The 140074-nt window shown below is 56.8% G+C and overlaps 1 protein-coding gene and 1 long non-coding RNA gene across 4 annotated transcripts; one reads left to right on the top strand and one right to left on the bottom strand.

Annotated features, from left to right (window-relative positions):
* Positions 1-9252: 9252 nt before the first annotated feature.
* On the bottom strand, positions 9253-17259 carry LOC104846538 (uncharacterized). Its single transcript, XR_010318262.1, has 2 exons — positions 17008-17259; positions 9253-14439 (listed from the first exon to the last, which is right to left on the bottom strand). It is a non-coding gene; the product is annotated as an uncharacterized LOC104846538 (long non-coding RNA).
* Positions 17260-63644: 46385 nt separating this feature from the next.
* Positions 63645-131343, top strand: BAHCC1 (BAH domain and coiled-coil containing 1). Of its 3 annotated transcripts, none has more exons than XM_064270566.1 (27): positions 63645-63822; positions 87501-87680; positions 97759-97881; positions 100740-102491; positions 102747-102855; positions 103135-103343; positions 103465-103623; positions 103881-104152; positions 104289-104637; positions 105574-106362; positions 116233-116435; positions 116595-116731; positions 117345-117473; positions 119949-120066; positions 121089-121381; positions 122136-122314; positions 122598-122899; positions 123053-123160; positions 123242-123395; positions 123556-123670; positions 123752-123827; positions 123940-124048; positions 124788-124907; positions 125107-125283; positions 125398-126557; positions 127752-127988; positions 128677-131343. In XM_064270566.1, exons 1-27 carry the CDS (start codon positions 63645-63647, stop codon positions 128881-128883), a joined length of 7944 nt encoding a protein of 2647 aa, XP_064126636.1. In that variant the 3' UTR covers positions 128884-131343. The 3 variants fall into 3 exon arrangements, with proteins under 3 accessions (XP_064126636.1, XP_064126634.1, XP_064126635.1); XM_064270564.1 differs by having other exon boundaries at positions 117285-117473; XM_064270565.1 differs by having other exon boundaries at positions 116595-116737.
* The last annotated feature ends 8731 nt before the right edge of the window (positions 131344-140074 follow it).

The following is a 140074-nucleotide window of genomic DNA, read 5'->3' as shown; positions in this document are numbered from 1 at the left end:
TGGGGCCAGGCCATCAGGACAGGTGGGGGCACCCAGGGGCTCTGTCTCCCTCTGTGCCCCAACCATGCCCTAGGGGCTTAGCGGGAAGGGCCAGCCTCCCATTTCCCAGCCCGCCAGGTTGGAGGGATTGGCAGGAAGCGGGGACCTGGGTCAAACCTGAGCCTGCTGAGGGCTGTCCAGGGTCCAACCACCCAGGGTCTCCAGCATCCTTCCTCCAACCCGACCATCCTAAGACTGGGACCTGGGGGCCTCAACCCTGCTGGAACCCCAGTAAAACACAGCAGCTTCAAGTGAGACATCCTGCGCCTAAATGAGGTTCCCATTTATCAGACAGGGAAACTGAGGCTCAATGGTGACCCGGACTTGCCAGGGCCCAAGGTTGGTGGGCTGAGGGTCCAACGGCCTGGTTCTCCCCACACTGCCCTGCCCCATACAGGCTGCCAGGCAGGCACAGGGCCTCTGGAAAGGGAGCCTCCAGCCCCCTGACCTCCAGGGGAAGGGGCGACACAGAGTGAAACAAGGGCTGGAATGGGGGCAGTAGGCACCACAGTGGCCTTGAGCTAGGCCCAGAGGGGTAGTAGGGGGTCCACAGGAGAAGAGATGACGCAACTCTGGGCTATATGTGCGTGGGTTTCAAAAAGGGCATGCCTCAGACCTCAGATGGGTTTTGGGAGATGGCCCAGCATCCTTCAGCATCCCAGGGTCCCCCAGAATGCGAGGATTCCATCTGTCAAAGTTGCAAGAATGCATCCCATGTTCAGCCACCTTGGGCGCCGTACTGTGGGCAGCAGCAGCTGCTGGGAACGGGGCGGCCGGCATCACAGGCCTCCAAGTGCAGTACATGAAAATTGTAATGGGCTGCATCGCACCTCCCAAAAGGACACGTTGAAGCTCTAAGCCCTGTACCTGGGGACAGAACCTTGTTTGGAAATGAGCTTCTTGCAGATATAATCGAGTCAGAGTGAGGTCACGCTGGGTTAGCGTGGCCCCTAATCCTATATAACTGGCGTCGTTTTAAACCAAAACCAAACCCTTTGCTGGGGTGTTGATTCCAACTCATAGTGATCCTATAAGACAGAGTAGAACTGCCCCATAAGGTTTCCAAGGAGCAGCTGGTAGATTCCAACTGCCGACCTCTTGGTTAGCAGCAAAGCTCTTAAACATTGTGCCACCAGGGCTCTGGTAAATTTGAGACTCGGAGACACAGGGGAGAAGGCTACATGACAATGGAGGCAGAGATGACAGTGTTGTGGCCACAAGCCAAGGAACATTGGGGCTGCTGGAAGAAGTAAGAAAGGGTCTTTTCCTAGAGCCTCCGGAGGGAGTGCAGTCCTGCTGACACCTCAGTTTTGGACTTCCGGCCTCCAGACTGTGAGAGAATCAGTCTCTGTTGCTTGAAGCCACCAGTTTGTGGTCTTTGATTACAGCAGCCCCAGAGACCTGTGCACCACTTCCCTATCCAGCCCCTGTAGTCCTTTCTCTGTGAGCCCTGGTGATGCCCCAGTACTTACCAACCCGCCCTGAGTGGCTGTGATGCGATCACCATACCGACAAACCCTCACCTGTGCCCACCTTTGATAACATGTTTTGTCTCTGGTGCCATTCGAAGTGAGCACTTTCCCAACATTTTCTTTGAGCATTTCTGGGATGTGGATCTTTTTATCTCCCTTCCTAGGTAAGAGAGGGCAATGGTGGTTCAGCGGTAGAATCCTCACCTTCCTTGCAGGAGACCTGGGTTCCATTCCTGGTCAGTGCATCTCGTTGCAGCCACCACCCATCTGTCAGTGGAGGCTGTGTGTTGCTGTGATGCTGAACAGGCTCAGTGGAGTTTCCAGACTAAGACACACTAGGAAGAAAGGCCTGGCCCTCTACTTCTGAAAATCAGTCAATGAAAATGCTATGGATCACAACAGAATATTGCTTCCAATAGAGTGCTGGAAGATGAGCCCCCTAGGTTGGAAGGCACTCCAAATACACAGTGGCCGCAACAGTAGACTTGGGCACACCAGTGATCAGGAAGATGGTGCAGGACCGGGTAATGTTCAGTTCTGTTGTGCATGAGGTCACCAGAGTTGGGGCTGACTCGAGGGCAGCTAACAACAACTGATAAGAAAGAACAGGCTCAGAGAAGTTAAACAGCCTGCCTAAGGGCACACAGCTAGGAAATGGTGGAGCTGGATTCTAGCTCAGTGTGTGGGACTTCAAAGCCTGCACTCTCCCTATGATATTCAATATTCCTTTACACTATAGTATAAAGTAATCATAACCATAACCTCTATAGAGTAACCCTAGGGGATCAGGTCACTGTAGAGGCTGAATAAACACTTTTTTTTTTTTTAACACACTCAGCCACGTCACCGAGTGCCACTGTGAGCTGAATGCCTCTCATTCATACTTGGAGATTAATTATTCGTCACAGAGCTTCTGTGGATGACACTGTACGAGACTCGGTGGCCCAGACACATTGCAGGGTCCACTCACCACTGTACATCCAATGGTGGCAGGACGAGGTTCTGACTCAGGCCTCGCGTCCAAGCCCCCCAAAGCCGGGACCAGAGCAAGCCTTCAGCCTCTGCCAGGGACAGGCCGCTCCTGTTGGCCCCAAGGCGGCCAAGGTCAGCCCCTGATAGGTTTTGTGCTCAGATAGGTGGGCTGGCAGCAGTGGGATAATAGGGAAGATACCAGCCAGATAGTGGAGATGATGATAGCTGTCTGGCTGGAGACAGCGACTGACAGCTGTCCCACCGCAGCTCCCTGAAGCCAGCAGAAGAGGAGAACGGCTACAGTGCCACCACTGCTCAGTTCCTCTGTAACGGGGCACAGGGAGGTGCAGGCAGGGGAAGCCGCAGACAGACCCCAAACCTTATTTGCACAAGGGTTTTGCCTTCTCCCCTATCTGATCTTTGAATAAGAAGCAAAGTGGGCAGACAGACGGAACTGCCTTTGGTCTCACATCTGCGCTAGGCTTGCCTGGCAGGGGTGGTCAAGGGGGAGGGCGGGGAGAGCACCTGGCAACCCCTCCATGCCTGTCCCTGGGCCCCCTTCCTTTCTGAACCCAGATTTTCATCTCAGAAAGGAAGGGTTTTTCTTCTCTTTCCCTCTCCTGGCCGAGGCAAATTGGGGAAGATGAGCCGTACTCAAGGGGAGACTGCTGCAGTTGGGGTGGGGTGCTGCCTGAAGAGTCGGGGCCTTGGGACTTTCAGCTCTGCCCCCAGCTGCTGGCCTGAGCAGGTGGTGCCATCACTCTGTCCCTTGGTTTCTTTATCTGTCAAATGGGGCTAGAACAGCGTCTCCTCGCTCGGGAGGATGGGACAAAGACAGGCCTGTTTATTTTACAGGTGGGCAAATGCTGCCTCACCCTCACCTGGCCAGAGCGAGTGCCAGTTCTTTCCTCCTCCCACTTAGCTCTCAGGTCCCAGGGCAGGAGCAGGGGAGCCAGGCTGAGCTCACAGCCCCCAGGGGAGGGATGGGAGGGGCCTGGGGAAAAGATGCCCAGCAGAGAGGGTTGGAGGGCGTCCTTCCTCCTGCAGATGACTGAGCGGTCTCTGCAGATGCAGGGGCAAAACCGGTGACTTTGAGGCCTCCTTCCAGCCTGCGGTCCTTGCGCCATCCCTGGACTGGGGTAGGGGCGTCCACTGGTCAGCAGCCTAGGGCTGTACTCGCCATTCAGGGTCCTCCCAGCAGGGGGCACCCTTAGCATTCCACCCTCACCCTGGCTCTCCCAGAGGGTGGCAGGAGCCCTTTCATGGGTGAGCTGGGCAGCTGGCTCTAGGCCTGGGGGGCAGCAAGGGGTGGCCTGGGGCAGTGTGTCTGCCTGGACCACAGAGCCTGGTGTGGGGCAGTGGGCATGGGGCAGTGAGCTCAGTTCTCCCAACTGTAGTGCTCTCAGGGATCAGTCGCTGGCAACCTGAAGAACCCTGGGTGTAGGTGCTCGTCACAGCAGGAAGGCAGCCAGGGACAAGGAAACTGAGGCACAGAGCAAAGAAGGGGATGGGGCCAGGACTGGGCTGCCCAGGGCCCACTGCCTTGCCCGACTGAGGGAGAAGGCGCCTGGAATGGGGGAAAGGTCTTGGAGATGAGGGGGTGCAGCCTCAGGGGAGGTGTGATGGCGGTGGGGCTGCACAGGAGCCTACCTGTGGTCCCCCCTACCTTACACACTGCCCCCACAGGGTGAGACTCCAGGCTGTGTGACCAGGCTGCTCGTGAGGGTCTGGGCCTGTCAAAGGGAGAGCCTTGGGAGAGCCTCTCCTCAGATTACCCAGCTGAGGGGTTCCCCTCTCTGTGCCCGTAATTCTCAAAGGAAGGGCTTGACGCCCACTGGGCAGGGGGCTCCTGCAGCGATTTCCAAAAGGCCCCCACAAATGTTTTTTTCAGCATGTATTCAAAAAACAAAACCAACACAGCAAGCCTTCAGTTTCACAGGTACTAACATCTGGACAAGCTCAGGTGGGAGAGGTCATCGAGGTAGAATGGCGGCGAGAGGGACCCCATGGGGGGATGTGGGCCTGCAGAGATTCGGGGAGCAGCACAACTCTCCCCCATGTAGGGGCTGGCTCCCCTGGGCCCTCGTCCCAGGTGGAAGAGGGAGGGAGGCAGTGGCCAGGTGGGACCGCTCTAGGGGGCTAAAGGGGCTCCCTGGGAAGCATCACCCAGCAGGGATGCTCCCAAAGGCTCCTCCCACTGGTTTTTCCCGTTTGTTGGGGCTGCGGCTGGGCAGTGACTCATGGCCCGCTCACCTGATCCCCGGGACAAGGGAGAAACCCTAGCCAGCTCCATAACTGCTGGGGCACCTCCCTGGGCCAAGGCAGGCAGGTGTGACTGGGCTGCCCCTCTCACACCCACACAGCCCTCTCTGTCCCCAGCACTGCACAGCTGCTGCCCCTCCCCCAGGCTGGGCCCCAGGCCTCCCCTCCCATGTCCTCCTCCCCCCTCACCTGGGGTCTCTGCCTTCTCCATGAGGGGCATCTGCATAGATGGCATAGCTGAGGGTCTGGGGTTCTGCCCCAGTACTGCCTCTAGCTACTTGTGGGGCCCCCACCCAGTGGCTCCCACGCTCTGAGCCCCAGTTTCATGTCTCTGGATGATCCATCCAACCAACAAGCTTTCACAGGCCACCTGGCAGGCTCCCGGGGCTGCCCCTATCCCCAACCCACACTACCCAGCCCAGGCCCACCCAGGACTCCCCTCACCTAGAGCAGAGTCGGGGCTCAGTAAGGACCTCCTGGAAGACTCCCAGGAGCAGGCAGACTCTCCCAGGTGGACCCATGCTGGGGGTGGGTGCCTGGGCATGGCGGGCATTGGCCACTCACTCACCCCCTTCTTCCCTAAGCCTCAAGGAGCACAGGAGGCCCAATGAGGGGCAGGTCCCAGCAGGAAGGGAGGCCTCGGTCCTATAGAGACATAGTGGGCACAAGGTGTCTTGAGTTGGTGGTGGCCTCGCAGTGGCACTGTTGATGGGAAGAAAGGACTTGGTGGCTGAGCTGACAACAAAGGCTTTGCCAGACCAAGCAGATGGAGGGGTCCCCAGGACATGCCTGGAGACCAGAAATAGGACACTGGGGCTGTGGGGACAAAGGGTGGGGGCAAGGCCAGTGCCAGCACTGTCGGGGTATATGGGGCTGTGTCCAGCATTCAGGCGCCTGCCTGCCTTCCCATAGCTGTTCTTTGGCTTGACCACTGTGACATAGAGTTAGCTATTCTGACAGCAGGGGGCAGGCCCCAGGTGATGGTGGGCTTTGAATTTCCCAACGGCACCCCAAGTGGGATGCCGCTGGGGGCCCGGACGTGGGGTTCCAATCAGCAGGTGTAGGTGAGAGTCTGAATTTACACCAAGTGTCTCCCAGGCTCTCCTGCTTACCCAGCCTGTTGTCTGTAGAGAAACACGGGCCTGAGTTCTGCGCCCGCTGATCACTGGAGGGACCCACACATAGATGGAGGGCTGGCCGCATGCACCACTGGGCGTGGCGCTGGGGTGAGTGTGCCCAGGAGTGGACGTTGGGGGAGGGAGAGGAGGAGTGGGCCTTGGCCCAGGCAGAGCTCCAGGTAGGGGAGGGCAGGCACCGTCAGCCACAGCCATGATCTGCTGGCAGAAGCAGAGGTCTGGGGCAGCCACCAGGCTAGAGCTGGTGGGGGCTGGGTTGGGAGCGGTGGGGAGCAGGCCCTCCCTCGCCTGCCTGTCCTAGACCTCTTGCCTGCCCGAGCCCCTGAACTCAAGGAAAGCTGGCTAAGAGAGGGCTGAAGAAGGCAGGCCTGGGGGCTGCACCCGAGCCTACACCGCTGGGACCCCTGTCTTTCCACCCCACTCCAGCCCCCCATACCTATAGGCCCTGTCTTTCTGCTGGTGCCAGGTCTTGTTCATGCACCTGAAAAGCAAATTACCAGAGGGAAAAAGGCAAACCCTGGTGAGCTGGGGCCTCCAGCATGCTGGAGCCCTGGGTGGTAGCTGAGGGGCTTCTGCACACCGATTGTCCCAGACCCCAAGGATTTCAAGAGGCCCCCAGCCCACCGCTGGGCAGCAATTATTCGGACGAGGAGGCCGAGGAGGGCACCGCTGCACGGAGGGCTGGGAAAGACCCCCCGCCCCCCGCCGTGGCTGATTGTACCCTGTTCAAGGATACCTGCCTTTGGAGTGGCAGGGCCATGGCTGGGGGCCGAGAGCGCAGATGGGTTGCAGTTCCAGGGGGTCTCCATCTCAGTCCTGCCTGCCCCCACTGTCTGTGCCCCGTCTCCTCTCTAAGCAAGTTGGTGCATCTGAGGTTTGGGTTTTGTTGATGTGGAACACGGTGATGTCAAAGCCCACGCGGCCCGGTGCTGGCCCAGAACGAGGCCTCCACAAGCAGGACATCCTCCACTCTCTACACACGTGTGACACTGAGGGTGGCACCAGGGCCTGAGGGCATGGATGCTGGGGAATGTCCCTGTGGCCACATGCACACAAGCATGCGTGTGTGTGCTTGTAAGTCTCGGACCCGGAGCCAGGGGGCCTGGAGAGACATGAGTGCAGACTGGGTCCATGGTGCTCCCTGAGGGGGTGCCGCACTGCCTACAGGGCCCAGCCCCAGCCCCCCACTCCCTGGCTGGGTGGCCTTGGGCATGACATTGGACTTCCCTGTCTGTCCACTTTCTCATCTGTAAGATGGGTACAACTATGGCAGCACCTTCTTGCTGCTGTGCCCTCTAGGACAAGTGACACGTGTGCCAGCCTCGGCACCATGTCCGTGCAGAGCAAGGGTTAGATCAACGTTGGCCACTTGTGCCTGGTCTCCCACCAAGCCTTCATCTTCCATAGCCTCAGTTTCCTCAAGTTAAAAAAAACAGGCAAAGAACAGCTGACTCGGGGCTGGCGTGAGGACTCTGTCACCGACTGCACAGCTTCCTCCTTGCAACTTCCTTTAACACAGTGACAGTGGCGATGCGGCAGCAGGGCCTTCTGGGGAGCACCAGGAGCTGTGTCTGATTCTGGGGGTGCAAGGGCAGGTGCCCAGGAGGCTGTGAGCACACGTGCTGGAGGATTTTAACAAGAGGGCCCCCCATGGACGTGCGGAACACTCTCCAACAGCTGTTTCGGTAGCAGCTGTAGCAGGAACTCAGCCTGGTTCAGACTCCTCTCTGGGTGCCCCCCCAGAGCCCCATGAGGGAGGCGGCAAGGGAAGGGGTTATGGGGAGCATGGTGGTCTGGACCGCCACTCCCCAGAGGGAAGCCCTTCGCCATGGAGACCCCGCCCCTGTGGGTCGCCTCATTGCCTGCCCTGCCCCCCCACCCGCGAGTACCCCAAACACCCATTCTTGGTGTGAGTCAGCATCCATTTCTACCACCTGTGACCCAAAATTCTCTTTTTATAAGTACATAAAAATAAAATTTATTTTCAGATATTGATTTTGTACCCAGCAGCTCTTTTTAAAGATTTTGTCGCATTTGCTCTTTCTCTCCTTCTGTGTAACGTAGCCAAACCATTAGCAGCAGGTCAGCCACAGACCCTGTGCCACTTTATCCCTAGACACTTCAGCACCTACCGTGTGTGAACACGGCCTCCTCGCACCCTGCACAGGTCAAGCAGATCACAGACTGCCCATGCAGTGCGCCCAGGTATCTCCACAGCCCTCGCAGCTGTCCCTCCACCCCATCCAGGTCCTGTCAGGGGCTCTCCTTTGCCTTATTTGACCTTGGCCTTTTGGGAGTATCCAGAGCAGCTGGTTTGCAGAATGTCCCTCCACAGGGATTTCTCTGAGTACCCCCTCATGGCTCCATTTGGGTTAAGCATCTTGGTTAAGCACCATGCTGGTGACATTGGGAGTCACCTGGGGGAAACCGAGGCTCAGAGACGTGGAGGAATGTGGTCACCACTGCTTGGGTGGGGCTGGCACCGTGGGGCTTCCTCTGGTTCCTGGAGGACTCAGACTGGAGGCTTCCAACTGGGGGTGACCTCGACTGAGTCAGGAGGGTAGTCCCCAGCCCCACAGCAGTGGGGTCTTATGTCACTGCCTCTGGAGCTGTCCACCACGTGTGTGCTGCCTGGCGCTTCCAAGCCAAGCCGGGTTTCAGGTGGGTGTGTGGCTGGGATCTGTCAGGGCCTGGCAGATCCACACAGAGGGCAGAACGGAAGGTCCATGGCAGAGGTGTGGCCAGGGCTAGGCCACCATGGCAGTGGGGCAACAGCACTGAGCACTGGGGAGCTGTTACCCTCCTAGGGCCAAAGAACAAGGAGTGTGGGGGCACAGGGCCCACTGAGGTCGTGTGAGGACTGTCTGTCCCCTCCTCCCTTCCCTCCTACACTTGGGTCTCCTGCTTCTGTCCCCCGCAGGCCCCACCCACCCAGAAGCCAGAGAGCAAGATAGCTAGGGGCAACCTCCCCAGGACAGAGCAGGGTGAAGAGCAGGGGCCAGGGAGTGGGAGGCTCACAGCATCCCAGCAAGCTGCTCCCATCTGGCCTCCTGCCATGGAGGACCCTAACTCACATCAATACACAAGCACAGAACTGGTTTAGGGAGATGGGTGCAGTTGGGGTGGGGGGAGGAACCCCCCTAGGTGCCCTGCTAGGCAGGATGACTTTAATTATTCCACAGAATGTTGTGTCTTGGACAAAGGTGGGCTCCAAGAAAGTCAGCTTTGTTCAAACCCTGCTGTGTGGCTTCAGACAAGTCGCTGAACCTCTCTGTGCCTCATGGCTCACCTTTAATATAATTTACCTGGCAGGACAGCCTCAGGGACCCTGAGAGATGACGCTTCGATGGATCAAGTGCAGGAGCTTAGCATAGGCCTGCTCCACTCTTTCCCACTCCACCCCACCTCACCTCACCTCCCTGTGGCCAGGGCAATACCCCCAAGGTGCCCAGGCTATTATCTAGGCCAGCACACCCTCCCCACTCAGGCAACAGAGGTCAACCACTAGGCACAGGTGAGCAGCCGGCAGCTAGGGAGGGCCTCCATACCTGCCTATTGCTGTGCAGCCCTAGGCAGTGTCCAAGAGAACAAGCAGAGGCCACGCCCTCCTCCCACAACACCCCACCTCTCCCCAAGGTGCTGCCCCATTTGCCTTTCCCAGGCTTGTTTTGGTCATAAGTTACCAGCATTGGATGGGGATGCTGGGTTGGGCTGGGGGCTGGTAGTGGGCTGTGTAATAGTCCCACCTACGTGCCCCAGGTTGGGAAGGGGTCTCTCCTGTGTCTCACTGGGAAGGCCTCTTGCCCCTCCCCTGCTCCCCGCTTATCTCATTTTGGGGTTTGCTCCCAAGGGGTGACCCAGGCTCAAGTGAGCTCTACTCGGCCACCAGTGGGCAGTGTGGCCTGCAAGAGGGCTGAAGAGACTGTGAGAATAGGAACCTCTCATTACCCATCCAACCAACGTGTACTTGCTCCATGGACACCCTCCCCCCCCAGGGCCGACACAGCCCAGGCCTCTGGGGCACCTGGGGTGCCATCTGGGGGCACAGGCTGCTCAAACCACACACCTCCCAGGCCAGGCTCTCCGGTGGGGCCTGGACATCATTTCCAACGGAGCCCTGAGCACCAAGCCACACTGGGCACGTGCTCCCTGCCCCAGGTTCACGGCCCTGAGTTGGGTCTGTTTCCCCTGAGTCTCCACTTTTTACCCACTTCCCCTGGCTGCCCTGAAAAAGGCCGAGCAGAGTCGCAGATTTGGGGCTGTGACTATTTGTAGGGCAGGGAGGTGGAATCAAGAACATCCTGGGCAAGGGCCCCAAGCCGTGTCCTCTCTACTTTGGATGGGCCAGAGACCTTAAGCCACTGGTGTTCAAGACAAGTGTTCTAAGGTGGGACACTCCTGAACCCAGGCAGGACTCTCAGGGGTCCCCCAACTCCCACTCTGGCATCAGTGAGACCCTGCCTGGAAGCACCACAGAGGGGTCCAAACACAGCCCCTCCTTTTTCAGAGGCCATTGGGCCCAGAGAGGACAGGGTCTCTCAAAGCCCCCTACCCTACAGCTGCACCTGAGCACTGGGGCTGCAAAGCTGCTAAATTACGCGCGGGAACCCTCACCCCCGGATCTTGTTTGTGCTAATGGCTTTTCAGGGGTCCTCTGACGCCTCGAGTCCCCTCCTCCCAGCTGGCCTGATTAACAATGAGTGCAATGCCAGGAAAACGATTAATTTCCACCTTCAAGTTTACTTCTGGGAAAGTTCACCAATTAACTCAGCAAGTGGAGGCTTCCAGAATCAAAGGCGAAGGAACCCAGGCTGGTCCTGTGGGGGAAGGGCAGCAGGTGCTGACGCCAGCCTCTGGTTCCTGGAGGACTCAGACTGGAGGCTTCCAACTGGGGGTGACCTCGACAGAGACAGGAGGGTAGTCCTCAGCCCCACAGCAGTGGGAACTGGTCCTCAGAGCCGGCTGGAGCTACATCCTGGTCGAACTCGGTGTTGCTGGGAGATGACATGGTGGGACAGGTAGTGGGGGCTCAGAGGGCATCCACGCCTGTACTGTAGCACAGGGCCTGATGGCCAGCTAGGGGAATTCAGGATGTCCCACCTGATTATCCTTTCCTTGTTTTGTGCAAAGCCAGGTTCCCCACCTCCCATGCAGGGTTCCAAACCCTCCTGCCCCAGAGCTCCCCACTACCATGTGCTGGCAGCAGGCCTTCAGCCCAGTTACCTAGGTTGCAATGTGGCTCCCCCAGTCCTGCTCCTTGGTTCTCATCTTTCCCCTTGGTCTGTGTGAGTTGGGGCAAGGGGCTGATGGCCCTCCTCACCACAGGACCCAGGGAGGTACCCTTCACACAGCAGGCGTGTAGCCTCAGGGAGCACACGCTCATGTGGAAGGAAACCACAGACACACCCGGGGGGCTGTATCGGGGCGGCTAGGCGGTGCCCTCACTAGGCGGATGGTGCCAGGAGGGGGCAGTTGGTCCCTCTGGGAGGCTAGAAAAAAAAAACAGGAAGGCAACCCACACACAAAAAAGGGGACTCAAAAGGCCAGAAGCAACGGGGGGCTTCCTCAGGGCCAGACCGGTGAGACGTCCTCAGGCCAGCTGCTCCTGGACTGGGGCCTTCCCTGGCTGCCCATGGGGTGGTTCAGGGGAGTCACTGTGCCCAGGTTTCCCAGGCAGCGGCCCTCCGGATGCCTGGCTTAGGAATGCCTTCCAGGCCCACTCCAGAGGGTGACAACTGGCAGGGCCCAGTGACTTTACCACTTTGTAAGGGCAGCTCAGAATCTTGTCTCCTGCCAGTCAAAGGCCACCTTGTCCCCTCTCTCGGCTTCCTCTGCATTTCCTGCCGATCCAGGTCCAATTCTCTCTGTCACTGCAAAGGGAGGGGGCTTTGGCCTGACCACAGCCAATTGTCCTTCACTGAACCCCAGTTCTTAGAATTGTAAATTAAAACAAACTGCATTTTTAAATCACAAACACAGGCCATTTTATCGTCTTTATTGCATAACAACCATTAATGAAGTGTAGCCCCTGCCACCTTAATTGCTTGAGGGCTAAAGTTCAATTCCTGTTGTCCAAGCTGGCTGGTCAGGAGATCCTTTGGGTCGTCCACGTCCTGGCACAAGAGAAATGTAAATCTAAGGCAGGAGCTGAGGATGGAATGACCAGCCTGACAAGGCTGCGCCGTGGAGCCGGCACTGCCCGACTCAGGGATCGATGAGTCCTGGGGACTTCTAGACACAAAAGAGGGCACTTCCACGGGGGCATAAAGGGTGGGAGATGAGGCCTGAGTCCCCGATCAAGCTGATCCTCAGCCCACCTCCTCCTCTTCCCTGCCAAGGAAGGCATAGGAAGGATGGAGATACAGGCCCTTCCACGTACCCCCACTTCCCCAGTAACAGAAAAACAGATGACCACATGGTGAGGCCAGTCCTCGGAGCCTCTCCCAGCCCTTCTAGGCACAGCCACCTTCCTGGGATTTCGGCACTGCTAGGGGTGGCAGCCCAGGAGGGCCCAGAGTGCCCTCTTCTCTCCGAAATATGTACCCAAGCATCTGCAGGACAGTGTAGTCAGCCACCAGAGGCTCACAGCTTCCGTTGTGGAGGGAGAAGCCCAGCAACTGCGATCCTAAGCCCACTGCACAGCCATACAGGTGTAGGGGTGGGGCGGGGCACCAGTGTCTGTGCTGCAGCCAGAGTGTGGCCCACAGGGGGACCACAGGCCCATCAGACACCACTAGTGCCCTGCCTCCCCCCAGTCCCCCTCCTCCAGTCCCCAGGACCCCAGACACATTAATCATTAACTTCCTCGGACTATCGCTGACCCCAAAAGGAAACAAGGGGAGGGTTCCTGGAGAGGGGACACCGCTGCCAGGGTGGGGAGGTCAGGAGGTGTCATCTTACAAGAGGCCCCCGTGAGGGGTCACCCAAAGTGGCCTTGGGGTGCAGACCCAGAATCAAGGCAGAGGTGCCTCTACCTCGGCTCTTGTTCTCCCCTCCCCCACCCATCCTTGGGTGGGGGGGGAGGCGATTCATCGCTCCCCAGTTCAGGAAGCTTCGCCTTCTCCCAGAAGTGACCTCAGGAGGCTGGGGGTTGGCAGATGTGGGGGCAAGACCCCAGGCCAGGGCAGACTTCCAGACAGAAGGTAGGTTCTGAAGGGAGAGGAGGCCCCCGCCCTGGAGGTCTGGCGCAGCCCAAGGGTAGAGGCTCCCTGGAGAAAACGAGGGGGGGGGCGGGGGGCGCTTTCCTCCAGAGCCCTGCTGAGCTATTGTTACCCCGGCCCAGGCCAGGGCATTTTTCCAGGAGGCTGTGACAACCCCCAAAAATAATAATGCCCCTCCCCCAGCAGCAAGAACTCTGGAAAAACAGCTGCTGCCACGAGCGAGAGGAAAAACAAGGTCAGGCGCTGCGAAGATTTGATGCAAGGCGCGCGCCACCGCGGCCCGGCTGTCCCTCCTGCTCCAGCGCCACTGAGGCAGTGCTGGCCGAGGCCCCCGGGGACTGGGCAGAATGCGTTTGAGCCTCCTTCCGCCCCAGCCCCCAGGGGACTAAACCCCTCTGCAAAGGATCACCAGATAAATGGGGGGCCCCATTGCCGTCAGGAGCATCCAGCCGACTTTAATCAGAAGTGACAGCAGAATAGGGCGCAGGCGGGCCAGGAGACGGCGGCCTACGGATCCGTTAGCGCGCCTGGAAAGTTCCACGTGCTATGCTCACTCCCTGCCGGCCGCACTCGCAGATCGGGCCGAGAGGGGTTCCAGGTGCAGGAACCAGCAGGCCGCGGTCAGTTCTCCTGCGCTCTCGGAGCCACGTCGTGGCGGGCGCCTAACGGGCCCTGAGGAGCGCATTGTTTTGCACAAAGCAGCGCCTCGGAGCGCTCGATCCAGGCCTAGCCGCCTGGGTTCACGGGCGGCTGACCCACGCGCCCGGCCGGGGAGCTGTCCGAGGGCCGCGGGGCGCCTGGGACGCAAGACCCCGGAGGCTGCGCTGGGAATTTGGACGTTTCCAAAAAACCTCAGCGGTCCCAGTGGGGAAGTGGAGCCAGGGACAAGGCCACCTCATGCGCGCCAGCGAGGCCTGCGGGCGGAGAAATGCGGCCCTGCCCAGCCCACCGCAGGAGAGGCCTGCAGCTCCTCCCCTGGGCCCGGCAGGCCTCCGAGCCAGGGTCACCTGCTTTTCCGGAAGAAATCACAAATAATTCTCAGTGTTTTCCAAACTGGGGAGCTGGGGCTGAGGAGGTGGGAGGACGCAAAGGGGCGATGGAACCCACAGGTTTTTTACTTTAAAAATTCTGTATATTCTTGTCACAATCGCTTTTCGTTAAGACCACAAACATCCAATTTGGCTTAGCCTAATAAAATCTGCCGGAGCTCCCTAAAACGGAAACATTCTGGTGAATTAAGTTGTGAAACCTAATCTATTATATCCATAAAGGAGAATCCTTTCATTGTAAATTCAGGTTATAAAGAAGCTGTACCTGAGCACCAGCATCCCTTTGGATTTGCTACTTCAGCGCTTATCAATGACTTCACAATTGTTGGGCTACCCTCTCCCCATCTCCCTGCAACAAAAATTACAGGGGGCAACATTTCTTTTAATAGCATGAAAAGGTCAGAAGCAACCAACACAGCAACAGGGGTGTAATTAAAAAAAAGACACCCCCCCCCACGCTTTTCAAGGTGCAGTTATTATTTCCCCCAGTAATTTCAAGTTTTAAAAAAATTCTAAAGGGCCCAGACTTCACGTTTTCTGGCCCTCTAGGCCAGACGCTGCGGGTGCAGCTTCTGGTGGACCCAGCCCCAGCCTGCGCCCTCGCTGTGAGGGGACGCCCCAGCCTGCACCCTCCAGGAGCTGCCATACTGGGCTGGGGCAGGGCCGCTCTGGGGCAGGGGGCTGCTCCTCCAGGACCTTCGTGCCCAGCCCCCAGCCCGAGAGTACCTGCTGGTCTCCGGAATGGCTGGCCAGACAAAGGAGTCACCACAGAGGGGTTAATCCACCCCCTGCATCCGCCATGCCACAACCCCCTCCTGCAGCTCCAGCAGCTTAGGAAACTTGGGGACCCTAACATTTATTTGGTTTACAAATGGGGGTATTTGCTACCCTTTCTCTGATGGGATCGTTGGGCTCCCCTAGAATACCCCCCACAACACCTTCATCCATATCGGAGAACTAATTCACTCTGGTCTGGGCCTGCGTAGAGTCGAGGTCACCAAGAATGACAAGGAAATCGGTAAGTTTAGAAATTCCCAGGGAACCAGAGCTCAGGGCTCCGCAGGAAAGATTTATGGGGTGCCTCTGAGTGTCCTGGCCAAGCTTAGGCCTCCAGTGTGCCTCAACTAATCTGTGAGTCCCATCTAATTCTTTTCCTGCCGCTTCCACCTCACTGTCCAGTGAGGGAACAAAGGGACTTGGTGGGGGATGGGGCCGCCAGCCCGCGGGAGGGGTCGGTTGGCAGCCCCCCCCCCACCCGGGAGGGTGAGGGATGAAGGGTGACTAGACCAGGCCCAGGCCCTGGAGACCCGCTCTCCCTCTTGGCTGGGCCCGGAGGTGTCCCCAGAATCGCCCTAGGGCAGCAGGCGAATGCAAAGCTCCTTTCTCCATAAATGCAAAAGAGGCTGTGGGGCAGCGGAGTACAGGCGACAGGCCCAGGGCGCCAGCACATGGCCAGCAGACACGGAAGGAGGCCTGGCTGCTGGGCTTCCTGCCCCAAAAAGATCCGCCCGAGCGGGTGAAGGAGAGAAGCTTGCATTTCTCCTGTTTAAAAAATACAAAATGGAAAACGATTTTCGTGATCACCACCGATAAGTCAGCTAAAACCAGGCATAATTAAGAGTATGGGGGATTTGGGGACCATAAATCTGGGAAACCTCCCGCTGGCCGGGGTTTATTCGGGGAGAAGAAAAGCCCTCATTTTGGTGGACGCGGGTCAGCGCCGGGAGCGCCACGCCAGCCGCACAAGCGAGGCCGCTCAGCCAGGACGCCGTGACCCTCAGGGGACCTCTCTCTCAGCCCGGAACCCGGGACTTGGGGCGAGCCAGAGGGCCCCCGGGCTCCCGCCGCTAGCCGAGGTCGGCGCCCTTTGTCCAGGCTGCGACCCTGCAGGGGAATCGCCTTCTTTCCCCCTCCAAACTCGGATGAAACTACCCGGAGGTGTGTGGGGACCGGGAGGCCAGCACTTTGGACAACGTGCTCCCTGCAACTCGGGACTCCCGCACCCCACCCTGTTTTCTCGGTCCTCTTCGGCCCTTTGTTCTAATTTACGGGGGGCGGGAGAAAAAGACAAAACCGCCCTTCACTATCAAGTCCCTTCATTTTCTAGTTTCGGCACAAGCGGAAGGAGTTCATTTCACTCCAAAAGGGTTGGTCCCCCCGGGTGAGGCCAAATTTCCAATTCCCCACATAACTAGGACGCTTTGCTTTTCTCAAAGTCCTCAAACAAAACCAGCCTAAATCCAGACTAACCAGGGAAGAAAGTGGGGAGCGCATCGGCTCAGACACTTCTATTTTGGGAGAGGGAGGAAGAGAAGATGAATTCTTTCTCTGAAAGCACCCCAAGATGAAAGCGCGCCCTTTCCAACTCCCTGCAGCCTTACTCTTTGTTGCAACTACCCGGCCCTTCCCGAGAACAAGAGGGGGACTCCAGGTTCGCCTCCAGAAGGCCCCCTCAACGACTCTCCGAGGGTTTCTTTTGTTTGCAGCGGGCATGGGGGAGGGGACAGGGCCTCTCCGCGCCGGCCGGCTTCTGGGCTGGAGAGGAGCTCTGCAGAACCAGGGGCGCCGCCCGCCCAGCGGGGCACCAAGGTCAGCTCTCCCATCCAGAGCTTCCGCCCCTCACAGCTGAGCGCCCCGCTCGAAAACAATCCGGGCTGCGGGGGCTGCGGAGGGGGCGGCTACAGGAACAAAGCCCATCGCCGCGCTCCGCGGCCGGGCAGGGCGCACGTCTCCCCGAGAACCAAACGGCACCAGGAGGACGGGTGCCAAGCCCGCGGCGGGGAGGGGGTCTCCAGGCTGCGCTGCGACCCGGGCGGGTGTCCCCGCCTGCAGGAGGCCTTTCGCGCGGCCAAAGGCGCGAACACACGGGCCGCTTCCCGGTCCAGCGCTCGGGCGCCGGCAGAGGTCACGCACGTACCTGGCGACGCTGGAGGAGGCCGCAGGCCCTCCGCCGGCGAGGGCGCCCCGAAGCAACCCGCCGGCCCGGAGCCACGGCCTGCCCCTCCGCCGGGCCGCCAGCCTCGGGACGGCCGAATCCGCTTCCAGGCCGGGCCCCAGGCCAGCGTCCCCAATCTGCGCAAGGGGCCCACGCCGGGGGTCTGGAGGCCGGGGAGCAGCGCCCGGGCCGCGAGGCTCCAGGCCGGGCCAAGCCGCGGGGACCCACGCGGAGCCCGCGGGGAAGACAAGGCGGCGGGCGGGCGGGAGCCCGGGCGGAGGGGGCGGGGTGCGGCTGGCTCCGGCCCCGCCCCCGTGGAGGCCCCGCCCCGACCCCGAGGGCAGCGGCTGCCCGGCGTCCCGCGTGGTCCGGCCTCCGCCGCCCAGCCCCAGGGGAGCCCGCGCCCGCCCCCTTAAACCCCGCGCCGCGCTCGCTCCGCCCAATCGCCGCTCGCCGCCGCCGCTCCCTTTGTCTGGGCCGCCAGAGTAGGCCAATGGGGCCGCGCGGAGGCGGGGAGTGGGGCGGGGCGGCCAATGGGCGGCCGGCTGGCCCGGGGGCGGGGCTCCGCGCGGGCGGTGCGGAGGGGGGACAGCGGAGAGCGCGGTGGGGAGCTGCGCGGGCTCCGAACCCGAAGGCTTCCCTCTGCGCTGTCGAGGGCGCGTAGGGACCGCGGCCTTGGTGTCCCGGGCAGGGCTTCTAATTGGTTCTTCAGGTTCGCACCCCTGCTGAGAATTTGCATTTCTGATAAGCTCCCGAACCTACTCCCATCGGTCGATTCGGACTCATAGCGACCCTATAGGACAGAGTAGAATTGCGCCATAGTTTCCAAGGAGCGCCTAGCAGATTCGAACTGTGGGCCTTTTGATTAGCAGCCGTAGCACTTAACCACTACGCTACCAGGGTTTTCTAACAAGTTTCCGAGCGATCCTAATGCTGCTGGTTAGGGGCCAATTCTGAGAACCACTAGTAAAGCCTTGGTTCTCGAAATTTATCATACATAGGAATCAACCTGAAGATCTTGTTAAAATGTAGATTTTTGGTTCAGTATATATATTTTTTTATATCTGCAGTGGAAAGTCTCAACAGGGGTTCTAAGCAGAAGGAGCCCCTTCGAATCCCTGGTCCTGGGTTTTTGAAACCCCTCCACTATCTGCACAGTTGTCCCTGAATCTGAAAGTGGGTGGAGGAGTCAGTGCTTCGCGATGGCTGCAGAGTGTACGGCCGGAGTCATCTCCACCAGCAGGCAGGCCAGGCCCTACCAGGCTCACCTTGCACAGTGCCGGTGGGTCCAGTTCCACCCTGCGCGGTGTGGCTTCTCCAAGGACATAGATAAAATGCCGGCGAGATGGTGCTCTGGGAAATGAAGGCGGGTTCAAGATCAAGTACCAGTGTATGATGTCTGCCTGGGAAGTGGGTCTGAAGTCCAGGGTCCTTTCTAGAAGCTCTCCAGAGCCCGGGTCCTGGGCTGGGTCAGTGGGGTGAGTGCCCAGGAGCCTGGGCCACTGACTCTGGTTCAGCACCCCTTCCAGCTGGGTCATATACCAAGGGAAATTTCAGGACACTGAGGGACAGGTCTGGGACTCCTGCTTGATTACTTCTTGGATTAGAAGTCACCACCAACCGGGGACTTCATGGCCTGCTCTGTGTGGGGGTGCTTCATGGGGGGTGTTCTCCCAGAGGTGGGGTTATTCCCTCCTCAAAAAAGGCCCGGGGCCTGGAGCTGGCACAGCTCACCTGCAGGAGGGCTTGGACCAGAGGAAGGGGGTGCCTGTACCCCAGCCAAGCCCTGTGGAGCAGCAGGGGGTGGGTGGACACAAGGAGGCTCTGGTCCTTTTATTACCTTCCCCAGGGCATCTGGGATGCTGACAAGCTGGTTAGTGTCTCTTTGTTCTCTAACAGAAACATACAAACAGCAGGTAACAGGCCTTTCTAGAGGGAGGACTTTACACAGGACATTTGCCTGCAGGGCCTACACCAGTCCTGCAGTCTACTAATTCTAGAGAAGGAAAAGCCACAACACAGGGATGTCTGGTCCCAGGTCCCAGGGAAGGTGTTTTTCAAACATTTCCTCGTTTCGAAACCCTGACTCAGAATGAAATCATGATTAACCCAAAATATGAGTCCACATCAAGCAGACCATGGATAGCTAGAGATTGTGAAGGGACGTCCAACAGGGTTGAGTTGGACCCTGGACATAGACACAGTGCCGCATGGCAGTGGAGCCAGCACCAGGGAACACAGTCTTGTCACAAACCGCAACATCCTGGACCAGCTGGCTTTGCCTGAGAATTCTCAGCTTTGCGTCATTGGCACTGAACTCCCTGAAGTCACCATCCAACTCCTGGATGCTAAGTCCACTGGTTAGAGACCTCTAAGGCTTCACTTTGGGGTCCTCACTGGGAGGGCCAAAGGGATCCTAGGTACAGCATGAAGCTGGGACCCCAGGAGAACACCAGACAACATGGCCTTGAAGAGCTGCTTCCAAGGACTGAGCATCCAGGGCCTGAGAGTAGATGGATTTAAAGGTCGTGAAGGGATTGAATCGGGGCAGAGGTCCAGACGCTTCCTACAGCCTCCCCTCTACCATTAATCCCTGAAAGTGACAGAATTAAAAAAAAAAAAAATTATAGCTAGGAGAACAAGAAAGGGTGCCCTTGGTGGGCCAGAAATCCTGAGGATTCCTTGGGAGATGGGAGGCTGGTGCTCTGGCTAGAGGAAGCCACCAAGGCTTCCCACTAAGATAGCTCAGTCAGATTAAAATGCTTTGGCCTGCAGCAAAGATCAGACTGGAGGCAGGTGTAGATAATGTGATAGCTAGTCCTTCACTTGGACCCCGAGGGGAGACTGTGTATACCCCAGAGATGCTGGGATTAGGCCTGGGCAGTCTTCCTTGGGAGGAGAGTGATCTTTTCTACGTGTGGGAGGAAGAGTGCTCAAGGACATTCGGAGGTCAGATGGTAGACAGTAGCAGATGTCTGCCAAACCAAAAATCAAACCCACTGTCGTCGATTTGATTCCGACTCATAGTGGCCCTGTAGGACAGAGTAGAACTGCCCTGTAGGACAGAGTAGAACTGCCCCACAGGGTTTCCAAGGCTGTAATCTTTATGGAAAGCAGGCTGTCACATCTTTCTCCTGTGGAGCTGCTGGTGGCTTTGAACCACCGACCTTTCGGTTAACAACTAAGCACTTAAGCACTGCACCACCAGGGCTCCTTGGCAGATGTCTAGGTGTCCCCAAAAGCTGTTTCACCTTCTCACCGGACCCCTAGCTACATTAAGTTTCCCAGGTTTCCTGATGATAAGTGGCCAAGTAACTGGTTCTGTCCAACAGAATGTGGCAGAAACAGTGTGTCCCCCCATACAGGCAAAATGAGCCTTCTTCTGTGGCCCCCTTTCCCATGTCTGAGTGTTAACAACTGGAGAGTCTGTGGAACCACGTGTTGAAGATGGCAGAGTAGCCACCAGCTCTGAGGCCCTGTGGAGTGCAGCCCCTGGGTAGGTTGGAGATCAATAAGCTTCTAATTTCTGTGAGTCATGTTTGGGATCTATCTGCTACAGAAGTTTAGCCGGCCCTAAAGATTACAGCCTAGAAAACCCCATGGGGCAGTTCTTGTCTTTGGCATGGGGTAGCTTTGAGTCAAAATCAACTCAACCGCACCTAACAACAACAATGACAACTAACACATGAGAAAACAAGAGTTTTTAGAACACACAGAATGTTTAAAAACAGCATCAGTAATATCTTTAGAAAGAAAAGCAAGGAGATTTTATCTTTTTTTTTAAGCATTTGGGAAGCAAACTCTCCAATGATTTTTGCTTTCTTCCTTATAATTTCATGTATTATTCAAAACTTAATATGACTATATTTTTTCTATATTCAGGGGGAAAAAAACAAAACTATGTTCATTGTGGAAAAAATACAAATAAGTTTTAAAAGATACTTTCCAAAAGTAAACTATTATTTTGGGGAATAAAAAATGTGGACATTGGAATGAAAAGTACTCAGTATGCTGGGCCAAGGAGAAGAGACACAGCCAAGCAATGAGTTAGTGAGCTGGAAGATAAGCCAGAAAGTTCTCTATAACACAGACTAAAATGACAAAGATTTACAAAGGAAAAGTTAGGAAACATGAAAAGTAGATACATATCTTCCCTGCACCCACTTAATAGGAATTACAAAGAGAGAAGAGAAGAAAGAAAATATTTAAAGAAATAATACAAGAAAACTGTTCTGGGCTGAAGAAGACACATTATGATGACATCTTAGAACACCGAGGAGGAACAGATAAAAGCTCCCGGGCTGGGGGGACATGTTGCAATACCTCCATACATAAAAAGGAGGAAGAATGCTGACATCAGACTGCCTGTAATGTTCTGGTTGTAGTAGTATCAGAGCTTGTCTAGCTTCCTTAGGGATAAGGACCAGGATCAGCCCAAAGCTGATTCCTATGAGGTAAAGGCCAGACATACCTCCATTCTCCAACTTCTTTACCATTTCTCTCACCAGTCGTTCCTCCCACAGCACACTCTACTTCTCTTCTGGGTTTGATAATTTGTTGCAATGTTCACACAGAACTCACAGACCATACTTACAGTTAACTGGTTAGGGTACAATTCCAGATCAAGATCAGGAAGCAGGTGGGCAAAGCCTGGACGGCTCCCCAAGGTAGAAAGCACATCCTGCCCCTCTTCGGTGCAGGACAGGTCCTCTCGACAGCACGGACAAGCAGGCCCTTCTCTCTGCTGTGCACACTCCCTCTCAGCAGTACAGACCCTCTCTCAGCCCCCTCAGGACAGGCCTCCTCTCAGCTGTGCATGGCCTCTCTGCTGCTAACTGACCCAACTCATAACCACTGTGGCAGCTTTGTTCAGCTCTCCTAGCTGCATTCCTAGCAGCAGGTTTCTGCTGTTACTGCCAGCTCTGTTGCAGGGCCCCTTCTGGGCCTCTTGCTGTCTTCAGTATTATAGCCCTTGACCCAAGATTTAGTTCTTTTAGGAGATTCCTCCTCTCCTCTCTCTCTCTCTCTCTGCTTCTTTTTTCTCTCTTCTTGCCTCTCTTGCCTTTTCTCCTTTCTTCTGCCTTCCTGAAACCTTTGTGAGGTCGGCTGCATATTTATGCTAACTCCTTGTCAATTTCAAGGCATGGTGTTCCCACGAGGGCCACAAACTCTGGGTGGACCATAGTCACTTCATCTGTATAGTCCACAGTTACTTCATTTGCATAGTCTATAGTATATTGACCAATCCCTACAAGTTACATAAAATAGACTAATCACAGTGTAGGCTGCAGCCCAGGGCCAGACAAAAAATATCAAACCATCAAGTTGTTGACAACCAGGAAATGTCGATTAACCTGGACAAAAGTAACAAACCCTCTGGGGTGGAAAACTAGGGCAAAAGTAACTCCCTGGGTTTGGGGGAACAATCTCTCAAGCTGTTTTTCCAAAGAAACAAAGCAAAAGGCCACATAAAGGAACTCATTTCACCATGCTTCTGCTTGGTAACTCTGAATTCAGAAAAGAGTAGAGGGACATATTCACAGCTCTGAGGGAAAATGATTTTGAGCCTATAATTCTATGTCAGGTCTAATGACTTTAAGAAACAACAAATACAGTTTTGGACATGCAAGTATTCAGAGAGTTTATTTCCACTAAACGCTAACTTAAAAAAAAAATTACTGGAGTCCCTGGGTGGTCCAGACAGTTAAGTGTTCAACTACTAGCTGAAGGATTGGTGGTTCAAACATACCAGGTCTGGCTGTGAAAGGTCATAGCCTTGAAAACCCTTTGGAGCAGTTCTGCTCTGTAACACACAGGATCACCATGAGTTGGAATCAACTCAACAACAACTAACGGCAACAAAATAATTGCTAGATTATATATTCTAGCAGTACAGAAAATAATCCAAGAGGAAGATAGGGATACAAAATGGAGTAAAAGTTATTTTTAAAGTGGATCAGTGTTCAAAAATATTCCTAAGAGTCTGGGAGAAAAAGCCAGATGACCCCAGTGTGGGCAGTGGTGGGGGTGGAGGAGGAGCAAAGTAAAACTGAAAAGTATGTTGCCTCATTCATGGGGATAAAAGTAGGCGCTAGTTAACTCTAGCCATGTGTAGGAAAAGCTAAGTTCAGATGTGCATGCTAAAAAGTTAAAGTAGCCACTACCCGTGGCCATGGATTCCGACTCATAGTGACCCTACAGGACAGAGTAGAGCTGCCTCCATAGGGTTTCCAAGGCTGTAAATCTTTACAGAAGCAGATTGCCACATCTTTCTCCCATGGAGTGGCTGGTGGATTCGAACGCCTCACCTTTCAGTTAGCAGCCGAGCTCTTAACCACTGCACCAACAAGGCTCCTAAAGTAACCACTAGAAGAAGAGAAATAAGATGTAACACTTCAAAATCGTTAGAAGAAAAAAATGGAACAAAGACAACTTGATCTAACAAAAGCAAGAAATGGGGCAGAGGGGGCGGTAGGAACAGCAGGAAAACGTGGCAAGTAAAAATCCCAAACTAGATTACAGGATGCTGGCAGGGTCTCTGCAGTGGACGTGCGGCTTTGGAACAGGTTTCTTATTTCTGGGAGTGTGCAAGAGGAGATACCCTCATTGTCTTCCCCTGGGTCCCACCAGGTTGATGGAAACCTGCAACCGCCACAGTCACCTGGCCAAGCTCAAGGGCAAAGCTGACCCCAACCACCCAGGAGGCCCACCGAAGAGATGGCAAGACCCTGGGTCTGGGAGACACAAAGAAAACAAAAGGAGGGAAAGAGTAACACCAGACAGATGTTCTGTTTCTTGATCTGGTTTTTGGTGGTACGGGGGTGTTCGTTATGAGAAAATCCACAGGGTTGTACATTTAAGATTGGTGCACTTTCATATGTGCATATTATGCTTCCGTGAAAGCTTTAAAATGCTATGTCAGGCAAATGCTAACAAACAAGAACAGGTGTCGTAATATTAATGAAAGACAAAAAGGATTCAAGGCAAAAAGCATTTAAAAGAACAAAAGGACTATATTTCCTTTACAACCACAGAACTATCCTGGTTATGGCTACTGTCTCTAACTATTGAACTGCAAATAGCAGAAACATAATGGACAGTGGGCTGCACAAGAAAGGATTTATCTTTCTCATGCAATAAGGAAGCAGTGTTTGGAAGCTCAAGATTAATGCAGCTAGCTGTGGAAATAATCACAAACAAAAATTCTACCTTTTGGTGGCATCTGGCTTTGGCCCTCTTGGCTACAAGATGGCTGCTGCACCTCCAGTTATTGCATCTTGTTTCCCAGCAAGAGGAAAAGGAAGGGCCAAGGGGGAAAGCTTTTTCCCTACAAAGCTTCTACTTTATGTTTAGGAAGAGAAGTCCTCAGGGACTTTGGCCTACATTTCCTTGTTCAGGACTAGATCACGTGAATACCCCTATCTGCAAGAAAGACCCAGATTCTGGGCATTTCCTTTAGAGAACAGAAAGGCAAAAAAAGAAGGCATTGGACTAGGTGACAAGTCTCTTCCTACAGAGTCTACTTCATCAATTGTGAACTGCTATGAAACAACAAATATGTCTTCCAAACCTATAAGGCAAGAACTCATAGAAGCGCAAATCCACATTTAGGGGGATATCTTAACACAGCAGTCACAGAAATCAAGGGATCATGTGGACAAAGAATAATTGACAATATAAATTTGAAAAGCACGGTTAACAAATTTGATCCAAGGCATCTATATAATAGTACTTTGTAATCAATGAACAGAGACTGTATTTTTCACACGTATGTTTTTTTTTATGGACTAGTCTCACACGTACACACAACGAGCATTTCCAATAAACCAAAGCCATTGCTGTCAAGTCGATTCTGACTCATAGTGACCCTACGGAACAGCGTAGAACTGCCCCGTGGGGTTGCCAAGGCTGTGATCTTCACAGAAGCAGACTGCCACATCTTTCTCCTGCAGAGTGCCTGGTGGGTTCGAACTGCTGACCTTTCATTTAGCAGCTGAGAGCTTAACCACTGCACCACAAGGGTTCCTCAATGAGCATTTATTGGGCCACAAAAGAAATCTCAATAGATTACAAAAAGCAAACATCATACAGTTCACATTCTTCGACTCCAACGAAATAATTTAGAAATTAAGAGTAAGAAGATAACATTTAAAAATAAGTCACTTTAAGGGCACCCTTCTAAATAGCTCTCGGATAAAGAAGAAAATCAAAACCAATTGCAAACTGTTTATGAATGATGAACAATGAGAATGGTATATCTTGAAACTTGTGGGAACTCCCAAAGGGAAAACTGAATATGTATAGCCTTAAGTACATTTGTTGGAAAAAAAGAAAGATTGAAAAGGAATAAACTGATCTTTCAACCGGACAAGTTGTATGAAGAGCAACAAAGAAATCCAACATTTTAGCTGGAGAGTTTGCATATGCGTTCAAAAAGGAGGTCAGAACATAGATTGCTTCTCTGATTTTTCCACTTTTGGTTTGTAGAGGAGCTGGGAAGGATCCTAATCTCAACCACTTTTCCAACTTCTATGATTGCTTCTACTTCTTCTTGAGTCAATTTTACTATTTGTTTTCTAGAAAATAATGTAATCTAGATTTTGCTGGCACAGAGTTTTATGTAGAGTCCTCATAATTAATAAAACAGTATCTGCGTTTGTATCACTGGTCCTCTTTCTTATTCTTAATGTGTGTGTGTGTGTGTGTGTGTGTATGCGTGTACGCACGCGCGCATGCGTGCATGCACACTCTTGACTTTTCATCTTCCCACCAGCTCGGTAAATGACTTCACTCCATCAGTTATCCCTTCTCTCTGCTGTGTCCTGTCTTCTTCTCTTTCAACTAGCTTTTTCTCCTCAGCTTATAAACATGCTCAAGTTTCCCTCATCCTAAAAGCAAACAATGTCATCATCAGCAACAACAAACCAACTAACCAAAAATGTCTCCCCTAACACTAAACGTCTCCCTTCTCAGCAGAACATCTGGAACGAGTCTTCTAAGCCCGGGCTTCTGTTTTTTCTCCCCCAGTCCACTGCAGACTAATACTTCTGCAAAACAGTGTAAAATGAATTACTAGAAAAAAAAAAACCCAAAGACGTCCAAAATGCAGGCCCTAATTTTTTACTATTAAATTTAACAGACATAAATTACTCTCCCAAATAGCTATAAAAGTTTCTAAACTCTTACTCTCAATTTGGGTGCTTATCTTGACATGGAGGGTGGAGGAGAAACAAGGTATTTGAGGCAAGCTGGTCTGCAGCCACACTTGGTGAGTGCTGCCCTGTACACGCCTCCCACTCTTGGACCACCCACACACTCCTGAATCCATGGCCACCTGGCTTCTGCCTCTCTACTTCTTGCACGGGCAAACATCTCCAAAGGCTTCCTCGGCCTTTGTCTCCCTGCTGACTCCTCTGTGAACTTTCTGCTCCTTTTCTTTGCTGATGAGCTCTCTTCTCCCTCTATTTCTTTTGATCTCCTTCATAATCTCACTTCCTCTGTCTACCCTTTAACATGTGGCATCTCGGCCCGTTTCTGTTTCTTCTTTCTCTGCACAATGCTCTGGATGACCTCATTGTGGGTTGGGTCTCCAGCCACATCCGAGAATTTCCACGTTGGTACTCCCAGCCACAGCCTATTTCACTACAGGTAGTCCACAGTTTACCACGGGGTTCTGTTCCAATGACTCCATCGTAAGTCGATTCTGACGTAAGTAGAATACCTCTTTTTTTTGTTTATTACTCTTGCCTCTTATGATCAATATCTTCATAAATCTGATCTTTATTTCTTTTTGGGAGTTGAGAACATTACATATAAACTTACAGATATATTTTAATACATGCATACATTAAAAAATACACGAATCATAAAAGTTTACTCTGATGACAAAGAAGAGTTGGACAATGTTAGTGTTTTGTCAGCTGTAGTAATAACTCCACTTGTGGAAGGTTCTGGATCATCAGGATTATCCCTGGGATTGGGGATAGCATTCTAGTCAGAACATTGGTGAGAGTTGTCTGTATGGTCCTTTTCTTTTTTTCTTCATGTATTTCGTGGTAACACCTCACTGCTTCCCGAATCTGCCTGTTGACTTTAGCAAAGCAATCAGCATTTGGGTCCATGTTTCTAAGCAACTGAAGCCCCTGATTTAATTTAGAAAAAACTCCAACTAACCTACGTTTTCACTGTAACATTTTTTGACAACTTTTCTCCTTCCTCTTCCTCACTATTGTTTTCTTCTTCAGCATTTCTTTCCTCTTCAAAATCCATTAAGTCCCCGTCTTTCAATTCCCCTTCTTTGTGATTACGAGCTATTCCACATCGGCAATATCACGTTCTAAATTCAGGGTTCTTCCAATATGGACGGTTTTTTCACTGATCTCTTCTGTCATATTATCCTGATCAAGTACTTGGAGTGTGTTCACATAACTCAACAATTTTTTTACACATCCCCTGAAGGCATTTTCTATAACTTCCTCCAGGAAGAGGCTATGTTCCGGATACACTGACAATTGTTAAGTGTGGCTGTAACTCGAGTGTGTTGTACGTTGAGGACTACCTGCACTTCCCCGTCCATTGGTCACCTCTGCTTGGATGTGCATGAGCACCTCATGGTCAACACAAAGGTATCAGTTAGGATGCTTGGGGGCTAACTCAGCAGAATCTAGGTTGGCTCACAGTTTGGAGGGGAAAGTTGCCAGCCAGGCGTCCAATAGGTCAGGAAGCAGGGACACTCCTAAAATCAAGATGGCGTCAGGATCCCATGGACCTTCCATTTGGGTTTCACCACTGTGATGCATCTGCAGTGTTCCTATTACTCTTGCTGCATAACAAACCACTCAACCCTAGTGGCCAAAACAACCATTTCATTCCACTCACAGAGTCTGTGGGTCACGAATTTGTATGAGGTGCAACGGGAATGGAGAAGTCACTGTGTCTGAAGTCTCAGGTGGGAAGATTTGACAGCTGGGATGACCTGATGGGCCTGGGGGCTGGAATCATCTGGAAACATCTTCGCACACATACATGGTAGTTGGTCTAGGACCTCACCTGGGCTGTGGACTGGAGAGGCACACATGGCCTCTTCATGTAGCCTGGGCTTCCCCACGATATGGCAGCCTGGGTTGGTAGTGGTGAATTTCTTACACAGTAGCTCTGGCCTCCAAAGGTTAGTGTACGAAGAGAGCCTGGAGAAGCTGTATAATCATTTCTAAACTAGTTGGCCAAGTTACTAAGGCCAGCGCTGACACAAGGGGAGGGAACATAGACTCCCCCCTGCTGCACGCTGAAGAAGAAAGAAATAGTGAGGGAGAGGAAGGAGAGAAGTTGTCAAAAAAATTTACAGTGAAAGGATTAGCTAGAGGTTTTTCTAAACTAAATCAGGGGCTTCTGTTGCTTGCAAACATGGACCTAAATGCTGATCGCTTTGCTAAAGTCGACAGGCAGATTTGAGAAGCAGTGAGATGTTACCGTGAAATATATGAAGAAAAAAAGAAAAGGACCATACAGACAACTCTCACAAATTTTCTAACTAGAATGTTATCCCCAGTCCCAGGGATAATCTAGACAACTTGTGAACATGTCTTAAAACTGCCACCTGAGGAAAATATTTGCCAAATTTCTGTTGCTCTGCTCCAGAGTCAAAATTTGAGGGAGAGAGAGTTCGACTGCTGAGATTTCCATCCAGGAGCAGACGGGAGAGCTCATTTTAAATTCAGATTCTGGGCCAGGAAATTGGGCTTTTTAATTCGGGGTGGGGCCAGGCAGCTCACAGAATCAGGGCCCTAAGTGATTCTGATGCAGGGAGCTGGGGGACCACAGTTTGAGAGACAGCAATGTGATTTCTTCCTGTTTGTACCAGCCTGGGGGCGGTCAAGGCAATCTGGGGCTGGAGGGCAGCCAGGGCTGCTGAGATGCCTCCTCTGGGGAGGGCCACTGCTCAGGACCCTGGGGTTCCATACCGCCGCTTTGGGATTCTCACACCAACCCTGGGAAAATGCCAGTGGGAGAACAATTGGATGGCGGACCGTGGGCCTGGTTGGGCAGGACTGAGGGGGAACAGGAGGCCAAAAGTGAGTAAGAACAGCCCCCCAGGGTCCTTCAGAAGCGTGAAATGTGGAGGGATGGGAGGCCGGGACAGATGGTGACAGCGAGGTAAGTTAGTCTGTGGGAGGATCCGCCTTGGTTCCTGGCTACTGTCTCTTGCTTCCTGCCCCGCGCGTGTACTTTAACCTCGTCTTCAAGCTAAGGTGCATGGCTGCTAACTGAAAGGTCAGAGGTTTGAATCCACCCAGAGGTACCTCAGAAGAAAGACCTAGCAATCAACTTCCAAAAATCAAGCCACTGAGAACAACCGTGGAGCACAGCTCTACGTCGGCACACACAAGGTCACCATGAGTTGAAGCTGACTCCACAACAGCTGGTTTAAGCCTTGCCTCTGTGTCTATGGTCTCAGCACCAGCCAGGGCCTGGCTCACTGAGCATCCTCAACTAACATGAGTGGAATTGGATGGGGGGTCGGAGACCTCGAGGAGGGGGAAGGTTTGAGGAGGTATTGCTCTTCTCCGCGGAGCCTGGAGATCCCATGACTCTTAGTCTCCAGTGGGCCTCAGAACCAGCTTGGCAATTTGCTAACATGCGGAGTCCTGGGCCCTACTGGGAATTTCCCCTCAGAAGCTCTGAGTGCCAGAGACCCAGGAACCTGCATTTTTTTCCTAAGCATTGAAAATTTTAACTTTATATTAATGTAACAAATACAGCAATATATATTCAACAATTGTATAAAATCACATATATATTATATATACATACATACACAAACATACAAAGTATTAGAATTTTTTAATTACACTTTTTAGGTTAAGATAATTGTAGAGTCAGGCGCAGTTGTAAGAAATAAGGTGGAGAGAGCCTGTGCCTGCCTTTCACCCGCTTTCCTGCAATGGTAACAGCTAGCCAAGCTGTAACACAGTGTTATAACCAGGATACTAACATTGATACAGTCAAGACAGGGAGCCCTCACAGTGTTCTTTTATAGCCACTGGCCTGACTGCCTCCCACCCAACCCCCTCAACCCCTGGCAGCCTGTCTCCACTTCTAGTTGTCATTTCAAGAAAGTTACATAGATGGAATCTTACAGAACGTAATTTTGGGGGGTAGACTCTTCTCTCAGCAGTTCTCTGGGGAATCCATCCAAGTTGTTGCATGTATCAAGAGTTCCTTCTTTTTAGTGCTGAGTAGTACTCCATGGTGTGGCGGTACCACAGTTTGCTTAACCACTCAGGGGTTGGAGGACATCTGGGTTGGTTTCAGTATTGTGCTTGTGTAAACAAAGCTACTAGGAACTATGAACATTGTGTTCAGGTTTTTGTAGGAACACACTTTTTAATTTCTGTGGGATAAATGCTCAGGAGTACAATTGCAGGGTCTTACGTGCTGCAAGCTATTTGCAGTCAACTACTAACCTAAATGTTGGCGGTTCAAACCCACCCCGTGGCACTTCAGATCTGCTTCCGTTATAATTACAGCCAAGAAAACCCTATGGAGCAGTCCTACTCTGTAACACATGGAGGTGCCCTGAGTTGGAATCGACTCAATGACAATGGGTTTGTTTTTTGTTGGTATGATAGTTGCATGTTTAGATTTTTAAGAAACTGCTGAGCTGTTTTCCAGAATAGCTGTGTATTTTATACCCCCGGCAGCCTGTGAGTGATCTGTCTCTCCACGTACTCGCCAGCACTGGGTGTCGTCACTATTCTTTACTGTAGCCATTCTCACAGGTATGTAGGGAGACCTCACCAAGGTTTTAATTTGTGTTTCCCTCATGGCTGATGATGTTGAACATCTTGTCCTGTGCTTATTGGCCATCTGTACCACCTCTTTAGTGAAATGTCTCTATGTCTTTTGCCCACTTCCTGATTGGATTGTCTGCCTCTTTTTTTTTTTTAACCATTGAGTTTTGAGAATTCTTTATATATTTGAGATACTAGTCCTTTGTCAGATACGTGCGGACCTTTTCTCTCATTCTGTAACTTACCTTTTCATCCTCTTAACAGTTGTTTTTTTTTTTAACTTTTTACTTGTGAATAATTTCCAACTTACAGAAAAGTTGATAGATACTCCTAGATTCTCTCCACCCAGGTTCTCCAATTATTAAGATCTTACTTCATGTTTTTATTGTGGTAAATATATATACACTATGAGTCAGAATTGGCTCAACAGCAATGGGTTTTTATATATAACAAAATATTTGCCAGTTCAGCAATTTTTACATGTACAGTTCAGTGCCTCTACTTTTTGGAACCACTTGGGACACAACACCCATCATTCCCTAACCCTTTGGTGTGTTTCCTAAACCCCAGGGCAAGCCCAACACCACCACAGCACCTCCACCAAACTCACGAGTTAACATTGATCCAATACCGCCGTCAGTCGGCCTGGGAAAATTCCTAGGTTGGCTCACACATGTCTTGGAAGCTAGCTCGCCCCTTTCCACATTTCAAACTCCCTTCTCCAAGGGTGAGAAGCCTGGCCCCATTATCCTGAGATAGTCACTACCTGCTCACCTGTCCTGTACCCAGCCATCCCCGAGCACACCCCTGCCCCCCTGGCCCCACTGCCCCAGCCCCTGCACTGGCCAGTGAGTGGCCGCACCTAAGGGACAGGAGAAGAAAGGGGAGAGGAGGAAGAACCTGCATTGTTAGTAAGTCCACGGGGCTTGGGGGTGCAGGGTCTTCCAGACACCTGTTCTTGGGGTCTGAGTTCAGGGGGCCCTGGGGCCGGAGGCCGAGGGGCTGGCCCACTGGCCCTGGGTGGGGCTGTGTGAAGGCAGAGGAGCAGCTGGCAGCAGGCCTGAGGTGGCTTTGGAGCCGAGTGCCCACCAGAGGCAAGGGCCAGGGCCTGGCTGTGGGCAGGGGCCTGGGAGCCACACAGAGGGGAAGGCCAGCGTGGGGTCCCTCCATGCTGCAGCTGGCCCTGAGGCGTAGCCCCGAGAGAGCCCTGTCTCCCTGAGAGGGTCCCCTCAGCACTGCAGGGGGCGAAGGGCTCAGGCCCAGCCCGGTGGGGGCAGGCCAGCGAGATTCTTCCCAGGTGCAGTGAGTGGGGTGTTGTGCTGGCTTTGCCCCAGGGTGGGAGCTGACCCTGGACTGGGCTCCTACTGCAGAATGAGGGGCTGGACCAGCAGGCTGGATCGGTGCTGCAGCAGCCGGCTGGGAGGTTGCAGTTCACTCTCTGTCCTGGAAACGGCCCTGGACCCAGGACGCGCACGGTGCTTCCCGCTGGTGCCCTGGGCTTGGCCATCTCCAATGCTTAGACTTGAAGGGGTGAGAAGGAGGACATGTCTGGGGGGCTGTTTCCCAGCTGCGTTGCAGAATGCTGCCGGCCCAGGGGAGCATGGCTGAGGGTTCCTGCTCTCACCTACAGGGGTCTGCCGGGGTCCTGCCAGGTGTCAGCAGCATCGAGTCTGCCATGTTCCTATTACCCAACAAGCAGTGGGAGTTCAAGAGGGACATAAGCCGATGCTCACCATTCACCAGAGATGGGAAAACTGAGGCCAGAAACTAGGAGCCACTGGTGAGGGATCCAACAGCCCCAGTGTCGGTCCCAACAAGTGGGGAGCATGGTTCTGTTCGGGGCTGGGGGGCTCTCAGAGAGGTCTGGAAAGGTCTGGAAAAGGCGGGAAAGCCTCAGCGCTGGAAGGCTGGAGTGGACGTTTATCTCTCCCTGAAGCACATGGTGGCTGGGAATCACGCTGCCCTCTGCGCTCACAGGTTCATTTGTTTGATGAATTTGTCATAACTTGAAAGGCCCTGGTTTATAACGCTAACTTCCTGTTCCAGTTCAGTTGCCAACATAACCACAGGCAGGTTAATTGCATGTCCGTCAACACGCCCAGGAGGCAGCACGGAGAGCCTCCCTCCCTGCCACCATGGCCAGGGTTCCTGCAGCCTAAGTGAGCCCACGGGGTGGCACTGTCATGGGCACCAGCCCTGGGGCAGGGCATGGAGGAGAGACACTGTGTTTGCTGGCGAGAATATAATCAGGACTCTCTGCTGAGAGTCATTTAGCGATATCCATCAGAAAATGTACGTGGTTTATTTTATTAAACTTCGTTGTGGTGAAAGATAAATAACAAAAATGTTTGCCACTGTAACCATTTTTAAGTTGAACTCATTGACATTAATTGCATTCACCATGCTGTGCGGCCATTACCACCACCCATCTGTAGAAGTTTTCCATTACCCCAAACAGAAACTCAGTCTTCCTTCAGCAGCAACTCCCCATCCCCCTGTGCCCCACCCCCCCAGCCCCTGGTAACCTCTAATAAACTTGGATTTCTATGTATTTGCCTATTCTAGATATTTCATGTAAGTGGGACCATACAGGATTTGTTCTTTTGTGTCTGGCTCCTTTCACTCAGCATCATGGTTTTAAGGTTCATCCGTGTCAGAGGAGGCGGCAGAACTTCATCCCTTTTTAAGGCTGCATAACATTCCACGGTGTGGATAGACCACATTTTGCTTATCTATTTTTTTATTCACCAGTCCATGGCGCTTGGGTTGGTTGTCGCCATCTTTTGGCTGTTGTGTGCAGAGCTGCAGTGAACACCAGTGTAATATCAGTGCTCTTACTCCAGCAATTCTGCTTCTAGGAATTTGTCCTAAACTAGAGGCCCAGCAGGAAGCCGAGATGTCGGACAGGGACGTTCCTTGTAACCTGTTTGTGGCCCCAGGAGCCTGGAAACAAGCTAACTGCCCCTCGTGGGGAGCTGGTTGAGCAAACAACAATACTGAGGTAATGGAATGCTATAGAATCATCAAGAAAAGCAAGGTACATCTTTGAGACCTGACGTCTAAAAGATCTTTAAGATATTGTGTTATGTGACAAAAGCAAAGTACAGAGCAGGGTTTATCCTAGACTATCATTTTGTTAAAACAAAGTAGGCCCTGCACACACACACACACACACACACACTGATACACGTGTGGGGAGAGGAACAGTGCGGGAGGGGCAGGGTCCTTTCACCTTATAATCTTTTTACCTTTTTGAATTTTTTTTTAAGCATTGTTTTCTTTCCCTGTAGCTGCCATAGCAAGTCACCACAAACCTGGTGGCTTAAATCAACAAAAGTTTATTCTGTCACAGATCTGGAGGCTAGAACTTTGAAATCAAGGCGTCAGCAGAGAGGAGGAGGCTGTGTGGAGATGGAGGCAGAGTGAGAGTAATGCGTTTAGGAGCCGAAGATTGCCCGCAATGTAGGAAGCTGAGCGGTGGGGAATGGATTCTCCCCGAGAACCTCTGGAAGGTGTCAGCAGGCCACCCAAGACTGTGAAAGAAAATGCTTCCGTGGTTCTGAGTCGCCCATTTGTGGGACTTGGTCCCTGTTGCCGGGACCCTCACGCACCACCATAGCTGCAAATGCTGGATGCCTGGGGGGGGCGGGGGCAGACAGGTGAGGAGATATTCAGGCTCCAGGACCGTGTGGCCTCAAGGGGATCACAAAGGAGTAAAACGAGGGACCCAGGACCCGCCTGTGGGGTGATGGCCTGTAAACAAGGAGGCCTTGAGCACTCTGGGAAGCACTGCAGAACTGGCAGGACAGGGGACTGAGGGGACGGTGGCCTCTGGAGGGGCCTCCCCACACAGTGGGGGTGGGGAGGGCAGTCCAGGTGGCTGGAGGGGGAGCAGAAGGCATGGATACAAGGCTCCCCATCACCAGATCCAAGGGCCTGTACTTGACCCTCCTCTTAGTTGGCTCAGGAGACCAGGCCTTTCTGCTGGAACCTTCCTTCATGGGGCTCCTGGCCTCCCTCCTTCCTCTCTGGTACCCCTCGGCCAGCTCCCTTCCCTCTGAAGGATGACACCGTTGAGCCGCCCCTGTCCTTGCCCACACCTTCCTGGCTGGTCCCAGCCACCATTTTCCATAACAAGTCCTGCCTGGACCCCTTAGATGGCCCCACCCCACCCAAACTGCCTGCCCTTGACACCGCCCCTTGTCTCACCTACAGCACATCCTTCAGGAAGTTCCTGCAAAGCTGACTGCAGCCCTTCCCTCCTGCTGGGCTCCTTCCTGAGGCCCATTGCCATGCTGTCTCACTGACCCTGATGCCTGTGGAACTCCCTCCTGGCTTGACCTGCTCCTGTTTTACCTCCTTCCCAATGGAGTGGACAGAGGTGCATCTCCTGCTCAAAGCCCTCCAGTGGCCTCCTGGGTCACAGTCTGAGAGCCCAAGTCCTCCCAGTGACCCACAGCACCCCTGGAATCCCACCACCCACCCCCTACCTTTCCCTCTGACCCTCTGACTCTGTCTGTCCTCCTCCCCCCTCCACCCCTTGAAGGCCCATTGGCCTTCTTCAACCCCTGGCGGCCTCAGGACCTTTGCACCTACCAGCCTCAGCCTGGAATGGCCTCCTGATACCTACATGCTTCGCCCCCTCACCTCCTTCAGTGCCTTGCTCAAACATCACTATGACAACCTTGTTTAAAATTGCACCACCCCTCCAGCCTCCCAGCCTCCTCCTGCTTTATTTACTCTTTGGCATGCAGCCCCCTAGAACATGCTATAAAATTTACTTATGTGTTTTATTGATGGTCTGCTCCCACCCCCACTACAATGTAAGCACCACACAGCATCCCAGCTGCCTGTGGACAGTGTGGGGTAGGACCCAAAGAGCTGCTGTATTAGCTAGGGGCTCTGACCCTTGGGGTGTCTGCCCCTGAGAGATGCCCTGCCACCCCTCAGAGCATATAATTTCCAGGGTCCTGGGGGGGAGGCCCATTCCGCCTCTAAGACTGGCCTGATGTTGAGCCCCTCCAAGGAGCAGGAGTGGAGCCTTGGAGCTTCAGGCCTGGGAGGGCTGTGGGGTCTGCTGAGGCTGCCATCGGGGAGGCTGTGCTCAGTGGGGCAGGTGGGGAGAGTCAATGGCCACCCTTTTGTATAGAGAGAAGCAAGTAGACACTGAGGGGGCTGGGAGGCCAAGATGAGCAGACTTATTCTGGGGGGCTCCTGTGTTTAAGCCAGTGAGTGGGCTTACTGAGTAGTAGGTGACTGATGCAACAAGGGTCAAATAGCGCAGGGGAAGGAGAGAGGGTCCAGAAAGAGACACCCCCCCCACCACAGTCAACTGGTTTATAATAGGCCATTTCCATGGCCTTTTCATTAAATGGTGCTACATCCACTGGGAAGCTGATGGAAAAATAAATGAACCTTGATCCCTACATCACACTGTATACAAAAATTGATTATACAGCAACCTGTGAAAAGTAAAACCAAAAGCTTCAGGAATAAGACATAGGAGAATATCCTCAGGACATAGCAGTAGGCAAAGATTTCTTCTCTGGGTACAAAAAGCACTAACCATCAAAGAAAAGCCCAGGCTTCATTAAAATTAGCAACTTCTGCTCATCGAGACACCAGTAGGAGAGTGGAAGGTAAGTCACAAAGTGGGAGAAGATATTCACTCCATACATCTATATTTCTTGATAGACAGGTAAAGATAGAGATATTCAACTAGGATCTCATATCCAAGATATGTAAAGAACCCCTACAAATCAATAAGAAAAAGACAAACCACTTTTTTTAATGGGCAAAACACTTGAACGGGCACTTCACACACAACAAAGATATTCAAATGGACAATGTGCATATAAAAAGTTGGTCAACCTCATTAATCATCAAGGAAATACACATTTAAACTGCAATGAGATACCACTTCACACCCACAGAAAGGCTAAAATTTAAAAGACTGACAATACTAAGTGTTGGTGAGGATGTGGAACAACTGGAACACTCGTACACTTCAGGGGGAATATAAAGTAGTACAACTGCTTCTGAAAACCATTTGGCAATTCAGGCTAATATATATATTTTTTATGACCCAGTAATTCCACTTCTAGATATATACCCAAGATAAGTAAGTGCTTATGTCACTGAAAGACATGAACAAGAATGTGCTCAACAGCTTTATCCATTACACTTCTGTCTTAGTTATCTACTAGTGCTGCTATAACAGAAATACCACAAGTGGATGACTTCAACAAAAAGAAATTTATTTCCTCACAGTAAAGTAGGCTAAAAGTCCAAATTCAAGGTGTCAGCTCCAGGGGAAGGCTTTCTCTCTTGTCTCCAGTCTCATCAGTCTTCCCCCAGACTAGGAGCTTCTCCATGCAGGAACCCCAGGTCCAAAGGACGAGCTCTGGTCCTGGCACTGCTTTCTTGGTGGTATGAGGTCCCCCATTCTCTGCTTGCTTCCGTTTTCTTTTATCTCTTGTAAGATAAAAGGTGGTGCAGCCACAACCCAGGGAAACTCCCTTTACATTGGATCACGGATATGACCTTAGCAAGGGTGTTACAATCTCACCCTAATCCTCTTTAACATAAAATTACAATCACAAAATGGAGGACAACCACACAATACTGGAAATCATGAATAGCCAAACTGATACACACATTTTTGGGGGGACATAATTTAATCCATGACACCCTCTACACTGGAAACAATTCAAATATCCACCAAGAGAAGAGTGGATAAACAAATTGTGATTTATCCCTAAAGTGCAATACAACTCAGCAATAAAAAAGAGCTATTGATACATGGGACAGCGTGGCTGAATCTCGCAGACATGATGCTGAGTGAAAAAAGCCAAACACTCAACAGAACCATGTGTATAAAATTTCAGGAACAAGTGAATTGAATCTGTGGAGATAGAAGTCAGAAGAGTGGTTATCTGTGTGTGTGTGGCGGGGGGCAGGTGCTGGTTAGAGACTGGGAAGGGCTCAAGGGAACTTCATGGGGTAGGACATGTTCTATGTCTTCACCTGGCAGCTGGTTCACATGTATAAAAGCACACTGGGCTGTAAACTAAAGATGAGTGCACTCATTATAAATATGTTATACCTCAGTTGGAATCCTTGGGTAGTGAAAACAGTTAAAGAACTGAAAAATGGTGGCATCGGAGGTTCTCTAACTTCAGGAGCAGGAGAGAGAATCGAGATCAGCATCAGTCCAAAGCTATTCCTATGAGTGGAGGTCAGACATACATCCACTCTCCCTTTTTACCAAGTCTGACACCAGCCATTCCTCTCATAGCATTCTCTCTGCTTCTCTGCTGGGCTTGATAATCCGCTGCAATGGCCACACAGAACTCACAGGGCATCCTCATGACCATGGGATTTGTTAGGGAAACAACTGGTTTCAATTCAGGATCAGGATCAACTCAGAAGTAGTAGGAACAACTTAGGATACAGTTCATTGATCAGGATACCTTCTTCTTGGCTGTGCCCCAGGAAGCCTCTGATGCCGGGCCCTGCTTGGGCCTGGCCTCTGCCCTGCTCAGAAAAGTGTTATAGTGCTTTAGCTCGCTGATAAGGAACCAGGAAGCCTCCTGCCCAAAGGTCCTCAGCTCTCTCACCCTGTAGGTTGGCAAACCCGCTGCCGTCATCTGCCACTGCCACAGCCGGTGTCACAGCTCTCTGATGTTATAGTTCTCCATCTCCTGGGGCTAGCAGCTTCTTAGTGCAGAGATCCTAGGTCCAAAGGACGTGCTCTGCTCTCAGCTCTTCTTGATGGTAGTGAGGTCCCCCCTCAACCTCTGGGATTGGCTCTTTTTAAGCCTAGCAGGGTGTCAAAACTGACCAATCTCCTCAGTGGGCCACAGTACCTTATTTGCATATCCCAGCCAATCCTGGCAAGAGTTTTTCATACCTTGTTTGCATAGTTCCACCCAATCATTTTGTGGGAATTATAAGACCATGGCCACAAAGGCCATATGAAAACAGAAACCCATTGCCCTGCACACGCTCTGCTGCTACCAAAAGGTTGGAGGTTTGAGTCCACCTAGAGGCACCTCAGAAGAAAGACGTGGTGATCTACTTTCAAAAAATCAGCCGTTGGCAATCCTATGAAGCGTAGTTCTACTTAACAGCAATTGGTACTGGTATACCTCAATTACAAAAGGAACTGCAGACCAAGACTTTACCTTGAGGCTGAGGGGAAGCCTGCTAGGCAGGGGTAGCTATGATTAGGTATGGAGAAAGGTAGCCAGTGGGTGCTGGTGGCGTCAGTGACTCTACTGCTCACAGTTTGGCCATGGACACATCATTCTATGGCTCTGAGCCTCAGTTTCCCCATCAAGCAAGTGTATGGGAGCCTTGCCTCAGGACTCAGAGACCACCACGCAGGGCAGTTTCCTTAGGTGCCCAGTGAGTGCTGGTTTCCTACTCCATCTGCCCTGTGGGCAGAACTCACTTCTAGGTGAGCAGCCAGGGCCGGCTTCCAGGCAGGAGGCCAAAACCAGCATTTTCAGGTGCGCATCCATGTGTGAAGGAGCCCTGGCGGCGCGGTGATTCAGTACTCAGCTGCTAACTTAAAGGTCAGAGGTTCAAATCCATCAGCACCTCTGCTGGAGAAAAATACTTCAATCTGCTTCCGTAAAGTTAGAGCCTTGGAAAGCCTATGGGACAGTTCTACTCTGTCCTATAGCATCGTTAAGAGTAGCAATTGACTCTGTAGCAAGGGTGTTTTTTTGGGGGCGGGAGTATGCATGTGTGTGCATGCACACACGTGTGTTCACATGTGCACATGCACGAATACCTTAATTGGAAATTAACACTGGGGGGAGACATGGAGGCTGTGGCTACCAAAAATGGTTAAGTTGCCTGTGTGTGGTACGCATGATATTTCCAGTGGACGGCACTGCTCTAGATGGTAATCAGGAGAAACTCTGCAGAGGAGGGGAGGACAGGACATGACCAGAAGGAAGGCCATCAAGAGACTCCATTTAGCTGTGCAGGTTTTGGGCGGGTTCATGGTTCTGAAGGCTCATGCCCAGAGGGCCCCACACCCAGAGGGCCCCATACCCAGAGGTCCCCACACCCAGAGGTCCCCATGCTCAGAGGGCCCAGAGGGTCCCATAATCCGTCTCATGCTCTGTCATCTCATCTTGAAATTCTTAACAACTTTTCCTTGTTTCTTTTACTGACCCACAGAAGCTGTGAGATAATATATGTTGATTTTTGTTTTAAGCTGCAGAATTGGAGTAATTTGTTCTGCAGCGGTAGGTAACTAATACATTTTACGTGAGAGAAAGATAAAGCTTTAATTTGCTGGGGCCACGGTGGCCAGACCCCTGTTCCTAGCAGTCTTACGTAACATCACACTTGACCTCATCCCTAACTTGTTGTTTCCATTGTGGTAAAATAATTTATTGTTGTTAGGTGCCGTCTAGTCAGTTCCGACTCGCAGCGACCTTGTGCACAACAGAGCAAAGCACTGCCTGGCCCTGCGCCGTCCTCACAATCGTGGTGTTTGAGCCCATTGTTGCAGCCACTGTGTCAATCCATCTCGCTGGGGGTCTTCCTCTTTTTCGCTGACCCTCTTCCTCACCAAGCATGATATCGTTCTCCAGGTCCCTCCTGACAACATGTCCAAAATATGTGAGAAGTAGTCTCACCATCCTTGCTTCTAAGGAACATTCTGGTTGTACTTCTTCCAAGACAGATTTGATCATTCTTCTGGCAGTCCAGGGTATATTCAGTACTTTTCACCAACACTGTAATTCAAATGCATCAGTTCTTTGGTCTTCCTTATTCACTGTTTAGCTTTCAAACGTGCTGTCCAGTTGATTTCGACTCACAGCAACCCTAGAGGACAGAGGAGAACTGCCACATACTGTTTCCAGGGAGTGCCTGGTACAAAGTAGCACTCATAACCACTATGCCACCAACTTGGGTTAGGCACACGTTAGTCCTCAAAGTGCCATCTTTGCTTTTCAACACTTTAAAGAGGTCTTTTGCAGCAGATTTGCCCAACGCAATACGTTGTTTGATTTCTTGACTGCTGCTTCCATGGGTGTTGATTATGGATCCAAGTAAAATGAAATCCTTGACAACTTCAATATTCTGTGGTAAAATATACATAATATAAAGTTTACCATCTTAAGCACTTCTAAGTGTACCTTTGAGTGGCATCAAGCATGCTCGCAGCACTGTGTGAACATCAACACTATCCATTTCCAGGACTTCTTCATCACCCCAGCAGGGACTTGGTCCCCACTGAACAGTCACTCCCAACCCCCGCACCCAGCCCCTGGTAACCTCTCATCCACTTTCCGTCTCTATGCATTTCTCTGTTCTAGATATTTCATGAAAGTGGAATCCTACAGTATTTGTCCCTTTGTGTCGGGCTTCTGTCACTTGAGAGAACTTTTTCAAGGTACGTCCATGTTGTGTCATGCATCAGAATTGGAAATAGGAAATAACTTTTTAACAAGGATTCATTTTTCCTGGGCCTTCAAATTGTTGAGCTGGTCTGGCAAGCATAAAGGCCTGGCTCCAGGGGGTTCCAGGGGCTCAGGGCTATGGCCGAAGAGGGGTACCCCATGCCTATTTGTCCATTCTGGAGCAAGGGGGCAGCCTGGGGCCTGAGCCACAGGTGCTGTCCAGCTCCAAAGTCCTGGCTACGCACTCCTCTTCTCAAGGCCCCCCCAGCACCCCTGGCTCCTTTGAGGCTGCTGTTTATCGAGAGAATCCTACAGTTGGACCAGGAAGCCAGTGGGGCAGGAGAAGGGGGAAGGCTCTGGAAGTCAGTGCTGTGTCTCATCCCCAGGAAGAGCTCAAACCGGGAATGGGGGGAAATTGTCCACCCCGTGAGAAAGCCTCTGTTTAAGTTGAAGGGGTCCAGAAACTTTTTTTTTTTATATATAATTTTTATTGTGCTTTAAGTGAGAGTTTACAAATCAAGTCAGTCTATCGCATAAAAACCCATATACACACCTTGCTACACACTCCCAATTACTCTCCCCCTAATGAGACAGCCCGCTCTCTCCCTCCACTCTCTCTTTTCGTGTCCATTTCGCCAGCTTCTAACCCCCTCCACCCTCTCATCTCCCCTCCAGGCAGGAGATGCCAACCTAGTCTCAAGTGTCCACCTGATCCAAGAAGCTCACTCCTCACCAGCATCCCTCTCCAACCCATTGTCCAGTCCAATCCATGTCTGAAGAGTTGGCTTTGGGAATGGTTCCTGTCCTGGGGCAACAGAAGGTCTGGGAGCCATGACCACCGGGGTCCTTCTAGTCTCAGTCAGACCATTAAGTCTGGTCTTTTTATGAGAATTTGGGGTCTGCATCCCACTGCTCTCCTGCTCCCTCAGGGGTTCTCGGTTGTGTTCCCTGTCGGGGCAGTCATCGGTTGTAGCCGGGCACCATCTAGTTCTTCTGGTCTCAGGATGATGTAGTCTCTGGATCATGTGGTCCTTTCTGTCTCTTGGGCTTGTTATTGCCTTGTGTCCTTGGTGTTCTTCATTCTCCTTTGATCCAGGTGGGTTGAGACCAATCGATGCATCTTAGATGGCCGCTTGCTAGCATTTAAGACCCCAGAAGCCACTCTTCAAAGTTGGATGCAGAATGTTTTCTTAATAGATTTTATTATGCCAATTGACTTAGATGTCCCCTGAAACCATGGTCCCCAGCCCCCTGCCCCTGCTACGCTGGCCTTCGAAGCATTCAGTTTATTCAGGAAATTTCTTTGCTTTTGGTTTAGTCCAACTGTGCTGATCTCCTCTGTATTGTGTGCTATCTTTCCCTTCACCTAAAGTAGTTCTTATCTACTATCTAATTAGTGAATGCCCCTCTCCCATCCTCCCTCCCTCCCCCCTCTCGTAACCACAAAAGAATGTTTTCTTCTCAGTTTAAACTATTTCTCAAGTTCTTATAATTGTGGTCTTATACAATATTTGTCCTTTTGCAACTGACTAATTTCACTCAGCATAATGCCTTCCAGGTTCCTCCATGTTACGAAATGTTTCGCAGATTTCTCACTGTTCTTTATCGATGCGTAGCATCCTATTGTGTGAATATACTATAATTTTTTTTTAATTAACTTTTATTGAGCTTCAAGTGAACGTTTACAATTCAAGTCAGTCTGTCACATATAAGTTTACATACATCTTACTCCGTACTCCCACTTGCTCTCCCCCTAATGAATCAGCCCTTCCAGTCTCTCCTTTTGTGACAATTTTGCCAGCTTCCCACTCTCTCTATCCTCCCACCCCACCTCCAGACAGAATATACCATAATTTATCCATTCTTCCTTTGATGGGCACCTTGGTTGCTTCCATGTTTTTGCTATTGTAAACAGTGCTGCAATAAACATGGGTGTGCATATATCTGTTCGTGTAAAGGCTCTTATTTCTCTAGGATATATTCTAAGAAGTGGGATTGCTGGAACGTATGGTAGTTCTATTTATAGCTTTTTAAGGACACGCCAATTGATTTCCAAAGTGGTTGTACCATTTTACATTCCCACCAGCAGTGTATAAGCGTTCCAGTCCCTCCACAGCTTCTCCAACATTCATTATTTTTTGTTTTTTGGATTAATGCCAGCTTTGTTGGAGTGAGATGAAATCTCGTTGTAGTTTTGATCTGCATTTCTCTAATGGCTAATGATCGTGAACATGTCCTCATATATCTGTTAGCTACCTGAATGTCTTCTTTAGTGAAGTGTCTATTCATATCTTTTGCCCATTTTTTAATTGGGTTATTTGTCTTTTTGCAGTTGAGTTTTTGCAGTATCATGCAGATTTTAGAGATCACACGCTGATCAGAAATGTCATAGCTAAAAACTTCTTCCCAGTCTGTAGGTAGTCTTTTTACTCTTTTGGTGAAGTCTTTGGATAAGCATAAGCGTTTGATTTTTAGGAGCTCCCAGTTATCTAGTTTTTCTTCTACGTTCTTTATAACTTTTTGTATACTGTTTATGCCATGTATTAGGGCTCCTAACATTGTCCCTATTTTTTCTTCCATGATCTTTATCCTTTTAGATTTTCTATTTAGGTCTTTGATCCATTTTGAGTTCGTTTTTGTGCATGGAGTGAGGTATGGGTGTTTCATTTTTTTGCAGATGGATATCCAGTTATGCCAGCACCATTTGTTAAAAAAACTGTCTTTTCCCCATTTAACTGTTTTTGGGCTTTTGTCAAATATCAACTGCTCATATGTGGATAGATTTATGTCTGGATTCTCAATTCTCTTCCATTGGTCCATGTATCTGTTGTTGTACCAGTACCAGGCTGTTTTGACTACTGCGGCCGTCCAGAAACTATTGATGTCAGAAAAAAATAATGTCAAATGCCTGTGTGGGTGATGGGTGTGGACAGGTCACCCCGAGGGTCAGCCTCAGGCCTCTCACCCCCCAATCCTGGGCCCAAATCCAGCCACACAGACCAGAAGCAGTCGGAGGGCGCAATGTCTGGGAAGGGTTCCCCCTCCCAGCAGACACTGGATCCCAGCCAGGATGGGCCTGGCCCCCCCTTCACCTCCCCTAGCCCTGGAAAGTTGCCCCCCACACCCTGCCCAGGATCCTCAAGGCCAGGAGCACAGCTCCCCTCTCCCCCAACACATGGTGGCAGGAGCCCCTCCCATCTCAGAGCACCACGTCAGGGGCAGCTGCTGTGCCCACCTGACCCTGGGCATCCCTGTCTGACTTCATGGGCCTTGGCTGTTCTGAACATGGCCTACATCAAGGCCGTCTCTTGTCCTGTGTGCCCTGACGGCTCCCTCCCAAGGATCCTGTGTCAGCTTCATGGTGACTTGCAGCCCTGGGTCCCGATTCAGGGCGGGGTGTCCGAGGTCCTCTCCTCCTACTCTCACTGCTTGGCACTGGCCCTCCACTCACACCACTGCCTCCTGCAGCCTCTCTCAGGAGTGAAACCCCTAGGACACCAGGGACATGGGCACAGGTACAGCCCCTGCCTCATTCCCCAGCACCTGGCAGCAGCGCTGTGGTGGCTGGGAGTGACGTGGGGCTGTCGTGTGGTGCCAGGGTCTGGCCCGAGGAGGCATCAGAGTCCAGGGACAGGGAGAGGTCTGGCTGAGGAAGGCCTTCTTGGAGCTGGGCACCCTGCTTCCTCTTTCTGGCGTCCAAGCCTGGGAGGCTGGGAGGAGAAAAGGCTGGGAGCAGAGCATGGGAGATGCAAAGCAGTGATCAGAAAGGGAGCTGGGTCTGTGGAGGTGCCCCTGGGGGTCTGGGAGAGACTTTGGGGAAATCCTGGGGCAGAATCTGAGGAGCTGGAGAGTGGGGCTGACGGGGAGCCGGGCACTGGCAAGGGGAGCTGAGTGCGTCTGAGGCTGGGCAGACAGGCCATAGGCCTTGTTGGGGAGGACTTCCAGGGCTGGGACAGCGGAAGGTGGGAGTGGCTGTCCATAGGAGCCTGGGGAAGCCCCGTCCACACTGGGGGGGCACCTGCCCTATAAGTGGGTTGTACCTGTGTGCCCTCCTGGTCCCTCCTGTACCCAGCAGTGTTTTGTTGTCCCAAGTGAAGCAAAACTTCCTCCAACCAGCCAGAGTTCCCCCGGCCTCATGAAAGCCAAGGCCCTACAGTCCTGGGCAACGTCTGGCCCAGGGCAGTGGTGGGTGGTATTCTGGCCGCCCTTGGAAACCAACGAATGAACTCAGGCTTTCCCTGGATCTCCCAGCTCCACCCCCCGTCCCCCCGCCCCCCCCAGGTGAGTCTCAGGGTGACAGCTACGACTTCTGGGAAGGAGACAACAGATGGGGCAGACCAAACCCTGCTGTGCCCCTGGCGTGCTGTGTGGCCCTGAGCAAGACCTTGACCTCTCTGGACCTCAGTTTCCACATTTTCAGAGTAGGGACAGGGTAGCTGGGGTCTAGACCAGCTGACAGCTGGCAGCAAGTACCCAGGTGCCCTGAGATGTCGGGGGTGCAAGGGGAACCCTCGAATCCCTCATTTCCCAGCATCGGATGAGGCAGCTCAGGATGTTCTGAGCTGATGGCACCGAAAGTTGGCTGTTCTGATCTTCCGTCTCCAGGAGCACATCCAGTGTCCACAGTTTCTTTCTTGAAAGAAGAGACAGACAGACAGGCAGACACAGAGTCGATGTCTGGGTGGTTCCTAAGGGGCTGGAGGAGCTGACAAGTTGGGTGGGGAGGTGAAGAGGGGCTGGGATGGGCCTGAGGGTGCCTAGTGTGGGCCTCTGTGTGGCCTGCAGCCTGGGGTCAGTGTGATGGGGGCATGGGGACACAACAGGCTGGGATGCTGTGTGGCAGCCCCCTAGTACATGTGAGATTTGTGGGCAGACCCTCTCTGAATGCAGGCTGGTGGACGGGGTGTTGATGGGGGCTCGGCCCTAATCCTGCCCCGCTCAGGGAGTGAGCTAGAGAGCCGATGATGGATGGTGCTGATAAGGCTTGTCTCCAGCCGCCCCGGAGCCACCCTTCTGCCCTGATATTCCACTTAAACCTCTGAGCTTTGGACATGGGGTTTATTAATGATGTAAATCACCCAACAGGAGAAGCAGGAACTGGGCAGGACCTCACCCGCAGGCCCATCACTTTCCGTCCCCTCACCTTCGGGCTGGACCCCAGCTCTGGTCTCTCTCAGGCACCCCCACCTCCAACTCAGCACCCCACAGTCCCCAATGCCCAGCCTTGGGCGCCTTGCTAAGAGCTGCCTTCCCAGGTGAGGCCTCACCTGAAGCCCAGGTGGACAGGACCTCTGGCCTGAGGGGCCCCTCTGCCCCATCCCAACTTCATCTGAGGGCAGGGGGAGGGGTATGCTTCATGGCTTCGGACATGCCCTCTATGCCCAGCACAGAGTCCACCTCTGAGGTGTGTCCATCAGAACCCAAAACCCTCACATTTGGGCTTGGTGGGGGGTTGGGGCCTGGCCGTCCAGCAGTCAGCTAGCTGGCCTGGGTCACACATGGCTGTCCTTCTTGCCTCAGTGAACCGGGCTGGGAGCGGACAGCCCACACGGTGTAGGTGGGGCCACAGCATGACCGAAGGGGTGCAGGGATTCAAGCACCTGGCTTTGCCCCACACCTGCCGTGAAGTGGTCTCCCATCCCAGGCCCTGGCCGTCTCTGGAGGAAGAGGTCCCTGAGCCCAGGCGGCTGGACCCTGTACACCCCACCCCCATTAGTGCCTGGGGCTGCCGGAATCAAGTACCACAAAGTGGGAGGCTGGTAAGAACACAAGTTTAGTTTCTCACAGTTCCCCGGTCCCCCAGCTTCCAGAGCAGTTCTTGCTAGAGGGTGCTGGGGGGTCGATGTCATAGAAGGCCGCCCACCACAGGTGCTCATTGCTATCAGTTCTTCCTCTCGGGCAGCCGAGGGGGACAAGGAACCGGGCAGACACAGTTAGCCGGCATGAGCCCCTAGATCAGCCTGGCATGGCCTTTTCTCCTGCCCCATTCCCCTGAAGGCTCCTGAAGTGACTCTGTGTTGGGGAATCTGTCCTGTCCCCCAGTCCCACCCCCATCCAGGGGTGTGAGGGCCCTGCCTTGTCCACACCCAAGACTCTAGCTCCTCCACCCCCGTACCCCATGAGCCAAAGTCTCACCTGTTTCCTTGCTGGAACTGTCAGCCCCCGTCCCCACCAGGCGTTTCCAACCTGTGGCCCTGGATCTGGGTAGGGGACAGAGCTGTCACCAGCCCTTAGAGCCCCCACCGGTGTGAACACTGGGCAAAAAGCTCTGCTTCCCCAATTGAGGCAGCCCACCCCAAAACAGGCCTGGGGAGTGGGCTTGCCCTGAGCAGGGTGACTCAGACCACAGCCCACACAGTGCAGGTGGGGCCACAGCATGACCGAAGGGGTGCAGGGATTCAGGCACCTGGCTTTGCCCCACACCTGCCGTGAAGTGGTCTCCCATCCCAGGCCCTGGCCGTCTCTGGAGGAAGAGGTCCCTGAGCCCAGCCAGCTGGACCCTGTACACCCCACCCCCACCCCCATTAGTGCCTGGGGCTGCCGGAATCAAGCACCACGAAGTGGAAGGCTGATAAGAACACAAGTTTATTTTCTCACAGTTCTGGAGGCTAGAAGTCCAAAATCAGGGTGTCGGCTGAGCTGGTCCCTCTGGAGGCTCTGAGTTCCAGGCCTCTCTCCTAGTGGCGGGGGCCGGCCAGGCTTGGTGTTCCTTCTTTGGCTTGCAGATGCATCACTCCAGCCTCTGCCTCCGCTGGCACATGGCCTCTTCCCTCAGTGTCATCTCTGTGTCTGTCCTTTCTTACAGGACACTGCTCAGATGGGATCAGGGCCCACCCTACTCCAGTGTGACCTCACGTTAACTCATCACATTTTCCAAACATGGTCAGGTTCACAGGTGCGGGGGTTAGAACTTTGACACACATTTTGGGGGACACAGTTCCATCCGTTACACTGCCCGTAACTGGGGTACTGTGCCCTCAGCCTGCAGCATGCTCACGGATTGCCCCTCTGCTCTCCCCAGTGAGCAATGGGCCTCTTGTGGGTGGGGGTCCAAGGGGCAGGCGCTCGCTTCACTGGGAGTTCAGGAGACAACTGCTCAGCCATGGCCGCGCCCCAGCTTTAAGGGAAAGGGTCTCTGAGAACTGGCTTGCATTTCCCCTTCATGCTGGTAACAGAGGAACAAGAGACTGAGTGAGCAGGGAGCCCTCGCCACGCCCTTCCCCCCCCGCCCCCGGCCGCTGCACTCAGCTGAAGGCCTCCATACGGACTAAGGGATGGTGTGAGTTGAACGGAGGGCCCCGAGCTCATAATCCCAGCTTGCTCGAGGAGTTGGCAGACTAGTAGATGGTTGAGGGGCATGGGGAGGACAATGACCCCTGAGGGTCAAAGAAACCGAGGGCAGGCAGTGTGTCACCCGGCGGGCGGGTGGCCGAAGGATGGATGACAGAGCTGAGCCCCTAGGACTCACTGACAGCGTGGCTGGGGCACGGCAGGCCTGCAGGGAACCATGATCTCTGTGCCCGAAGCTTGTTAGAGGATAACTAACTTATTGTTGCTTTTTCTTCATTACGAAAGGGATACATTTCAAAAGGGACCTTGGAGAAATACAGACAGCTGTAGAGAAGAGAACAGAAGCTACCCATCCGGCTATCACTCAGGCACCCTTCCTTCCGTCCCCAGGAAGGGTTAACTGGGGCCAATAGCAGCTCTGCAAGTGCTCTTCTTTGAAGCCCCCAGCCCCAGGCACTGCTCCCCGGCCCCGTGGTCTCCACGGGGGTGTGGGTGCAGACAAAGCTGTGTTCATCACAGCCCCAGTTCGATGATAGCACAAGGGTCCCATTCTCTGCCGGCCCAGCTGCGTGCCCTCCCCCAGCACCAAGAGGCAAGTACAGTAGCCAGCCTGACATCAGAGCGCCGGTCGGACATCCCGGGGGCTCCCCAAGGGCACAGCTCAGCTGCTGGGCTGCAGGGCGAGTCCCAGGAGGGTGTACTTGGGAAATGAGGGGGAGGGCATAAAGACAGCTGCGAGGTGACCCCGATGTCTCCATGGGAAACTGGCTGCACTTACTAATCTGTAGTGAACAATTATGTGAAATTGTTCACTACAGATTAGTAAGTAAGCACAAGTAAGCCCGTGCTTACCTTGCTTACTGGGTACTCCGTCCCTGTCAGTGACTGTAAATTGGAAAAGAGGCTTTGATTCTGTAGGAAGGTGTTGTGGGGTTCGGAGAGAGACAGATGCCAGCCATACCTAGACGCAGAGTGCTTGATGTGGTGAGAAAATGTGAATTTGTTCACTACAGATAATCTGGTAAGCAAGATATGCACGGTGCTTACCTTACCTATTGGATAACCCACCCCTGTCCACAGGGAAAAGGAACTTGTGGAACTCAGGACTGGATGACAAGTCTACCCCATCCAAGTGGCCAAAGGCCTCCTATCCACCCACTGGTTTCACAGAGGACAGGAGGTCTCTGTCTGAGGCTGTAAGGTGGGCTGATCCTCATGACACCTGTGTCCCGGGGCTGCTCGGAAGGTTGGAGAGGCCACAGGGCAGCATCTGGCACCCAGATGCCCATGTCATAGTCATCCAGTCCAGAGAGGTGAAGCAAAGGAGTGGCCTCTGAAGGGCCAGGGGCATCCGGGCTTCCTTTCCCAAGATCCTTCTCGGAGAAGCGGGTGGAGGGGGCAGGAACCTAAGCCTGGAGACGGCTGGGCCCAGGTGGGCACCACAGAGCTTCGCCTGGAGGGGTGGGGAATGGCCAGTTGGGGAGCTGAGAGGATGCGCCCCGCCCGCCGCGACCTTCCCTACTGGGAACAAAGGCCGCAGGGCCGGCGGCGCCTTTAAGGTCGCCCTGCTGCAGGTTCGGTGCCGGGAGACGTCGGGAGCCCCGGGGGACCGCGCCGCCAGCACACAGGAGCAGGCTCCGCGGCCACTGAAGCTCCACCGCAGCCACCCCCAGCGGTTGCTGCTGGTCACTCACTGGTCCGCCCTGCCTCGCTGGCGCGGTGAGGGCAGGGCGGCCCGGACCTCCCCTCCCTTCTGGGCGCTGGCCTCGCTCGGGCTGGGCTCGGCAGGGGACGAGGGCTCCGCGGGGCTGGGGGTGGTGGGAGGCCACGGCTCCCCGGAGTCAGGGAGCAGAGGGAGGCCGGGGGCGCGACGGAACCTATACCCGGGTCGGGGCCCTGCGAGCGATGGCACCGGTGCTTCCCCCTCCGGCCGCAGGGCGCAGTGGCGGGAGCCGCCAGGAGAAGCCTCGTTGGCCCGAGAACCGACTCACGGCGCCCCCTCCCACGTCCGGCGAGCAGAGGCGCGGCGCGAAGGGAAGATTAGATCCGCTCCCGCTCATCAATTTTCTGTTTAATGTCACCGGGCCCCATTGTGGGAGAGGAAAACACGTCACCCAGGCCATAAATTTGCGATTATGGCGCCTCTGGCCGCCTCCCTGAGCTAGGGGACAGACGACGCCGCGAGCAGGTAGGCACGGCTGCCGAGGCCTCTGCCCGGGCCCAGCGCCCGCCGCCTGGCCCAGGAGCCTGAGTCAGGCGCCGCGGCGGTCGCGGTCGGGGCTACGCGCTTCTTCCGATGCGGGTCCATCTGCCCCGCTGCCGGCCCGGTGCTCCCGCGGACTTTGTTCCCGGTTCCGACGGAGAGGCTTGCTTTGTTTCCCCACCCGCCTCAGGAGGCTTTTTGCATCGAAGATCTCTGTTATTAAAAAACACAAATAACAGCCAAACAAAATCCACTCCGTGGAAAGAAAAGGCCCAATTCGCCTCTGCGCTTCCCAGGGCAGAACAGGCAGCAGCCAGGCTCTGGGTTTGCAGGTTTGCGCCTGACCAGGTGAAGGGTGAGCAAGGCGCAAGGCTGGTGGGAGGAATGAGCTGGGAAAGGCCCAGGGCGCCTTTCCCTGGGGGCCGCAGCTCTTGCCCTGGAGCAGCTCCTCCACTGTCCTCGCTTGGCCTGTTGGGAGAGGGGGTCTTCTGGAGATCCTCCCTTGGGGCACTTCCTGGGAACCCCCCCACCCAATGGCCACCTGGCTTGGTATTGATGCACGCTGAATTGGGGTGGAATACTTATTTGTGCCAGTCAGGAAAAATGTATCTAGTGAATGATTTTTAATTAAATGGATCAACTTTCCTGTTAACAGAAGAGGTGGTAGCCACCCTCCCAGCCAGGCCTGGAATGGTGGTTGGTGTTTGTCTGTGGTGGTGTCCCGGTAGGCCCAGGTGCTAGCCACAGAGGACTGGGAGGAGCCAGCTTTGCAGTGGCCCCGCTGCTCTGCAGGGATTTGGGGGAGGGATTTAAATGGGGATCCTTTAGTTTTGGTCTCTGTGTGCTACAGGTAACCAGGTCAAGTACCCCCAGCAACAGGAAGGGAAGGATGAGTCTATCTGCCTGCTCAACATTCCCCACAGCTCTGGGTTCTTCCCAAGGCAGCCCAGGAAGGAAGCCTGCAGCCTCAAGCACAAAGTCTCATTGGGGACATGGGAGAAATGTCCTGGGGCTGGGGGACAAAGTAATACTGTGGTCCCCGGCTCAGGGTAAGGGGTAGGGTGGGCCCTCCACCCAAGAGCTGGGAGTGGGAGATAAATGGGGAGCTCAAGGTCCCCTAACCCTGGCGGCCAGTTTTGCAGCAAGAAGAGGACAGGAGGATCACAGTGGTGTGACCCTGGGGGCGGCTGGCAGGAAGCTCCCTGGAGCTTGTGTGTCGATTGGGCAGCCCTCTGCCCTTTGGAGCCCGCTGCTGGGGCCCAGGTGGGGGAGAGGTGCCTGGCAGGCCTGGGGTCTCCCTAAGTCTCTGGAACATGAAGAAATTCAGAGTGGGCACTGGCCTTGTTGTCCTTGGCATCTCTGGGGACAGGTGAGAGGCGCAGGGTGCCCTGAGTGCTGTAACTGATGCTCCGAGGGGCTGTGTGCACTGGAATGGGGGGCTGTGTGTGCTGGGGCGGGGGGCTGTGTGCACTGGGATGGGAGGTTGTGTGTGGTGGGGTGGGGGGCTGTGTGTGCTAGGGTGGGGGGCTGATGCATGTGGCCCCGCAGACCCCGGGCTGCCCCTTCCTGGTCCACTGCCCTCCTAGGCTGTCCCACCTGGGCTATCCCTGGTGGCCTGGGTTTTATCAGAGGAGACCCTGGTGCCCAGCTGCACCCCTCTCCTAGGATCCCCACCCTCCCGCCAGTCTGAAACCAGGCCCAGGAAGTCTAGGCCCAGGAGGCCCCGCCAGACATGCCCTGACAGTGACATGTGTAAACACACCCAAACACAACAGGGGCACCGCAGCGGGGCAGCTCACTCTGCACCTCCTCCTGCCTCCTGCAGCAGGAGGCCCGACTGTGGAGAGCAGGCAGGTGTCCTTCTGTGGGGACCCAAGTCGGCTCTGGCTGGGGGCATGCCTGGAAGGATGCCTGAAGCACCCTTCCTAGGACCCACCTGCACATTTGTCCCCACGAAGGGCAGTTTCGATCTGGCTGGACTTTCCTTCCGGGGTCTGGGCCCCTGTCATCAGCAGGACCCTTCCCAAGGGATGGGAAGACTAAGGGCTCTGTTTGGGGGTCAGCTTCCTGCAAAGAGAAGCCTTAACTTCTTAACCCAGCAGACCCCCACACCCCATCTCTGCTCTGAAGGACAAGGATGGCGTCCCTGAGCACCTGCTACCCTCCTCCTTTTGCCTGCCCCACCCCAGCCTCAGCAGGCCTGACTGCATTTTGGGAAGGAGCAGAGGGTGGCCTTGGGGAGCACAGCTGGGTGCCGGGCTCCTCCACCCTTCTCCAGCCTTGGAGGAGAGGGGACAGGGCACTCACAGTGACCTGACCGGAGGGGGCAGGGAGGTGGTCCCTCTTCTCAAAGCCCTCTTCCTCACCCCTGGGGGCTCCAGGTCTCTCCCCACCATCCTTGGCCCATTAATAGCAGTAACCACAATGACACTAGTAAAGTCGAAGGGAGGAGCCTACCGTTGGACGCGTATGCCCGTTTATTAAAATCACTTTAATTTAACCCAGATGGGTCTCCTCATTGATAACCTCCCACAAGGAGCACACTGAATTATACTCGCTGTGTGAACACACAGGGTTATATTTAGCCACAAATTACCACTCTGTGTTTAACAAGCACATTCGCTGAGTGGGGAGGGGGCTGGGCAGCCTCCTAACCTGGCTGGATGAAACCAGCAACAACAGAAATTCAACAGCATCCAGGGGACAGACAGCCAGGAAGGCTGTCTGACTTCAAAGTCTTCCTCCCCAGCTGCTCTTGTTGCTTTTTAAAACTTACTATGGCTTCCCAAAGTCAGCGGCCTCGGAGATGACCTTTGCCTGCAGGTGCACCCGCGCCTCTCCAGCGGGTGTGTGCAGCCCGTGTGCACAGCCCCAGCTCCGGCCCTGGTAGGGGAGCCACCAGGGCCTGGCTGGGAACCCTGGAGGTGGGTGCTGGAGGGACCTCCTGGGGAGGTGTGTGACTGGAGGACCCTCCCGGCCCAGTCTGGTTCCTGGGCCCGATCACTCTCCTCAGACTCCTGCCTTCTGCCTCCTGACCCTCACCTGGAGGGGAGGAGGAGGTGGCGCTTGGGACTAGGGTGGGGGGGCTCCTCTCTCAGAGCAGCCCCCTACCCTGCCCCCTCACCCTCTGGGCCCAGCAGGGCCAGGTGCATAATAGAGGGGCTGAGACTCGTGACTATAACCGGAGGCTTTGTTTCCGGTGGGGAAACCCCCCGCCAGTGCATTCTCTGGGCTGCTGGGCAGCTCCTTTCCCTAAGGGTCCTGGGGGATTTGCACCCTCCTTTTTCCCTCTAAAGGAGGCCTGCCCCAATAACACTAAAGCTCCCAAAGATTAGAGCCTTGGCAAAGACAAAAGCCACCCCCGACTCCTAGTCACGAATCCCCTGTAGCACCCTGGGAAGGACCACAGGGGTCCCCAGCGGCTCCCCCCAGCCCCACCCCACAGCTAGGGCCACAAGGACACTGGGTAGGCAGGAGTGCCAGCAGCTCGGTGACCGGAGAGGCAGTGGGAGGCACTTCTCAGGTCCAGGCCCATGCTTCCTTGGGCACTCTGTGGCCTCTCTCCGCAGCCCCTTCCCACCTAGCACACCAGCATGCTGAGAGGCCTAAAGAGAGAAATCAGCTCCCACATCTGGTGGCTGAGAGAGTCGGGCGGGGGAGGGGGGCGGTGGCTGGCTTCCTGGAGGCTGGGCTGATCCGGGCTGCAGCAGAGCCCCTCCAGGCTAGCAAGTCCCAGGGAACCATGTGATGCCTCATCAGGAAGGAGGGCTGCAAACTCCTGATCCCCAAGCTGTCCTTTGACACCGAGGAGGCTGTGGCTGGCCAGGTGCTGGCATGGGCGTTCGGTAATCCTGCTGTCCTAGAGACGGAGGCTGGGGTTCTGGCACCCATCTGCATCCCTAACCCAGGCCCTAGCCCCCCCACCTCTTGCCTGAGCCCAGGCCAGCCAGTGCATGGCCTACTCCGGGCAAGTGCACCCCGTGGGAGGAGACACCCTACACCTGCCCTCATACACGGGTCTGCCAAGCCCCGGCCCAGCTCTTGGCCTGTCCCCCTGCACGCCTGGTGGGAAGAGTTAAGTCAATTTTTGTCGTCAAGAAATTGTCTCTCACTTGCCCTTTGACTAATGGCCCAGGGAACAATGGATAGACAACCAACATACAATTACCGGAGCGAGTGGATCGCTGCTCTCTGGCTCAGGCAGGCTTTTATTTGGAGCAGCAACTAATTCACAATTTTACGTAACTCACCTGACCCCCCCACCCCCTTGTGTTAGAAAACGATGTATCTGCTGATTTCAGACAGAGTGGGATCGCTGGGACACCTCGATCTGCTCGACTCTGGTAGCACCGTGAGGGGGTTCGGGGGCGGCTCTGGGGCTGGTTCTGGTGCTGTGAGTTCCCTAGGCCAGGGAGGAGAAGGCAGGCTCCCAGGAGGGCTTCATGTGTGTGTGTGTGATGCAAACATGTTGATTTGTGAATATGCACATGGTATGTGATGCCTCTGCATATACGTTTTGTGTGCATGTGTGAGTAATATAAGCATGTTGTGTGAACACGTGTGGTGTATGATGTATGTTTCATATGCTTATGCTTGTGAAAGTGTGATGTGTGATGTAAACAAGTTGATGTGTGAACACGCGCGTGGTGTATGATGTATGTTTCATATGCCCGTGCATGTGGGAGCGTGATGTATGTGATGCAAACATGTTGATGTATGAATGCTCATGTGGTACACAATGCCTATGCATGTGCAGATGCACGTGGGAGTGTGACTTGTTATAGTTGTGCATGTGTGTGTGATGTGTGCGTGCATGACATGAGCACACATGCATGTGTACACGTAGACGGGCTGTGTGCATGCATGCGAGACTGCACAAGACTGTTCTGTGTGTCTGGGGGTGTCATGTGACATGCTCAGGCATCAGGACATGACTAACAGAGCAGGGCATCCATGTGTCTTCTCGCTAGGCCAGGGGACATGTCCAGGGGTGTCTACCACGTGTGTGCACATGGCCTGTCAGACTGCTAGGGCCAAAGCAGCAGGGGTCAAGGACTCCTGGACATTGTCCCAGGCCTGGGCAGGGCCTTGGGGCTGAGCTGGGTGTCTGTGAGCCCCCGTGGAGCTGGTCGCATTGGGAGCCTCCTGCCTGTTCATTGTAAAGCCGCAGGCCATTGCAGGGATGGCCATCCTGCTGTCAACACTGACCTCGGGTTTCATTCTCTCCCCTCTTCCTACCCTTCTCCCCCTCTCCGGGGTAGAACACAAGTTTGCAGACCCCCATACCATGTGCCTCTAAAATTAAAAACATTTGTTAGCTCTGGACAGCAGAGAGAGTAAGAGAGGAAGCGAGGCGCTTTCCTTGGCTGATAGCATGCCTGGCCAAACAGCACAGGAGTCTGGGCAGCCTGGCCTTCAGTGGGGGACCTGGGAGCTAATTCTGGTGCTGCCCAGCTGCTGGCAGCCTGGGCAGCTGCCAGCCCCTGGCCGCATCCAGCAGGCCCCTCTGCAGCTATTTGCTGTAACAACTGTTTTGAAACAGTATTGAAAAATTTGTTTCAAGTTAAAGCTGGGAGAGGAGGAGCCCAGAGGTGGGGGGAGAGGGAGGCTGTGCCCCAGGAGGTAACCCAAGGGCTGGGCACTGCTGGGTTCTGCCCATTCGGCAGCCTCTCCTAGGATGGGATGGAGGCTTGAGGGGCAGTCATAGGGCATGGGACTACCCCAGACATCCCCTGGGAGGCTGAAGCTGTTCTTCACCCCCGAAGTGAGGAACCTGGCTAGGCCCAGCACAGGGTTCTGAGGCTGCCTGCAAAGAGGGGAGGTCTGGCTGCAAGCCCACAATGCCCCTCATACCCCAGGCAGTGGCATGTGGCTGTCTACTGTCTACAGCCCGCAGCTGGGGGTAGTTGGCAGCCATCAGCCAAGCTCTAGGATCCATAGAATCCCACGCTGGCCCGGACAAGGCTTGGGGCCCTGGAGAGGCTTCCCAGCCATAGTCCCTACACTGGAGGAAGGGAGATGGGGCCCTGTTGGGGGACCCGTCCCTCCCTCACCCGGTGGGGATTGGCTGGAGCCCTGGCCCTGGCCCCCAGCCTGCGGGGTCGCCGCCATGTGCGCTTGGGGGCTCGGAGCGGCTCCAGGGATCGGCCCAACGCCGAGGGGCTCTCTGGGTTCGATGTTTTCTTTTATACGTCTTTTTATTTTAAACGGAGCTTTAAAAATTATTCTTGAGTTAAGAAAAAGAGACGGAGAGACAAAAAGACGAAAGAAAAGAGAGAAAGAAGGAAAACAGGGAGAGAGAAATAAAGCTGGACAAAGAGACCGGCCCGCCCCAGGGCTGGAAAATTAGCTCATCAGAGCGAGCCAGTCAGTAGAAGGAAACTCGGCTTCCAATCCGGAGGGGAAGACGCCGTCCCAGAGAGGCGCCCTTCCCGGGCCGGGACTCCGCTGGCTGCGGCCCCGGCCGTGTTAAGGAGCGCCCGGGTTGCGGGGGGCTGGAGCCACCGGGCTGGGGGGCCGGAACCGCGATTTCGCCGGAGTAGGGACCGACTTGGGTGGCTCTCCTCCGCTGTGCATAGGAAGCGGGCGGCCCCCACGCACCAAGCGGGTTCGGGCTTCGGAAGAAGTGCGTTCCCCGCACTCGCACGCCCGGGCCTCGGCTCGCAGCGCCGTTCTGCAGATCCCTCAGCGGAGCCCGGTGGTCCGCGCCCAGCCCTCGCCCCCCTCGGCCCCCCACCCTGGGACCTAATTCAATCGTCCCCGGCCTAATGAATAGCCGCGCGCTAATCGGATCTGCGGGCGCTTAGGGGGATTTGCGCGGCCGCCTTCCACCCGGCCGGCCCGAGCGCACCGCGGCCGCTGCTCCCTGGAGTGTGGTTTTGCGTCGGCCGGTAGGCAGCGAGGCGGAGGCCGGACCGCCACCCGAGCGCCGCCGGCCGTCCCGCGAGCTCCCCTGCGCGTCGGCCCCGCGCGTCCCCCTCTGCTTACCTGCGCCCCGGCTCCCCGGAGCTCCCTTCGCGGACGCGCCTCCCGAAGCCCGCGCAAGCGGAGCCGGGACTCGGCTGGCGGGAAAGCCGCGCCCCGCCTGCCGGCGGCCCCCACCCGGGTCAGGGCTGCAGCGGGGGGAACGCCGGGCCTCGCCGCTCCCCTTTCTCTCGGCTTCCTTTGATCCGCGGGCTCCGGCGGCACCTCGGCTCCCGGGCTGCGGGGGTCGGCCCGCGGGGATCCTAGAAACGGTCCCCAGCTTATCTCCTTTCATCAAGCGGCCTTGGGCCGCCTTGAAACCGCTGAGCCAGTAATTGCTTTTTTCAGGAGGCCCAGTGCGGACTGGACAACAGCCAATCAGCGCCTTGTTTACACTCGGTGATTGACAGCCCGCTGGCAGAATGCCAACCAATCCCAGCGGTCCCGAGGGGACGGGGAAAGGAAGGAGGCGACAGAAGGCCTCGAGTTTAACACTTTCCTGCCCCTTCCGGAATAAGACAGTAGAGAATTCCTGACGCGTGTGAAATGTGTTGGTTGGCATCTATGTAGTTTAAATATCCTTTTTTTTTTTCTTCCCTCAGAGGCGGAGGTAGAGGAAGTAGAGATTCACATGGAAAAAGAGGAGGAAAAGTAATGTAGCCATCGCTGTTAATACACCATCTAGACTCCCCAACACGATAAGTAGCTTTTGAGAGGAAACCAGAAGCCCCGGTGGCGCAGTGGTTAAATGCTCGGCTGCTAATCCAAAGGTCATAGGTTCGAACCCACCAGCCGCTCTGCGGGAGAACGATGTGGCAGTCTGCTTCCATAAAGGTTTACGGCCTTGGAAGCCCTAGGAGGCAGTTCTACTGTCCTATAGTGTCACTATGAGTCAGAATCGACTGTATAGCAATGGGCCTGGTTGTTTTTTTCCTTTTCTTTTTCGGGAGGGGAGAACCAAATTCTAATTGAAATATTGGAGGAAATGAAGAAAGTGGTTTGAATCTGATTACGATAAAGATAATTGTTCTATGAGTTTTTAAATGAACATAACTGGGGCGAAAAATGAGCAGATGTGCAGGAGAGCAGAAGGGCTTTGAAACACTCCTTGGTTCTGCATCCTAAGAAAAGCCCGGATGATCAAGGTGAACACGTTTCAAAAATCTTGTTGCAGATGAGGAAAGGGTAAGCCTTGTCTTAAAAATCAATCCCCGAGCTTCATTTTGATTGTGGCTCTGTTCCACTGTGTGGCAGGAGGGGATAAAAACCGAGCAGCCAGAGAGCTGGCCAGCGACGCGGGACCCCCCCCCCGGGCTGGTCTTCACTGCAGGGGCGGGAGGGGGCCAGGAAGGCCGCTTTGCAGCCCGGGCAGCGCAGGCCACGGTCGTGCAGACATTCCCGAGCCTGTCTGTAGCTTGGGCCTGAGCACGCGGTGGCCTCTGAGTGGTGGAAGGGTCGGGTAACCAAGGAAGGCCTCTAGGTGTCGACGCCCAGCCTACCTACATCCGGGTGCAGCCACCTGCCAAACAGATTCTAGGTATAAAAAAGGCTTGTGCTCTAACCGGGGTTGCTGTTTCTTCTCTCGGTTTTCCGTACATCAGAAGTCAAGAAAACCTGCTAGATTAAAAGAAAAAAAAACAGCCACCAGCCTCCCTCCGCCCGGACACGCGCTCCCACTCACCCCTGCTCGCTCTCCCGCCCTCCGGCACCGCATTCCCATTCAGGAGCAAAGATCTGCGCAGAGAAGCTGCGCAGTCGCCGGGCTTGAATTAGGCGCCATCGGGCTCGGTAGTAGCCCTGCTGCTCCCTGATTGGCAGCTCCCTGGCCCGGCGCCAGCCTATTGGGAGGCCTGTTTACGCCAAATGAGTGGCACGAGCTCCCGGCCGTGAAGGGCCGCGCGGCCAATCAGTGCGCGGGCTGCTCGGGGCTGAGTGGCACGGGCTTATTAGTATGCAGGGCCCGTGGCTGGCCGCGACGGGCTGCAGGTTTGAGAGCCGCTCTGGATGGGCTCGCTAGAGTCGTTGTTGTGGAAGCGGTGCGTGCACGGCGCAACAGTGAGCACACTGAAAATACCAATAGGAATACAAAACAAAGTCACATTTACTGATTTAATTGTATTGCATTCAGTTGTATCCAGGAAACAGCCTCCAGTAAGTAACTGAAATTGCTTTCATTTTTTGTTTTTGTATTTTTATCATTTTATTTTTACTTTAGCTTTGGGGATTTACATATATATATATATATATTTTTTTTTTAGCAAAAGAAATTCAGGGTTGTGATTTTTAAAAAATATCTAACTTCCCTTTAAAACTGTTAGGATGTCGAGCAATCTTTTTTTTAAAAGATGGACTAGAGAGCGATTTTTTTTCCTCTGAAAAATCTTATCGATCGGTTTAAAATCCCCCCCCCCCGTAATGCGTCCTTGCTTTGCTCTCAGCGCTTGTTGTCTCGATCGACACCCAGCATTAAAAATAAATCATCGCGACAGCACAGGGGTCTCCGGGCTGCGTCCGCGCGAGCCGCGCTGTGGCTCCCGGTTCTGGGGGAGGATTGTCGGCGGGGTCCTGGTGGCCTCCAGCGTGAGCCCAGCTCTGAGGAACCACAAACGAACCCCCAATTGTTCTCCCACCCCACTCCGGCCCCCTCCCCCAACAGTCCGGGGACTGCCCCACCCGGCCGCCCCGCGGCGCCGGGAGTCGGCCGGCTCGTAGTGGCCGCGGTGACCACGGCCGCTGCCCAGAGGGACTCCCCGCCACCGGCCGGCCGCGGAGCGGGGCCGGAATGCAGAGCGCTAAGGCCGAGTTTTTCGGGTTTCGCTTCGCGGAGCCTAATTCATTCCAAATCATTTCAGAAATTTTTTTCGGGGGGGGGGTGGCGGAGGGGACGGAGCGAGGCGGGCACAGCGAGCAGGTTTCAAGTCGCGCGTGGCGGGCAGCGCGCGGGGCTCAGGCCGCACACCGCGTGGTGGAGTCTGCGGACCGGTGTGCCCCCGGGCGGGGGGGGGCCGCGGCCCTCGTCTCCTCTCCCGGGGGCCCAGGCAGCCGTTTCGCAGGGAGCGGGTTCTACCGCGCAGGAGCGGCCCGCGCCGGGAGTGTTTTGCTCCGTCGGACCGCAGGCCGCGCGGCGGCGGGCGCCGGGACTTGGGTGCTGGTCCCCGGCGCGGAGGGAGCGAGCACGGGTTTTTAGATGCAAAAATCAAAAACAAAGCAAACCTGAAAGAGCCCGCGGCCGCGGGAGGAGGGGCTGGAGGCTCCGGGTAGCTCCGGCCACCCTGGAGGAGCTCGGCGTTCCAGGTCTCTGCTCCTGCCTTTGTCGCCCGGTGCCCTCAGTTCCACCACCCGACCCGGGGCTCCGGCCCCGTCCCGCCGGGCTCTGGAGTTGAGGGAGGGATCCGGGCCCGAGACGCGGGGAAGCGGCGTCTCAGCTCTGGGTTGCGGGCGCTGGGCCCGGCAGGGCGGCGACGGTCCTCGCCCCACTCCGCGCCAGGCTCGGCTCTCAGGCCCGGGAGCAGCGCTGGCTGACGGCCGGCATGGCGCTGCTTCTCCCCGGGAGCAGAGGACAGAAAGGCAGGCCGCTCGGGCCCTCGGAGTGGCGGCAGAGTGGGAGCAGCCTCACCACCGCCCTTGTGTGAATCCCAGGCTGGGGATGACAGAGAGAGGATGCCGCCGCGGGGCGGAGGAGTCCAAGCGCAGCTTCGGCGCCAGCCCGCGTCCCGAGAACTGGCAGCAGCTCCTGCTGCTTCTCGACAATTTTGGAATTTTTTTTGGGGGGGGGGAACCAGAATGCAAGACAAAAGCCCTGCACACTCGTCTCCCCGGGGGCCGCGGGGAGCTCGCACCCCCGTGCGCAGCCGCGGCCCCTCTCCCCCTCTGCGCCTTTGAAGCCGCAGGCTTGCGACCGCCCTGCCCTTTCTCCCTTCCCTTTGTCCCTCCCGGCGCCCCCGGGGCTCGCTCGGCGCCGTCTGCGGCCTGCAGGCCCTGGGCAGCCGGCAGCCCCTCCCCGGCCCGGCAGGCAGCCCCTCGCCGCGCGCCGCCCGAGCCTGTTGGTCGCCTGGCGCTGGCGTTGCAGGCCTGGGCGGCGGCGGCCACAGAGTGATTTGTTAGACCGGGGGAGAGCGCTGGGGATCCCCAGAGGGAAGAGAGCCCCAGACTCCTTTGTATGAAGTTGTGAGACAAAGAGGACTCTTTGTGTAGTCCCCGTTTGTTTACAATGAAAAAGCTTTCCGAATAGATATTAAAAAAGCTTATCAGCTGAGCAAATATGTTTTCACTTAATACATTATGTTTTCGGTTATAGATTAAATCAGACACAAAATAGTCTGCAAATGAGACGTTGTAGGACCCGGAGCACTAAATATAGCAATTGAAGATGGTATTCACGAAATGGAAAACGTCTTAATCGTTTTCTTGTCACGGTGGAACGGCTGAAAAAAACCCAACAAGGTCTTGTGGAAAGTTCACAATTAAGAATATTGAATCTATCGTTCTCTCTGGTGTTGGAGGTGATATTAAACATTAAGACAATGCGGATTTAGGAAAGGAAGAGAAATATGCAAAACGAAGGAGGGCAAGAGCCCTTGGAGGGGCAGGAGCTCCCGCCGAGCAGGAGTTCTCTCGCCGAGCTCTTTCCTCACCCGGCGTCTGGATTGTCCCCGATCTTGCCTCGGAGGGGACGCTCCGCACCGGGGGAGAGAAAAGAAGGGAGATGGGGGACATTTTCCGGTGGCTCTGGAGAGAAGTGGGGGTGGGCGACCGGGGACCCGGGGCAGGGACGAAGGTGGCGCTGGGGCCGGTCGAGCCCTCCTGGGCTGAGACCGGCGTGGGGTCTGCGAGCGCCGGGAGGCGCTGAGGGGAGAAAGTCCGTGGCGGATTTGGGGCGATGAGAGATCAATTTCTGGCTCTCAAAGCCTCCCACAAACTCCCAATCCGCAGACAAGATCCTGGGCGAGTTTGACTGGGGGGTGGGGTGACTGTTCCGGTCTCCGGGGGAGCGCCCGCCTCGGGGCAGCAGGCCGGGCACTGCGGGGTGGCGGCCCAGGTGCCGCCGGCGGCGGGCGCCCGGGTCCGGGGAGCGGCTCGGGGTCCGGCGCCGTGCTGGGGTCGGGGGGCAGCGGGTCCTGTACTCCTGGGGCGGAGGTAGGACGGCGAGTTCAAAAGACCGGACTGAAAGCCGCATGGCGAGGGGGATGGGAGAAAAAAGGAAGGTTATAAAAAAAACTCTTGAGGTACAATCAATAAAATTACTCGCTTAATTAGCATGGTTATTCGGTTAAGCGGAATGCAGTAAAAGTCGGACCTCGGAGTGGGGGGGGCGCAGAGCGAGCATGCACCCTGGGCCTTTTCTTCCGAGGCACCTTCGGGCAGCGGGGGAGGGGAGAGGGCGTGCGTGTGAGTGTGTGTGTGCGCGAGTGTGCGTGTGCGTGATGGCTTCGCAGATTTGGGTTTTGAACACCCTACGGAGCCAGCATCCTCTTTGCCGCGGAGCGCTCGCCACAGGGACCCGCGGGGGCGCGGGGGGAGGTGGCGAGTGGCGCGGCCCGGTTCAGCCCAGGCTCCCCGGGCGGTGCGGGCGCCAAAGGGTGCGTGTGCGCGCGGGGACCTGGCGCGGGGCCGGCTCGCGGTAGTGTGACCGGGCGACGCCTGGCCAGGCCGGCGTCGGGGTGAGGGCGGGCGGGGCGGGGACCCCGGTTGCCGAGCCCCCAGTCACCAAGTCTCCTCCGCTTGCCTCCGCAGACCATGGACCCGCACGGCGGCCGCCGGCGCGGCGCACGGCCGCCGGCAGAGGAACCCAGCCCGCCAGCCTGCTGACCCGCCTGCAGCCTCCGCCGCTGGTGACCTCACACGCCGCCGCCCCCGCGCCCCCCGCCGCCCGCGCCGAGCCGCCCCCAGGCCCCGGCCTCGCTGCACCCGGGAGGCGGCGGCGGCGGGCTGGGGCCGGGGCCCGGCATGGATGGCCGCGATTTTGCGCCGCCGCCGCATCTACTGTCGGAGCGCGGGAGCCTGGGCCACCGCAGCGCCGCCGCCGCCGCTCGCCTTGCCCCGGCCGGGCCGGCCACGCAGCCTCCGGCGCACTTCCAGCCCGGGAAATACTTCCCGTCGCCGCTGCCCATGGCTTCGCCCACAGGTCAGTGCCGGGCTGCGTCGGGGCCGGGCGTGGGTGGAACGCTCGGGAAGCACACGGAGGCAGGGTTCGTGAGGAGCCTGAGCCTGCTTCTCTCTGCGCCCCTGCCCCCCGCAGCCGGCGGCCTCCCGGGGCCCCCTCGGGTCTCAGAGGGGCAGCCCCGAGGCAGCTAAAAATAAAGGTTTTCACCTCGGTGCCGTCCCCCTCCTCTGCAGAAGAACGAAATTCCGCGGAAATCTTTTTCCGCATTCACCGCCTTGTGCCGCTCCGGGCAGGGACAAGGAGGCGCTTTCTGCGGGAACAAAACGGCCGTTGTGAGCCAGGGGGCGGGGGCCGTGGCCCCGCGGATTTGGCAGTAAGCGCGGGGCGCGTTAATAGGGACTGCCGGTGTAAGACGAGCAAATCCTGTTTCTATATAAAGCCTTGAAGTGTCAGGGCGAGAATGCGTTTGCAGGGACGCATTGGCTTTAACAAGTGCCTCCGGTATCCTGCTAACGCGGACAAAGCGTGGCCAGCGCCGCCGGGCCTCGCCGCCCCGGGGCCCAGGAGCTCCGCGGCCCGGCCCGGGAGGGGGCGGCGCAGGGCCGCGCTCCGATGATTTCGGTGCAGGCGAGTGCAAGCGAATTTGCTCGAAGAGGAGAGAGCCGGGCGCCCGGGGCTGGGCTTCGGGGGGGGCGGCCGCGTGGCAGTCCTCTCGGGTGCCCTCCTGGAGAGGGCTGTCGTAGCCACGGTGCCCCAGGCCTGGAGAGCGGTCCTGCCTCGGGTAGTTTTGAAATTCTTTTTTGAGCAAGGTCGGAGGCGAAGTAGTCGCGGCTGGAGCCTGGCGAAGGGGACAGCGGCCGGGGGAGACCGCGATCCTGGTCAGCTGCAGTAGTAGAAGTTTGGGGCAGAGTTTTCATGATGATACCGGGCACAGCCTGGTGGCCTCGTGGGGACCCCCAGATCACCTTGGCATGTCAGCTGTTTTTGTTTACAGCTTGCCTTAAACATCAGCGACGTTGTTTGCAGTTTTTTTTTTTTTAATTTGACAGTAAGTTATTATTGGTAGCTTGATGAACTGTGAATACTAATAAAATTATATCTGCGTTAATGGGATTACAATTAGTATGTGGATTAAAAAGGCAGTGACGGGGCTCGAAGGGAAAATACCAGAAAAGAAAAATGTAAAAAAAAATATGGAAAAGAAAAATGTAAATTTCTGAAAAAAAGAATACCCAAAATTGCTCAATTACTAATGGGCTTTCAGCATTTACAATAGGAGGGAATTCCCAAAAGCTGGAGCGAGCCGGGCCATGGCTCCCCGGCTCTGGGTGGCCGGGTCCTGCGCCTGCCAGCTAGCTCCCTGCTCAGGGAGAGCTCGCTTTTGCCCGCTGCTCTTTCTTCCCTTGGTTGCTTGTCTTCCTTTTCTTCCTCTCCTTCTCTTTTTTTCTCTAGATTTATCACAAGAAAGAGAAAGAGAGAAAGTACTTGCCTGAGCAATTGGTGCTTTTAACATCTCTCTCCCGCTGTCCCTGTGGTTATTAAGTGTCTCTTCCTGCCCTTTCATCGGGGGCGCTGCCCAGTTCAGCCTGCACTGGGGGGCGAAGGGGGCTCGTGGGGGCTGCAGGGCCAGGGCCCCAGCTTCCTGGCCAGCCCTTCTCCTGGTTGCAGGCTGGTGGTGCCTGCTGGGGGTGTGTGAGGTGGGGGATGGGGAGGGAGAGCTGCCCACCCCTGTGTGTCCTCTAACCTGGCAGGTAACCACACAGCCGACACCAGCATTCCTGGTGTGGAACAGCAGCTGGGGCTGTCCCCTTCTGGGGAGGCCAGGCGGATTCCTGGGCAGAGCAGCTCATGTGCTTTTCCTCCCCACTCACTGGCCACAGCTACCAGGTCTGGGTCAGCCGCCATAGCCCCCTTCCTACCATCATTTCCAGACCAAGGCTCCACCAAGTCAGGTGGGAACACGGTGGGGTGACCGGATGGAACCTTTGTCTTGCTCATTCCACGTGGTTCTCCGAACATAGGCCACGGAGGGTGGTGGACACCGAACTGGCCATGTCCTGGGCTGTGTCTTGGGTATTATGTCTTGACCCCAGATCCTCCCACTTCCCCCATGCACAAGGCACTCTAAAGGGTGCTGGAGACCCCCAGGGGATGCTAGATGGGGGCTGCAGGACCACGTGCCCTTGCTCCCGGGCCATTTCTACCCCGTGGGGGAGCGAAAGCCCATTGTGCTTGGAGGTGCACCGCCCGTTTTCGCTGGGAAGCCCAGCTGATCCGGCCAGCACCAGGCATCTGTAGCTGAGAGCCTTTGAGGCTGTGGAAAGCCGGTTGTTTAAAATTCAGCTACGTCTATTTTTTTTTTTAAAAAGGGATCACACCCCAGATCACTTTGCTTTGGTCTGTGTCTCTGGTCTAGTGTAGGAAAAAAAAAGCAGAATCAAGTTAAATTTTTTTGCATTTCACGTGCAGATTTCCAAATGACCACTTTGACGGACTTTCTCCCCATTTCCCAGCCACCCCTCCCTCCACCCACCGCCCTGCTGAAAGGAAAGGGCCACATGTCCCCCCGCCATTTGTCTGATTCTAATGTGAGATGAGGGGTGGATGCCCCAGCCTTCTGAGGCACTGCCCCCTCCCAGGCCGCTTGGGCGCCTGCTTCGCTGGGCCGAGGGTCTCCCCCCCTGCGGCTCAGGCTACTGCCTGGCCTCATCCCCATCCAGTGCTTTCAAGATGTCAGCTACAGGGACCCTAATGGGGAAGCTGGGCTCCGGAGCCTCCCATTGTTTTTCTAAAACTGAAAGTGCTGATAGCTTTATAATCGGGCTGCGGGGTTTTATGGCAAAGTGCTTTTACAGTAACCTTGTCACCGAAAGGTGCAATTAAAATGTTTGGAATCATTATTTTTAGTGCAGTGTTAGATTTTGTCTCTAATACAGATGGTCCGGAGGCAAAGCTGTGAAATCTAGGGGGGAAAAAAAGGAAAATCAACAACGAACCAGCCCAAGATTTTTCATCAGTGCTACCGCCTCGAGCAATTGGGGAATCTCGCAGCCCGCAGAGTGGCTGAGTAAGGAGGCAGCCGGCCTGGGGAAAGCCCAGACACAGCACCTCCTTGTCCTGCCTGCTGGCAGGGCAGTCCCCTCCCCCTTCTTCAGCCTGGTCAGTCCCGGTCCTCCGCCTTCTCTTCCTGGTGCTGTTCCCCATCTGGGTTTGAATAATCTGGTGGGGACTCTGAGCCCCTAAGTCCCCTCCCCGTCCCTTCTCTTTGGGGTGTAAATGGCCCCAGCTAGGGAAGCCAGGCGCCCCAGGCCTAGGGTGGTTTGGGGTGAATAGGGAGGTCGATATGTGGTGGGAGACGACAGCAAACTTCTTTTCCACACGAAATGCTTCCGATCGCCATTCTCAAAAAACTCAGTCGAGAAACAAGATAATTTCATAGTGTGAAAAGACCCCATAAGTTTCCCCTCCCTTGTCACGTGATATTTTTTGTAAGAAAAAAAAATACATTTTCGTAAATACCTCATTAACTCTGTGACACAACAGAGTGTTTCTGCAACAGTTACCAACTCTAAGTAGGTGTGAAAAGAGTTACTTTCCAAGGGGTCTACCCATCCTGCCTGGTAAGTGACAGAGCACAGAGCGGGGACATCAAAGCTGCCACCGAGCCCAGAGCCGCGGGAATCCGGTGGCCGCGTAGACCGTAGACCAGCCTGGCTTTGGCTCCCCCATCTGCCCGCCCACCCCACCAAAGCCCATTTTTGGCATGTGGTTTTTTTTTTTCCCCAGTGGGGCTTGAACTGCCACCTTGTCTGATTATCCCTAGTCTGAGATACTGCGTTTTCTATAGGAATATCCAGGTCACGTGAGCAATAAGGCAAATTAGTGAGGGAGGCAGGGAGCTGCTTTTCGAAAATAGCACGTCTTCCCTGCAAAACACACGCACCCCCAAATGCTTTCCTGTTATTCTTAGAAATCCCCCTTGTCTTTCTGCGAGACAGGGTTCAACATAGCCCGCACAGGCAGGACAAAACGCACAGGAGACTCTTAGAATAACATGGAGGAGGCTAAAAATACCCCTCAGAAACACACATAAAAAAGCCAAATCCAACAACAGAACGAGCTAAAAATATTCCAGGCTTTGGCAAAGAGCACGGAGTTAAATAAATTATACAAGAGCCATTCATGGGAGCAAGTTGACTTTCTCTCTTACGGGAACTTGGTTCAAGCTAATAAAAATAATAATTTACTAGCCACTGAGCTTTGCATGGGTTTAAATTTAATTGGTGGGGCTTCTGGCGTTTGTCACTTCTTGCCATTAGTGGGTTTGCCCTGGCCTGGAGTGGGGTGAAAGGCGCCCTGGTGGCACAGTGGTTAAGCACTCAGCTGCTAACTGCAAGGTTGGTGGTTCAAACCCAGCAACCGCTCCTCAGGAGAAAGATGTCTATAAAGCCTTGGAAACCCTGTGGGCAGTTCTACACTGTCTTATAGGCTTGCTGTAAGTGGGGATCCACTGAAGGGCAATGGATTTGGTTTTTGGCTAGGGTGGGGTGGGGAGGGCATGCCAGCCTGGGATCCCTGGGAGCAAGGGGAGTGCCCTCGACGAGCTGGCCTGAGTGTGGGGCAGGGAGGACCCGGAGGCCAGAGGAGGGAGGCCTCGAGAAGGGAGTGGGCACTTCGGCTATTTTAATTCGATAAATGACAGTACGCCTTTAAGAGTATGTTTTAACAATCGAGATACACTCCAGCAAGTTGATAGGATGTTTGCTGTCAACTTACATATGTCATCAGAGCGAGCTGTGAGCGTAAATAATGTTCCAGCCCACGGACACTCTGCAGCCTCTGTGAAGGCTGGCAGGTAACACCCTGCTCCTGGCCAGCACCTCTGCTCCGTGTCTGTGGGCAGGGGCCAGAGGAGGGCAGGAGTGGGAACCCTGGAGCCTTCCTTCTTTCCGTCCGGGCCCTTTGGCTGATGCCTCTCCTCTCAAGGGAGTTCCCAGGTCTCCCTACCAAAATAAGAGTGCTGGCAACTCCTGTGAAGTGACGTGAGGCTAGTGCTTCTTCAAGCAGCGGGTATTCTAATTCGGCCACTTCCCAAGAATTGTAAACTTCCACTCGGGATCGGGGTCAGGGTAGCCCTGTTGGCACTCTCCCTTTCTTGGTTGTCCCTTAACCAAATGCCCCCAGAAATCCCAGAGGACTACATTTCCCAGAATGCCTCCTCTGGCTCCAGGGTCTGAGCCTGGGACCCGTCACATTCCTGGAGCTGGGAATTCCCAAGGGAGGCCACTGGGATTGCTTTCTGGGCTGCCCTCAGTGCCCCCTTGTCCTTCCAGCTGGAAGAGAGGCCTCAAGGCCTGCCTGGCTTCCTCCTTTACCATAAATATCAGACTATAGGCCCCCCCAACAAATAGGTGCACCCCCCCCTTTTAAGGCCCTGTGCAGCATCTGCCTTGATTGTCTTGGGTGACCCCCAAAGCCACAGGAGAGGCCTCACCAGACTGCCTGTTCTCAGCCCCTGAACACGTCCCTCTTCTGGAGTTGCCTTAGCAGGGCCCTAATGGCCCTCGGGAGGTCCTGTGTGGCAGGGACATGGAGGCTTCGCCTGAGTGGCATCAGGGCCAGATCCTGACTAGGCTGTCCCCTTCATGACATTGGTGTGGCAGTCCCCATTGCCCTCTTCACATCTTCAGATGGCCGTAGTCCCTGCCTTACTGACCCGGTTCTACCCTGACTGGCAGTTTCCAAAACGAAAGCTTAGCCGGTGGCCGAAGTTTCTGCCTTCAATCTAGTTGTCCAGCGAAGTGTCTCAAGCCTGCCACTCTGCAGCTTCCTGGAGGGGAGGGGTCCTCCCAGGTTGTCTTGGGAGGGGCCTCCTGCTGGTCCCTCATCACATTACAGATGCTGTGAACAGACTCCCAGATGCAAAAACATGTCCTGTCTGTTTGGCGAAGCACTGACTTGATCTGCTGGGCTCCCGCCCCCTCGCCAGCCAGGGATGTCTCTCCTGGGCTTCCCCGGTCCCCATTAGCCCTGGGACCTCATCCCTCTCACCAAAGACATGGTATCACAAGCAAAAATCAAAGTCACAGCCTAAATACAAAATAGCCCCTACCAGTGGGGCCATGCCTAGAGGGGCCAGAGTGGAACTGCTCGGTCTTCTCCCTGCCGCCCACATTTTTATGGGATCACGCAGGCCTGTTTGTCAGTGGGCTGCTCCTGTTTCTTGTAATATGTATATTACTGACTTCCGTGGCCCCACGCGCAAGTGGTACCCCTGAGGCTCTGGGGATGGTATGAGGACTGGGGGTGGCGGGCACCGAGTCGGGGCCGGCCCAGGTTATGGGATGGGGGCCTAGTTATGATCTGCCGGCCCAGTTACAAGATGGGGGACTTGACCCCAGGTGTGAGATGGGGGGCTGACCCCACTTATGAGATAGAGCCCAGTTATGAGATGGGGGCCAGCTGCAGGTATCAGCTGGGAGTCCAGCCCTGGTTAGGAGATGGGGGGTCCAGCCACGGTTAGGAGATGGGGGCCTCAATTATAAGACGGGGGGACAGACTCCAGTTGCGAGATAGGCCCCTGCTTATGGGATAAGGGCTCAATCATGAGGTAGGGGGCTGGCCTGGGTGTGCGATAAGGGCCTGGTTATGAGCTGGGGCCAGCCCTGGTTACCAGATCACCGCTGGGTCTGCAGTGGGCCTCAGGCCTGGTGGGGCGCATCCAGCGCGGAGCTGGGAGCCGGCCGGCTGGGACCCACAGGCTGTTGCTGCAGCTGTCGAGGTGGATTAGGTTCCAGATTAGATCAGTCAGGAAGCGTTTTTTCCTTCTGACCTGGGGTGGGTCGGGGGGAATAAACAGGTGGGCTGGGCTGGGCTCCCTCCCCCGCACCCCCCCCAGCCCAGCCCTCCTCCAGTCTCTTTAGGCTTGAGGGCTTTGGAAAGGCCAGGTGGTCTGGGGTATCACTCCTTGTATGTTCACTGGAGGGAAAGACAATCCACCCCCCGACCTCGGTCACGGTGGGCACTGCCCCTGTGGCAGACTTCAGGTGTGACCCAGGCCCCCCCAACCATCCACTCCAACTCCATCCTGGCATCTAGTAGGCACCGTCATGTGATCAACAGGCCTGAGCTGGGGTGGTGGGGGAACAGCCTGGCCTGGTGCCTGCTGCCAGAAGAGAATCCTTAGGTATTGTCAGTAGATAGTAAACTGCCTGATGTCACTTTCGGGGAAAAGGCAGATCTTGGCTGGATCTCCTCCTCGTCCTGCTGGGTCAAGGGCCTTGGCCCTGACTTCCACAGGGGCATCTCACAGGGAGGGGCATGTGGGCTCCCCAGAGCTCAGCCCTGGGTGGGTGGGGTGAACCACTTCAGGCTCACCCTTCAGGCCAAGGGATGGAAGCACAGCAGCGGGTGAGGGGGTGGAGCTCAGGGAGGACGAAGTTGGGGTACGGTGAGTGGAGATGCGGGCAGCAGGATGTGGAGACCCCGGGAATCAACCCCTGGGGTGGGGATGTGGTGGTGGATTTGAGGGGAGAGTGCACGGGAGGAGTCCCTGGTGCTGTCGTGTGGGGCCCTTCGCAAGTATGCAAGGACCTTGCTACTGGGCGCCAGCCTTCCTGGCTCAGCCAGCCAAGTCTCTGGAGCCCGAGGCCCACCCTGCAGACCTGAAGAAGGCTCTGGGTCCTGTGGGCATGGCCACAATGGCACGGCCACCCGTTTACACCCCACTTACGTGTATGCCCACCACCTGGCCAGCCCCCTGCTCACATGTACACATGCACACTCACACTTGCACACGCTTATGCACTCACACACTCACGATGCCCGGTGACCTTGCTGCCTGCTCAGTCCTCCAGCTCGGCCACCTGCCGGAGCTGCCCAAGGTCCCGCAGTCTCTCCAGGCAGGGTCTTGCTGGCGAGCACAGGCCTACTTCCTTCTCGTTCCTTCTGCACCGCCAACCCCCCTGGACTCCTTCTCTGGCTCCTTGCCTTCACTGGCTGTGGCCTGGACAACCCCCACTCAGCTCCCCACAGCCCCAGGCATCTCTGTCCCCTGATGCTGCTTGCATGTCCACCTCCCGAGATGTCCTTCTGTACCTCACTTCCAGCCTAAAGCCATCCTGGAGGCAGCGGGGCCTCCAGTCTTGACCCTGTGGTGGCCTATTCCACAAGGCTTTGTGGAGCCTTTGCCTGGGGACCATCCCTAGCATCAAGCCACCTTTCCCAAGGGATGGCAGGCATCCCAAGTCTGGGGTATTGTGTCCCCATTCCTTCGTCCCCCCAGGGCTGTGCCAAGTGCCTTAGCCGTCGGCAGGCCCTGTGTGGAGGTGGTTTTCCTCCCATGGTCCCCCTCCCACACCAAGGGTAGACGAATGCTCCAACTCTGGGAAAACTGAGCTGAGAAGAGAAGGCAGGCGAGCTGGGTCCAAACAGAGCCTCAGCCTCTTCTTTAAAACCTGGGGAGCCCATCTCCCACCCATATGCCTGTGGCATGGGAACACCCACACAGCGGTGTCCTGCGTGTGTCCCCAGCCTTTGTGACCACCTCTCGTCCTGCCCAGGGCCAGGTTGGCATCCCCTCACCTTCCAGAAGCATCTCCAGTCCTCTGCTGAGGCTTCTGAGGACCACGTACGCTGCACCTTAGAAAAGTGTTGGAGCTAACTAGGTGGGCCCATGAGGCTGTCTGCTCCTGTGAGTGTCATGCATACATGCGTGCATCCACATCCAACCCTTGGCCTCCCGCAGTGCTGATACTGACCAAGTGTGCTCTTCGTGTGCTCCGCCTGTGCCCTTTGTAGTCTTGAGTGTGCCCTGTGAGCGGGGCAGTCCCCACTGGCTCCTCTCTGTCCCCTTCTGACCCCCAGCTCCAGACCCTGACCCAAGCAGCCAGCATTGACAAACCTTCAGTCGTGACCCCCCCATTTCGACCAGTCTCCCTGCTAGCCCTGTTCCTCTAGCCCTGCCTGTGCCTCCTGTCCAGCTCCCGTCTACCCACGCCTGTGGGTGACCTTGCAGCAAACATTTGTGCCTCAGAAGACACTCTGCTTGTGGTGTGGAGGTGGCCCAGGTCCCTCCCCTCCATCCTCACCTGTAGGGCCCAGGGCAGGCGGGACACTCAGGTGTGGCAGGACTCAGCGTGTGACCTGCAGGATGGGGTGACCGCAGGTGCTTCCTACCCGGCTGCGAGCCGGCCTCTCAGGATGATGCAGGTTCGTATGGAAACCCCCGGCCCTGTCGCAGGATGACGGTGAAGGAGCCAGCTCCGTGGTCCTCTGGGACGTGCCGGGCATGCCAGTGGGGCAGCTCCTGTGTCCAGCTGGCCCCACCGCACACCATAGTCACCCAAAGCCAGCAGGTCACCTCGTGGGCAGTTTGCCCAGAAGCCAGTACCCTTTTTGAGAATTTTTGTGTTCCTTTGGGTATCCTGGAAACCCTGGTGGCGTAGTGGTTGAGTGCTACAGCTGCTAACCAAAGGGTCGGCAGTTCAAATCCGCCACACTCTCCTTGGAAACTCTATGGGGCAGTTCTAAAAAAAAAATTCTAGTCTATCCTATAGGGTCGCTATGAGTCGGAATCGACTCGACGGCACTCGGTTTGGTTTTTGGGGTATCCTAAAAATAAACTTCTAATTTATTTTAAATTAATACTAAAATTAAATTTAAGTTGTAATGAGTTTTTAGACTAACTGCTAAAAAGCCTTTAACGTGTGCGAAGATGGGTAAAATTGAAGCCTGGGAAGCCAGGCTCAGGTCACGCCTGTTGTTTTTCACACATTGCAGACACGGTGATACTTAGCAGAAACCCCAAGTGACTAAGTCCCCCGGCCTATTGGTGGAGATGCACAAATAGGCCTTAAAATGCTAGACGGAGTCGGGGGCAGTGGGACGTGGAACCCTGAAGACCCCTCAAAGGGTTGCTCCTCCACAGCGTGTCCAGGGCTACATGGACCTGTGGGTTACAACTGGGAGGGGGAGGCTGGTTCTTTGGGGGTGATGGGGCTTGGGGTGGGTCAGCATGGCAGGGTGGGAGGCCCTGGGGACCTGCTGGCTGGGTAGGGGGGCAGGGAGCACCCTCTACCTCATTTCTCTGTGCCGCTGCCTCAGGGGTCTTGACCTCAGCTGGTGGGGGAGGTAGAGCTGACTCAGGGTCCAGGTTAGGCTGGGTCTACCCTCCTGCAGCCCTTTCTCTAGAGGGACACACTGGGTCCCCATCAAGGCCTTCACAGAGAGCTGGGCTGTCCTGGGGTCCTAGAGGAGTCCGAGTGACCCCTACCCCTACATGTGACCCCCGCCTGCCCGGCACAGCTTCCTCTCCCACCCTCACCACGTTGTCAACCGCGGCCTGAGTGGCCAGCCAGGTGCTCACCATGCTCTGAGGCAGCAGTTGGTCCACAGCAGGCAACCTTGGCCCTCAGGCCAGGTGGGGTGGGCAACCGGTGACAGCACAGAGGGCCCCCCTGAACTGTGGGTCTTAGGAAATACCATGGGCTTTGGACTCCAGATGGCACTCAGCAGGAGTGCCCTGCCTTGCAGGCTGGGGCTGACTGGCGGAGCCACCACACCCAGGCTGGCAAGGCAGGGCACTCCTGCTGCTCTCTTGCTGGCCCCATGCAGGCCCCAGCCCTGGGCCCTTTGGGCGTGTGGTTAGAGGGTCATGGTGCATCTTGGGGCCATGGTGGGTCTGATGCTAGGGGGCTCCTTTCAGGGACCTCATTCCGCCTTGAGGCAGCTCAGTGCAGACCCCAGGCTGCCAGCTGGGATCCCCGACCTGGCTTTTTCCTGACCTTCTTGTTAAGCAGCTCTCCAGGCGAACTGGTCAGGGGTATCAGGGCTGATCCAGCCTTCTGTGTCACAAAGGTGGCAGAGGCTCAGAGTGGCCACCTACCCTACCCACTGTCGCCATCAGGACCAGCTGGGGCTTGTTTCCTGGCTCAGGAGCCAGGCTAGTCCTTCTCCAGATGGAATGGGTTGGGGGCTGTGGGAGGGTGCGTGTCCTGGGACCCGCCCTGGTCATCCCGGGGGCTAAGAGTGGGTGAGGGAGCTTCCAGGCACCACAATGGGTCTTTGCACGGGGCTTCTGCTGGGGCCCTTAGAGCCAGGGCCCCCCAGAGCTGAGCCCCCGGCTGGTCAGCCCTCTGGCCCCCCAGGCTGGTTCCCCTCGGCTGGCACTGGCTCCTGGCCCCAGCCTGGACACCATGCCCTCCTGCTCCTGGGACTGCTCCCACCTGCGCCCTGGTCCCATCTGCGCCCCGGTCCCAGGCCCTACATGTGATGGGGCAGGCTCCCCCACAAACCTCCACTCCTGGCCATGCGTACCTCACAGGTTCTGAGAAACACTGTAGTTACCTCAGGGAGGTTCTTTCTCCGTGGACTCTGGAAACATCTTCAGAGATTATAATATTTCATCTCGTATTTCGCAGGGAGCGGGGTGATTTATAAAAGCGGTGCTTGCTGTTAAGGAAACTGCAACAATTCAGAGATTACAAGGCTTGGTATGAATGCCTCCGTTGGCCCCCAGCACCCGGAGCCACCACCCTCGGCAATCCCTCATTCACCTGGGCCCCTTCCCCACGGGTAGCACTAGACCTGGGGGTGCTGCGTAGACAGAGGAGGCAGGTGGGAGGGAGGGAGGAAAGGAACGAAGGAAATCGAGATAAGGACCAAGACAGGAGGTAGAGAGGAAAGGAGGGTAGGAAGGCAGGAAAGCAGGGAGACAGGAGGGCAGGGGCCCGGCCCATTGGGCTCCCCCCTCCAGGAGCTAACAGGTGGTCGGCCCAGGGTTGGAGGCCGTTCTCAGGGGTGGATTAACCAGTAGGCAAGGTACGTACGAGTTTACCTGTGTTTACTTACTAATCTGTAGTGCACAATTTCACCACATCTTTGATGTGACAAACAGGTGAAGTCGTTCACTACAGATTCATGAATATGCACAAGTAAGCCATGGGTGTGCATCAGGGTTGTATTCTTCCACCATACGTATTTAATCTGTATGCTGAGCAAATAATATGAGAAGCTGGACTACATGAAGAAGAACGGGGCATCGGGATAGGAGGAAGACTCGTTACCAGCCTGCGTTATGCAGATGACACAACCTTGCTTGCTGAAAGTGAAGAGAACTTGAAGCACTTACTAATGAAAACCAAAGACCACAGCCTTCAGTATGGATTGCACCTCAACATAAAGAAAACAAAAATCCTCACAACTGGACCAATAAGCAACATCATGATAAACGGAGAAAAGATGGAAGTTGTCAAGGATTTCATTTTACTTGGATCCACAATCAACAGCCATGGAAGCAGCAGTCAAGAAATCAAAAGACACATTGCATTGGGTAAATCTGCTGCAAAGGACCTCTTTAAAGTGTTGAAGAGCAAAGATGTCACCCTGAAGTCTCAGGTGCACCTGACACGAGCCATGGTATTTTCAATCATATCATATGCATGTGAAAGCTGAGACAATGAATAAGGAAGAGCGAAGAAGAATTGATGCCTCTGAATTGTGGTATTGGCAAAAAATATTGAATATACCATGGCCTGCCAAAAGAACGAACAAATCTGTCTTAGAAGTACAGCCAGAATGCTCCTTAGAGGCAAGGATGGCAAGACTGCGTCTTAGATACTTTGGACATGTTGTCAGGAGGGATGAGTCCCTGGAGAAGGACATCATGCTTGGCAGAGTACAGAGTCAGCGGAAAAGAGGAAGACCCTCAACAAGGCAGACTGACACGGTGGCTGCAATGATGAGCTCAAGCATAACAACAATTGAAAGGATGGCTCAGGACAGGGCAGTGTTTCATTCTGCTGTCCGTAGGGTCACTATGAGTCGGAACAGACTTGACGGCACATAACAACAACAAGCCATGGGTACCTTGCTTACCGGGTAATCCTACCCTGGCCTTTCCTTTTTCCGATCCTGGGGGCTGAGACTGAGTTGAGGCCATTTAGCTGAGAGCCTTGGGAGGCAGGTTTGGGCTGGGGTCAGAGTTGGAGGATGCCAGCATTGGGCTTTCTGGTAGGAGGGATCAGCCTGGCTCCCCTACATGCTTTCTGCAAGACTAGTCATGCCTAGGGCAGCCCTGCATCTCTGTGGGCCCCTTGGAGTGTGGTCTCACTCAGCAGGCCTGAGACAAAGAGCCACTCAGCTGCCACGTGGGAGAGTGTGTAGAAGCCCAGCCTGGCTCCTGAAGAGTGGGTGCAGGGCACTGGGTGGACTAGATGGGTGCTGCTCCCCTGGGAGCTACTCCTGTGACTTACCCTTGGCCTTGCGTGGCCTCTCAGTGCCTGCATCCCCACCTGTGGACAATTTCGGCCCGTCCTCTCACAGGATACCCCTGGACCTCTGGACGGGTGGGCTTGGCAGCTGCTGGGGTGGCCTGGCCACAGGTCCTCACTTCCGCCTGCCCTGACTAGTGATGCAATCTCACGGAGAAATAACCAGCGTTTTACGTTAATTGGATCTGTGCATTTTCTCCGTTTCCCTGCGTCCCCACCTGTCATATCTCATTTCCCACACAGCGTTTACCGCCTTTTACATGTTCATTACAATTTGTTGGCCACTCACAGCTGGCTCTTTGGTGTGCGTTGGCATGCTGGCCTCCTCCTGGCGCTGCCTGCTCTGCCCCTCTGCTCACCCACAGAGGTCCCCCGTGTGAGGACATGGGGCACTAAGGCTGGGCCTGGCCAGGTAGCCTCCTGGACGGGACCACCGGGGGTGAGGAGGGTGAGGAGGCTGGGGGGAGGCAATGAGGCCGACCTGACCCACTACCTGGAACACCACAACTTTGTCATCTCTCGTGTTCCTTTCTGGCTGCTCCTTCTCCCACCCATTCCTTGGTGGGGTTGGGTTCCTAGACGCTGGGTTAGCCTGGGGCCCATACCTGGTATCCAGTCATACACAGTGGAGGCCAGATGGAAGGACCCACAGTGGCGGGGGGCCTTTGCTGTGAAGTGGTCAGGTTGGGCTTCATGTAGGAGACTGGGTGAGAACTGAGCCTTGGAAAATGAACAGCCTAGGGGTCTGAGACCAGGGAAAGGTCATGTGCTTCCCCTGGGAGGGGCAGCCCTGGGTTTAGGGACACTGAGTGGCCCAGTGTGGCTGGAGTGTACCTGAAGCAGGTGGCTGGGAAGTGGGGCTAGAAAGGTGGCACTGGCAGCAGAAACCCTCAAAGCTTCTTGAGAAGGAGTGGAAGGGCTGGTCCAAGCCCTATCATCCCAGTGGTGACCCCACTGGTGGCCCTGAGGGTTCCTTCTGGCCCCCTCCTTGGGATGCATCCCCTCAGTCCCTGAACCTTCTTAGACACAAGAGACCTAAAGCTGGCCTGAGCCATCATCGTGGTCAGGAGGGGCTGGCTCTCCTAGCCCAAAGTGACCATAGAGAGGGCATCTTGGTGCACCAGCCCCCAGGCTGTCCCTGCCACGCCCACCCAGAACATCAGTCTGGTGTTGGGCTGTGCCAAGCACCGTGGCTGGGTCCACCTGACAGATGAGGAAGCGCTGGCCTGGCAGGGCTGAGTCCCTGCCCAAGGGCACCTGGCCAGAAATGGCTAGAACCTCCTTGCAGACTCAGTTCTGTAGGGGTTCATCCTGTGGCTGGGATGGCCAGTCCAGGTTCTGTGAGCAGACCTACCTGGCACAGCTAGGCCCCCACGCCCTTGTGTAGGCTGCCCTTTCTCCTTTCCCTGCCCACAGCTGAGCATGGGGGGTCTAGGTCTGGGTTGAGAGTGGCGGGGTGCAGGACAGCAGGGTGGGTGGCCGACAGGCTCAGCTCAGGCTCCTCCTGACCCTGCCCAGATACACCCTCTTCTCTACAAAGACCACCAGGGCTAGAGGAGCAGACAGCTGAACTGGGCTGTGTATGTGCACGTGGGAGTGTGTGCGTGTGTGCATGTGTGAGAGTGTGCACATGTAAGTGTGTGAGTTTGCATAAGTATGTGTGAGTGTGGGCGTATGGGAAGCCTTGTGTGAGTGTATAGGAGCCTCTGAGTGTGAGCGTATAGGAAGCCTGTGAGTGTGAGTGTATAGGAGCCTGTGAGTGTGAGCATATAGGAAGCCTGTGTGAGTGTATAGGAGCCTGTGTGAGTGTGAGTGTATAGGAGCCAGTGACTGTGAGCGTATAGGAGCCTGCGGGAGTGTGAGCGTATAGGAGCCTGTGTGAGTGTGAGTGTATAGGAGCCTGTGGGAGTGTGAGCGTATAGGAGCATGTGAGTGAGTGTATAGAAGCCTGCAGGAGTGTGAGTGTATAGGAGCCTGTGTGAGTGTGAGTATATAGGAGCCTGCAGGAGTGTGAGCGTATAGGAGCATGTGTGAGCGTGAGTGTATAGGAGCCTGAGGGAGTGTGAGCGTATAGGAGTGTGTGAATGTGCATGTGTAAGTGTGCATGAGGATGTGAGTGTGAGTTATGTGTGGATGAGAGTGAGTGCATATGTATGTGTGTGCAGTGTGAGTGTACACGTGTGAATGTATGTGAGTATGCACATGTGAATGAATATGAGAATGTTAGCCCATGAGTCTGTATACATATGTGCAAGTATATGAGTGTGTCCGTGTGTGAGCATACATGTGTATGAAAATGTAAATGTGTATTGTGTGATTGAGCATCAGTGTACGTGTTTGTGTATGAGTGTGCACATGTATGAGCATGAGTGTGCACGTTTGTGAGTGTGTGAATGTGTGACTATGAGTGTGCATGTGTTTATGAGCATGTAACTAAACATGAGTGTGCACATGTTTGTGTGAGTGTGCATGTTTGTGTGAATATATGACTGAGCATGCATGTGCACACGTTTGTGAGTGTGTGAGTGTAAGTGACTGAGCATGTGAGTGTGCACGTGTTTGTGAGTGTGTGTGCGAGTGTGAGCATGCCTGCACAACAAGATCAGAGCATCCGCTTCCCTGGGGGCTATCTGACTTCAGGATGCCGGGAAAGGAAGTACCTGGTTTGGCCGAGGATCGTCCTCCAGTCACTGGGCCCTGGTCACCTTCCCATGCCCCTTGCCCGCTCACCCAGCCTCAGGAGTGTCCTGGGTGGGAAGGTTCTGGCCGGCCTGCAAGACCACGTGGCACTGGGAGAGGGTGTGAGATCGGAGGGAGACAGAGCCATGGGAGAGGTGTGAGGAACAGGAGTCATGGGGGAGGGAAGTGTCCTCCCTGCACCCTCTCCCTGCATCCCCTCCTGCCCCAGGCGGCTCTGAGTCACCGTCCAGCCCAGAACCAGGACAGAGAGAGAGGGGAGTCCAGAGGCAGCCCAGTGGGTCCGTTGGCTGCCCCGCCCCCGCCCCACTGCCCCAGGCAAAGGACTAAATTTATCCTCTTAATAAGAACCAGGTTTGCATCCGATTTTTCTTTTATTAATTTTTGGGCTGTCGTGGCTAGGTCGGTCCCCTGCCATCCACATTTGCTGGTCGAGTGGGCCAGCAACCACATAGTTTTCCTATTATGGCCTGAGAGATGCTGCCCTGGGGCCAACAGGGTCTTCCAGAAGGTTCTCTGAGCCCATGTGAGGAGATTTCTGGGCCAGGCCCCCTCATTTGCCCTGGGGCTGGGCTGGGCCGGGGAGGCTTTGCATTCTTGACCTTCCAGCCTCTCCCTCTCCCGCCCCCACATGGTGGTTCCGGTCCCTCCTGCCTCCCTGCTCTGCTTCTATTCTTCCTCGTTCCCTCTTTTTCCCAGCCTCCTCTTGTCTAGCACCTGTACAAGGCCTGCGGCAGCAGAAGGCCTGCTGAAAACAGGTCTGCCGAGGTGCCGTGTGCGAGGGGCTGGGACTGGTGACATCTGGCGGCAGCTGGCTCTCAGCTGGAGGTGGCTGCCCCACATCTGGAGGATTTGTGGACCCTGCAGGGGGTAGGCTCCCCAACTGGAGGGCTCTGCCTAGCTCAGCCCATCTGTGATGGGTCATGGGCTGGGCCACGAGGGGGACAGCTGGGGACCTGCTTTTCTACACCGCCTGCTGGGGAACAGCTCTGCTGTGTGCCCACAACCCACACAATCCCTGGAGGCCGGTTTTGGGGTCCAGGGTCTTCACCCTGGAAGAGGTGACTCAGTGCTGGGCCCGCAGTGGGTCAGGGGCTTGGAATAACCGTTTGGTGCTGGCTTGAAGCTGGACATCCCGGTCCCCCTTCCACCATGAGTGGGCCAGGATGTTCTGGACCCCTGTCCCTGCAGGGGAGTGAAGGGGGTGGCGAGCGCTCCCTCCCAGGCCCCATGGTGTTAGGCAGAACAGCAGCCAGGAGCTTCGCCCAGGCCCAGGCCAAGAGAGAATTCATGTGGGGAGGCCTGATCCCTGAGAGCCTCTTCCCCAGAGGACCTACCCAGCCCATGTGGCCTGAGCACCTGGGAGCAAGCCTGCAAGTCCATGCACACTCACTCCATATGTGCACGTCCATGCCCTGTGTGCACGTGCCCCAAGGTACACGTGCTCACCTGTAGCCCACATGAACACCCAGAAAACCCCCAGAGACACACGTGCATTCCCGTGCATACCTGCGTGCAGTCAGACACACGTGCACAGGTACACACCCATGAGGGTCCACACACGCAGTCCCTCCTCTGCCTCTGTGCTCACACACATGTCCATGCACACACATAACACATCACACACCTGGGTGGGTTCCAGCCCAGTGGGGAGCATCACTGGGTGCTTCAATGCCCCTGTTGCAGGTCCCCCGGGAATGTGTGCAGACACATGCGCACCCAGAGGCACATGTGAACACCCGTATCCCATGCGCACGCCCAGAGATACATATTTGTGCCCCATCGTGTGTGCACACCTAGAGCCGTGCACACACACCCCCAGAGACATACACTCGAGCTCCTAGCCATACGTGCACACTGCTGGTCACATGTGCACACTCACAGCCGGGCATGGGTCTCGTGGGTGGGAACATGGCATGGGCTCTGAGGTCCTGCTGTGGGCTGGGGGTCCCAAAGCAGCCTACCCACCAAGGTCTGGTTCTCCTCATCCCTCTGTCTCTCCTCCTCCTCCTGTGTCTTTGGGTGGTCTCATGGTCAGACATATGGACGCCCACCTGCCTCTGAGCAGGCCAGACCGGGGCCTTTCTGTCTCAGGGTCCATGGGGGACACATCAGCGTGGCTTCTCCTTCCTTCCTTCCCCTTCCCAGGAATGAAAAATATGTGGGCAGGCCCATGTAGGCCGCTCACCCTCTTCCTCTTCCCCACAGTGCGGCCCCTCTGGGGCCTGGCTGGGTGGCGGGAGGGCCGCTTTGGCCCCCTATCCTGGCCGCCCATCACCCCAGTGTTACAGCAGCTCCTGGTGTACCCAGGGGAGACCAAAGGGACAGCCCCAGGGGAGCCAGGCATCCCCACTCTGCAGCCAGGCGGGGGTGGTGCAAGGCTCGGGCAGGAAGCCGGTGGAGCCGTGGGAAGCTGGGAGCCTGAGCGAGTGTGAGCAGGAGGGGTGGGAACTGGCACGGGCAGCGGGCATGGCCGCCAGACTCAGAGCCCGCACAGCGCTGTTGCCAGCAGTCCGTCAGCTGGGCTTCCGGAAGAGAGCTTGCACTGAAAGCCGGGGAAGGGGCTTGCTTCTTGGAGCCTCTGCCAGCTCAGTGAGGCCTTTTTTTTTTACAACCCATCTCTCAGTTTCCAGAGGAGGAGGGCGCTGTCTTGGTGGCTCACTGACAGAAAACAAATGCCTGCTCCTCTGATTCCCACTCCTGCGCCTCCCTGCAGGGAGGCCCTGCTGTCCCTGTCCCTCCCCCTTGCTCCCTCTGCCCTCACCTGGCATCACAGCGAGGAGCCAGGATGGCCGGGTGAGGAGGTGGGGGCACAGGAGGAGAGCTGGGGTGCTTTGGCATCTGTGCCCCCAAACCTGGGGCAATTGAGGGGGCTCTGGGATTGCCGTGGGTCAGACACATAGGGAGGACTGGGGTCTTAGTGGCCCTGGGCTGTAAGCTCCCAGGCAGCACCTGGGCTCCTGGCCATGGCACCTTCCACGCCCCTCAGGGCAGACACACACCTGCTGCCCAGCTTGGCCAGGGCAGGTGGGCTGGCAGACAGGTTGGCGGGAGGAAGGCCAGGCTCCTCAGCTCTGCCCACCACCTAGGGCTGCCTCTGCCAGTCCGATTTGCCGACACCTGGTGTGTGCCTGATGCTTCATACAGTGTCTCAGTGGGTAGGGGCTGGGCAGGGGCCACGTGGGGTTCTGGGGGCATTGGGAGTCCCAGCCTGGCTCCTTTCAGTGGTGCTCAAGGCCCTCCTGTCACCAGGGACCCAGCTGGCAGCGGAAAGGATGGGGCCTCTGCACCTAGGGTCCAGGTGTGGTCCAGGTCGGCGGGGAGGGGAGCCGCACCTGAGGTGGGGGGGTGTCAGCTGGCCCTCCCCAATGTCCTGGCTTCCGGAGTGGTTTTCTCAGCCAGCCTGGTGCCCCTGTTCCATGGTACACTAGTCAGGCCGAGCCGCCCTGGAGTTGGGCCCTGTGTCTCACTTGGGCTCCAACCCCAGCAAACCTCAGCCTCCGGGCAGCCGGGCTGGTGGCAACCCCCCACAGCATTCAGGCCCCTTTCCTGGAAAAATCCTAAACCCAGGCCACAGCCCTGGAACAAGTGCTGCTGGAGGGCCTGGGGAAGCGGAGCTGGGGGCCACTCTGGGGGGCTGGCTCCCCTTAGATGACACACTGGAGGGGACCAGGGCACCTGGGAGGAAAAGGCCTCGTTGGCACCCCAGCCTGGGCACTTGGGTTGATGATTTAGGCTTGATCACCCCCCATTTTCTCACCCATCCCACAGGGCACCTAGTGCCCCAGAGTTCTGTAAAGGCCCCAGTGTGAGGGGTACCAGGATCGGGGCTCCCAGCCTGAGAGGCCAACGCCAAGACCCCCAGCACGCTTGCTGCCCAGGGCTCCCCACATCCCCTCCCGGGCCCCTAACTGCAGTACTCTGTGGGGGAGACCTTTGCCAAGAGGAAAGAAGCCATCAGCCCAGCTCCTGGCCACACCAGCCGCCCGAAGCTCTGGCCTGGCTCTGGCCCGGCTCTGGCCCAAGGGCCCTGGCTCCCAGGCTGCACTGCACAGCTCTGTCTGCTGTTTGGCTACTGGGCGGTTGCGGGGGCTGGGAGGTGGCAGCCAGGTCTGCCCACGGCTCTGCAGGCCGGGCACGGCGCCATCACCACTCTTCAGAGGTGGAGGGGACAGCTAGGAGGGAGTGCTCTGTTCTGAGGTTTGCCCAGGCAACTCGGGGGCAGTGAGGTGAAAGAGGAGGCCATGGTGTCCACAGTGCCCTCCCACACACCACCACTGTGACTGGGGTCACTGCCCACCATGGAGTGCCCACCTGGCAGGGCCTGCAGGACCTTTGGCTGCTTCCGAGTAAGCAGTGTGGAGCCCTGCTGTACTCAGGACCTGTCACCACAGCAGACCCATTCGGGCCTCCCTCAGTGGGCTCGGTACGTGGGGTCTCGGTACGGGAATTGGGCTGCAGTGAACAGCTCTGAATATAACCCTGAGAAAGCCGTGGGCTGGAAGGCAGTCTCCAGAGCGCTGGTGGTGGCAGTCTCAGGGGTCTCGGGTGAACTCTGTCTCCTTTCCCCCATACCCTGTGGGGTGGACATTCTCGTGAGGATAGCACAAAGATGTACCATACCTATGATGAGGACATGGCAACCTGGCGCTTCTGTTTTCAACAGGAAGGGGAGAAGAGGGTGGGAAGGCCTGCCGAGATAGGTGCAGAGGCCAACATCAGGGGCCCAGGAGGCAGGTCGAGCAGCAAGGTAGGCAGGGGTACCGCGAAGGCCTGGAGCAAAGGAGGAGGCTTAGACCTGACAGAGGGTGGGGGAGGGGCTGGATGGAACCTCTGTCATGTGACCCCCCATTTCCCAGACTTTGGGGAAGGGGTCCCAGCCTGGGGTTGGAGCTGGGGTGTCAGCCACAGCAAGAAATGCAGCCTACAGAGCCAGGAGCTGCAGGACTGCCCCCAACCCCATGGGGGATGGGGGGATGGGAGGTGTGGGCACAGGGCATCGGCAAGAGCCCAAGGCTCCCTTGGGGGTGGAGGTGTGACAGTTTGAGCCCCCAGACTCCAGGTTGAGACCTGCCCTGCAGCCCAGACCCCACATGGGCAGCCCTTGGGGAGCTTCCTCTGTGCCTCAGTTTCCCCGGGCCGTGTGGGAGCGCTAAAGGTACAGGGTTCCCAGGCTGAGCTCCTGGAGAAGCCCTGGATCCAGACCCAGTTCTTGGCTGCAGCTGCTTCCCACTGTCCGTGGTAGATGGGGGCGGAGGGACTTCCCTCGGCAGGGTGGGGCCTTGGGGCCTGGCCAGCAGGAAGCTGTGCTGGAGGAGGCCACACTCACCCCACAGGCATGCCCCTGGAGGGACCGAGCCGCCAGCGCCGCCCTTTCAGCCCACCCTGCCCAACGGCGCTTCCTTTCCCACCCGAGTCCTCCCTGGCGGGAGCCCCTGCAGTCTAGCAGCCCTGCCAAGCCCCAGCCCCGTGGCCGGCCGGGAAGTCCCTGGCTCCCCTCCTGGGGCCTGAGGACCTTCTCTTCCTCTCCAGTCCCCAAGGTCAGCACACACCCCGCTGCCCCCAGTGCTCACGCCTTTCTCTGGGCCATGTCCGGGAGAGGCCTGAGTGCTGAGGTATGAGGGTCTGTAGGTCCCCTCAACCCACAGGCGCTTCACTCACACGGTGGTGGGGGATGGGGGCCCTGGGCTCCCCCGGCAGCCCCACCCACGACTCCCCTGGCCTGGAGCCTCTCTGCTGAGTCACCCCTGTCTGGGAAGCCCTCAGATGAGGCATCGCACATTCACAAATCCCTCTGCCCCCCGGCAGGGAACAGCTGCCCTGACTCATCTGGGCTGGGCCCACGCCTCCTGGGGTGCCTGGAGCCCTGCCACCCCGAGGGCTCTGCTCTCAGCCTGGTGCCCACCGCAGCCCCCAGGCTCGGCTCCCCAACCTGACAGTGTGCCCCCTGACCTCCCAGCAGCACCAGGGTCTGCTCCATGCAGGGCCTACTTCTGTGTGTGTCCTTCCTGTGCAAGCAGCCCAGTAGCCATGGCAACCCAGGGAGGCTGGCTGGCCCGGGATAGGAGAACCCAGGGCTGGCTTTGTCCGCTGGACTGGGCAGGGAGGGGGCACCGCCAAGCTGCTGGGAGGAGACTGGATGCAAAGCCGGGATGGCAGGCTGCGGGAGGCTAGCCGCACCCCTGGCATGTGGTGCTGGGAAAACACAGAGTGCACCAGTGCACGCAGAAAGCCACCTGCCACCTCTACCCTGGCTGCAGATCGATGGCGTCTTTGGCTCCATGCCAGCCCCAGCCAGACCCGGACCTGGAGGGACTCAGCAGGTCACTGCAGAGGCATCCTCAGGGTCCTCGTTGTCCTCCCCTCCTTGCTCCCCTCTGACTCAGGGCTCCCCTTACTCACCAGGGACCAGGCACCTATCTGACAAGTCAGCTCATACGGCCTGAGGAGAGGCCTTCCCTATGTCAAAGGCCCCACAGTGAAGGAAGGCCAGCCCCTCGCAGTGCTGCCCCAGGTGGGCAGGGACTGCTGGGCCCTCAGGGGTGCCATAGGGGTTCTGGCTGGGCCCTGCTGACCCTGGTCCTGGGTGTACCAACTTGACCCTTTCAGGGACATGTGGGCAAAGCAAGCTGGCAAGTGGGGTGGCATCTGAGAGGCCTTGGAGCTGCCTCCTGGGCCTGAGAGAGTCGGGGCACTCTGCTTCTGAGGAGAAGGCCTACCTATAAGGGCAGTTTGTTTTCTATGGGCCCTGTCTTGGTCACCTAGAGCTGCTATAACAGAAATGCCACAAGTGGATGGCTTTAACAAAGAGAAGTTTATTCTATCACAGCCTGGTAGGCCAGAAGTCCGAATTCAGGGAGCCTTTTTCTCTCTGTCAGCTCTGGAGGAAGGTCCTTGTAATGAATCATCAGTCTTCCTTTAGGTCTGGGAGCATCTCAGCGCAGGAACTGCAGGTCCAAAGGACGCGCTCTGTTGCCAGCGCTGCTTTCTCGGTGGTATGAGGTCCCCATGTCTCTTTGCTCCCTTTTCTTTTTTATATCTCAAAAGAGATTGGTTTAAGAAACTACCTAATGTTGTAGATCTCAATATCGCTGCCATTAATCCATCTCATTACATCACAGTGATAGGATTTACAGCACATAAGGAAATCACATCAGATGACAAAATGGTAGACAGTCGTACAACACTGGGAATCATGTCCTAGCCAGGTTGACAGATATTTTGGGGGGACACAATTCAATCCATGACAGGCACTGAATGTTTATTTGGCATAGCACCTGGCACCCGGTCATCTGGTGATGGTAGTGGTGGTGGTGATGGAGGACATGGTGACGGTGGAGGTGGTGGCAGTAGTAATGATGGTGGTAATGGTGGTGCTTGTGATGGCAATGATGGTAGTAACGATGGTGATGATGAAGGTGGTGGTGGCCAGTGATTCTGTGGCTGAGGTGCCAGCTTTGGGGAGATTTATGGTAACAGAGTGTCAGTGACAGGGTATCTGAGGCACAAGGAGACCTGGGCCCTGAGTGTGACAGGGGCCTGTGTGGGCAGTTTTTCCCGCTGTTGACTTCTTGGATATTTTGGGCTTTTGAAGCAAAGGCCCCAGAAGAGCTTGGGGCCCGAGAGTCGCCCATGAAGGGATCCTTGGTGGCGGGTGCTCTTCCTGTTCCTGACCCTGAGCTGCACGCTCGGAGCTGCTCCCAGCCTTGCTCTTGCCCCCTGTGTCCACAGCCAGCAGCCGCCTGATGGGAAATTCTCCAGCCTCATCTTTCATGGGCAGCTTCCTCACCAGCAGCCTGGGCTCAGCTGCCTCTGCGCACCCCAGCGGCCCCACCTCTGCCCCCTCTGAGCAGGCTTACCGTGGCCCCCAGCCGGCCCCCTCCCAGATCTGGTTCCCCCACTCACATGAAGGTAAGCCAGGGTGGCCAAGTGACCCACCAGGGTCCCAGGGCCCCAGGGCCTGCTGGCCGGGTGAGGGGCTCCCACAATGGCCAGCATGAGCCTGCCTGCCAGACCCTGCCTGGTGAGCTCTGGGGGGTGGGGGCAGCCTCCCTGCCAAGAAACCCCCACCAGGAGGGGGTAACTGGTTGGAAACAGGGACGGGCCCCGCTGGGCAGTGTCCTAGCCAGATGTGGCTCCAGATGGGTGGAGAGGGAGAAAAGTGAGGATGGGGGTAGGGCTCCAGGGAGCTGAAGAAATATGGAGCACAGCTGGAGCAGCTGGGCCAGGCTGCACCTCCACTGCAGACTCAGGAAGATGTGGGCTCCAGATGCGCCAGCTGGGAGGGGCAGGGAAGGGGAGCTGTCAACATGCTCTGCCACCCTGGGGGCCTGGCTTGGACATGAAGCCCTCAATGGCCGAGGCCTCCCCAGGGACACAGCCCTGGCACACAGATGCATGTCCCATAGACGCATGTCCGTCCCTTGGTGGTCTGGCCTCTCAGGTCCACCCCTGAGACCCCAGACTCCCTGGGCCTGTGGCTTTTCCCAGGGCAGCACCCCCAGCACAGCCTCCTGGCGTGATCTGGTTGGCAGCCCTTGATCCCAGCATCCCTCAGCCCCACATTGCTGGTGTTGCCCCCGCGGCAAGGAAAGAGTTAAGCTCTCTTGGGCGGCTGGCACACGGAGAGGTAATTGCAGCTGGCAGCGGGCACAGAGGGCTCCCGTTGCTGGCACTCGGCACTGCCGTAACTCAATGACTGCCGAGTGGCGGGCGCCGTGTTTACAGAGCGGCAGACCCACACACCGTGCCCGTCACCCGCCCGCGTTCCAGGCAGGGAGATTAGCGCCCAGCGCTGCTGGAGAGCAGAGAAGCCTCTCTTTGTGCAACAGGACAGGTGACGAGTGAGGGACAGTTGTTAAAATAATCTGGGCTCAGCGCACGCAGAGCACACATGTTACACAGGCGATAAGGAGCTGCTTCTCCTCATGGAGGGGCCCGGGTGGTGTCCCAGGGCCCAGGTGGGCAGACCCCTCCACCCCACGCTCCAGCACCATCTTCAGAGGAACTACCCTATGCAGAAGTGCAGGGCCTGGCCAGGAGGTGCGGGTTTCCTGGGGCCGTGTGGCCCCACCTTCCTGACATCATCCTGCACCTCCCCAACCTGTGGCCCCCCAGAGCAAACTTCTGGGTCTTGGTGGCGGCATCTGGCTCCCAAGATATGGAAGGGGGAGGGTGGCCAAGCATAGGCGCCCTGAAGAGCCACCTCAACAGAAATAGTGGCCGGCTCCCCCCCACCTCCCCCAGCCCAGCCACAGGTGGGTGTGGGATACTCAGGGCTGGGCTGACTTGGTTTCCCCTCCTTACAGCAGCAGCCCTGCTGGGGCCAGGGAGTGACCACAGCGCACCCTCCCTTCTCCAAATCCCAAGACTTCCCCTCCAGGAGGTGTGTTCCCCCTTCCCCTCTGCACCACCCTTAGGGACTCCACCAGCAAGCAGAGTGGTTTGTGGGTAGTGCCACCTGCCCTGGGCCCAGAAGTGCCCCAGTCTGGCCCCCTGGGGGCTGCCTGGAGGGTGGGGGGAGGCAACCTACAGACAGACAGGGTCCCCTGCAGACCCCACCTCTCAATTTCCCTTCACCAACGGCTGTCATGGTGGGGTGCCTACTGCTGCCTGGCCGTGCCCTGTGGAGGTACTTGTACCACCGCCTTGCCATTCCCCTCCCCTGCTGTGCCACATCCATCTCCTTACCCAAGCCCAGCGGCTTCACCTGGTGGGTGGGAGGGCAGCAAATAGGTGATGCCAGACCCGGCTCTCTCCTGGTAGGGAGGCAGCTGCTTGGATGCAGGGCGACCTGAACAGGAAGGGTGGGCCCACAGCGGGCCTGGCTGTGCCACTCTGAGGGCCAGCGGTCATCTGTCCATCTGTAGGCCCCAAAATCCCCCTAGCACCTTCCCTGCTCTTGCCCTCATGGTGCCCACAGCCTTGGGGGAGGGCAGGGAGTCAGAGGCACAGGTGGGCAGACACTGGCACACCCAGCGGGCCCTGATATAGGGCCAGGACCAGGGGCCCCTGCGCTGCATCTCAGCCTGCTTTCAGTGAGGAAGGCAGGTGCTCTAGGTGGGTGCACAAGATACCTGCTCAGATGCCCCTCCCCCTGCCACAGCTCCCCCCAGAGGTTGACAGGGTACGGTGTCGGTCACAGTGAGCACACACCTTGCTCGTGGACCGTTGAGGCCCATGCCTCAGTTTATCTGTTACCATTGCCCCTTCCCTGCCTTGAGCCTGGCTGCCTGCCCTAGGACCCCCTTCCTGTTGGGGTTCCCTGGCCCAGTGGCCAAGCCCTGCGGTGGCTGAGCCCTCGTGGTGGCCACCGACGAGCAGGGAGCCGGGAGCACAAGGCTAGCGGTGGGGGTGGGGCAGGACGAGTGGCAGGCTGGCTGGCAGGCTGCCCTGGCCGTGTGCCCGGCTGCTCGTTTGACGGGGTGCCAGCTGGCTCCCGCGTGCCAGGGCCTGCTTCTCTGCCATGTGTGTTCAGGGAGGGGGCATGGCGTTCGGGGGGCACACAAGCAGCCGAGAGTGGTGGCCACCAGGCCCGGTGGGCTGCCTGAGGGGCCGCTCCAAGAACTAACTGGACCCTCGACAGCTTCCTTCCCCGGGAGGCAGATCCTCAGCACAGCCAGCTCGCCCGCTTCCCGCCCCAGGGCTGCCCAGGGCCCCTGGGTAGCTTCAGTCTGTAGGGCAGGAAGGCCAGAATGGGCAGGGAATCTGACCTTCCAGCCAGCCAGCGGCACCCCTGCCTCCCCTCCACGGACCAGTCCCCATCTGCAGGGCAGCTGCTGGCGGGGCGGGCCTTCCTGCCTCCTGCAAGGACAGCGGAGGACACACCGGAACATCTGGCCTAGGGCAGAGCGCCCCCAGCTCACCCAGGGTGAGGGGTCCCACCAGAGGCTGGACTTTGCCTGTGGAGGCTGGGTTGGGGTGGGTGGCGAAAGTGGCCCAGGACAGAGGTGAGCTCAGTGTTCGCTAGCCTGTCCTGGGTGGGTCAGAGCGGGAGTGGGGTGCTGCACAGTTGGTCTCATTGTCAGCGCACAGGTCCCTTCCCCCCACCCCACCCTTCAGCTGCTTGGCCAGACCACCCACAGGGCTGATGAAAGGGGATTCTGTTCTTGGGGGTTCAGCTGGGGAGGGGGCTCCAGCTGCTGTGGCTTCGCAGCCAGGGTACTTGTGGTCTCTTGTGCCACCTGGAGGGGGAGCCGCAGGCGGCACCGGCCACATGACAGCTCTGGCTGTCAGCCTGGCCAGCCTCTTTGTCAGAGCCACACCCGCCCGGTGGCCCCTCCTCCATTCGAGGCTGGGTTGGTGGGGGCAGGGGGTGCACAGGATCCCTGGCATGCTCCTTGCTGCTAAGTCTCCCCACATTCTGCCAGCTGCCGCCTGCTCCCTCTGAGGCCTCGGGCACGCAGGGAGGTCTACGAGTAAGCAAGAGTGGGACATGTCTCTGAGGAATGGGGTCCCACCTTTGTGTGACCCCCAGCCCCTCCTGCCTCAGCCAGCCTCCCCGCTGGGGCGAATCAGGGAGGCCCCTCCTGACTGTTGGATCCCAACCCCATGCTCCTGTGCCTGGTAGAAGGCCTGGGGACGTTTGATGAGTGAGCAAGTAGAGTGGGACGCTGGGGTGGGGACAGCCTGTGGGGTGGGGGCATCACAGGTGGCAGATGGGAACCCCAATATGCCTGGGGGTGTAGGGGCCAGGGGCCACCTGCTGGCCCTGGTGCAGATAAAGGGGGCCATCTGGGATGTCCTGTCAGCATGCTGGGCCACCTCTCCTGGGGCTGCAGATTCCCAGGGCCAACCCCGGTCCTGGGTAAGGCTGGGTAGCATGGCTTGGCACATCCGAAGAGGGCACTACCCTTCACCCACGGCAGCACTTGCCTTACCTCCTCCCCAATGCCACCGTGATTTTTGCCCTGCTGTGATGCCGTTTTACAGGTGAGGAAACTGAGGCAGGAAGGCACCGTGACGGGATTTGAGCCCAGTTACTCTGACTCGTCTCTTACGGCCTCCTCCCTGGCCGCCCTCCCGAGCCTTCTTGGCCTTCACTGTCCGTGCTGGGAGCAAGGGCCCTGCTCTCCCAGTTCCCACCACCTTCTTGTGGAGGCCAGGATGCCTCGGTATGTGCCTGCTGTGCCCAGGAAGCCGGGGGTCAGGACTGTCCAGCTGAGTGGCTTCGAGAGTCACCCTACCACTGGGGTTCAGTTTCCTCATCCGTAAACAGTGCTGACCAATGGGACGATTCAACAGGATGCAGGCAAAGCCATATAAGCCAGGCAGTGAGTGCCAGCCCAAAGCCCCCAGGGGCCCCCAGGTGGGGGACACGTCCCACCCCAGGGTTGGAGGCCATGGAGAGCTGGTGGAGGAAGCAGGCAGAAGGCCTGGGTGGGACAGGTGGGGCAGACGCCTCTGTAGCAGAGCTTCCTGACGGCTAGGCTGCTAGCTGTCTGGGATGTCATGGAGATTGGGGGTCACACCCAGGCTGCTCCCAGCCCTAAGCTCCCCAGCTTGAGGCCAGCAGAGATCCAGGCCTCCCTCCCTCTTGGCTCCACCCAACTCCCCCAGAAAGACCTGTCATGAGCTCCCATCAGCTCTGTGCAGCCCAAGGCCGGCTCCTCCCTGTGGTGTGTGGGCCAGGAGCCCCAGGACTGTCCAGGGCTGGCTTGGGCCCCGGGCAGGCTGCCTGTGGCTTTTGTTGCAGTGATGCCCGTAGGAGCCTGGCACCTTCCCTGGCCTTTAGCCCATCCTCTTGGCCTGGGAGTGGGGAGATCCTGCCAGGTCTAGCACCTTAGGGAGGTTGAAGGTCAGCCAGTAGGCATGGAGCACCTGAACCAGGTGGGCTGGGGTCAGGGGGTGGGCATGGAGCACCTGAACCAGGTGGGCTGGGGTCAGCAGGTAGGCATGGAGCACCTGAACCAGGTGGGCTGAGATCAGGGGGTGGGCATGGAGCACCTGAATCAGGTAGGCTGGGGTCAGCAGGTGGGTGTGGAGAACCTGAACCAGGTGGGCTGGAGTCAGCAGGTGTGTATGGAGGGCCTGAACCAGGTGGGCTGGGGATAGCAGGTAGGCATGGAACACATGAACCAGGTGGGCTGAGGTCAGGGGGTGGGTGTGGAGCACCTGAACCAGGTGGGCTGGAGTCAGTGGGTGGGCGTGGAGTCCCTGAGCCAGGTGGAAGCCTTCTTTCACAGGATGCAGTGAAACGAATCAATCTGAAACCTACGTTTAGTCCTAAACCCCAATCCCCATTGCGGGAGGATAGGGCGAGCCTGCTGGGTGGATTACACTCTGAGGGACGAGCTTCCAAAGCCACAGGCAGCCCAAGGGGAGCAGCCACCAGAGAAGGGGTCTCATCCAGCTGCCTGGCCAGTCCAGAACCCAGGGGTGGGTGTTCATTCCTGAGAAACTTGAACTTTGGAAGCTCAGCCTGGATGCCAAGGGGCCTGACCACCTGGCTAGAGGGGCTGTGGGCAGAAGCAAGGAACAGAGAAGACCTGGGGAGGGGGCTGCTGCACAGCGACTCTCTTCAAATACTACAGCAGGGATGGCAGTGCCTAGCACACCACCTGTGCCCTGGCAGACATTGTGAGTCGATCACAGCACAATGGATCAGCCTCACTCTGGGTGGTCAGTGTCAGTGAATGAACTTACGTTGAAACTCATTGGCACCCTTAGTGACAGGGGTGTCATGTGGGGAGGGGCCAGCACCGAGTTCATGTCTGGGCCTGGGTTCCCAGCCTGGCACGTGTGTCAGGTCCCTGGGCCTCAGCCACCAGTCCTGTCCCTGCTGTGGTGGGCAGCTTAGCCACTCGAGCCCCAGGTTTTCACCAGAAAATTGGGGTTCATCACGTCTCCGACCTTGTGGGGTGTGAGATCTGGGGAGGGAGGTCTCGGGGTCATGATGTTCCGAGCAGGAGGGCTGGCGTTGGGAGTGCCAGCCTGGTGCCAGACACCTGTCTGCCAGCCTCCTGGGTCTCTGGCCCTGCCGCGTCTACAGCCCTCCCAGCTCCCTGAGCCTCCCCAGGGCCCCCGGCCGCCCGTGTTCCCCCCAAGGATGGCAATTCCCCAGTCTCAGCAGCCCCACTTCTGGTCCTGAAAAGCTGCTTCAATTCGTAAAAATCTTTATTTTCCCTTTCAATTCAGAGAGTGCAGGTTATTGAGAGAAAGAGAGGGGTACTTCTATCACTGGTCTGGGGGTCCTTGTTTCCCCTCTTCCTCTCTGTGCACCTGCTCGGGCCCCCACCCGCCATGGCCTTCACCCTCACATCCCAACGCCTACTCCCACTCTCCCTACCCGCCTCATACCTGCCCTCTACTTCTTTCCCTGCAGTGTCTCACCCCTGTCCTGCCTCACCCCTCCAGCTGCAGCTCTGTCTTCTAGGGGTGAGCCAGGGAGTGGGAGCCAGGAGGGCCTTTGGGGCTTGGGACCCCTAGCAGGTTTCCACCACCCCCACCCCTACTCCCTGGCCAGACAGCCACAAACTAGGACTCAGAAGTGGAGGCACACAGGCCCAGGGCCCCCTGCCCCCATGCTGCCCCAAGAGGACCAGGCAGAAAGGAGCCTACCCCTGGCCACCGGATAGCTGCTTCCCCAGAGGGTGGTGGGTGGGATCCTGCCATCACAGAGGGTCCACGCCTGGGAAACAGTCTGGGCAGGAGAAATTTACAGACTTCTGTTTACCAAAACGAGGTCCTGTAAAACGTTTAACAGCAGCCAATTACAGTAGGACAACTGGGATGGTTTAGCCAACCTCCCCTAACACACACACACACACGCACACACACGCACACACACATGCACGAGCACACAGGCCACACCCCCTTTTCTCATTCCTCCCCCTTCTCACCCCCCCCAAGTCTTCCAGGAGCTGAGGTTAATCTAGCAAACATCTACTCCAGATGTGTCTTCACACAATAACTGGGCAAGTTAGCCTGGCCCTGCCTCCCAGGCTCTGTCTTCCACGTCAGGGGGTGGGAGTGCCAGGAGGACATTGCTCAGGTTCAGACGGGGATGATGGGGCAGGACCCCTTGGAGTCTGTAAGCTGCCCCTGGCGGCCCTGCTTGGCAAGCCTTCAGGTGGGCTGGCTTGGGCCATTTCCTTCCGCTTCTGACCTGGGACTTGTTTGCATGGAGCTTCTTGTTGGCACGGTATCCGCAGGGCTCACCTTCAGGGCCAGAGAGTGGCAAGCGGGGTAATGGGGCAGAGTGGTGGCCTACCACTGCCTAGGGGCCCACCAGGAGAGGTGCAGGTGCCCCATTTGGACTTGGGAAGCCCCACGCGTTGGGGCCTTGCTCCCCTGGCCTGGTCCCCATTTGACAACTGCCATTTCCCACTCCAACCTCTGCCCTGAGGCTCCTCAGCTTCGTACTTCTGAGCTGGGGTCCGGAGATTGTCCCCCGGCCCAACCTCTCAATGCTCACAGCAGGCACCAGGGCTGCCCTGCCCTGTGCACCCTCAGAGGCCCAGTTCCAAGGTGGCATGTCTGGGCCACCCCAGGTGCCCCTCCACCTCAGCAATGTCAGGATCTGGCCTGTAGTCTCAGGCCACCAGCCAGGCCCCAGACCTTCTGAGGACACAGCCCAGGAATTAGGACCCATTTTGGGACAGAGAAGAAGGGGCAGACAGGGACTAGTTTTCTGGATGCCTGTGCTATATGTAGTTTTGGATCCCTGTCTGCTGGCTGGGGGTGGGGAGATGTTCCTCAAAGTGTGTTCCATGGAACCCTCCTCCCATACGCTGGGATTCCACTGAAACAACGGAGGGGGGTTCCGTGAGAAAGGAGTTTGGGGAACAGTTGAGCAATGGTGATGGAGGCCCTCTAGCTCAGCTCTCACCAGTGACCTCACTCTGCTGCTCTAAGGGGGTCCTGGCACCCCAGTCCCGGGCTGGTGGCGCACGGCTCCATGTGCTCAGACGCACTGGGACAGGGACTCTGTTGGGATGTGTGGAGTGTGGCAGACAGCCGCCACACAGGCTCCGGGTGTCCCAGACAATGAGTAGACAAAGGTCTCAAACAGTGTGGGCAGCGAGGCTGTATGCCCCCTCCCTACCCTCGTGACCTCAGCTTCTGCGGGACCCTGGGGATCCCTGCTCCCTCTCACCAGCAGGGCGGCCAGAGGAGTCAGACAGGAGCCTGCTCCTGGTAGTGGGGGGCACTGGGAAGTCATGGGAAAGAGGGCACTGGGAGGTCATGGGAAGGGGGGCACTGGGAAGTCGTGGGAAGGGGGGCACTGGGAAGTTGTGGGGGGGGCAGGAACTCCAGCAGGAATTGTGGAGTAGCCCGAAGGCTCACCACCCACCCCCCAGCCTGCATTGCCCTTCTGTAGGAGGTGGAGGAGCCCCAGCCCCTGTTAGGCCTCAGCCCCACAGAGGGAGGGCTCTAGGGCTGCACCACCCTCTGCGCACCCACAGCTTTCCCTGCTGCTCTCCTCGCACAGGCCAGCCACATTCATGGAAGTTGGATGGTATCCCCAGGCCACAGGCAAACAGCCCACCTGGCCTGCTAGGGTAGTCCTGGCCCAACCCCACCCTCTATTGAACAATGCAGCGTCCAGCGGCTGGTGAAGAAAAGCCCGTCACCCCAGCTTTGGGTGTGGGCCAGGGTGGGAAAGAGACCCGGCCCTCCCCACACGCTCCCAATAGCCCTTGATGATAGCAGTGAGCAGGGTGGGACTGGCCAGCCACCAGCAGCAGGGCGGTGGACCGAGTGGGCTGAATGATGAGAGCCACCTGTGGCTGGGCCCTCCCAGTCCCCAGGCACAGCTGCCACCCCACTCCTTGCCGTGGGTCCTGGCGGGAAAGGACCCCCTGTGAGAAGCCTGCTTTCCAGGTGGCTTTGAGCACCCAGCAGACATGCTCCCCAACTATGCCCGGGCAGGATGCCTGGGTGGCCCCTCTGTCCTCAGTTCTCTCTGTCCTGTGGGCTGGGCCCTCATCTCCTCTCAGTGAGGGGAGCGCCAGGAGCCTGGACAGCCCCGGAGTCCAGGGTTCATGGGTGGGGGGTGTCCCAGGTGTCTAAGCAGCCTTGGGGTACCAGTGTCAAAGGGTGGGAGGTGTTCCAGGTGCCTGAGCAGCCCCGGGGTCCAGGGTCCATGGGTGGGGGTGCCCCAGGTGTCCGAGCAGTCCTGGGGTCCTGGGTCAGTGGATGGGGGGTATCCCAGACGTCTAAGCAGCCTTGGGGTCCAAGGCAACAGGTGGGGCCAGCTCCAGGGTGCAGAGCAGGGCCGGCTCCAGGTTGTAGTGGTGTGCCTGGGCTGGCTCAGGCTGAGTTCAGGTCCCAGAACTCTGGCTGCCTTCAGGGACAGACTGGGAGGCCTGAGGATGATCTCAGAGCCTATGCAGGGATGTCTTGGGGTTAGAACTCCTTGCTGGGGGACCAGCACCCCTTTGCAAATCTTCAAGAGTGGGGAGGGGGCGTTCGTGGAGGTACAGCATCTGGGGGCACGTGTGCCTGCGGAGGGAGATGCCCTTACACCACCCGAGTTGTTATGCCCCATGCTCTGCCCCAGGACTGGGCCCCAGGTAGTCCCCCACACCACATGCCCAGTCCTTGAGCACAGTCAGCTCACCCAGACAGCAGCGCAGGCAGGAGGAGCGCTGGCCTGTTTTCCCCTAGCCTCACCTTTCTCCCCTAGGATCCTCCAGCCACAGCCCTCCACCCCCCGCCGCCCCGCCCCACCACACTCCTCAGGCCCTTTGGTTGCCGTCTTGGAAGCTCCCCAGGATGCTAAGTGCTGCTGGAGGGAAATCAAAGTCGCCCTCTCCATTCCTCCCCCACTCCTAGTCCATCAGCAATTCAATTTGTGCTGCACAGAGGGAGGGTATTAGTTGAGTTAGAGTTAATACGATGTATTGATGGGTTGATTTCCCACTGGCTAGCGCAGGCCAGCTCCACAGGGCGTCGCTCCAGGGCCTCTGGCTCTCGCCTCCCTGGGGCCAGGGGTGTGGGCCAGGGGACTGGGAGCTGCCCAACAGGAGTCTCCTTGTTTCTTCAGCTCCAGGGTACCCCAGATTTTCAGGGAGTCTGGCATCCACTTTCCTACCCATGAGCCACTTGGATCACCATGGAAACAGCAATGTCCTCTACGGGCAGCATCGTTTCTATGGAGCCCAAAAAGGCAAGTGACAGCTGAGCCAGTGGTGGCCAGTGGGGGGCGTGGTATGGGGTGTGGCAGGGGGTGTGGCAAGAGCCAGTTGGTGTGTGGTGAGGGGCAGGGCCAGTGTGTGCATGGTCAGGGTGGGCCAGTGGGGGAGTGGTGTGGTGTGTGGCTCAGTAGGGGCCCAGGATGCTCTTGTGGGGTGGGGCGGGGTGGGTCTGGGCCCAAGTGGGGTCAGCCCAGGACCCTCCCTGCTGGGTCTGGGGCCAGCTGGGCCCCAGGTGAAGGAGAGAGTGGGCCTGCCTCTCAGTCCTAAGACTTCAACTTGGTCTGGGACCAAGGCCAAGTGTGGGCTAAGTGCATGGCATGGGGGAGCACTCCAGTGCTGCAGCCGCTGCTCCCTGGCCTCCTGCTCAGGAGGAAGCAGCTTAAAATAGCCCGGCCCATGGGCAGGGGGGCAGCTTCCTCACACTGGCTCAATCTCCCAGCAGCAAGGGTAGCTCAGGAGGAAGATGCTCAGATAGGACAGGGACCCAGAGGCCTGCACTTCCTGACTGTTGTCTGCTAGCCTGGCCTTCGTGGACAGCCCCATTCCCCCACTCCATTCCCGTGCCCCATGCTGAGATCAGACAATGCTGATGCCACCTCAGAAGAGGGGCGCAGGGCTGTGTCCCCGTGGACAGAGCTGGGTGCAGGGGTCTCCAGGAGGTGTCTGCTAGAGCTGGAGCAGGGCCATGTCTCAGGGGACAGGGTAGGGTGCAGGGGTCTCCCAGTGGTGTCTCCCAGGAGAGGGGACCCTGAGGTTGGGTCTCTGCTGATGAGGTCGTGGCAGCTATGGGGAGGGGGGGCAGTGGAGGGGTCCAGTGTGTGCAAAGGCCTGATATGCACACTTGTGTGCATCTGTGTGTGTGTGTAAGGGTGTCCCACCGAAGACCCTGCTGGAGATTCGGCCTGGCTGGAGGTGGCAAGTGCAGAGGGTCTGGGGGCTGCTGGGGCCTCCTAGGGGTGTCAAAGAGGTGGCTGGAGGGTTGGCCCAGGGAGCACCAAGTTTAAGGCTGGGGCTTGGAGTGTGGACAGAGGAGGCCCCAAAGCCCCCAGCAGGGCCTCCAGAGGTAATTAAACAGTGTCCAAATGGGTCTCAGGAAAGGAAGAGGACTCCAATTAGCCCGTGCCCTTGAGCTGGCTATGGTGACCCCGGTGGGGAGGTTTTGAGGTACAGTGGTGAGGGATCCCATAGTCTGTGTCCCAGCCCTCCTGCCTTCTCCCCTGCCATCCCCCCATCTCCCCCCGTACCCCTGGCCTCAGACTTCAGAACCTGGGTGTGAACTTGGGTCTAGCCTATACCTTGGGGCCTGGAGTAGCCTGTGTGTGGCCAAGGCTCAGACTGGCCTTGGCCTTGGGCAGGATTGGCCAGCTTCGAAATGGGGTGGGCAAGGCCCTGCTCTCCCAGAAAGTTCTGCCCAGGGAACAATGGCAGCCTGGCACCCTGGCCACTCTGGGAAAACCAAGTCTCCTCACCCAACTCTTGGGTGCAGGCTGGTGCCCCTGCAGAGGGTCCTGGGGTTGGAGACCGGTGCTCTGCTGCTCCAGGAGAGCCCCCTGCAGGCCACAGGCTGGCCCCCCAGCCCCTCCACCAGTCCCAACTGGCCTGTGCAGCTATTTTGACAGCATGTGTCAGGGGTGGGCAGGTGGCTGGTCCCAGCCGAGAAACCCGCCGCTTGGCCCAACGCCGGGACCCCTCCCTCAGGCGGCAGCGATGGCAGGTGGCTCGCCTCTCACAATATTGTGGCGGAGCCTCGTCCAAGAACACGGTTTGGTTTTGGAAATTGAGCTAATTAGGTTTGCCCGGGCTCCTCCTTCCCGCCCCTGCCCCTTGTTTTTAATTAGTAGGAAATTGACAAGGAATTTACATCACTGAGGACAGCTTTACAAGTTCCAAATGTTCCTTCTGCCCCCCAACCCCCCACAGTCCCTCAGCACTGGGCCATCTAGCCCCCCTGCAGTCCCTCAGCACTAGGACATCCAGCCCCACCCCCTGCTGCCTGGGCACCCAGCTGCACAGAAGGGGGCATTCCCCAGGGTCCCCCAGGGGCGGGCCAGCAGTATCCCCAGGGCTGGTGGAGAGCGTGGAGCAGCCCCCACTCTGGTAGGAAGAGCCTGCTCCAGGTTGAGGACCTCGGGAAGACAGCCCCTGTACACCCACTGCCCAGCAGGTGGATTGGGCAGGAACCATGAGCCCTCCACCTGAGCCCCACACCTGAGCCCAACACCTGAGCCCTTCTACCTAAGTGCGTCTATCTGTGCCCTTCACCTGAGCCCCTACCTGACCCCCCATCTGAGTCCCCCACTTGAGTCCTCTACTTGAGCCCCTCTATCTCTGCCCTCCATCTGTGTCCCCCACCTGAGCACTCCAAGCCCCTCACCTGAGCCCTTCTACCTGAGCCCCCCACTTGAGCCCTGAGTCTGTGCTGCATGTGTCTGTGTGAATGTGAGTGTTAGAATGTGTGTGTGTGTGCATGTGAGTGTGGATGGGAGGGTGCCAGCTCCTGCAAGTACCCACCTCCCCCCACCGCCCCCCACCACCGCCCCCTGCCACCTCCCCCTCCCCCGCCCCCGCAAATCCTCCAAGTCTCAGCTGCAGGCTTGAGGGCCTGGCGTACCTCAGCAGCACAGGCCTCAGGCCGGCAGGGGGAGACCAAGTGAACAGAGACAGGGGTCAAAGCCATTTGCAGCTGCCAGCCTCAGTGGGCAGTAACCCCGGGATGGTGCCAATTGGGGCAGGGAGTGCATGAGGCTGAACAACTGTTGGGGGCAGCTGAACCCTCCAGCCCTGCCTGGGGAGGGGGACCTCCACTGACCTGGGCTCTCTTGGCACACAGATAACTTCTACCTGCGTAACCTACCCCCCCAGCCCACGCTCCTGCCCACCAACCACAGCTTCCCTGGCGTGGCCCGAGCTGCCTCCAGCCACCCCATCGGCTCCTGCAGCCTCGAGCGGGGCGAGGCCGGCCCCCTGCCAAAGGGTTCCAAGGAGTTTGACCGTTTCCTCATGGGCAAAGAGCCAGGCAAAGAGAAGGCTGGTAAGGCAGCCGAGGGCAAGGAGCGGCCAGCAGCAGAGGAGGATGGTGGTAAGGAGCAGCACAGGTTGGTGCCACCCATGCCAGTCGACGGGCACTGTCCAGACGGTGCTGTGCCCCGGGCGGCCTGCGAGGGCCGGGCCAAGCACCTGGCAGCCTGCCTCCTCAACACCAAGGTACTCAATGGCGACATGGGCAAGGCTGCAATGGCCAGCTGCGTAGGGGGCATGCTGGTACGGCCCGGTGCGGGCACGGCGGCCCCTGGGCACTGCACCAAGGAGGCAGTGGGCCCCCCGGAGCCAGGGCCGGCCTTCAGTGAGTGCCTGGAGCGGCGGCAGATGCTGCACCACACCGTGTCCTACACGGTGCCCTCCGGCCTGCCCACCGGGCCGCCCCCGCCCCTCAGCACCGCTGCCAGTTCCTTCCCCTGCCTGCAGCTCCATGCCGGGCCTGATGGGCTCTGCCCACTGCAGGACAAAGCCCCCCGGGACCTGAAGGCCAGCGGGCCCACCTTCGTGCCTTCCATGGGACACCTGGCTGACAAGAGCCGCCCTTTTCAGGCTGCCGAGGCCTGTGCCATGGCAGGTGAGGGCAAGGACCGGCACCTGGAGGGGGCCACTGATCACGCCACGCCCTACGGTATCACCTATGCCCACCTGAAGGGTGAGAGCAAGGGCGAGCGGCGGCCGGGAGGCTTCGAGGCAGCCCTCAACCCCAGACTCAAGGGCCTGGAGTACCTCAACAGTACAGGCCCTGAGGCCCCTTTCCCCCGCCTCCCGAAAGGTGGCCTGGACAAAGGCGGCTACTTCGAGCTGCCGGCCCCTGTGCAGGAGTGCTCCCACCCAAGTCATCAGGACCCGCTGGGCAGGAAGATAGGCCAGGCCTGCTGCACTTTAGATAAAGCTGCCGGCAAGGAGGCTCCCTCCGGTGCCCCTGGGGCCCAGAAGGTGGCCCGCATCCGGCACCAGCAGCACTTGGTAGCCCCTGAGGGTGACCCCGGGGGCGGTGGGGCTGAGGGTAAGCGCAAGTCCCTGGAGCTGGCAGCAATGGGCTACGGCGGGCCCCACCTGCCACCATGGAGCGTACAGGCTGGCCAGAGCGCCACTATGGCCATCAGTGAGGAGCGTAAGAGCAGCACTTACCTGGACCCCTTCGGCGGCAGCCTGCAGCCGTCAGCCCTCCTGTCCCAGGAGCTGCCTGCCCCGCCGGACGAGGTCTCAGCCATGAAGAACCTGCTCAAGTACAGCAGCCAGGCCCTGGTGGTGGGCCAGAAGGCACCTTTTGTGGGCCTGGGCAGCCTCAAGGCAAGCTGCGTCCAACAGGAAGCCAGGTTCCCAGCCCCCAAGGGCCTGGGTCAGGCCCCGGGTGAGGTGGAGCGGCCAGACTGTGCCCGCAGCCGTGAGCATGATGCCCCACATGGCGACGGGGAGGTGCGGCAGCCGCCCGTGGGTATCGCTGTGGCCCTGGCCCGGCAGAAGGACACCTTGAGCCGGCCTGAGAATGCCTACAGCGCCAGTGCTGGGCGGCAGGGCAGGGCAGCCCCTACCTTCAAGGGTGAGTGAGGCCCCTCTACCGGGAGGACGGGCAGTGGGTCGTACCCAGGGCTCAGGGGGGCCACACCTGCCCTTGTCCATACCCCTACCTGGTGAGCCTGCCCCCCCGCCACGTGCCCCGGCCTCCTCTCCGCCCCCCAGGGCCAGGAGATTCCCCTTGGTTTGTCAGCCCCCTGAGCTCACAACAAGGTCACTACTTGTACCAGCTTCTGGGCCCGGGTACCCCAATTCTCATCCCCTCTGCCCAACTGTGCAGCCAGCGGTGGCCCCCGCTCCATGCATGTCCTGGACCTGGAGGCCGAGGAGGAGAGGACACGCCTTTGCGAGGACCGCCTGGGGTTGGCTGGCCGAGAGCTGCTGCTTCAGTAAGTGGCGGGCCACTGCGGTCGTGGGGGGATGCTGGGCCTGGACACTCAGCTCTGCCGCTCAGTCCGGGGGGCTCAGGCCAGGTCAGCATCTCAGCCGCAGAGCAGGCTTTGGGGAGAATCCCCCCCTAGGCGGGTTCTGCCCCACATGGGGGCAGGGACTCATTTGGAGACGCTCCTAGGTGGATGGAATGGGTGGGGTGGGTGCAGGCACAGGCACCGGCTTAGCCTTGTGGGGTGGGTGCAGGCACGTGCACCGGCTGAGCCTTGCTGTCATAGGGAGAACAAGGAGCTGGTGGAGTTTGCCCGGACACACCCATCAGGCGGCTGCCCCGGAGACCTGGGCCCCCATCTCATGATCACCGGCGGCCCCTCCCTGCAGAACAGCCAGCTGGGTGGGGACCCAGCCCCCCACCCTCACCCTGCACACCCACCCTGGTTGCCCCGCACCCGAAGCCCCTCCTTGTGGATGGGGGGACATTCCTACGGTCAGTGCTCAGCAGACTGGTGGGTGGGGGCACGGGCGGGACTTCAGCAGTCAGGGCTGGCTACCCTGGCCTCCATCCTGCCATCTGGAAGCTCCTGACCGTGTGCCATCTGTCTCTCTAGGCCTCGGGCACCCTGCCCTGCACCCGAACCTGCCCCCTGGCTTCCCTGCCTCCGTGCCCGGCCCCATGCCCCCCGTCTTCCCCCTCTCCCAGGACACTCCCACGCAGCTTGTCATCCTGCCCTCGGAGCCCGCACCGCACGCCGCCCCCCACGCACTTGGTAAGGGGCCTCGTGGGCCGGGCGAGTTTGTACGTGGGGACATAATAAGCAAGTCCACAGAGGGGGGCTCTGCTCCCTGTGTGGAGAGGAAGGGGGTGAGGCCGATGCCTGGTGAGGCCAAGGAGGGCAGTGTGGGGCGGTGAGGTGGGTGATGGCGTGGGGAGAGGCCGTCTCCTTGCCTGGGAGGGGCTGGGATGTCTGGGGAAGCAGCCCCAGGGCTGACCACCCAGGCTGACCACTCCTCTGCCTGGCCACAGCTGATGTCATGGACCAGGCCTCCCTGTGGCCCCCCATGTACGGGGGCCGGGGCCCTGCCTCCCACATGCAGCACCCGGGCCAGCTCCCTGTGTACTCACGCTCTCAGTTCCTGCGGCAGCAAGAGCTGTACACCCTGCAGCAACAACAACAGCAGCAGCAGCAGCAGCAACAACAGCAGCCGCAGCAGCACCAGCAGCAGCCGCAGCAGCACCAGCAGCCGCAGCAGCGGGCTGCCCAGGCCCTGGAGCTGCAGGGGCAGGCACAATTCCAGGTACCGGCCCGGCACCCCGGCCAGGCGTTGCCTCCTGCTCTGCGCCCACCTGGCCTGGCTCTTTGGAGGTGTTCACCAGGTGGGAGGGCCAGTGCAGGGGGTGCCGAGCCGTCTCACTTCTACCCCCCACCCACAGCGGAAGCCAGAGGACCACCACCTGGAGCCGGAGGAGCCCAGCCCTGACAAGGCCCTGAAGTCCACCCACAAGCCAGTTGCCTTAACCCCCAGCACCAAGGGCGCCTCCCCGCCCACTGCCACGGGCCCCAAGCTCTCTCTGTGCTGCCACTCCCCCAGCCCACAGCCCCCTGCCGCCTGCTCCACCCCGCTGCCCCCGCCACGGCCCAGTGCCCCATGCACTTTATCCATCTGCCCCTCCATCTGTACGCCCGCCAACAACCCTGGGCCCGGCTCTACAGTGTCAGGAGCCCGAGACAAGAGCTCAGAGGACCAGCGACCTGGGGAAGGCCTCAAGGCCCTGGAATCAGGTGAGCCTCAGGCAGGGGCTAGGCTGCCTGCTCAGGCTCCCACTCTGCTGTGCTCCTTCCAAGCCCCTCCAGGACCGAGCTGAATTCAGGAGGGGGCCTGCCCATCCCTGCCCTCAGGCCCCTTCAGAGTGCAGGCCAAGGCTGTCCCTGTCTCCTCCTCTTCCCTCTGAATTCTCCTGAGCGATTGATGGGGAAAACACAGGGCCTGTCCAGCTCCTTCTCAGCCCTGGGCAGACGAGAGAGGACAAAGGTTAGATCCAGCCAGCCAACACAGGGGCACCCCAGCACAGGACCTGTCCCCAGTGGAGAGACTGGGTGCAAGACAACAGGGACGAGGACCCCCCCAGGGGGCTGAACAAGGTGGAGGGTCCTGGGCCCGCCTCCCCTGGCCTGGCCTCGGCCCCTGCCGCCTGCCCACCCGCCGGCCGCAGCGCCTGCCAGCTCCCCGACAGGCTATTTAATTCTCTCTGAATTAGGCTGAGTGTTTACACTGGAAATCGTGTGGTGAACATAAAACTAGTCCCAGTTTCACAATAAGGAGACTGAGCCAACAGAGGTTTTTTTTGGGGGGGGGCGGTTTATTGCAGTTAATGGGGCATAAGGCCTTCAACGTGCTGCCAGCTCGTTCTGGTTCAGGGAAAACCCTGATTCAAGCGTCATGTCTTTAAAAGATCCCCCCTTTTCTGGTTAGCCACACTATGCCCAGGGGCTCAGCAGATACCCCATGGGAGAGGGGTCCCAGGCTGGCTGGGGTGTCCTCTGTTGCACAGTCTCAGCTCTGCTGATCCCCTCAACATAACACACCCCCATTACTACCACACAGGTGGGTGGGATGCTGGGAGTCCCCCTGAAGGGTGCAAGACCCCTCCCCTGTCCAAGAGCAGGGGGTCTCCCTCCACTGCCCGACTCTCCCCTGACACTCCTCCTTTTTTGCAGCCCTGCCCCCTGGATACCCATGCCCCCCAGCCTGCGTGGGCTTCTCCTCCCACTCTGCACAGATGCGTTCTTCTGACCTCGCGGACCCCGAAACTATGCAAACCGCCACACCCGGGGCCCAGCCCAAGCCGACGAGGACATTCCCACCCGGGCAGCTGTCCCCCTGCACCCCGGCGAGCCTGGAGGAGCCTGGGCTGCTCTCAGGGGCCAGGGACACCCAGGGCCTTGCCGCCACACCCGACCCCGCTGAGCGGGGACCCGCAGGGAAGGCAGCAGACCCCACCCCACTCGAGGGGCTACAGGAACTGCGACACGGGGCCCTCCTTGAGCGAGGGGGCTCTGAGGCCACTGGCCAGGCTCGTTCTACTCAGGGAGGGGCCCCAGAGGAGAGGACCCCAGAGGGGAGCAGAGAGGAGAGGACTCAAGAGCCCTCGACGGGGACCACCCCCCAGGCCCTGGAGCAGCGGGCGTGGAGCCCGGGTGCCCAGGGTGAAGATGACGAGGCTGAGCTGGAGGAGGAGGAAGAGAAGGACTCAGAGGAAGAGGACACAGGGGAGGACAGTGGCCACCTGCCCAGGTCGCTGCCCAGCCTGGACACTCTTGTGGCTGCCACCATCGACCTGGGGGACTTGCCCAGACTCAGCCCACTGGGCCCTCAGCAGCCAGCTGCCCCGGGGCCCCCCAGCTCTGGCCCCCCTCCCCGAAGCTCAGGGATTCATGGGATTGCCCTGCTCAGTGAGTTGGCTGACCTGGAGACCCAGCGGCAGAAGAGTGAGCATGTCCTAGGAGGTAGGTGTTTCCGTTCGTCCATCCATCTGTCCACCCGTGTGCCTGCCCGGTGCTCCAGTAGCCCCTGAGGCCCTGGAGCTGGACCTGGGCACAGACTCAGGCCCAGCTCAGTTGTCCCCACGCTGTGCACACAGGCTCTAACGCCGCTCCTGTCTGATGGCTGGGGCAGCTTGCCATAGCCCTGGGGGGATTCCCACCCTGCCCTGTGTACCCTTGCTAGTAGGGGACAGCTACAGGTGTGGCTGACAGGAATCCAGGGCCAAGAAGGGGCTGGGGCTTGACGGTGGTCTTAGAGGAAAAGCAACACCTGAGCGTGTACACTGTCCGTAAGGGGGGCTCAGGCGAGTCCCCAGCGCCATCCCCAACTCGAACGTGGAATTGAGGCCCACGGAGGTGAGGGAAAGGGGGAGGAGAGGAGAGGTCACATTCACCCCTCAAGCCTGTTCCACGCAGCGGGTACTGGGCTCCTGGCCCTGGGCCTGGTGGACCCTTGCCTCCTGGGCAGGGGTGGTGCCTTGAGGCTTGATCCAAGGGGCACACAGGCCTCAGGCCCCCCATGACCCTTATGCTGTCTGCCCCAGGGCTGGGGGCTGGGATGGCAGCAATCCCTCCTCCAGGGCTTTCTCCTCCCTCCTCACACCCTATCACCCCAAGGACCCCAGGATGGGCCAGTGCAGCGAGCCTGGCTGGTGCCATGTGGGGAGAGAGCTGGGACCAGGACCCCTAGGATGTTCACCTCTCTCCACTCTGGGGGGCTCCACACTACAGCCCCTGCCTGTTGCCCAGCATCTTCCACTAGTAGAAGACCTTATCTTCTCAGGCCTTGGTGGGTTGATACTTATAGACAGAGCCTACCAGGGTCCTCGTCATCCCTTTTCCTCACGTAAAGCTCTCCAAGCCGCCAGCCCTCTCCAGCGTCTTCTGTTCTACATGGCGATAACGTGACTTCTTGTAAAGTTAATTTCCCTGAAGGCCGTGTGGCCCTCCCAGACAGGGTCTTCAGGGCTGCCCGTCTGTCTGTTCAGCCACCGGCCCGCAGGCAGGATGAACCCGGTGGTCCCAAATGAACCCTGCTCCTGGGGCAGGACTCTGGGGCGAACAAGCTCCCTGATGGCCCCCCCAGGAGGCCTCAGTTGGGAGGTGACCAGGAGATTGTGGGCGAGGGGTAGGGCTGGTGAGGACATGGAAGACTGAAGGCTGTGGCGGGAATGGGCGCCTGGACTCTGCTTACTCATTGACTAAGTGCTCATGTGCAGGGCCAACAACGTGTGTCCCTGGGGTCACCAGGTGGGTGTCAGAACGGCCCAGACAAGCGCCACAGTCCCAGGGCCATGTGGACAGAGGCAGTTTCCAGCCCACCTCCTCCCGGCGCCCCAGCCCCCCTGTCCTAGTTCCTGGGTGGGTCTGCGCAGTCACTCAGATCCAGATCGCCTCCCTGATGGGAAAGAACGTGGTGACCGCTTTGTCTGAAGTTAATGAGGAACCGGCTCCGTTCTCTGGCAATTTCTCTGGGTGAATAGCAGCATTCGGAGCAGGAAAAGGAGGGGAAGGCGGACAGACAGTCCAGCTGAGCCCAGAGCCTCTCCAGGAGCCTGGGAAGGTGGCAGAGCTAAGGCTTGAGCCCGGACTGCGTGGCTTTGAGCTGAGCCTGGCCCGCCCTCACTGCCCGGGCACCCACAGGCCCTCCAGCCCCCTCTAGAAGGCCTCTTGTCCAGGGATCTTTGGTTTGCTCCCTGACCCTGGGCTCAAGTCCAGGGGCCTGCCCAGTCCCCAGACCTCTCACCCTAGAGGTCTCTGTCTGGCTGGGTAGCACTAGTCCACTGTGGGGCTGGCGCTCAGTGCCTTCTTCAACCTGCACTTGTTGGAGGAGCCACACCCAGAGCCCCTAGCCTCTCTCTCCCAGAACATGGACCACAGTGGCCCCAGGAGATGGGGAGATCCTGGGGGACTTGTAGCCGCTGTGGGGTGTGCATACCCCCTCATTGGTGAAGGAAGCCCCCTCAGCCCCCCTCCCTCCCTATCCCAGGGCTGAGAGTTTCCACTGTTTCTTTTGTTGTTGTCAAGTTGTAGGATCTCTTTATATATTCTGGATATTAATCCCTCAGCACATCTATGATTTGTAAATGTTTTCTCCCATTCTGTGGGTTGTCTTTTCACTCTCTTGATAGTGTGAAGACCCTCCCCAGTGGGAAATAAATGAATGTATGAATTCATTCATTCACTTAATTATATCAGTGTAGACTCCTGGATTCTTGCTGTCTTGAATCTGGCATGGTCACTGTTTATTTTGATGATCAAGTTGTCCCAGATGTGGCCTGTGGAGCCCTCACAGCTGGCTCCTATATCCCTTTTTTTTTTTCTTTACTATTTTTTTTGTTGTGGTAAAATATATATAACATAAAATTTGTTCTTGTAACCACTTTTTTCTTAATTTTTATTGCGCTTTAAGTGAAAGTTTACAAATCAAGTCAGTCTATCACACAAAAACTTGTATACACCTTGCTGCATACTCCCAATTGCTCTCCCCCTAATGAGACAGCCCACTCCCTCCCTCCACTCTCTCTTTTCTTATCTATTTCACCAGCTTCTAACCTCCTCTACCCTCTCATCTCCCCTCCAGGGAGGAGATGCCAACATAGTCTCAAGTGTCTACCTGATCCAAGAAGCTCACTCCTCACCAGCATCCCTCTCCAACCCATTGTCCAGTCCAATCCATGTCTGAAGAGTTGGCTTTGGGAATGGTTCCTGTCCTGGGCCAACAGAAGGTCTGGGAGCCATGACCACCGGGGTCCTTCTAGTCTCAGTCAGACCATTAAGTCTGGTTTTTTTATGAGAATTTGGGGTCTGCGTCCTACTGCTTTCCTGCTCCCTCAAGGGTTCTCTGTTGTGTTCCCTGCTGGGCACCATCTAGTTCTTCTGGTCTCAGGCTGATGTAGTCTCTGGTTTATGTGGCCCTTTCTGTCTCTTGGGCTTGTGATTACCTTGTGTCCTTGGTATTCTTCATTCTCCTTTGATCCAGGTGGGTTGACACCAACTGATGTTCTTTTAACCATTTTTAACTGCACAAGTCAGTGGCGTGAATTATATCCACAATCGTTGTGCAACCATCACCACTATCCATTTCCAAAACCTTTTCATCACCATGAACAGAAACTCTGTGCCCATTAAGCAATAACTCCCCATTCTCACTTCCCCCAGCCCCTGGCAGCCGCTCATCTACTTTCTGTCTCTGTGCATTGGTCTGTTGTAGGTACCTCATATAAGTGGGATCATATAGTGTCTGTCCATTTGTGTCGGACTTCTGTCGCTCAGCATGATGGTTTTTCATCATGAAGGAAAACTTCTTTCTATTTTTATGGAAATAATATTTCTCCCCCATATGTGTGTATGTATGTGTATACGTATGCATATTTGTGTGTGTGTATGTGTGTATACATTTGTGTATGTGTATATATATATGTATATGCCCCATTCTGTTATCTGTTCTTCTGTTCATGGACACTTGGGTTGTTGCCATCTTTTGGCTATTGCGAATAGTGCTGCAGTGAACATTTGTGAACACTTACCTGTTTGAGTTCCTGCCTTTGACTATTTTGGGTATACACCTAGGGGCGGAATTGCTGGGTCATATGGTAACCCTATGTTTAACCATTTGAGGAACTCCCCAGACCTTCCCACAGTGGCGGCGCCATTTCACATTCTCACCAGCAGTGCATGGGGGTTCCAGTCACTCCACATCTTCACCAGCACTTTTTATTTTCTGTTTTTTTTTCGTTCAGTTGGTTGGTTTTATTTTTAAAATAGCCACCCAAGTGGGTATGGAGTGGTAACTCATTGTGATTTTGATTTGAATTTCCCTACGATTAATGTCCATCTGTCATGCTGTGATGACCTGCATATTGCCGTGATGCTGGAAGCTATGCCACCGGTATTTCAAATACCAGCAGGGTCATTCATGGTGGTCAATTTTGGTGGAGCTGCCAGACCAAGACAGACTACGTAGAAGGACCTCGCGGTCTGTTTCTGAAAAATTGGCCAGTGAACACCTTATGAATAGCAGCAGAACATTATCTGATGTAGTGCTGGAAGGTGAGACCCTCAGGTGGGAAGGCACTCGAAACACCTCTGCAGAGGAGCTGCCTCCTTAAAGTAGACCAAAAAAAAAACCAAACCAGTTGCCATCAAGTCAATTCCTACTCATAACGACCCTACAGGACAGAGTAGAACCACCCCGTAAGGTTTCCAGGGGGCACCTGGTAGATTTGAACTGCCGACTTTTTGGTTAGCAGCCGTAGCTCTAAAAGTAGAGTCAACCTTAATGACATGGATGGTGTAAAGCTTTCGGGACCTTCATTTGCTGATTTGGTGTGAATTGACAGAATACCAATTGAGATGTTTCAACAAACAGATGCAACACTGGAAGCGCTCACTCATCTATGCCAAGAAGTTTGGAAGACAGCTACCTGGCTATCCAACTGGAAGAGATCCGTATTTGTGTCCATTCCCAAGAAAGGTGATCCAACAGAATGTGGATATTATCAAACAAAATCATTAATATCACCCAAAAAACCAAACCAAACCCACTGCTGTCAAGTTGATTCGGACTCATCGTGACCCTATAGACAGTAGAACCGCCCCACAGAGTTTCCAAGAAGTGCCTGGTGGATTCAAACTGCCGACCTTTTGGTTAGCAGCCTGTAGCTCTTAACACTACACCACCAGGGTTTCCTGTTAATATCACACACAAGTAAAATTTTGCTGATGTTAACTGCCAGAAATTCAAGCCTGATTCAGAAGAGGACGTGGAAGGAGGGCTATCATTGCTGATGTCAGATGGATCTTGGGTGAAAGCAGAGAATACCAGAAAGATGTATGCCTATGTTTTACAGACTATGCAAAGACATTTGACTGGATGGATTATAACAAATTATGGATAACATCTCGAAGAATGGAAATTCCAGAACACTTAACTGTGCTCATGAGGAACCTGTACATAGACCAAGAGGCAGACATCCGAACAGAGCAAGGGGATAGTGTGTGGTTTAAAATCAGGGAAGATGTGCATCAGGCTTGTATCCTTTCACCATACTTAATTAGTCTGTAGCCTGAGCAAATAATTTGAGAAACTGGAGTATATGAAGAAGAATGCAGCATCAGGATTGGAGGAAGACTCATTAAGAACTTGTGTTATGCAAATGACATGACCTTGCTTCCTGAAAGCAAAGAGGACTTGAAGCACTTACTGATGAAGATCAAAGACTACAGCCTTCAGTATGGATTACACCTCAATGTAAAGAAAACAGAAATCCTCACAACTGGACCAATAAGCAACATCATGATAAATGGAGAAAAAACTGAAGTTGTCAAGTATTTCATTTTACTTGGATCCACAATCAACGCCCATGGAAGCCTCAGTCAAAAAAATTAAAAGATGCATTGCACTGGGCAAATCTGCTGCAAAATACCTCTTTAAAGTGTTAAAAAAAAAAAATGTCACTTTAAGGACTGAGGTGTGGCCCAGCTCCACCCATGGTATTTTCAATTTCCTCATATGCATACAAAAGCTGAACAGTGAATAAAGAAGACCAAAGAAGAATTGACATCTTTGAATTATGGTGTTGGCAAAGAATGTCAAATATGTCATGGACTGCCAGAAGCACAAACAGATCTGTCTTGAAAGAAGCACAGCCAGAATGCTCCTTAGAAGTGAGGATGGCGAGACTTTATCTCACATACTTTGGATGTGTTATCAGGAGGGACCAGACCCTGGAGAAGGACATGATGCTTGGTAAGGCAGAGGGTCAGTGGAAAAGAGGAAGACCCTCAACAAGGTGGATTGACGCAGTAGCTGCAACAATGAGCTCAAATATAGCTGAGGAAGCAGAGGACAGGGCAGTGTTGCATTCTGTTGTACACAGGGTTGCTATGAGTTGGAACTGACTTGACAGCACCTAATAACAACAACGATTAATAAAAAGGAGCACTGGTGGCACAGTGGTTAAGCACTCAGCCACTAATGGAAAGGCCGGCAGTTCAAACCCACGCAGCCGCTCCATAGGAGAAAAGACCTGGCGATCTGCTCCTGTAAAGATTACAGCCCAGGAAACCCTATGGGGCTGTTCTACTCTGTCATACAGGGTTGTTATGGGTTGGAATCAACTCGACAGCACACAACAACAACAACTAATGATGTTAAGCATTTTTTCATGTGCTTACTGGCCACTTGTTTTATCTTCTTTGGAAAAATGTTTAGGTCCTTTGCCTATTTTTTAATTGGGTTGTTTGTGTTTTCGTTGTTGAGTTGTAAGAGTTCTTTATATATTCTGGATATTAATCCTTTTATCATCGGAGCTCTGATGGCAAACTGTTTAAGCATTCAGCTACTAATTGAAAGGTTGGCAGTTTGAACCCACCTAGTGGCTCCATAGGAGAAAGACCTGGGGATCTGCTTCTGTAAAGATTATAGCCAAGAAAACCCTATGCAGCAGTTCTCCTCTGTCACATGGGGTCACTGAAAGTCAAAAATGACTTGATAGCTCCTAACGAGAACAGTAATCTTTTATCATATACATAATTTGCAAATATTTTCTCCCATTCTGTGGGTTATCTTTTCACTCTCGATAGTATCCTTTGATGCACAAGACCTTTAATGCACAAAAGTTTTTGATTTTGATGAAGTCCAATTTATCTATTTTTTTTCTTTTGTTTCCTGTACTTTTGATGTTGTATCTAAGAAGCCATTGCCAAATCCAGGGTCATGCAGATTTTCCCTTATGTTTTCTTCTAAGTTTTATAGTTTTAGCTCTTAGATTTAGGCCTTGACCCACTTTGAGTTGATTTTTGTATAGGTGTGAAGTAAGGATCTAACTTCGTTTTTTTGCATTGGAGATCCAGTTGTCCCAGCACCGTTTGTTGAAGAGATTACTCTTTCTTCATTGAATGGACTTGGCACCCTTGTTGATATCAATTGACCGTAGAAGTGTGGGCTTATTTCTGGACTCTCAATTCTATTCCCTTGGTTTATATTTCTATACTTGTATCAGAACCACACTGTTTTGATTACTGTAGCTTTGTAGTAAGTTTTGAAGTGTGAGCCCTCCGACTTTGTTCTTCTGTATCAAGATTGTTCTGGTTTTGGCTATTCTGGGTCCCTGAAATTCTGTATGAATCTTAGAATGAGTTTTTCTATGTCTTAAGAAAAAAAAAAAAAAGCTGTTTCTATTTTCACATGAATTGCATTAAATCTCTGTGTTGCTATGGGTAGTATTGCATCTTAACATCCCTTGGTGGTTCAAACGGTTATTGTGCTCGGCGGCTAACTGCAAGGTTGAAGGTTTCAGTCCTTGTGATCTACTTCTGAAAGATCAGCCATTGAAAACCCTCTGGAGTGCAGCACTACTCTGACACACATGGGGTTGACACGAGTCAGCATTAACACAACAGGCAACTGGTCATTTTAACAATATAGAGTTTTCCATCCATGAACATGGGACGTCTTTCCATTTATTTCAAAACCAAAACCAAACCCATTGCTGTGAGTTGATTCCGACTCACAGCGACCCTATAGGACAGAGTAGAACTCCCCCATAGAGTTTCCAAGGAGCTGCTTCTGGATTCAAACTGCTGACCTTTTGGTTAGCAGCCGAGCTCTTAACTACTGTGCAGCCAGGGCTTCTTCATTTATTCAGGTCTTCTTTAATTTCTTGCAGCAATGTTTTGGAGGCTTCAATGTGTGAGTCCTTTGTTAAATTTACTCCTAAGTATTTTATTCTTTTTGATGCTATTGCTAACGTAGTTGTTTTCTTAATTTCCTTTCTGGATTGTTTATTGCTAGTGTATAGAAGCACAAGGGATTTTTATGTTGATTTTTGTATCCTGAAACTTTGCTGAATTCCTTTATTAGCTCTAACAGTTTTGTCTTGTGGATTCTTTAGGATTTTCTATATACAGGGTCATGTCCTCTGTGAATAGAGATAGTTTTACTTCTTCCTTTCCAGTTTGGATGCCTGTTATTTCTTTTTCCTGCCTAATTGCTCTGGCTAGGGCTTCCAGTACAAGGCCAAATAGCAGTGGTAGAAGTGGACATTCTTTGTCTTGTTCCTTGTCTTGGGGGATCCTGTGTCCTTTTGACACATTCCCATTGTTCTTGGAGCCCTTCCTTGCTTTCTAACATCACAAGATGCTGCGGGTTTATCCTGTCCTTTCTCTGCTCTAGCCTGGAATCAGTCATTTCCCCAAGCATCTCCAGTTGCTTTCATGGAGACTGGTATTTAGAAGCCAGTATCTGTGTGCTTGGTGTGCTCACTGCTATTGGGATGCTGCTGCTCCCAGACACTCCCCATGGACAGAGCTAGGTATGTATTTTGGAAGTTACAACTTCCCACTGGTACCTCCAGTATGATACCACAGGGTTCATCCTGATTTTCTCTCCTCTGTGCTTGTAACTTTTTTCCTGACAGTGAGAAGCCTGGCCCCATTACTCTTCATAGATCTGCTTACGGGATCAACGCCACCTCACATATAACCAGTCTCCCCTCTCTGCTGCCATCCCTCCCTCCTGACCTCACCAGGGCTGTGATACCCTATGCTACTACCCTGAGTTTGCATTATTCCTGCCAATCACTGTGAGGCTAGCTGTCTACCCCTACCCTCACCCTCATCCCTGCTACCTTCTGAGACCCTAGAAGATGAGCCCTGAGAGGGACCCATGACCCAGGACTCTGACCCCCCTTTCCACCTTCCTTACCTGTCCTCAGCTTACCTTGTCGGACCATGCCCTTTCCTGCCCACCCCAGGGCCAGAGCATGCTGGAATGTTCTCTGCCTAGGTATGCCTTAGGAGAGGACCATCACTGCCCTCTGGGACCTTGAGTGGGTACAGGGAGTAGGGAAAAGTCAGCTTCCCAGGCTCTGTGGGGATAAGGGAGCCTCAGTGAAGGGGGGATGGATGGATGGATGAACAGATAGCTGGATGGATGGATGGATGGACAGCTCTTAGCTGCTAGAGGTCAGACTCTGGTTACTCCTGTGTTTAAGGCAGGTCAGTCACATATTGGTACCTGCCTCTGTGACTTCGAACATGGCTCTGAGGCCTCAGTGTCCTTGGCCTGGAGTGTCAACTTGTGACTGTCCTGAGGGCTTCTCACAAACCTTGCTCAGTTGCCCAGAGCACACCTTGAGTCTCCAAGGCCGGAGTCTCTGGGACCTGAGCGTCTGAGGCCAGAATCTCTGGGACCTGAATTTCCAGGGCCCAAGTCTCTGAGGCCTGAATCTCCAGAACCTCAGTTTCTGGGGCCTGGGCCAGAGTGAATATTCTCTTCTCACGGCTGCTGCTCCAGGTCAGACCCATGGACAGTTCCTGGTAGGGGTGGGAACACTCGCTTGCTTTGACTTAGATGGTTTGTACATCTTGTTCTGCACAGTGGGGAGGAGCCTGCCTGAGGGCTGTGCCATCCCAGCTGCTGCAGTACCCACAGAGGGTCCCTCTCGACTGAAGTCAAGGCAGGTGCTAGGTGCCAGCTCCAGTGCCTGGCCCTGGGTCTGGTCCTCACATCTTGTGGAGTTCAGCAGCCTCAGGGGTCCGGGATGGTGCCAATATTGAGGCTGTTGTCAAGACCCTGTTCTATTCAGGATGCCCTGAAGCTATTGGCCTTAAGCGTGGGCCTCAGTGAGGAGCCAGGCCCAGGGTCATCCACAACATGGGTACACACACACCCGGGTACACACGCCTGTGTATACACACACATGCATGCACACATACCTGTGTATATACATATAGTCATGTACATAGTCATGCACACACCCACACATACCTACACACACATGCTCACACACACAGGCACACACTGACCCCTTCTCTCCCCCTCCACAGATGAGGAGGAGGACGTGCTGGCCTTCAATTTGCAGCACCTGGCCACGCTGGCCACAGCCTGGTCCTTGGTGGAGGCCGCAGGCCTGGAGAGCCCTGCCCCCACAGCCCCGGCCCCTGCTTCCAACCCCTGCAGCCGACCCATGCTTACCCCCCGCATGCAGATCCTGCAGCGCAAGGACACCTGGACCCCCAAAGCCAAGCCCGTGAGTGGAGGGCCCTGGGTACCACATCGCCCAGTGCATGGGGTGAAGAAGGCTGAGCCCTTTGTGGGAGGGCCTGAAGCTCCCCACAGTGGCCACCCACCTGCCCCTGGCCCCTGAGGCCCCGGCTCTGCTCACAGCCCCATGTGCGCCACCCGCCAGGTGTGCCCACTCAAGGAGGCCATCGAGCGGCTGGACACGCAGGAGGTGGAGATGCGTGTGCAGCTGGCTGAGCTACAGCGGCGTTACAAGGAGAAGCAGCGGGAGCTAGCACGGCTGCAGCGCAGACATGACCACGAGTATGTGTGCGTTGGGGGTGCTGAGCACATGGGGCAGGGCACCAGGGAGGGCTCATCCTGGCACTCCACAGGCCCTAGGTCAGCCATGGTAGGAGCAGACCCAGGCCAGGCCTGCAGCCTCAGGGCATCTGGGTGTGAGGGGGCAGCCAGGAAGCTGGGGCTGGGAAGGCTCCCGGGGTAGTGGGTTAGTAGCACTTATGAGGCCTGAGGATGAAGCACTGGACCAGCTGAGGAACCACATGGAGAGGAGGGAGAATGGTCACGGCAGAAAGACCACCCAGCAGAGACTGGTGCTGGAGCGAGGCTGGTGACCCCAGCGGCCCTGACTGAGAGGAGGTGTTGGCAGGCCAGGACGGGGTTGGGGGTCAGACAGCGGTGCTGGGAAGACAGGGCAGGTACTGGGGATCGTGAAGGGCAGAAGGAGCCCTGAGCGGCAGCGGGGGTGAGAAAGCATACAGGATGCTCGTCGAGGTAGAGGCCTGTCAGGTGAGCTGCCGGCTGGGCCAGGTGCTAGGCCAAGTCCAGGCAGCCCCCGCTTATCCCCCCATGGCAGGGCCCTCTGCAGGAGCCAGGGTGGCCATAGCTCTCTGACTGCCCCTCCCGTGGCCTCCAGGAGAGACGACAGCTCCCGGAGCCCGGCTCGGCGAGGGCCCGGCCGGCCCCGGAAGCGAAAGCACTCCAGCTGTCTGCCCACCCTGCACCCTGGGGGCCAGCTGCCCAGGAGCGATGGCAAGAAAGTCAAGTGAGTCCTAGATCCAAGGGGCATCTCAGGGTGCCATGGTGTACACAGGCACGTGGGAGGCCAAGGCTGGCCAGGTCCCTGAGACCTGGGTGGCAGGGTCTGGGGCCCCTGTCTAGCACCCTGAGCCTGCTGTGCTGCCCACCCTTCTCCTGAGGTCCTATAGTCTGCCCAGGACCCTGGGCCACCTCAAGTGCCCAGCAGAACCGAGCCTGTGAGGGGGCACATCGAGTGCAGGCCTCCGCGTTCCGTTTGCTGGCTGTCAGCCTTGGGCTTGGGTCCCTGGGAAGCCACAGCCCCGGAACCCCACCATGGAGCTCTGCTCACCTGCGCCCCCCAGCCTGTGCCCCAGCCCCTGCCCTCTGTGAGGCGACATGGTATGAAAGCCTCTTTATCTGCGCAGTATAAGCTGTTGGTCACGCTGAGGTGCTGCTCACGGCTGCCGAGAGATCTTATTACCCATTACCCGCCTGGCGCGGTCGTTGGCGCACTCCCGGGCCTGGTATAATTGTCCTTCTCGGCTACAAATTGCCTCTCCCGGCAGGCCCATTTGCATAAATCCTCTGAGCTCCTCCAGACACGATTGGCGAGAGATCGCTCGCACTGCATCAATCCTGATGATTTGGTAATAATAGTTAAATCTGCACTAAATGGTTCCTTCAATTAAGACAGAGGCAAAAAATTAATCTCGGGGCTTTATGTCACAAAACATTAGCAAATACGGGAAGGCTATGGGGAGGGGGAGTTGGCATTGGCTGCAGGCAGTGGAGAGACGCACCATATGGCTGGGGGGCCTCCCCGAGCTGTCCCTCTGCCCAGCCAGGTGTCACCCGGCAGGGAGCTCCAGAGGACTCCTCTGAGAACCGGCCAGGGCCGTAAGGGCTGCTGAGCAGGGTGGGGCCTGAAGGAAGCCAGCGCTGCCTGGGGCCTGGCAAGCCTGCCCCATGCTGTGGCTTGGAGCCACCTGTCACCAAGTCCCCAGACCTGGAAGCCTTGTCCTGTACTGTGGCCTGTCTCCACTGACCCAGAGAAGCCAGGCTCCGCCCAGGCGGTCCCTGTTGGCTGGAGGGCAGTGGCCTCAGGAAGGAAGGAACTGAGGCAGGGCCCCTTCCCCAGGACCCACCTCCCTCCCTTCTACCCCCTCCCCAGCTCTGGGCTCCTGTCCCAGACTCTCTGTCCCGGCTTGGGGTCCCTGCAGTGACAGCTGGCAGCGGGGCCCAGGGGGCAGGCCTCTTACTTGCCAGGAAGCAGGAGGGGTGGGTTCCTCTGGGGCTGTGGTTGCAGGGCCTGGTGGTGGCTTCCTGCTGTCTTCCTTGGCGACCTGGCCTGGCCTCCCCCTTGGGCAGGAAGGTGACAGTCACACAGCTGGTATGGCTCTCAGCCTCTGTCCATGGCTCATTTTACCATCGAGCAGGGCTCCTTCAGCAACCTGTGGTTGGGGGAGGGCCCCAAGGTTAGGAGGCCAGGAGGGGCAGGTGGCAGTCCAAACTCCCAGCCCCTGTCTGTCCAAGGACAGGCAGCCAGGCTCTCTGAGCCTCAGTTTTCCCATGTGAAACGGGGGTTGGGGGAGTGAAATGGGCCAGTAAAGGCGCCTGGCACATGGTCTTGCTGAGGGGCTCTGCCTATGTGGGTCTGCAGAGGCTGGCGAAGTGTCCCCCAGGCGGGGAGCCCAGTGGTGGGGAGGAGCAGGCAGGGCTGCTTTGGGGTGTCAGGAGGCAGCTGCTGGGCCTGTGCAGGCTGGGGTCCCCACTGCTGCAGCTCTGCCCCTACCTATGGGAGTGGGGAAACTGAGGCCCAGCCTCTGCAGCCTCCTGAGCCCGCCTGGGAAACGGGCAGTGGGGTGTGGGGTAATAGCACCTCCCTCAAGATCTAGAATCAGTGACGAGGGACAAAGCTCCTGAGGGTCTGAGCCAAGGGGGCCCCGGGGTGGACTGATGTGCCCCTCTGGCCACTGCCCCCACTGGGACCAGGTTCACCCATCCCCTGCCAGGCACTGGATGCTGGGAGTGGACCTTTCTCCAGTCTCCCCCAGCAGCCCTCTGACCCCTAACTGTGGTAGCAACTGGCCTGGCTTTTTCTGAGGGCCAGGCTGGGTTCTACTTCATCTCTGAACCCCTCCAACCCTGCAGAGAAGTCTGCTTGTCATCCCCGTTTTCCACTGAGGCCACTGGTTGGTCCCCGGGGTCACCACAAACATGACTAGATAGCAGCTGAGGGGCAGGGTGGGGTCAGGGTGAAGGGCAGGATGGAGCAGCAGGCATGGCCGCCCTGGGACCACACATGACAGTGAAGCTCAGGGACCCTGGGAGGCAGGAGCCCAGGCCTCAGGAACTCCCCCTGTACAAGGAGCTCTTTGGGAAGGAGGGAGCATCCTCAAAGGAGTGGGGCCAGGCTGTGACCCACCCAACTGGCCAGGTTGGGGGGATCAGTCTCAGGGTGCTGAGCCCCTCACCTGCACCCACCTGCTTGTGTCTCCAGGGCCGTACGAACCAGCTTGAGCCTGCTGTGCGCGGAGCTGCGGGGCACTGGGGAGCCCCCTGAGAAGCGGAGCCGCCTGGACCGGGGCGTGTACGTGGGCCTGCAGGCCACCCCTGCGGTGAGCACCTGCCCTCACCCCAGGTCAGGGCTGCTGGTGCCCGAGGACAGGCAGAGGTGCCTGCTGCCCCAGGCCAGCACCTTGCTGGGGTTCCCAGGTGGCTGGTGGCAGGAGTGATGGAGCTGGTCACTGAGTGATGCTACCCATGCCAGCATAATGGAAACACACAGTTAGGCACCACTTCTGTCTCCCCTCCCCTATCACAGTGCAACCAGGAGGTAGGCACAGGGACCAACCCAGAGACATGGTCCCCAGCCAGCCCCCGCCCAGCTGTGGGGGAGGCACCGCAGAGGGGTGTCTGCACTGAGATGAGGGGCTGTGGGGGCAGCACTAGGGGCAGGAAGAGCACACAAGTTCAGGGCTGCCCGCCTGCCCCAGGGAGGGGCATGCGATCACCCCATCTCACACAGAGCTTCCCACAACTTGCCTGCTACACAAGACCAGAGGCCAGCAAGAGTACCGCTGACTTTATCGCTCCAAAATGTCCTCCCCACCTCCATTCACCCCCAGAGGGAAACTAACGTCTAGGTAGCAGTCTGGGTATCAGTAACAAGGACCCCTTTGCTCTGGAGGAGTCCAGGAACACTGTACACAGTCACAACACCCCACCGAGTACCCCGGGCGACATTCCCTGGGGAGGGTCTCCCACGGGCTGCCAGCACCAGTTACTCCTTGGTACAGGGGTGTCCTTTCCTCATTGCAGGATCCTGGGGTGGGGGCTGGTGAGAGGTGGGTCAGAGCATGTTGTCACGCTACCCCAACCTGAGCCCCTCTGCTCAGGACACACCCCTCACCCACCTTTAGAAAAGCAGACACCTGTCGTTACCTACTGTGTGCTCTGCCACCGTGCCTACAGCACCTGGGCCCTGCCACCCCTAGCCTGAGTGGGTGGTCAGTTGGGGGAGTGGTGGATCAGTTGGGGTGCCTCCCTTAGAGTGGGCACTGGCAGAGGGAACTGCGGGGTGCCTGCAGGTGCAGACAGACCCTGTGAGTGCAGCCACCACCTCCCCATTCCTCCGCAGGAGAAGGTGCAGTGCAAGAGGAACGGCCCACAGGGCAAACTGGCTGCTAAGGTGGCCCACAAAGTGGCCCAGCTAAAGCCAAAGGTCAAGAGCAAGGGACTGTCCACGGGCCTGAGCCCCTTCCGGCGGAAGGAGGCTGCCCCAGCTGGATGCATCCGCAAGAAGCTGTCCCGAGCCAAGAGCGCCAAGGTGTCCAGGGCAACCCAGCCCTCACAGCCTGAGGGCAACAGCAGCAGGGACCCGCCCAAGTTCCTGGGCAAGCTGGCGGGGGCCACGGGGCATGAGGCAGGCAAGTTGTGGGCTGCAACTAGCCATAGCGGGGAACCTCTGGGCCACAGTCACAGGGTGGGGCCCAGAGAGAGGGTGGGCAGGGCCCGAGCCACCTCCAGAGCCAGGTCAGGGCTGGCGGTGGTGACGGGGCAGAGGGAGTGCCTTTGGATGGGCAGGCTGGGGGAAGGAGGTCAGGTCTTCTTGAAGGTGACCGTCCCAGGGTCAGAGCTCAGTGCCTGTTTGGGTGCCCCTCATCAGGGTCACATCCTGGAAAATGGGGTTAAAAATAGACCCCGCTGCCCAGCTTCTTCCGCAGCAGCGGCCAGGCTGACCCGGAGGTGCTATCTGGCCCTGAAAACATACATGTTCAGAGACCCTCCTGGACAAACAGATGCTTCCTCCCCAGCCCCCCAGGGCCCTTCCTGACAAAGAACAAAGGAAGGAGCCCCTCGCTGAGGGGAAGAGGAAGCAGGAGGGCAGCCAGGCAAGCAGGAGGCAGGAGGGGCTGCCGGGAAGGGGAGAGGGATCCCACCTTACCCAGGCAGGCGTCCATGCCCAGAGTAAGAGAGAAAAATGGACCCAGAGGGCCGTCGCCCTCAGTGCAGAAGCCTGGGCACCATTCCCTCCCATGTGGGGAGGGGCAGCCAAGGGGCTGACAGTGACCAGTCCACCACAGCCCCAGTGTGCCCTCGTGCACACACACGGTCAACCCCCTGGCCCCCCCAGCATGGCGCCCCGTGGATGCTGAGTCATGGGATTCCTGGCTTTCTCAGGCAGTGGCTCTGACAGCGAGGATGACAAGGGCCTCCTGGGGGCCGAGGCACTGCCCAAGGAGCCAGGGCTGGCACTGCACGGGGGGACCGGTGTGGCTGTCCTGGGGCCTTCACCCTCCTCTGTGGTCAAGATGGAAGCCAACCAGAAGGCCAAGAAGAAGAAGGAGCGTCAGGGCCTGCTCGGTAACCACAGGGTGGTGGGCTCCGGCCGGCAGAACTGCCAGTAACCACGGGGGTGGTGGGCTGGGGTGGTAGGCTGGCAGGACCTGCTGGATAACCTCAGGGCAGTGGGCTCTGGCCAACTCAGTTGTCAGTAACCACAGGGGTGGTGGGCCAGCAGAGCCTGCTTGGTAATCTCAGGGTGGTGGGTAACCTCAGAGTGGTGGGTAACCTCAGGGTGGTAGGCTTGGGCAAGTGGGGACTACGGGAACCTCCTGCGATGCAACACCTCCCCTCCCTCCCACAGGGGCCTGCCGCCTGTCCAGCCCCGAGAGCGAGGTCAAGATCAAGAGGCGGGCAGTGAAGGCCAAGGTGGGTGCCAAGCTAGAGCAGGCCCCGGGGCGGAGGCCACCTGGAGCACCTGGCAAGAAGAAAGCCAAGGGCAAGGCCAAGGGCAGCCTGAGAGCAGAGACAGGGGCCCCCACCACCAGGGATGCCCTCTTCGGCCCCACCCGGGCCTTCACCTGCCACGAGGAGGGCAGCAAGCTGGCAAGTGAGCGCCTCAAGAGAGCCACACGAAAGAGCTCAGTGCTGCAGCCTGTGCTTCGGGTGAGGGTCTGCTGCACCACAGGGTCCTGGACCAGAGGGCGGGAGTCCTAGATGCAAGTGGCCCTGGATAACCCTCCCCACCTACCTCCCTCCCACGCCCCTGGGTCAGGGTGCCGCCCTCACACTGTCCCTTCTCTGCCCACTCCTACCCAGCGGAAGAACGGGGCCCTGTCCATCACCCTGTCACCCCGCAACGCCAAGGCCATCCTGGGCAAGGGCAGGAAGCTGGGCAAGGTGAAGAGCAAGACTGTTGGCAAGCAGGTAGTGCCCACCTGCCCACCCCCAGGAAGCCCAGCCTCCTCCTACCACCCCTCCACCAGAGCTGACCCCTCTGCCCCCCAGGGCAAGGGCCGGGCGGTGAGCAGGCTGCTGGAGAGCTTCACTGTGGAGGATGACTTCGAGTTTGATGACAACAGCAGCTTCTCCGAAGAAGAGGAGGAGGAAGAGGAGGAGGAAGCCAGTGGACCCCTGAGCGCAGAGCAGAGCGCTGCCCTAGGTGAGCAGGGCTGGAGGGGGCAGGCTTGCCAGCTTCAGGGATTGGCGGGGGCCTAGCTATGTGGGGAAGGAACGGGCAGGGCGCGTGGGGTGGGCTGCGGGGGCTCAGGCCTCAGGGAGGGACTGGGGGGGCAGCCTCTGACACCCCTCCCTCACTGCAGCACGCTCTTGCGTCATTCATGAAGAGGACCTGCAGGATGGGCTGCCGGTGCTCATTCCCAAGGAGGACAGTCTGCTGTACGCGGGCAGTGTCAGGACCCTGCAGCCTCCCGATATGTAGGTCTGGGCGTGGGCACAGGCGGGGTGCGGGCGTCTGGTGGCCCCAGGCACCTCTCACGCTCCTCCACTGCCCCCCAGCTACAGCATTGTCATCGAGGGTGAGCGGGGCAACCGGCAGAGGATCTACTCTCTGGAACAGCTACTGCAGGAGGCGGTGAGGGGCTGTGTGGGACACCCCTGCCCCATCTGCCCTGGCAGTCTGCGTCTCGGGCACCCACAGCCAGCCCTGCCCACTCACTGGCTCCCGCCCCTTTCTGTCCTGGCAGGTCCTAGACGTCCGGCCCCAGTCCAGCCGGTACCTGCCACCTGGCACTCGGGTCTGTGCCTACTGGAGCCAGAAGTCACGTTGTCTGTACCCGGGCAACGTGGTTCGAGGTGAGCCCACCCAGGCCTGGGCTTGGGGTTGCCGAAAACTCAAGGGGACCCTGCCTTCCAGGGGCTCCACTGTCAGTCCCCTGCCCCTTCCTCTGGAGCAGGCAGATAGTGCTGGTCAGAGCAGCAGGGCAATGGAGTCAGCTCCATGTCACCCCAAAAACAAAGAGGGATGTGGGGGAGGCCGGATGGGGTGGGGGAAGCTGTGATGGTCCAGCTAAGCCAGAGAAAGTCTGGCTGGGATGATACCCAGATCTCTGGGGGTCTCTGGAGGGGTCACATGGTCCTCCTGACCCCAAGGCAAGCAGTGTGGGGCCCCTGGGGTGGGAAAGTTGCAACCCCTGCTGGTGGGGAAGATGCAGGAAGGTGTTCCTGGGAGGTCTGCTTGTGGGACTCAGCCATGGCACGCCCATGTGTGCTCACACGTGCAAGTGTGTCTGCTCCCCTGGGGCCCCAGGGCAGGTGATGGATGGCGGTAATATCGCAGCTTCGACAAGAGACGGAGAGCAGGTGTCTGCTCTTAGGGCTGGGGGGCAGCTCACAGTCAAATGTGATCAGGGAGCAGGGTCTGCCCGTGTCATTTCTCAGAGACCTCCGAGCCCAGCCAGTCACCCCGCCTGGATATAGACCTCTCCAGGGCCCCACCTCCCTGACCTGGGCATCTGCCCGGCACCCGGGGGCCCTGAGGGTGCTGAGCAGAGGCAGGCGAGGTCCAGCTGATGTCAGGGTCCACCCATCACAGGGGCCTCTAGTGACGAGGAGGAGGACCTGGACTCCGTGGTGGTGGAGTTTGACGACGGGGACACTGGCCACATCGCTGTCTCCAACATCCGGCTGCTGCCTCCAGACTTCAAGATCCAGTGTGAGTGCCAGGAGGGTAGGGAGTGGTCCTGGGGAGGGGTGACCCAGGAGGAGGAGGTGTCCTCAGGGAGGGGGCTGCCTTCTCTGCTCCGTCCACTCCCCACAGCCATCTTGAGCCTTGCAGCCACACCTGTGTCCTGAGGGCCAGAGATCGCAGTCACCCTGGGGCCTGTGCTCACAGGCTCCTGCCTACCCTGCAGGCACAGAACCCTCCCCAGCCCTACTGGTGTCCAGCAGCTGCCGGAGAAGCAAGAAAGCTTCCAGTGAGGCCCCCCCACCAAGCGAGACCCCTGCCCCCAGCCTGTCCCCCAAGGTGCATGATGGCCCCGAAGTCTCCAAGACCCCTGGGAAGAAATCCATTGGCAAAGACAAAGCCGGTACCTATGGGACTGCTGGGACCCGGGTTCAGGGTGGCTCGGCCCAGGTCGGTGGCTGGAATGGCACCGGGTGAGGTGGGTAGGGGCCACGCTGACTCTACCTGTCCCTCCCAGGCAAAGCCGACCTCCTAACCTCAGGTGCCAAACCCCCCACCGGAGCAGCAGAGCACTTCCTGGGCCGCCGGGCCAGCCCCCTACTGAGCTGGTCAGCTGTCTCGCAGACCAAGCGGAAGGCGGCGGCGGCAAAGGGGCCAGGCGCCCTGCAGAACCTCTTCCAGCTCAATGGCAGCACCAAGAAGCTGCGCACCAGAGAGACACTGTTCCCCGTGCACAGTGTGGCCACACCGGTGTTTGGCAATGGCTTCCGCGCTGCCTCCTTCAGCAGCTTGGCCAGCTCCTATGCGCCCTTTGGCGGCGGGGCAGGGCCAGGCCTGCCAGGGGGAGCCCACAAGCTGCTGCGGGCCAAGAAGGCTGAGGCTGAGAAGGGCGGGCGGCGGCGGACAGGCAGCGAGTTCCTGGTCAAGCTGGACCATGAGGGTGTAACCTCACCCAAGAACAAGACCTGCAAGGCACTGCTAATGGGTGCCAAGGAGCTGGCACCCAAGCTGGGTCGGCCCCTGCCCACCCCCAGCTACACGCACCCGGCCCTGATGGGCAAGGACAAGAAAGGGCGGGCGCCCGTTCACCCGCTGCCCATGGGGCTGGCGCTGCGAAAGTACACGGCGGGCCAGGCCGAGTACCCACTTCCCTGTGACAGTGACTGCCCCAGCTCCTACTCGGACGAGGATGAGGACGGCCCCGGGCTGGCAGCCAGCGTGCCCTCTCGCTTCCTCACCCGCCTGTCTGTGTCCTCATCTTCCTCCGGCTCCTCCACCTCTTCGTCCTCAGGCTCCGTCTCCACCTCCAGCCTCTGTTCCTCTGAGAACGAGGACTCATCCTACAGCTCCGATGACGAAGACCCAGCCCTGCTGCTGCAGACCTGCCTCACCCACCCCGTGCCCACCCTCCTGGCCCAACCCGACACCCTGCGTGGGGGCGGCCCCCACGCGCACACCCAGCGCTGCTTCCTCTCCCGGGCCTCAGTGGCCGGGGGAGGCGCGGGCGCTGGCCCCAGCGGCAGCAAATCCAAGCTAAAGCGCAAGGAGGCCCTGAGCTTCCCCAAAGCCAAAGAGCTTTCCCGGAGGCAGCGGCTGCCCTCTGTGGAAAACCGGCCAAAGATCTCGGCCTTCCTGCCCGCCCGGCAGCTCTGGAAGTGGTCAGGGAACCCCACGCAGGTAGGTGGGCCCATCTCCCCAGGGGAGAGAGCCCCAGATAGAGTCCCGACCCCTTTCCTCCTTAAATACGATTTTTGGGGTGATGTTTCTATTCCATTTCAACTAAAATTTTTGAAAACTCAAGGAAAGAACAAACCCACCCCTCCGCCATGACCACTGTGGACATTTCCCTTCCAGCCCAGCCCTTTGTCTATACCTGTAAGATCATCTTCATGACCATCACGCCTGGCCACAGGCTCAGCGTGTGCTTTGCATGCTGCCGTTTTGCTTGGCGGTATTGCCTGAGCACATTCCCATGCCGATAAACGGCACAACCAGCATTGGGAGGCCTGGGAGGTACTCTGTTTCTCGAAGGATGCACCAACTTTTTTTTTTTTTGCCAGCACTCTATGGGTGGGCGTTTAGTTATTCACATTTTTTTAATAGGCTTTATTTATTAGAGCAGTTTTAGGTTTACAGAAAAATTGTACAGAAAGTACAGAATCCCATATGCCCTTACACACAGTTTCTCCATATATTCAAACTCATTCGATGGCACCGCAGAAGAAAGTCCTGGCGACCTGCTTCCAAAAATATGTTAAAAACCGTAGCTGTCGAGTTGATTCCAACCCATAGTGACCCTATAGGACAGAGTAGAGCTGGCCCGCGGGGCTTCCAAAGCTGTGGTCTTCACGGAAACAGACTGCCGCGTCTTCCTCCCACGGAGCAGCTGGCGGGTTCGAGCCACCAGCTTTTTAGTTAGCAGCCAAGCGCTTAAGCGCTGCACCACCGGGCTCCTCTGTGGAGGTTACAGCCAAGGAACATTATCTGTGGGGCAGTTCTCTGCAGCACATGCGTTTGGTTTTTGGTTTTACACTGGTCACAGTTTGAAGCAGCGATGATACATTGTCACTAACGCCCATTCGTGTTGACAGTAGGGCTCAGGAGTCTTGCTCTTGCAAACAACTCTGCTGTGACTCTTTCACACATGGTCCCTCAGAGTCCCTGCCGGTCTCGGGGTCATGGCCCGGGGTGCAGAGCCAATCCAGGCTTCATGGCTTTCGTGACCTCCCTCCAGCCGTTTCTTGTCCTCACCGGCGCCCCTGCACTCACACCCAGGGCACGCCGTCTGCCCCCACCCCTGCTCTCTGCCTCTGCTTCTCTCTCCGTCTGTCTCTGTTGCCTCACCGCTCTGCCCCTGGTTGCCCCCTACAGAGGCGGGGCATGAAGGGGAAGGCCAGGAAGCTGTTCTACAAGGCCATCGTCCGAGGCAAGGAGACCCTGTGCATAGGAGACTGTGCTGTCTTCCTGTCAGCCGGCCGCCCCAACCTGCCCTACATCGGCCGCATCGAGAGCATGTGGGAGTCATGGGGCAGCAACATGGTGGTGAAGGTCAAGTGGTTCTACCACCCCGAGGAGACCAAGCTGGGGAAGCGGCACAGCGACGGCAAGGTGAGGTGGCTGCCCCTCCCCCAGCACCCAGCACCCCACTGGCACCCAGCACTCCACTACTACCATGTACCCCACTACCACCCAGCACCCCACTACTACCACGTACCCCACTACCACCACACACCCCACTACCACCATGCACCCCACTACGACCCAGCACCCCGCCACCACCCAGCACCTTACTACCACCACACAGCCTCGGGCAGAAAGCAGCCCTGCACTGGCTGCCCAGGCACCTCTCCTCACGGTGACCCCTGTAAAGTAGGTGATGTCGTCACCTTGGGGTGCTATGTGGTGACCTCAGGCAGCACTCAGCTCCAAGTGGGTCAAAAGTTCCCACAGGGATCACATGTTGCAGCCCACCTGTAATCCTGGCAAGATCCCCTTGCAGCCCCCATGCGTTCTCCACTCCCTTCCCGCCCCCCACTCCCAGGAACAGAAAACGCCCCCACGCTGTGTCCCTCCCTGAGATGAAGCTGTTTTTACAGACAGCAGCCTGGAGGGGGAAAGAGATTTCCTCCAACTCTGCAGGGCAAGTGGCCAAAGAGGCCAGGAGAGGATCCCTGGCGCTGGCCACCATCCTCCAGCTTATCGGGTGCACTTCCATACAAAGGGGTCTCCTCTGGGCCAGGGAAGTCAGGGCCGTGTGGGGAGCCGGCACTGACCCCCATGCCCCACCCACCTGCAGAACGCCCTGTACCAGTCCTGCCACGAGGACGAGAACGACGTGCAGACCATCTCCCACAAGTGCCAGGTGGTGGGGCGAGAGCAGTACGAACAGATGACCCGCAGCCGCAGGTACCAGGACCGGCAGGACCTCTACTACCTGGCGGGCACCTATGACCCCACTACCGGGCGGCTGGTGACCACCGACGGCGTACCCATCCTGTGCTGACCGAGGCCAGAGCCCACGCTGCCGGTTCCCGCCACTTGGGGCCCAGTGCACCAGGACCCACCAGGTGGCCAGCCCCATCCGGCCTCTGAGGGGCCAGGCGGAGCAGATATGCAAACCCACCGCACGAGATTCAGGCTTTTTTATTGCTATTTTCCCTGTAAAGAGCAAGCTCTTTGGCGTCGGAATCCAGTCCCATCCCATCCGCTTCGGGGGCCAGCTGTGCCCCCGGCGGACCTGCCCTCGCCCGGCCTGCCTGGTCGCGTGGGGCACCCTCTGTCCCTCGCATTGGCAGTTCTTGAGAGATTAGAATCCAAGCCATATTTTCCCTAGTACCTCCGACTGTCCCCCACCAGGGAAAGCAGAAATCAGGTGTATTGTCTATTTATTTCTCTATGTAAATATTGTATTTCTTTGGGGAAGTTTTATGAAAAAAAGTGGAATAGGGTCCCCCCCCCCCCGTGCGTGACGAGGGCATGTGTGTGCGTGTGTGTATGTGTGTGTCTGTTGTGTGTGTGTAGGGATTTTGTTTGGGGGGGGATTGTTGCTTTGAAAATCCACTGGGCCGTTTGTGAAAACAAGCAGCTCTGGTCGGGAGCGGCGGCTGAAGTCCAGTCAGATGGTCCCCGCGGGGAGGGGACAGAACCTCCAGGTCACATTCTCTCATCTTTGGGAAGACTTGTAGGATGGAAGTCACACTTGAGTTTATTTCCTTTCAATCCATCTCCTGGGGAAAGTGTTTGGGGAAGGGGCAGTGTTGAGGACCTCAAGTGGGAAAAGGGGTTCAGGATGTAAATGAGCCTTGGGTGGTGTCCCCATGGCGCTGTATGATGGCAGCTGTATGTATCTTCTGCTTAAAACAAAACGAACAAATGTTTTTCAAGCATCCATGAGGAAAAGTGATATTTTGGTTTTACTTCCTGAATATTCCACATCACTTCTGAGCTCCATTTCTGTGGCTCGTGTGTTGAGAAGAACAAGGCCAGCCTCTGCTCACAGCAGGGACTGACCCCTTGCCCCACTTCTGCCCCTTCCTCCTGTCCGAACCGACACTGGGGGGCACCTCTTCCTCCCCTGGTGCCCCAGCTTACGTTTCCCCAGCCGCAGGGGTGGGTGTGAAGTGGCAACAGCCTGGGGCTGATCGACCGGTTCCGGCTGGTTCCCTCAGTCCACCTAGTTTAGGTCTTCACGACCTGCCCCTTTCCCACCCCAAACACCCTCCTGTGTGCCCCAAGGCCTCACTGAACAGCTTAGGGCCTCAACGGCAAGAGGCCAGGCCAGAGGTGCTGAGGCCACGGGGAGAAAGTAAAACTGCAGGCTCACCCAGGCTGCCTTCTGTGCAGGGGATAGATAGGCCCTCATTGCCTTCCTCTCCCCTCCACCTCTACCCTAGCCCCTTGGACCCCTCTACCTGTTTGAGGACCGGCCTCTCATTCCTGAGGAGGCCACTGGGCCGTTTCTATGCTGTTTGCGCAGACAGCCTTGCAGGCTAATGCTTGGGGCGAGGAACAAGGATCTCTACCCTGGCACCAGGGCAGGCGCACCCCTAGAGACTGTTAGCCCCCCCGCCCACCACCCTAGGTGCACTGCCCCAGTAACCTAGGAAAACTTGTCACCCTTCCCTTCTCCCACAGCCAAAGGGGATAGGGCAGGCCAGCCCCTGCAGGCCTCGAAACCCAGCAGCTCTTCTCTTTGGAAATGTGGTCAGAAATACCTGCACCCCGTGGGTGCCGCAGGAAGTCACCCCATGTGAGCCACTCTCCCTTAGGACAACCCCTTGTGTGACCCCACAGCCACAGCTTAAGGTCCCCAGGAGACCACAGCTCAGGCTCCTCCCCACGGGCGTGGAGGCGGTGCCCCACACCCCAACCCGGCCTCGGCCCTCTGCTCCCACCCTCTCCTCCCACAGCCAGAACCCCAGCCTAGGTCCTCCCTCCTACGGCTGCTGCCACCCGCCAGTAGACCCTCCTGGGCCCTGACACCCCTGCCGGCAACATGGGAAGAGCAGGAGTCATTTTCTTTTGGGGGTTCCCTGCACCCCCACGGCAGTGCTCCCACCCCTAGTGCTCCCTTTGTCCCTGCTCGAGTGCAATATTTCATTCCTGGGGGTGTTCATGGTTCTGCATGCTGCTGGGGACAAGGAAGGGCATGGGGAACAGCAGCTCTCAGTGCCCACGAGGCAGCAGGTCCGTGAACCAAATGGATTTCAAACCCCGGGGCCTGGAGTTCAATCCGGAGCAAAGGGACCTTGTTTGGTCCTCCTGTTGCCATCTCTTCTTTCGTCTTATGTTTCCCACTTTCCCTTTTTCTTTTGTCTTCTCTCCCTCCTTCCATCTCCGTGTGTGTGTGTGTGCATGTGTGTGTGTGGATGGCGTGTCCCCCGCCCCTCACTGTGGTCAAATGTGGCAAAAGCGCGGTTATTGTACATGTGTAAGTAAGATGATGGTGGGAATTTTTTTTCAATGTAAACACTAAAAACAAACAAAAAGGTTTTATGAACAGCAGACTCTATGTAAAGGCCTTTTAGTATTAAATTTTTTTATTGATAACTCGCTTAAGAATAAATATATGAACTATTGTACAGGTCTCCAGTGCCAGGGTCATGGCTGTCTGCTCTCCTATGGTTACTGCCAGGGCTTGGGGGCCAAGGGGGTCCCCAGCCAGCGCCTAAGTCCCTGAATTAAGCCTGGCCTGACTGGACCTTCCTGGGGTGTCTGGGCTGGGCCTCCCTGCACCCCCTTCCTGCCTCCGTTAGATGGCCCAAGTTAGACAGCCCTCAAAGGCCTGTGCCTCGGGCCCAGAAAAGGAGCATGTGGCCAGCGTGGGTTTGGGGTCGCCTTAGGCCTAAAAATTTTTTTTTAGGCCTGGCTTCGAGGACTCCCCTCTCCATTTCCCAATAGCCCTCTCCTGGGAGCCTCCTGGTCCTTGATCAGAGGTCCAGCCTAAGCCAGTCTGCGTGGCCAAGGTGCGCTGCCCTGGGGTGGGGGGCAGGTAGCTGTGGGTCCCTGAGTGCCCTGGGGCCACCGTAACCAGTACCACAAGCTGGGGGGATTAAAACAACAGAGATTTATTCTCTAATAGTCTGGAGATCAGAAGTTGGCGATCAAGGTGTGGGCAGGGCGCTCCCTCCGGAGGCTCTAAGGGGAGAGTCCTTCCTTGTCTCTTCCAGCTTCCAGTGGTTCCTGTCCATCCTTGGGGTTCCTTGGCTCCAATCTTTACCTCCATCTTTGCATGGCCTTCACCTTGTGTGTCTTGCCTCCTTTTCCGTAAGGAATCCAGTCACGTAGGACTAGAACCCACCCAAGGCTATATACCCAGAAGAAATGGAAACATGTCCACACAGAAGCCTGTGCACAGATGTTCAGAGCAGCAGGATTCATAACAGCCAGAAGGTGTAAACAACCCGAAACTCTGTCAACAGTTGGGGGTGGGCTGCCAGAGAGACCTAGGTCCAGGCTGGTGAACGGGGCACTGGCCCCGATGGCCAGGAACGTGGGTGGGTGGTGATGAGCCTGGAGGAGGGGGCCAGTGCAGGCTAGACTGAGTCTCACGCCCAGGGATCCCAGGAGTTCCACAGATGGCAGTGGGGGCCTGCGGGTAGGTCTCCCTGGGACCCAGGCCACTGCCCTCCCTTCCCCTAAGGCCGCTGTCCTGCCTCCTCCCTCTTCCCACTTTAACTTGGACACGACACTACGGTCCTTGCCTTCTAGCTCCCCACTGCCCCCGACAGGGCCTAGGCATGGAGAGGGCTCAGTTGGCAGAGGGGGGTAGGCCCTTCCCAGCTGTGGAACCCCAAGGGTTAAGAACGCAAGAGTACACTTTGATCAAGACAAACGAGCCATTATGTGAACACTGAAGCAAGATGGATGCTGGCACTGAAGACATGGTCAATAGAAGTGATGTTTTATCAGGTAGAAACGATGGCCGGCTGGTTGCAATTTGTTTCTAATACCGTAAACCAACTGGGGACAAGGGGCTTTAGTGGTTCACCCCAGGCCCTACAGGACTGCTGGGGGCTGGGCCAGGTGGCTGTCTGGGCACAGGGGGCTGGGCAAAGGCCTGTGGCCTGCCTGGGCCTTTCACGGTCCCGTGAGTCTGCAGCCACGAGGGGCTGCACCAGAGGAAGGGCCACTCCAGGCTGGGGGTGCTGTTACTACCCAGGCCCTGGCCAATGGTACTGGCTAAGAAAATGGACAGACAGCACTGAGGGAAGGGACCCTGAGAGGCCACATGCCCAGGAACCTGTTGTATCCCCCACCTTGCTGCATCCCACTGCATTCCTGGAGCCTCCTAAATAAGCTAGCTCCCCTTGCTTCCAAAAGCAAGAGGACCTGGTCCAGGGCTTCCTGTCCTTTTGTGGGTGCCCGCCCCCTGGAAGCCACATCGGGTGCTGTGGAGTGTGACGGTGACTAGGCAGACAAGTCCCAGGTGGTCAGTCAGGCGTTCGTCAGTGCCCCTGAGGTCAGCACCCCTAAGGTCAGCATGCGGCCGGTGGAGGGACCACAAAGCCTGAGTGACCACGCCTCTGCCTGCCCCACCCTCCAGAGAAAAGGATGGTGAAGAGGGCAGGCATGGTCGGCTCCAGACATTGCCCCCCCTACCTGGGGCCTCCTCTTGGGCTCTGTCCTGTCTATGAAGTGGAGACCCTGATGACCATGCCCCCCAGGTGAGACCTGGTGAAGGTCCTAGGAGGTGGCACAAGCTATTTCTGGACCCAGATGCAGGCAGGCCGGTCAGCATCCTCGGCCAGGGGCCCTTTCCCTCCTGGACCAAAACACTCCCAACCTACCCGCTCGCCCTCCATAGCAGCCCCATGCCTCTGCACCTGGCCCAGGGCTGACTAGGGCTTCAGGAAGTCATCTGCCCCCTCAAGGACACTTGGGCATCCACACTTACTCGCCCCAGAGCTGCTGCCCCAGCATGAAGAGGGCATGCCCTGGCAGGGTCCCCAAAGCTATGGCACACACCTCCCTCCCCTGCACACTGGAATGAGACCTCCAGCGCCTCACCATGGGGAGAGCCCCCTCTTGCAGCCCGGCCAGCCCCAGGGAGCAACCAGGCGGCACCAAGCTCCTTGAGGCAGGGGAAGGTGCCAGAGCACCCCTCTCCCCAGGCCAAGCCCCATCCCAGGAGATCAGCCTTCCGGGGTCCCCAAAATGCTGCTCCTCCAGCAACCTCTGTACCCCCTCCCTTTGCTCAGCTTGAGTTTTCTGGTACTCTCCCTCACCCACCACCCCAAACCCAGAGCCAGTGGGGTCCTTGCGATGTGGACTTCCTGGGGTCTGTCAGCCAACATCCACCCTTAGGGGCACCCTGGGACACTGATGACGCCCTGGCTTGCAGGAGGTGGCCGAGCCACAGGTCCTTTCCCAGCTGGCAGGGCCAGAGGAAGCCTGCAGCACACGGGTGCCACCTGGGGAGGATAACCCCTGCTGACGCCCTCTTCTCCTAACATGGGCACGACTCTCTTCCTTCTCAGCCGTCTGTCCATCCATCATTTCAATAAGCACTCCCTGAAGACCTACTGAGTGCCAGGCCCCGGGCCAGGCCCCAGATGCAGCACTGGGGGGACTCTCACGCAGGCCCGCCTTCCAGCAGCTCCGAGCCCAACAGGAAGAGGTCGTAGCCCCCAGCAGTCTGGGAGCTTTGATGGAAACAGCTTGGTGGAGTGCTGGGGCAGGGCCTGTCCCACCTAGGGCCTTGGGAGGTAGAATGCAGGGGCAGGACACGGCCCCTGGCAAAGGCAGTTTGGGGGTGTTCGCAGCTGCTTGCTCTAACTGGCTTCATCCAAAGCAACATCCGAGCTAAGATAGCTGTCAGCAGAGGCCAGGACAAGGTGCATGCTGGGGAACCAGCTCCCACCAGCATCACCCCAAAGAACAGTGGTACAGAAAATGGCTCTGGGCCTGCTGAGGCAACAGCCCTAGGAGGGCCTGGGGCTGGAGCTCCCAGAGAAGAGCTCCAGGTGGGAGCGGGGTTGGGCTTTCCTGAGGCCTCCCTCCCTTGGCTCCTCTCCCACCCCAGGGTCCCAAGGCCTCCCCCGGCAATAGAATGGTCTAGAGGCCCTCTTGCAACTCGGTTTGCTGGGAAGGAAAAGTTAAAACCAACCTTTTTATTTGGGAACCTTTGAACAACTTTAAGATCTGTCCCTTGTCGGGAAATCTGTTTTCACTAAAGAGAAGCCGACTCAGCAGTGGTGAGCCGGCAAGTGGTGCAGGCTGCACTGATGGGTGATTATATTTTCACCACAGCCCTGAGCTGCCTCTCTGATCCTGGGCTCCCCAAGGCCCCACCATGGTGCCCTTTTGTTCAAGGTGGGGCTGGACAGTGGGCCGGTACAGAGGGCTGGAAGCAGGCGGAGGGGACCCTGACAGGAAGGGGCCAGGTCCCCGCTACCCATATAGACCCTCCATAGGCAGGGTGGGGCAGGACAGCAGAGATCACAGCCACTGGGCCTCAGATGGCCACAGCCCATGTCCACAGCCACAGAGGCCTCAAAGCTCCCACGCAGCCTCTGGCCACGTGACCAGGCCAGGCCAGTCATGGCCTTCCTCTCACTCCACCAGGGTGATTGGTGTAGGCGTGGGCACATGACCCAGGCTGAGGCAATCAGGGTCCACTCCTGGGATTCCCAGGAGGGCGGGGGAGCTGTGGGTGGCCAGGCAGAGAGGCAGAGAGAGGAGGTGTCAGGGTGCTCCCCCTGTGGTGATTACTGCAGTCTCCTGGCTTGGCACTGGGCTCCAATCAGACCCTTGACCCTAGAGTAGGGCTGCCAGATAAACACAAGATGTCCAGTTTAATTTGAATTTCAGATAAAACATGAATAACTTTTAGTATAAGTATATACCATGCAAAATCTGCAACACTTTAAGAAAAACCAGCTGCCGTGGCGTTGACTCCAAATCATGGCGCCCCCACGTGTGTCAGAGCAGAACAGCGCTCCGTAGGGTTTTTGATGGCTGAGTTTTCAGAAGTAGATCACCAGGCCTTTCTCTGAGGTGCCTCTGATTGAACACAGATCTCCAACCTTCTGGTTAGCTGGCAAGTGCTTTCACCTTCGCATCACCCAGGGACTCCATTTGAGACATACTTATACATACTAAAAACCATTTGTGGTTTATCTGAGATTCAAATTCACCCTGAAGTCCTGTATTTTTGTTTGCTAAATCTAGCAGCCCCACTGCCAGACAGTGGGTGACCTTAAAAGACAACTTCCTGGCATAAACTGGGGCTTCCCAACCCCCCTACCATGAGCAGGCAAACTCAGGGTCGGCCTGTTAGGGAGCGGAGAATATGCACGCAGAAGAGACCAAGCAGGTCCTGAAGGCTCTTGCCCCAAAGCCATGGCCTTGAGGCACTCCACAACCTGCCACATAAGGAGAAAGAGCTCGAGTTACAGCCCTGAGCGGCCACTGTGGCCTGATCACAGCCCGCCCTTGCGGGGACAGTCCTCTGGGGGCAGAGCATTGAGCATGCGTCTCACGTCCACAGTCTATGTGGAGTCCTGGGCAGTGCCCAGCCATCTGGCCAGACGTCAGGGACTTGAAGGAGCAGTAACAGACCACAGACCAGGATCCCAAGAAGAGGGCCGGAGACAGACTTCCTGGACCCAGAGGCTGAGCATACCTGTGCCCCTGGGGTCGCCTCCCAAAGCCACAGCCCCCTGTTGGGAAAGGAATATATGTTTTCATTTACCATGAAGTAGATGCACTTTGGAATCGTGGGTTTGAGTGTAAGGATGGATGTGTATCTGCCAAGGGCCCGAGGATGGATGGACACTCCTCGTCTGTGTCTGCCTGGAGCCCCATGCCCCCTTCTTCCTCAGGAGCCACCCTCACTGGAGCCACACAGCTCTGGTAGGGCTGCTGCCCACTAGCCCCCTGCAGTGGGGTGAGCTAGGAACCCAGGACTGGATGGTCATGGAGCTCTGGCCCCTGGCTCACGAAAACCCAGTGATGGGCCCAGGCCAAGCCCTTCCCTGGTGCTTGCTCTTTGAACATGGAGGGAGAACCCTGCTTTCTTACTGGGTAGCCAAGCTGGGATGAGATGGCCTGGCCATGTCTGGGTCATGTCCCTATTTTTCTGCCCTGTCCCTCTGCCCTGTTAGGGACACGTCTGCAGGGGACAACAAAGTGAAACACGGACAGGCAGACAGACAGATGTCCTTGGAGGCCTAGAGGCCAGCGCCAACCCTGGCCGCTGGAGGGGTCACTCCTGCGCAGAACTAGTCAGAGTCTGGCTCCCTCAGTTGTGACAGAAAGGATCTTGGTGCCCAGGCCCAGCAGAAAGATGCCCATGCCTCACCTCACTTCAGAGAGCAAGAAACAGGGGTACCAAATAGCTAAGTGCTTGCTTCCACTACAGCTGTTCTCAGCAGCCCTGGGCGCCCCAGGATCCTGGGACTCTGCAAATCCTCTGCTGGGGGCGGGGATCCAACTGATGAAGGAGAAAGGGCAGGGGGATTTCGGGGCACCCACCTCCAGAAACGCCTACACAAACCCCAGCACAAAGGCTTCCAGGGAGAACGTGGAGAGCCTACATGGCCACCAGCAGGGGCCACTCGGGGCCACTGTGCGGCCTTTCAGGAAAAAAAGGCAGAGTCGTGTGCCAGCCAGGACATCGGCCAAGAGGAGGGCCTGTACTTGCAGAAGGAGGCCCGTGGGGACCATCCCCACATACGTATACGTATGCGTGTACGTGCAGTACTCACATCCACATTGTTGGAAACAGCACCAAAGACCCCTCTAGTCCCACGTAGCATTGCCTGGGCTGGAGGCGAGATTCCCCCCAGGAAATATCTGGTTTTACTTTTACAATGTGTGTCCCTTTGCGAATTCTAATGCAGATGCGAAGGCAGGAAGGTGGGAGAGACAGGGGCCGGAATCCAGCATCAGCCACTCAGGTTCCAGACCTGAGGAGGAGCCTGCCTTTGGACTCAGATGGGGGCTGATACCCAAACTCAGGAAGAGGCAGCTCCTGGGTCCGGCCTCTTCTCTCCTCTCTGCTCAGGCTCCTGCTCACACTGGCAGGTGGGGTGGCCAGCACTGAGGGGCTCACCATGTTGTCCAGGTTGGGGCCACCCCACTCTTGGTCCGCGCCTTGCCTGCTGGGCTCTGGGAAGATGGGAAAAGGTTTTTGGCCACACGTGAGTCACGGTTAAGCAGGTGCTGTGACAGCTATGGTCAGCAAGGGCCCCAGGAAGAAGGAGCACCTCGGGGAATGAGTGACAGGGGCCTCGTGGTCATAGGACCCCACGTACTGGTGGGGGAAGTTCTCAGGAGCCCTGTTTCCTTTGGCTTGTCTCTTCCTCTGGAACTTAGGACAGCATCTTGCCTCCTGAGACCCAGCTCCTCTCTATGAAAATGAGGTGAGAAGTGAAACCTTCAGGGTGGCTGGTGGTGGATGCACAGTCAGCTCTGTCCAAGCGGCTGGGTGCTGAGTGGGGACACTTGTCTGCAGGGAGGACAGAGCCTCACCGGGGCCTCACTTGCCTTCAGCATCATCTCCTCATTATTGCCCCCAATATCAGTTTTTTCCCTCAGTAATCACACCTCTGACTTTTAACTGGGCATATGACCATCCAGGGTAAAGATCACATTTCCCAGTTACCCTGGCAGCTAGATGCAGTTGCAGGACTGAGTTCTGGCCGATGGGAGGGGAACAGCAACTCAATGTGCAGTCAGAAGTGTCCTTAAACATAAGGGCTGTGGAGTGCAGATGTGATGGCTGGAGCTTGAGCAGCCAGCTTGGATCATGAAGAGGAAAACACTTGAAGATAGTGGAGCAATAAGATGGAAGGAGCCTAGGCTCTAGATGATGGTGAGGCATCCTATGACCAAACCTATTCTGGAAGCTTTACACAAAATAGAAATAAGTATCTAGGTTGTTTAAGCCACTTTTATTGTGGGGTTTCTGTGGAGACTAAGCCTAATCCTAATTGATACACTGGGTGTGGTTCAGCTCACCCCAGTCTCCATGGCCCTACTTTTATTGCCTGTCCATGCCCACAGCTTCTACCCTCCCCTTCTCACTGTCCCTACTCTCTCCCGGACCACCGCCCCACCCCCAGTCAGCTGGGACACCTCCGTTATGGGTCCTGGGCATCCCGATCTCTGAGGTTGGGCTGACTGTTGGTCCCAATGTCACAGCCAGGTCAGGCCCTCTCACAGCAGGGAGCACTCAGTGCAGCCTGTAATTATGCATTTATTGTGGATTTATTTTATTGCCTCCTTTCCGGGACTGTCATTATGGGAGGACAGGGCCCCCATCTGAGTGTTCACCATGGCATCCCCAGCGCCCAGCAGGCGCCCCATAAACCCTCACCAAACGAGCCTTGTGGTAGGAGCTCCTTGGAACGCCCCCTCCTCAGCTCCTCACATCCCTGCCGTGCCCCTCCCCCAGTGCTCCCAGATCCCCTCCCCAGCCTCTTCTCTGCTTCAAGATGTGCCCCATGTTTCTGACCCCTCACACTGAAGCTCAAAGCCCCAGGGCCTCCTGGTGTGCTGACCACTTTTCCTTTCCTGAACACTTGGGCTCAAAACTTAGGCTAAATTCAGGGACCAGCTCTTCTCCCATGCTCTGTCCTGTAAGTTGGGAGGACACACCCCCTTCCCAGGTCAGTACCCCATTCACCGGGCCATGGGGAAGGTCAAGAGATGAGTGCATACCCTCTCTCCCAAATGACTCCATTCAAGGACAGACAATCCCAAGTGCTGGCAGGGTGTGGGCCACCAGAACCCTCCGTGATGCTGCTGGGTTAGAATGCCCTAACTACTAAAGCTGGGCATTCACCTACCAGCAACCCCTCTTCCAGTCACAAACCCAGAAGGCATGTTCTAGAACGTTCACAGCAGCACTACTCGTAAACTTTGGAGATGACCCAAATGTCCATTAAAAGGAGGTGGGGTAAAGAAACCATGGTACATCCGTGCAATAGAAGACAACACAGCAGTACAAAAGAACAAGCCACAGACGTGGGCAGCAACAGAGATGAATCAGACCACACTGCTGTGAGCGAGGAAGCCGGCCGCAAAGCAGCCAGGCCCTGTGGTTCCATTAACGTGAAGGTAAAGATCTAATCTACGAACAGACCTGGAGCAGGAAGAGGTCTGGGGTCTGGACTGGGAGTAGGGAGATTGGAACTGATTTGAATAGCAGGTACATGGTGTGCAGGAATGTAAAAATTCACTGGCCT

Source organism: Loxodonta africana, chromosome 18, assembly GCF_030014295.1.
Source record: "Loxodonta africana isolate mLoxAfr1 chromosome 18, mLoxAfr1.hap2, whole genome shotgun sequence".
Taxonomy (NCBI): Eukaryota; Metazoa; Chordata; class Mammalia; order Proboscidea; family Elephantidae; genus Loxodonta; species Loxodonta africana.
The sequence above is the reverse complement of the archived record's forward strand: the minus strand, read 5'-3'. Positions and strand labels throughout refer to the sequence as shown.

Coding starts and splice junctions, on each gene's coding strand:
- BAHCC1 (XM_064270564.1), top strand. CDS start 63,645: ATGGATGGCCGCGATTTTGCGCCGCCGCCGCATCTACTGTCGGAGCGC. Junction 87,681..97,758: donor GTTCCCCCACTCACATGAAG/GTAAGCCAGGGT, acceptor TTGTTTCTTCAG/CTCCAGGGTACCCCAGATTT. Junction 125,284..125,397: donor CATTGGCAAAGACAAAGCCG/GTACCTATGGGA, acceptor TGTCCCTCCCAG/GCAAAGCCGACCTCCTAACC.